This window comes from Oreochromis niloticus, linkage group LG15, assembly GCF_001858045.2.
Source record: "Oreochromis niloticus isolate F11D_XX linkage group LG15, O_niloticus_UMD_NMBU, whole genome shotgun sequence".
NCBI classification, from domain to species: domain Eukaryota; kingdom Metazoa; phylum Chordata; class Actinopteri; order Cichliformes; family Cichlidae; genus Oreochromis; species Oreochromis niloticus.
The window spans coordinates 35,453,630-35,597,808 of record NC_031980.2 but is presented as its reverse complement, the minus strand read 5'-3'; the positions used below and the strand labels follow the sequence as shown (position 1 = coordinate 35,597,808).

The window sequence follows — 144,179 nt, the reverse complement described above, 5'->3', positions numbered from 1 at the left end:
TAAGTGATATTCTGCTGATTTAAAGTGCATTAAAACAGATTTTGTCATGTGTGGAAATCAGGGCCACGGAGAGGAGCTGCCTCCACATCACTGGATGACTCAACACTCCTGCAGAATTCTTCTTCAACAGGTTATCAGTCTGTCCTTACTTACCTCAAGAAAAACATAGGTCCATATTAGTTAGTATTAGCAAATATTTACAGTTTAGAGTAAGAGCTTGTTTTCTAAAAGTGTTAAAATTGCAGCGAAATCTTTTGTCTTCTCTGAAATGTGTCCACAGTATTGCTGGCATCATTGCAGAGTCAATATGAAACCAATGTGACAGAGAATGAAGTCCACAGAGCAAGAAGAAGCTTTACACCTGCTGATGACTCAGTTTTGCCTCCACACATCCTGAACGGCTCTCATCTGTCTTCTCTCAAAGCTCTGGTGTCGGACAAGAAAATCACAGGTTCAAAACAGCACCACACCTCCTCCCAAAACTCATCACAGCATGATTTAATAAATATATAATATAACATCTCCCTCTTGCCCCCTGGGGTGCCGTGTGTGTTCCTCAAGCTTCAATTTCTTGATGTCAGCACCTTCCTCTATCTGTTGAGGGTATGTCCAAGCAGGGGCTTGGTCGTCCATGATAGTTCCTCTTCCTGTTCAGCTGCCTGAGGCTTTCTTGAGCAGCTCATCTTGGGCAGGCGTCTTGATGTATTCACAGATGCTTTTTGTTACATCCTGGATTGTGGCTCCGTCTTTCCACTGCTTATAGATCCTAGTACCTGGCTGTGACTCATTGTGCGTCTTTATCACAGTTCCCACTGGCTTGTGGGATACTCAGTTACTTGTAGTTGCCCTGTATATTCTGGCTCCTATCAACAGCTTCAGTCCGGATCATCTTCCCTCTCTTTGCAACCATTCAGCCACACCTAACTTATGTGGATGACATCACATTATCCTCACTTCAAATCTTTGTCAGGTGGATCAGTAAGTTCTCATTCGTGCCATACTTGCGAAACTGACAATCAATTTCTTCAGTTCAATGAATAGTTTAAAATCATTTTTAGCAAATTCACCTGTGACATTCCTCTCTGCTTACTTTGACATTGTTTTTTTAAGAAAATTTTTTAAAGGAAAATTATGCACTGATTATGTTTGTTCTCAAATTCCTGTTAGTGTTATTTTAAGATAAAATTCATACAGCCAAAAAAAAAAAAACCTCATGAGCACAAACTTTGCACCAAGTAAAACATTTATCCACAAGATGGCGGCAAAAGAAAGACGGTCTTGACTGACCGAAGTAGCATGTCCCCTTTACTGCAAGTCATCAGCCTGCTCACATTCAACTCATATCCTCTGTCTCTATTGAATAAATCCACTCCAACCCCCATAAAAAATTCAATTTTCATATTGTGTTTGGAAGAAGAGAAATAAGAAAAACTCCAAAGTTTCTAATTACATGATTAAAAAATAATAATAAAAAAAATCACAAGAAGAAATGTTGCAGGATAAGTGTGTTCTTTCAGAGGAAAAATGCTTTCAAAGAGCAGCTGTGGTCAGAGTGCAGAAAGAGTGAAGTCTTAGTCATTGTTTATCACTGGTTTATTATTACTAGAAAAAGCATCATGTTCTTGTGAAATGAGTGACCTGACTTGAGTCAGTAAGCTGGAATGAAAAGCTGTTGATTTTTTTCATTTTTAAGAAAATGTGTTGAAGAGTTACAGTGAGGCATGTAAAAAGAAGAGTAAATAAACAGGCTTATTTTTAATATCTAATAACCAGATGCACTCATTTGTCTATCCAGGTATGCTTTTACTGCATTTGCAGCGTGTTTGGCATCATTTTCCTGCTGAAACATGAAGTTGCTGCCAGTCAGATGTTTTCTAGATTGTATTGAATGGTGGATCAAAATCTGATGGTACTTTTCTTTATTCATAATTCCATCAATTTTGACAAGATCCCCATGACAGAGCCTCCACTGTGTTTTACTGGTGCCCTTGGTCCTCTGACCTCCTCCATGCATACTGATGATGATTTGACTCCATAAGGCATGTTGCCACTGATTTTCAGTTCAGTTCTTGTGTATTTTGGCATTTGTTTTTTTCTTATTTCTTAAGGGCATTTCAAATGCTTTAATCTGTTGTAGATATTTTTTTAGATGTTCAGCGTCTTCTTTGGTCCTTCGCCTTTCCAGTTTCCTCAGACTAATCAAACTGTGTTATCACTGCCATTTTAGAAATTTAGAAAGCCTGATGAGGGATGGCTCGAGACTTCTGCACAGAACTTATCTGGAAATGAGGCTTTTTTCAACAATATGTAAAAAGTGCAGAAAAATTGATGCAACTTTTCAAGGGTGATAACAGTGCAATTTCTTGTTTTGAACTTCGCTTTGGACTTCATGTTATTGCAGTTCACCTGGGTCTCCGTGTCTGTCTCTCTGGTCAAAGTGGGCTTCCTGACCCCGAGTCTCTCTTTTCATAGTTTGAAAAGGTCAGTAGACTGACTCCAGCATACACAACAAAAGTACTGTGGGAACTGTCCAAAGTGTTGAAATGTACGCAAGACGACGATGATCACAAATGTGACCTTGAATTTGCTGGGAGAGAAATGTTGGTGGTTGTGCTATAAGCATAAAAAGTAACAGTATCGTGTGTATTTTGTACATAACAGGTTTTAACTAAAAAACGCTTAAAGCTGTACTGTTCAGTTACACTGCAAAGACATGACGAAGCAAGTGCACCACTCACCTAATCAGTGTTCAGCCGGTCTAAAGGTCAAAGGCTGAAACCTCTGCATTGATTTTGGTCCAACTTTATAGTTTATTATCCATCAGTAAACAATCTCACACAAACTCAGCAGCTGAAGTTATTCCACTTGGATTTCAGTTAATGAACTCAATGGCATTTTAGGTTGACAGCACCTTTTAATTTGAGGAACAAGCGTGGGTGGATTAAAGGATTAGTCTGAAGTACTCATGAGCTTGTTGAAGTAGAGAGGAGTTTGAGTGTGAAAGTCATTTTTTGATCTCATAATGAAGTCAAATACTTCCAGACTTGCTATTTTAACAAAAGTGGGTCAGACAAATAAACTTTTGTGCTCTCTGTCATTTCTTTTTTTCCACTTAGATAAGAATCTATGACTCTGGAGAGAAGTCGGGACTGTTTTCCATGCGAATAGTGGGAATAAAGAAAGTGAAGTCTACACCCTGAGGTTTAAATATCCACCATTTACCCCACAACCTTTAAATACTTATAAGGAATTCTTAGGGGGAAAAAACTGAACTATTTTTCCCCTTTGAGCCCCTCTGACTGCTGTTAAATGATATTCTTGGATAATTGGTAGTAATGTATTTCCAATATGTATTTCTGTCTAGTTATCCATTAAAGATTAACTTCATTATCAAGCTACTGTTGTTTGGTTATTGACGTTTAGCCACGCCCACTAAAAGGATCAGCCAATACAAATGCGAATAGATCCCCCCCACCCTCCTCCTCTTCACACACACCCTTCCCGCTGATGACCGTGAGCAAGTTTCACCGGTTCACTCTCCGGCAATGGATTTACGATTCATGTAAATAAAACAGATCGGCGCAGCTTAAATTGCGCAAGGATGGCGGACGAGGAGTCACTGAAGGACACGCTACCGGACGAGGAGAGGGAGTTCCAGAACACTATAGCGAAAATTGGAGGTAGAGAGAGGATTTATTTGGTGAGTGATGTCTGCAGAAGTAAAGATTTGGACGGGGATGACGCCGAAATATTGCAGGAGTTCGTACGCGACATGTTTCACAACGGCAGCCTGGTGGCAAACGGCCATGGTGGCCCCCAGTCAAGTCCGGCAAGCGATCATGGCGGTAAAGCAAGTACAAACCACGTTTCCAGCGAGGCGGAGACTGGAAAGGGCAATGAAAATTCTCTAACAGCGAGGCCCAAGGACTTGGAATTGGGAGAGGACAGAGAGAAAAAGAGACGACCAGCGGGTAGTAGCAATGCTCAGAGGACAGCAACGAGGAGGGCGAACATCCACAGCCTGAAGCGAGCGATAGACTCCCCTGTCATCATATTCATCTTCAGACAGACTTTCATTGGCCGAGTTCCAAACGAGGTGTGCTTAAAAGAGATCCTCAAGGATGTAAAGGCACGCACGAAATGCGTTACAATCGCTCGGCCAGCTCTGATTGGATTAATCCGCACAACCGACGAGAACGCCGAGACGCGCCGGTGCGCCCAGCTTCTGGAGCGTCTGATCCGCTCGGTGTTCCACAAACATGCATCAGAGGCGATATGGGTCGGCTGCTTCATCCCGAAAACAGACACCCGAATGCTCAGCATCAAGAAAAACGTCTGCAGAGTTATACATTCATCTCAAGCAGCAGGTGTACACACATTCCACTTGTAGCAAAACCTCAGAAAAGCCTATTTATTTCATGCCGTGTTGGAAAAAAAAACAAACAAACATGATTTAGTGTGACCATCTGCCACAGCCGCACACACCCATGTCAGCAGGACACATGCTTGTAAACATGAAGTTTGAACCTTGGCACATTTAACCAGGCCAGTATAGGAAAATTGTACAATGTACAGCATATTAGATCACCAAGAGGCAAGCAGCATAATTTGTCCAAGATATAATATGTTAACTATTATACTGAAGCCTCCACTACTCATAATATGATTGTTGTATGCTCACCAAAGAGCACTACTTCAATTCAAGTCCATAAAGGACATACTTTAATGTACTTTAATGAGAGAGCTCACTCTGTTGTGTAGGCCACTTCATGACACTCACAAGACCACACTGCACACATTTTTCTTCCCAGGCATGGCTGCAAAGGCCAGGGAACAATGAGAGCATTCACAAAACGGTCACCCCCTTAGAAAAGCTGCCACATTGTTAAACGCTTATTATCGCCTTTCAGATAATACTAGGGGTGAAGGGAACCCAGTTTTCTGGCCATTGCAACGTTGGTTCAGCCACTGGAGAAGAGAAGACCGAGGTCCAAACAGCAAATCATCAAGCAGCGGGCAAAGAGGTAGCTGCAAAGTAACTTCAGCAGAGAAATGCCTGAACTGCACCACAGTCCTGCAGTCAGTTATTTTCACTGCAAGTTCACAAGTTGTCTTTTTTCAGGTGACGCTGAAAGTGCAGAAGAGGGCATCCCTCTGAAAACCCGTGCCTTGTCTACTGGACCAACTCTGAATGGAGAACCATCTGGAGGAGACGGCTAATGTAACCTGTGTGCTTTTTAGACTGTGAAAAGATAAGCCGGTCTCAGTGCTTTGCTAGTGTTACAATTTTTCTTTGTGATGCTCAGGGACCCATTTCTTATGAGCCAGCATGTTTCTTGTCATGTCAAAGCCACCCAAAGACTGTCAGGTTGGAAACATGCATTAGTTTGTTACGTGTTGAGAAAGCATTAGACGGCTTACAGCATAAGTACTCTTATAAAATGATACAGGACTTGATTACTGGCTCACTGTTTGTCAGGGGACTTCTGTATGTCAAATACAGGGAATTAAAGAACAAAATCAACTGACATGATAAAAGCCTTAAAATGTGAAATCTCACACAGTTTACCTGAATCCAGGTCACGTTCTCGCCAAGAAAAACTGCACTAATTTTCCGGAAAACTGTATTAATTGGATCACAGGGATCCTGGGTGTTTTACTTAAGAATTTATTTTTCATTTTCATTAGGATTTTGTGTCTTAGAGACAACTTTTAGGACCACCAATATTTGTAACAGGATTTATGTCACTTGTATTTATGTAGCCTACTGACTTATTCATCCCTTTAAATAAACGTCATTGGACTTGCCTGAGTGTTCAGCTTTGTTTTAAAACACATACTCCTTGACTATTCTTTCAATAAAGTAAAAACTGCTTGGGTGACAACTAGTGGTCATTGAAAGCTGTATTGTCATATCACTTTGCATGAAAAACACGCCGCCCTTGGCTTCCTCGACCTCAATTTAATTGCCAGATGTGCTTATTTGCTGTTTGTAAGCGACTTGCCTTGTCTTGACAGAAAGGTAGAAGAGCTGCTGGGCTGGCAGGTCGCTATTTGAGGTGCCAGTGTAAAAATCGGATACATTCAACTACAATTAGAAATTCCCCACATTTTTTCAAATATTATTTATGTTATATTTATGCTAATTAGTTATAAAACTGGTATATGTTGGTCCAACTGATGAGTCCAGCATGAATCTTATACATTTTTTTTACGTTTTTAATCAGGCATAGTAAAAGCCGGCCAACCCGAGGGTCCTTCAGACAGGGACTTGCGGTGTTGAACAAAAAGAAGTTAGCAGCGGCTGCGTTCAGTTCGGTGGTTAAACATATCCAAATATTGCAAATCTTTTCTTTAATTTCCCCCAAATCACACGAAATTTCGCCGTCAAACTAGGATAAGCGGGGCCGAGGAGGGACCGAAGAGCCAATCATGATAACATCTGCCGGTAAGTAGTTGAAGGTAGCTTTATTTTGTTAGCCGTTGCCATTGATTTAGCTGAGTCACACGGCTAATACTTGGCAGCCCACCATAGACCGTTGATCACATATAAAACCACTAAAGTAGTTATAGTAAGGAGAAACACATTTCATTGTGGATTTTCCCGTGCTTCCGAAACGGTTTTAATCACTGCAAGGCTGTTTAAATGGAGGAAGTGGAAATAAATTACAGTAATGGCAACGTTAGCAGTCAGCATGGATCGTTATAGATAAACATGTTCATTTTTGCTTTCATCTGAGACGTAATTTCCGAGGACGTTATGTGTTTGAATACATCCTAAATGCTGCTGTCATCGTGGTATTGCTAAAAACAATCTTCAAATTGCCGGATTTTGGGCTGACATTATATTTTATCCTCAATAGAAAACAATATTTTAGGCTTCTGTATCTCCCCAGGCTCCATTGTAATCTAATGTATTCTTAAAAGTTTTTGTCTTTGATTTGCAAATGTATTTAATATTTGAAATGACCGTTGGATGAACAGAAAAGTATTTGGATTTTATGAAGTAAACATCCATTTCATAATTTCTTTTGTTTTCTAGCTGGAATTATTTCTCTCCTTGATGAGGATGAGCCCCAGCTTAAGGTAAGAGTTGGCTGTAGGGTAGTCGATTGAATATACGGGTAACGAGAGATTTTAATGTCTTGTTATCTCACCACAAGAGATACAGTGACAGAGATAAAGTCTCTTGACTTTTGTAAATTGTCAGTGTGACCCATCAAGTTTTGCTTAGAGATCTCAGTGTTTTATTTCTCTACATGACATAAATGTAAACTCATTTGGGGTATGCAGTATTACATAAAAGTGAATAAAAAGATGAATGTTTAAACAACACGTCTGTTTTTCTTGCAGGAGTTTGCTCTGCACAAGCTAGATGCCATTGTGAATGACTTTTGGGCTGAGATTTCAGGATCCGTGGATAAGATGTAAGTAGCAAAGAGCTTATATTATAGTTATTACAGTACTGTAACATAAGTCAGCAGGAACTTAAGCTCATAGTTTATTTCTATGGGGTTAAAGATTTAACTGACTCTCCCTGTACACTGTTGTTGATACACTGACAACAGTATTTACTCTCCCTCAAAGCTCCCTCATAGTCCAGTAACAAATGCAAAACTGAATGATTTTGATCATCTCTGATCTGATCTACAATTTACACTCAATGGTGATTAGAAAAATGGCTCCTGCCAGTTTTGTTTTATGTAACTAGTTGTTGTCTCCTCACAGTGAAGTCCTATATGAGGATGAGTCTTTCCGGAGTAGAGAATTTGCAGCCTTGGTGGCCTCCAAGGTTTTCTACCATCTTGGAGCCTTTGAAGAGTCTCTAAATTATGCTCTTGGTGCGGGAGATCTTTTCAGTGTCACAGATGACTCAGAATATGTGGAGACCATCATTGGTGAGTGGGGGGGGGGGGAGAAACTTCTTCTTCTCTTCTTACCAGTGCAAAGTAAAGCAAAAATGTAATGTTAGACTTAAGGTTTATCCTCCATTGCTTTCTAATGAAAAGTATGTATGAAATAAATATATTAACCTACATAACTTGTTATCTTTGTTTGTTATTCGGATGCAGCCAAATGCATCGACCATTACACCAAGCTGCGGGTGGAGAATACTGAGCTCCCAGAGGGCGAAGAGAAGAAAACCATAGACCCCCGTCTCGAGGGCATTGTCAACAAAATGTTCCTGCGTTGCCTAGACGATCACAAGTATAAACAGGCCATTGGCATCGCCCTGGAAACAAGACGTCTGGACATGTTTGAGAAAACCATCTTAGAATCAGTCAGTGCAGTTCTCTGCTAACTTGAGATTATTTTGGATCTTTATAACAAGTTTTAATAAGATTTACACTTTGGTTACTGCTGTCGATTGTTCAAGGTTATTAACGTTTCATCTTAAGAATTTTTTTTTCTTTTCACTTCCCTTCCAGAATGATGTGAGTGGCCTCCTTGCCTACAGCTTGAAGGTGTGCATGTCCCTGATGCAGAACAAGAAGTTCCGTAACGACGTGCTGAGGGTGCTGGTCAAACTCTACATGAACCTGGAAAAACCCGATTTCATCAATGTCTGTCAGGTAACAAATGGATTGTTCTAACACCCTAGCCAAGGAAACTGGCGTGGGTGATCGTGATTTCACTTCTTTTTTTCCCCCCCTCCAATGTTTTATTCATTGATTTGTTGTTTGCGACAGCATACACAAACACAGAAAAGAAATAAAAGGCTTTCAGGCACGAAAACGTACAGAGGGAATTGAAGACAGTGCGACTCTCGAAGTTCTCAAACATGAAGAAAACCTGTCAAGAATATAACAAAAATATATAAAAAACATTTTTGCATCTAATGGGGCCGAGAAAAAAGTAAAGATCACAGCTTGTAAGAGATAATATGGTATTATTGAAGAAAAGGCCCTCATCTCCTATTAAATCTCCCCTGAATATCTGGTTTACACATGCATGATTCTTCCAGTTGTAGAGAAGATAACATCCTTAATCTAGTTTCGTAGAAGAGGTATTCCAATTTATACGTTTCTTGGCAAGCACAATTCCTTGATACAGATGAATCTGGATGCCAGGTGAAAACCCAAGGGTTTCTACGGAGCATCCAAAGATCGCCAAGTTATTGTTAGGTTTAATGTCTCTGGAGAAGGCTGCTGAAAGCCACTAAAATGATGTTATGAGAAATGAAAACTCCAAATGATAAGATCAAAATTTATATGTAATCACAATCCTCATGATTCAAAAGAGTTCACTTTAAGGCACGCATTATAGCAGGTATTTTTTGTTAGATAAGAATCTCTAACGATCAATCAACCAAACCAACATCTGCCCTGAGTCATGCTGAGAGTTATTTGTGTGATTTTTAAAATAGTTGACAGTACTGCTATATGTTGATCACATGTACAGCTTTAATTTCATAGATTTTCCAAAACAATTTCAAACTAACATCCCCCTCCACTTATCTCTCTCTCCCCATGCCAGTGCCTGATATTCCTGGATGACCCGCAGGCTGTGAGTGATATCCTGGAGAAGCTGGTGAAGGAGGACAACCTGCTAATGGCCTACCAAATCTGTTTTGACCTCTATGAGAGTGCCAGCCAGCAGTTTCTGTCCTCTGTCATTCAGAACCTGCGTACCGTTGGGACACCTATTCCTGCAGTCCCTGGTTCCACAAATACAGGCACTGTGCCCACGCCAGACAAAGAGAGGTAGGCAGGGACAAAGAGTGACTAATTCTGAAGCACTTTGTCTCGGTTCATGTTTACAGGGTCTTAGGCTTTTTCAGAGATAGTGGCTCTGATTTAAGGCATTCCTCTGCTGAAGAGTACTTGTAAAATGCTGTATGGTGAGAAAAGCTTTTCACCCTTTGTCAGTGAGAATAAAGCCTACTACGTTTCTGGTGGGCATCTTAAACCTTCTGAAATGAACCAAACTAAAGTAAAGGAATACAAAAGATTGAGTCTGAATTGAGTCTAATACACACACATCTTACAGACTGAAACTTGTTGTCTCTTGTATGTTTTATAGTGATGCAATGGAGACCGATGACAAAGCTGGCAGCTCCCCTGCTGGAAAGCCTGCAGAAACGGTTAGCAGTTTGGATTTTTGGGGGTTTTAACTGCAGTATATCTTTAATAACTGGAGCCTGCACTACAAAGCATGTTCACCATAACCAGTACAGTTTAGTCATCTGATCAAGGCTAACAATCACAGTCACGCTAAGCAGTTTGTATACATGCACATAAAACTGGTTGCGTTGGCATCAGCTGGAAAAGTCTAGGGCCACACAGTTCTCACAGGAATAACAAAAAGTAATCCTGAAACATGATGAGGAATTCTAAAATATACTGCAAGTTAAAAGGAGTTTATCAGAATCAGAGTCATGTTTGCCAAGTATATATATAGCAGTGTAGTCTAGTTAAGCATTCAAAGTCGAGAAGAAAAGTTCAAAGAAAAAAATGCAGATTGCGCATCATCAGTACTACCTTACTAAATATTAATACTAACTCAGTGTGGCCTTTAGCTGGAGTCTTGATAGCGTTATTGAATGCTGGGAGGGAAGAATGAATATAAAACTTTAACTTAAAGTTGAAAGTAGAAAGAAGAAAATTAATTGGACAGTAGTTTGGGGGGGGGAGGGGCGTTGTTTTTAAATAAATACACTCTGATTTGTTGCCTCTAATATATCCTAAGTGGATAACAGTGCTTTGTAGTGCAGTAACTAAAAAGAGCAGCTTGGTTGTATCCTCAGCAGCAGCAGTATCACATTGTCCTTCTGTCTTTTTACAGAAAGATGAGTCCAAAGACCAGAATGCAAAGATGATCAAGATCCTGAGTGGGGAGATGGCCATTGAGCTTCACCTACAATTCTTAATCCGAAATAACAATACAGATCTAATGATTCTGAAAAACACAAAGGTAACGTTCGCTACCAGTGTAATGTGTAGTTTTGAATAAGATTGTTTACAACCAAATGAACTGCATTTTGCTTGAGGTCACTTAATGTGCCGTAGCGACCACTTCCTGAAATTCCCCGATTTTTGTGCCTCCTTTTACTCCAGGACGCGGTTCGAAATTCAGTGTGCCACACAGCTACGGTTATAGCCAACTCCTTCATGCACACGGGGACCACAAGTGACCAGTTCCTCAGGTAACTGTGCTGGCAGGATGATAAAACACTGAAAAGATTACAGAGGGATATTGATAAATGTGTCGTCTTCAAGTGACTATAACCCAAGTGTTTTTTGTTCTTGTAGAGAAAACTTAGAATGGCTGGCAAGAGCAACAAACTGGGCAAAATTCACAGCGACAGCAAGTCTGGGTGTCATCCACAAGGTAGAGTTCTGGCACAATGATGGTAATACTAAGAAAACCAGAAATGTTATGCTTTTCTAGTCTTACTGCCTGCTCAGAATGTTTTAGACAAAGATTAAAGTGTTTCTAATGTTCAAAATGTTGAAAATGCTTTCTTTCAGGGTCATGAAAAAGAGGCGCTCCAGTTAATGGCCACCTACTTGCCCAAAGATACCTCCCCTGGCTCTGCCTACCAGGAAGGAGGCGGGCTGTATGCCCTGGGCCTCATTCATGCCAACCACGGCGGGGACATCATTGACTACCTGCTCAGTCAACTCAAGAACGCCAGCAATGATGTGAGTTTTTAGGTTTGGTTTCATGCTTGGTTGTCAAATGCCCTGTAAATGTTACAATTGTGCCCCAGCTAAAGCTTTTTAGAGAGCAGGAGCTAGTTTAAGTCTCTGTGTCAGTTTTATGCTCTCATTGATGGTGTGCTTTCTGTTCCATGGTCACAGATTGTCCGTCATGGTGGTGCTCTTGGTCTGGGCTTGGCTGCATTGGGCACGGCTAGGCAGGATGTTTACGATCTGCTCAAGTCGAACCTCTACCAGGATGATGCTGTCACTGGTATGTAGGCCCTGTCAGTAAAGGGGCTTTTAGAATTTTTAGAAGGTTGTTTGTTTGTTTGTTTGTTTTTAATCCTGTGTGATGTGTTATGGAAATTTAATTAACAAAGCCTACAAACACAGTGAGCAGTAGGCTAACAACTTTTAACAATAAACACAAGCATGCTTGGAGAGATCTGCCATCGCGTGGCACTGACAGCAGTCTCTCTACCGATGAACAGCACAGCCCTGGTTTACATACAGTCAGACAAAAGTACTTTCACAGCTGTTGTCCAGACTCTTAACCCTCTCCAGAAGGGGGGAGATTTTTTACAACCTTAACTCCTCTTACAGTGATTGCCCCTTGTTTCTTCCCCCATCCTAAAAAAAACAGAACAAAAGGCTTCACACCTGTGGAATTTCCCCCACTGGGTGTCACCCCCTTTCTCAGAGGCCTAGCTGTGTGTTAAAGTTAGAGCTGAATGCTCTTCCACATATGTACCATTGAAATGACCCAAAAGTGACATGACTAAAAAATTATGACCAATACATCAAATAAAAGAAATTCCATTATAGATGTCCAACTGTTTTGTTTTGTTTTTTTCTGCTCCTGTGACCTCCCAGGTGAAGCTGCAGGGTTGGCTCTTGGTCTCGTCATGCTGGGCTCCAAGTCGGCTCAGGCGATCGAGGACATGGTGGGCTACGCTCAGGAGACGCAGCACGAGAAGATCTTGCGTGGCCTGGCAGTAGGAATTGCCATGGTCATGTATGGACGTATGGAGGAGGCTGATGCCCTCATTGAAAGCCTCTGTAGAGACAAGGTATGACTGAAAAACACTCAAAAATCAAATTATGTACACCATCAGGTTGAAACTGTCAAAAAAAAGTGATGATAGTCTTTGACATAGGCTCAACTTACCAATATGTAGAAAATAATAGAAGTTTGATTCTTTCATGGAAAGAATCTCTGTCTGTTTCATAAAGGTCACTACTCTCTGTAAAGCTCACAATTCACTGTGCCGATATTTGATGTATCAAATCTCGTCTGCACTTACTGAACCTCAGGTTGTGTGTATTTCCCATCATATGTGAGACTCTTCCTCTGTACTTTGTGCCAAGATCTAGATGTGGGAAATTACTCAAATTATGTTGATCTTAGTTGTGTATCCAGACACGGTCTTAAAGCTCTGCTTTCTTTCACTGTCGGTAGGACCCCATCCTGCGGCGCTCTGGTATGTACACTGTGGCAATGGCATACTGTGGGTCTGGGAACAACAAGGCCATCCGACGCCTGCTACATGTCGCTGTGAGTGCTTCCTTTTTTCCTTCTTTACAACACTGTCACTGAAGGGAGTGCAGGTTTATAATGATGGCACTGAAGCGGATGGAAGATCCACTAATGGCCGGCCTCATAATAGCTGCTAGTCATAATATTGTCAAAAGTATGATTGTTTATTTTCTCCCTTAATCTGTCTTTTTGTTTTCAAAGCTTTAGTAGCTGATGTTATTAAACTAGTGCCAGTTATTTAAAGCACTGTATTATTTCAGGGATGATCTTGCAAAACTAACTTTGCTAACAGAAATCACTGCAGAGGTGTGAACTACTTTTGTCCTGTAGGTGGCACTTGGTGCTAACTAAATCTATTAGACAGCTTCATAGTAGAGCATATTTCTTTTACTCTGAGTTGTAAGGGATGTGCATTTTTAAGATTAAATCAAGTCCCGTTTAATTGACTGCCTTTCGTTTGTCTATTAAGGTGAGTGATGTGAATGATGATGTCAGACGGGCTGCTGTTGAGTCCATTGGCTTCATCTTGTTCAGGTAAGCCAGACCCCATTCCTTAAACTATGCACACTGTTTTGGTTTTTTCCACATGCACCAAAGGCCTTTCTCTTTAAAACCTCAATACTTGTTCCAAAATTCCAGTTTTATGCAAAACACAACTTTTGAACAAAGACATACTTATTTGAGCAGACCAAATCATGCATCTGGTAAAAGGAAGGTATTCTGAAGGGTTTTCTAAATATCATTGTTATTACAAATGCTGCTTCTTTATGTTAATCTTTTGAAGAGTTTAAAAAAGTTATAATGAAAACCAACCAGTGTTCAGTTTGCTGTCCGTCCGTTTATTTTAAACAGTTGCACAGTTATCTTTGTTTGCTGAGGGGAGGTAGAATTAAAGCTAGATGGTTTATGGTTGTTGATTTCAGTGTGTGTCATATCTGCCGCTAACTGGCTGTCTATCTTAAATGCAGCTGGCACACGAACAACAACCTCCACAAATGGCCTGGTAAATGGCCTGTATTTGTATAGCGCTTTACTAGTCCCTAAGGACCCCAAAGCGCTTTACACATCCAGTCATCCACCCATTCACGCACACATTCACACACTGGTGATGGCAAGCTACGTTGTAGCCACAGCCACCCTGGGGCGCACTGACAGAGGCGACAACCTCACAAAGAGGCACGTGCATTATAGTAGAAACTCAGTATGATTTTAGATTCTTGTTATATGTAAATTAATAAATAAACATTATTACCTTAAAAAAAAGACTTGCAGAATCCTTACAGCAGAAGAAAATGGCACAACCCCAGCCATCCGTATTAAAGTTAATAGCGTTAGCTGCCACAGTAACTTTATAAAGCCGATACCTGTGGCACCTGTGGATGCTCTGGTGGCCCCCACAAACTAGAAGGAGAACAGGGAGTTTACCAGTTTTTCATCATTACAAGCAGCTGATCTCTTGGTTACTTGTGGGAGTTTTATTTAGCTTTACTACAGTTAGCTTGCTTGGGATTTTAACTTGTGAAGTGTTGTTGGTTGATTGGCTAACACAAACGAGTTAATGTAGCACCTGGCAAATGAATGAAACCAGTGAATGTCATTTCCATGCAGATTTCCTGGAGCTTAGTTGGCTTTGACCAGTTTGGTTCTTGTTATTCACAACATCACTACCGACACAGAAACAGTTTGATTTTCTTTCTTTTTTGCTTTAGTTTTCCTGGCTGACCTTTATGTTTTTTATATTTTGTGGTAATAAGTTGTCAAAATTTAGTTTAGTAGTAGTTACTGGTCTTCATGAATAATCTTCCTCTGTCAGACAATGACACCACTGAGTTCCTTATCACTCTAACTGTCTTCTCCAGTTATTTACAGGCATTTATCCCACTAACATCAGTGTTTACCCACCATAGAGCAGGGCTCGTGCTAAACAGACCGCCTGGCCACTTCACAAACATCAGGGTGTGCATTTTTAAGCCCAAAAAGGCCATGTGATATCCTGTGATCAATCGGCCGCTACATAAACCTTGTGTAAATTTTCTCTGTGTTTAGAAAGACTTGTGAACCAGAGCTATTTAGTTTGCCTGCTCTTCTCTGATTTCCCACCCTAATGGCTTAAGAATAACTGCATGCACTCCGCCTCACAAGAAGAGCCAAGTTTGAATGCCTTACATTTCAGCTTTTTCATACTAAATCAGCAGAGTTCCAGTTTGTTTGTTTGTCTTTTGTTTAACAGTGACACAGTCTATACAGAAATATAACTAATTAGGATTTTAGTTTAGTTGAATTTTTGCTATTTTCTTGGATATTTTTAAACAGAGAAATCAGGAATTGCTCCTTAAATATGCTGTTGTTACAGTATTCGTATTTTTCTTTTTTAGTGTAAATAGCAGTGGGTTTATTGCCAAACTCTGTTGTTTTGTTTTGTTTGTCTTACTATGGCTGTTATGCTGTTTTGTTTTGCCCAGCCCTTATTTATGATAGAGGCCATTTTTTCTTACATTTCAGTAACATATAAATGTGGAGATCAACAGTATAACACACAGATGATTAGAATTTGGCCTTTTTATCAGGAACACAGGAAATATTTTATTAAACACATGTAGATTTCCATTTAAAGTGAACATTTTCTATGTACAGTCTTTTTAAGTGGAAATCTTTTTAACATGTCAAAACAGCAGGCTGCGATACACGTACAAGAGTGCTTTTCAAAGGTCCAGCAAATACATTAAGTATTGTTTAAAGAGTGCGAGGCGTTTATGTCTGTCTGTGTTGTCTTGACAAAATATAAGCATGTAGATGGTTTACAGCATATTTAGACAGCAAGAGTTAAAAAGCATCAGAATAGGAAATGTACTGTATACTGCATTCAGGGAGTTTCAAGGTCATCATAATGTCCTGAACTTTGTGGATGTAGTGTTCATAGTTGAAAATAGATCCTTGTGTAACTGATGTAAACAAACATTAGCGATCACTTACTAGTTTCTAAGTGAGGTCACCACCTTGAACCCTGGAGGGCAAAACAAGCCTTCCTTAGACTTCATGTGCTTTACTTTCACCAGGGTTATTAAGCCAAAATGCCAGCTAATGTTCACAAGCCGCTCAGTTGTTTACAGCTGCTGGGCAAGTAAAGATAATGGCACTAAATACTAACACACCTCTCCTGAGGCTGCCGTACAAATACAGCTGCCAAATCACACCAATGGCTACATTATATTACATTATTATAAGCTTAACAGATGAGTTTCACCTTCCAAAAGTGGCATTATTGACCCATCTCAATCAAAAATAGATAGACCTGCCCCTACTCTTGTTTTTGTTTTGTTTTTTTGTGTATGTGCTGGTGGCAGTGTAAGTGCACTGGGGGGATATTGTTACATATTGCAAATATTGCCAAATGGACTGCAGCTTGTGCAATGTATATTTTACTAGTATGGAAAAACATGCAGTATTTTAAATATCAGTGTTTTTGAACGTTGACCTGAACATTTGCAGCTTGTAACATATTAAAAATGAGTTCTCTAGTGCCCTGATCCTCTGAGTTAGCCAGCATTTTGGTGTTTTGCCCTCTAGGTGTGCGCTACAGAAAATTATGAACAGTTTGGGGTTTGTTGTTTTGCCATTAAATGTATCCAATTGACAGAAACATCTGTTTGTGACAAGCCTTTGTCTTGAAAGAACTAAAATTTGCAACATAAATTTTATCCACTTTAAGTAACCCCTCCCCCGATTTATATTCATTTGCTTTGCGTGTCCATAGTCTATACACAGCTAACATGTTCCTCCTGCTTATCATCTTCATTTTCAGTCAGAAGTATTGTGTCTAGCACAACACCACTAGATGACTGTACAGGTGGTTGCCGACACCTCAGCGGACTTTGGTAGGCCACAGCTCCAATGCCGTTCTTCATTCCCCGTTTCATGAATAGCTTAGAGTTCTCTGCCATGGAAGATTTGATTGAAATCCTTGTTAGAGTCCACTCTGCAGTTGATGGCCTCAGATGTCCTCCTGACAGGTTACTGGCACAGCTGCTGTAATTACAGGTGATGTAACGTGTGAACGCCTGCCTGAAAGTTTTGTTGAATAGGGTGTAGACCAGCGGGTTAATACCCGATGACACGTAACCCACCCAAACAAAGATCTCCATGAGCCGGGCAATGACGTTGGGATCACACCCTTCGCATAGCACTGAAGTGATATTTGTAATAAAGAAAGGGCACCACATGACTACAAACAGGAGGAAGACTATGCCCAGTACCTTGGAGGCACGCTGCTCATTGCTCAGAGTCTGCATGGACTTCTTGCCCATTGTTGACATCCTGCGAAAGGACTGTTCGTATGACGTGTGAGCGATCGTGGTGCCTGCATTTGGCTTTTCCTGCATCCGGGGAAGTCTGCTGTCCAGCACATTCATTTGCTCGGCTTCAGTTGAAGCCATAGACTGTTCCCTTTGAAAAACTGTGGACACCGCCGGAGAGCTAAAACGCTGAGTGACCTTTGACCTGAGCAAATAAACCTTTTTGCGCAACACATGGACAGTGAGTAGATAGATGACCATCATGATAGTCAAAGGGATGAAGAATGCTGACAAAGAGCCAAATATGATAAAATCCCAGAAGGTGGTTGGTTTCAGCAGGCACGTGTGGTTGCTGTTGAAGGTGATGTTGTTGGGAAGGTGGTAGTTCTTAAGGCCCCTAATAGGAATTGGAATTGCAATACCTAGAAAAACGACAACAACATTAAATACTGGAAAACACTGGTTGTTATTACCACACTCATTTGATGAACAGCTTACTGACTTGCATTTGTTTTGTTTTTTTCCTGCAAATGCAGTAATTTTTCATTTGAGAGAAAGAGCTGCTTTTACTGAAATGTGTCTCCAATAACAAGGCAAGACTGATTGCAGCATCTTTGTGTTTACAAAATCTAGTAAACTAATCATTCCTGGCTTGCCGTCACCCCCCTCAAAATAAGCCATGGTGTACAGTAAGCTTTAAAAGTTTAAATAAAGCCACACCTGACAGCCCAAGTGACTGTTCCCTTAGTGGTGTGAGTACTGAGCTGTAACGCCTCAGTGAATTTGGCCAAATATTTTACACTCTAGAGCTGAACATGGTGACCTGATGCTGTAAAGTTGTTTTCATGTATTTAAACCTAAGTTTTTCAGATGCAGCTGATTTTACCTTTTATTTTGAAACTTGGAATTTTGGCCCTTTTTAGTCTTCACATTTATGTATCCACCGTCACAGTGGGCTTTAAATCACATGAGTGCTGTTTATATATATGTTGCTGTTTTATGTCATCCAGCATGCATTTCTGAGTGTAAACCAGGTCTCGTTGAGGCTTTTATGTTTTGAGTTTTGACTTTAAAGACTGCTGTAGAGCTGTGTAAAATTTGCATAAAGAAACTTGCAGAAGGCTGAACTGACATACTTACAAATGGATATGAGCCACACCAGCGCGATCTTGACCAACGCTTTGGCTCTGGATTTGTACTGGCTGTGTTGAATCGGCTTCTTGATGGCAATGTAGCGATCCAGTGAAATGGCACAAAGGTGCATGATGGATGCAGTAGAAAAAAGCACATCAAGGAAGAGCCAGATGGGGCAGAGAAACTCAGGAAGAGGCCATCCAGAGTCTAAAGAGAAGATGAGATGGAAATTGGAGTTAGCAGATAGTTTAATATACATGTGGTGTAACTCGTTTTCTTGCCAAAAAGAATGCGGTCATACTCTCTGCCCGTTAGGGTAGATATCAGACAATGGCAACGGGTTTGAAGTAGCACTCATGCAAATGATTGCTGTTTGTTTATCTGTGAGGAATCACTTTACTGGAAAAAGGAGGGTTCGCCGAGTGTTTATGGAGCTCGAAGCTCTTTATGTAGATGTGGCAGAGACTGCGCTCAACAGTAGTGTTTATTTTGAGTTCTGGGTATAAAACTGGCAAGTAGTTGTTCTGGCTTTTGTCTCGTCATCCATTAACATAGTAAAAGACAGTAGTTGGAATTTTCCTGTGTTATGCCCGTCTCCTCCGCCTCCTTACTGCGCTGCTTTCTCGTACTCTGTTTTGATTAAGTTTGACGTGGAAGCTTCTCTCCCCCCCAAATGACAAATGATTCCCGCTTTTGGGAAGTGTTTATTTGTTGTATTAGTTTTACAATGTTACCAAAGCAATCCTGCCCTTGTAAGCTTATTTTTTTAATAGTTTTTTGTTTTATGGTTGCCTTTGAAAACATCCTAGTTCCACCACGTGGCAGCCCATAAAAACTTGGAGCATAAAGCAGACCTCTCCTGTAGTTCGTAGTTATACAAGGCTCGTGTCAGCACCTCAAAGTAATTTGCAGTGTTTTTTCTTTTGTTTTTGTTTATAAGGATTACAAAACTGCTATTTGAACAGATGTGGGTGTCTAAGAGTCTAGAGTGCGGGATTTTTATTAAAAAAAAATAGGGATGAAGTGTTATTACTTGTGTTTATAGCACATTGCACAGTACAAACAGCTACAATATCCACAGATCTTTAAATAAAAAAAAAAACATATAGAATAGAGGAATTCAGAAAATCCAATGTATTAAATTACCACATTATTGGTTAGTAGAGAGCTGGCTTCTCACTTAGGCTTTTCTTTTTTCTTTTTTGGCTACAAGTTGGTTTATTTTAAGTTTACAAGAGTTTCTGTTCACATAGCTCATATTTTAAACAAGAGGACCTCTTACATTTTCCAGGTGTCTGTATACTTCTGCTCAGCAGATGTGGAAGAGTGGCTGAATACTAGAAGCATTTTCTGGAAGGGTGTGTTGCATCATCTTGTCTTTAAAACCTATATATTTTAATTCAAAGTAAAGTAGGTTTCTCTGCCAGCTGCAGCCAGCTCTACCTGCCTGCCCTTCTGCTTTACTCCACAAGCAAGTCTCTGAACGGATGATCAAAGATAAAAGGAGGTTATAGCGATTTGACTGGAGACACTTTGGTTAATAGAGAAATCTAATTTTTTTATAGGTGATTGGATCGCTAAGGGTAAAGGCCTAATAATTATGGTGACATGATATAGAGCTGAAAAGAAAAAAGAAATGTAACTAACTAACAAACTTCAAAGGACTAGCTCTTAGCCTCTCTGCACCTTCCTCACCTGTTATTAGATTATAAGAAGGGGGATAAAGGTTAAAAAAGATACATTGGACTTCAACCACATTCATTATTTGCACAGGGCTACAAAGCAAACACCTCTGGACACCCGACCAGCACATCTCTAGCCTTAATTAACAATGATAGCAGTCTTAATTTACACAACACACGAACAGCTTTATTAGTCTGTCAGCTTACGTGTGTTTTTATTATTTCTTATTATTTCAAGCTGAGCAAAGCTCAAGTTCCCTCATCGGCTCCACCTTACAGTTGTATCACTGATTTCACTGAAATATTTAGTTTTGTTGGATTGAGCATCAGGTGACATTTGTGGTATTAGTGTACCAGTGTACTATAACCTTGTCGATGTGACTTTGTTTATCTCACTAAAGGTTGTTGGCACAGCATGACTGTCCGCACCGACGTTAGCTATCCTTCACACTAACACACTGTTTCTGTCTGTGTCCTCATGACCTCTTCCAGTTCACCTAAGTGCTTCATCTCTCTCTAAATAGGAGGGGATGACAGCTGCCTGGGTCTTAAAATGTATTTCACAAAAGGAGAGCATATTTTAGGAGTCTGTTTTTTGTTTTTGCAGTCCTTTGTAATATTTTAGCAGATAGAAATACTGCTGGAAAAATTAAAGAAATACATTTTAATCATGGTTGTGTTTTTCTCAGTTATGTGACTGGACTAGTTCTTAGGACTAAATATTTTTGGCCTAGATAAATTGCTTCAGAGGTTCCCGTATTTAAGTGATGGTTTGAACAAAGAAAAAAGAAATCAATACCCTTTCTGATTCTTTTATGTCTCAAAGCCAGCTGCTTTTAGCTCAATACCCAGGTTTTTCATGGATCAAAATGGGCCTTTCAGTGTCTACTGAAGCGCGCATACAAAAATGAATGATATGAAAGGACTAAATCTGCATAGGCTTATTGAACAGAAATCTGTGAGTTTTGTTGTTATATCTGGCTGTTTGATAAATTAAAATGTTTATTATGCTTGGGTAAATGAACCCAAAATAAATCTGGTTTAAAATACTAATTTTACTGATGATTTCCCCTTTGGCAGTGACTAAAACTTCTTTGGAGGGTTTACTGGATGACTTTTGGGCTCAGTGTGCTCAATTAAAGCAACGTGAAAGGGGATTAAGCTTCCTGGTAGACTGATGAACAGGCTTTATATGTTCCTAATGTGGAGAGTGATGTAAAACCCTTATAGCTGGTATCCTTTTCAATCCAGCGATCCATTCAGAATTTAAATAGCATGTTTCCAGACACAGATTTGTTACAGAAATAGATGCAATGGCAGATTAATTGTAAGACCCTTCTTTAATTAGCTTCTGCATTAAGGTAAGCGCTTAAGCAGCATCTCTGAGCAACCTTACTTGGGCAGCTTTCAGTGTGACACATCCACATCTGCGCTCTTGTGTGTTAGGCATAATTATAATCCAGCTAATTATCCTTCAATTGAACTAATGGAGAATAATGCGTAGCTTTGCCGTAGCTCTGTATTTTGTTGTGGTATGAAGAGAAAAAAAGATGATACAAGTCTAAATCAGTTCCTGTGCAGCTGTATTTGCACAACACTATTAATGGAATTAATGGAAACATGGCTTTCCATTGGTAATAGTCCCAGAGGCAAGTCGTTCAGTCCAAGCTCTGGACCTGGCGCCAAAGCTTTGCCAGAGAACGTAGACTGTTCACCGTCCACTATCTTTTGTTATATTTCATCTAGAATAATTTGTTTAGAGATTGTCTTGATTGGATCTAATACTGCCTCTCAAATTGTTTTTCTCCTCTTCTGTTATCCCCAAGTCTTCTGGTCGTTATGTAGATATTAACGCCTAATAAAGGTTTAATACAAGTTTGCTGTGAATTAGGGGGACATTCTTCATTAAATCACTTCGCTCACTCCTGAACTCACTTTAAAAGATTGTTTTGTATATTTGTTGGTGGTTTGGACATCAATTTCCAGTATTCTTCTGGATATTAAAGGAAGAAATATAATCATTCCGATGCTTTGTTCAGAGTCAGACCTTAAACATGGGTGAGGTAATGTTGGCAGTTGTTTGCTGGGGGAGCGTCTGGGGTTTAAACTGCATACTGTTTATTCTGTATGCATAATAAAATATATTGTGACTTTATTAAGATAAATGTAAAAAATAAGAAATGTTATGCTTGGGTTTCTAGGATTTTTACCTGTGCAGCTTTAATACTACCCATATAATGTAAAAAAGCATATGCAGTATATGTGCTATGAAGCTGTCAAAGCCAAAGCTCCATGCTAAACTTACTGTAGAGAACAGTGACCAATGCAATGGGCATCACTAGGAGTCCCACCAGCAGATCGGCTACAGCAAGTGACATTAGAAAGTAGTTGGTAGCATTCTGCAGCTTTTTCTCCAGCGACACAGCGAGAATGACCAGGATGTTTCCTCCGATGGTGGGGATGATGACCATGACAATGAGCAAGGCAGCCCATTTCAGCTGAATCTCAGACACTTTGCCTGCGTGTGAGCTGTTAGCCTCGAGCTGTGCCATGACTGGCTGAGACAGGGTGCTGCTGAGCATACAGCGGGCTTGAGTGTAGGTCGGGGCTCTGATCTTTCTGGTCTGGGAGACTCGGTCAGCATGGTCACTGGGTCCCACAGGCAAGGACAAAGGGTAGGCTGAGACAGTTCAGGGGCAGCACACAAGATCCTGCATCCCGTACAAGCCAAACGAAGATGATCTTTGTTCTTATAAAATCCAAACCTGGCAATAATCCCACCACGATTAGTAGCTCCACAGTGCGATGTTCCGCAAGTGAGCAGGGTCCTCACTTTCCCAGGCAGCTGACACTCTTGACATCCACTTCAAAGAAGAAATAGGTCTGTTAAAGGAATAGTGATTAGTCATTTTCTTCAATTTGCCCGAATAATGACAAAATACAGCAATGGTAAGTAATAAATAGAGTAAAGATAGATCATGAATTATGTGAATGCCAAGCTGGGAAAACAGAGTAATGGCTTAAAAGCTTTTAAAATTTATTCTGTTATACAGTTAAAGGTTAATAAAAGATGGAAGTTGTTTGTACATGGTGTTTCAGATTATATTTTTTGATTAAAATTAGTAGATGAATGTGTAGGGTTTTGAATTTATATACCTTGCAAAGCAATGGTTTAAATGATGTCGAAACCCATTTTCAAATAAAAAATAAACTAGTATTGTGATAGTTTTGCAAAAGTTTCTTACCTGTTTCCCAAGGTAATGTTAGCTGCATTTCTTTGTCCTTCTCCTTTTGTGTTTTCAGCTCTTTAAGTCTTTTCCCAAACCTTTATGTCTTAGCGCTCTTGAACACTAAAACAGTATTCTGAGCTGGGAAAAGAGAGCCGCTTGACACCCCGTGCATTACACTCTTTGCACACCTTGTAAGGTGGGACAGCAGTCTCTTTTAATGTCTCCTATCTCATCTTTAAATTTCTTCCCTTCCCATATAAGAATGTGACAGAGAACGCCCTCCCTCAGCAGCGAATCCTAAATCTGTCTTAGTCTGAAGCGGTCCGTGATGTGGAATTTATTTGCTTCCACATGTTGGAGGAACTTCCAGTCTTGCCGCGCGTCACCTACCGCGATCACAGGTTTAAAACTTTCAGATGTTGTTGCTCCTCTGCTGCTCTCTCGTTCTCACTCGTTGCCTCTCGTTCGCAGCCTGCGATCAGCTCACGCTCTCTCTCTCTCTCTCTCTCGTCCCCTCCCTCCCCCTTCTGCTTGCAAGTGACTCAGACTCTATACAAAACAGATGAATGTCTTCATGATGGCAACATGCCAGTTGTTCTGGGAGGTAATTTCCTTCAACACCGCCATCCCACTGTTTATATTTGTCACTTTCTGTTCACTCCTCTGCTCGAAGAAGAGGGGAGGTAGGAGCACTGTATGGGGGGAACCTTTTGTGTATAGGTACATGCTTAAAAATGTACTTATACTACATAGCTGTTAAAGCCTTTTGTCCTCAGTGAGCTCACATTGAGAAAATCTTAGGAAACCTGTTTTTTGGGGGGGGGTTTTATAGATTATATATATTTTAAGAAATTATCCCCCATTTTTGTATATTTTTGTTTTAGATTTTTTTGCTTTCTAGTCATGATGTTGCTTTGCTTTTTTGCTTTTAAAAGCAGATTTATTTATTGTGAGGTGTTCAGAGTGTACCCTTGGATATTTTAGATGATCCATGCTCCTTGTTTCTGTCAAGGTGGCAGTACATGCATAAGATAATCTGCTCTTTTACTTTGCTTATCCTTTAATGAAGTTTAATCTCTTCAGTCCCAGAAGTTTAAAATTTTTTAAATGCTTAAATCATCACATCAGGTGTAGCACTGTGATTAGAGGCAGCATCTATCTCTTCAAAAGCTGCTTTTGCCCGAACATGTTTTCAGTATGATAACTAATCTTATTTCTTGGGATCTGCATGTTTACCAACTTTAAACTGCTGCAACATAAAAGGGAAAAAAAAACGTTATGTACCATTAGACGTGACACATTTTTTTTCTCCCACTGTAAGCAGTTTAACAAGTTAACAGTCTACACTTGGCAGCTGCTTATCACTTATTATTATAGCAGTATACTCACACGTGTTTGTTTTGTTTACTCTTTGGATGAATTTTGATTACCTTTTAGCGTAAACTATAAAAGCCACATGACCTCATGTCTAAAATTAACATTGTCCAGGTGTTTTTCATCATGTATTTTACAACTGCTTCCTGTAACAGACAGGAAGCGAATGTGATCTGCAGTCATACAGCAAGACCACATCAATGACTACCAGTCACATTTCATGCGGAAAAATTACATGTTTTTTTTCTTTGCTCTACACCTGCAAGTTTAAAGACTTTGAGTGGAGTCATAAACTTGGTGCTCCGTTTTTTTTTTTTTTCTCATCTCTTTCCTTTGAGTTAATCCTGAGGTTTTTAAGTCCATCACGCATTACCAGGATATTGAACTTTAAGTCGAATTCCAGACGTCACAGCTTCACAGGCTTTTCATGTGAAACAAATGCTGAATATTGATTTCTTCTCTCCATCTCACTTCTTCTATTTTGATGGTGGCTGAAGGTAATCTTTTACTGAAAAAAGCTGAAAAGGCTTCAGATTGAGTTATTCTGATAACCAATCGCCAAAGTTTTCTCAAGGTGTGCCTCAAGCTATTGTGCAGTCAGTTTCAAAAAAGCATCATAAATATTTTTATTTAACCTAATGTTTAGTCTGTGTGAGCACTTTACAGTTTGGCTCTCACCCAAATGTAGATTGAAGGGCACCGTCCGTCAGTCTACCAGAATAGAAAAGAAAACCTCTGGAGGTGACACTGAAATCTGATCCAAATCTCGCAGTGATTGCCACTTGTGATCTCGCTAAATCCTAATATAATGGTCGAGCTGAGCTTTTAATTCCAGACAGACCAGTGCAGATTACTCACTGCGGACATGCCTCCATATTGATGGACAGTTTAAGAGTTTGTGGCTTTTTTTGTGTGTGTGTGTGTGTGTGTTAATCTTATTATGACATAGTTTTCTGAAGGGGCAACTTATTAATTCCAAGATGCAGTTTTTCCACTCTATAGTGTTTTTGTACTTCTGTTGTATAGGTTATATATTCTCTGCATTACCGCAACTGTTTTTAATGATGAGTAAAAAGACGGATTCAAACATTTCTTTCTATACTTTATAGTTGTAAGGCTCATAACTATGTGATTATAGCTTCAGTTATTGGACCCAGTGTAGTTCATCCAGTCAGTAGTAAAGTAAGTCATCTTTGTGAAGCTTTAAAGCTTCCAAGACTGTTTTTACTGAACTTATGCCATAATTTTCATATAATTTGTGAACACATTTGTAGAATAATTCAGCATATACACAAACACAGTTTAAAGCCTTTTTTTTTTTTTTTTTTAACCAACTAGAATCCAATAAGCACCGCTGTTTTATTCTTCTGCTCTTCTATTTCTTCTGTGGATCATTGAGCTTTTAGTTTTATGTGAGAAACAGGGACAGCCTCTTTATTTCCACTGTAGCGCTGCTGGGTCAGTTAGTTACACGCGGCCGTTTTCTGTGATCCTTGTGTCGCTGATTGGCATCTGTTTGCAGTTTAAAGCAGACCAACGCTTCATGCAAAATTCTGCATAATCTCACCAATCAGCCTACCAATTCAAGCCCGGGCAGAGCCGTTGTTATCACAAGTGAATTATCAGATAATGTTCAACGTCATGTTTTTGTTTTTTTTCCTCCTCTTTTGTGCGTGTGCGTGTGCCCATGCATATTTTGCTTCAAAGTGGTTTTTGTTTTTTTGTTTTTTTAACTAAGATCATTTTTACTCAGAAAACACTAACGACTGTCACCTACTGAGCTAAATTTTGATATGATCTTGCAGGTTGTGCCTGTATGACTAAAGCGGTGCTGGTAAAATGTGTTTATTTAGCACATTCCTTCACATTTGTCAGAATTTGTAATGTTTTTACCATGTGGTAATATTGTACAATTTACCCAAACCATTTTAAGCGGCTAGGGTTAGCATTATGTCAATTAAATGTCCTCACTAAGATATGAAAAGAGTGTGTGTCTTTGTGTGTGTGTGTGTGTGTGTGTGTGTGCGTGTGTGTGTGTACATCATTTTTTTTAATCCAAGTGAGAACCAAATGTAAAGATTTGGGGAAGTTTGTGAGAGTTTCTGAAATTTTTCTTTGATAAATCACAGCATCCAGAAAGCTGCGATTAGTCCAACAGCAATCTGAACTGATTAATGACATTTGTCATGCTTACTGTATGTGATTAACTTCAAGTGCCTCTTCTTTCTACCCCTTTGTCTCTCCAGGACCCCTGAGCAGTGTCCCAGTGTGGTTTCTCTCTTGTCAGAAAGTTACAACCCTCATGTACGCTGTGGGGCTGCCATGGCTCTGGGCATCTGCTGTGCAGGGACAGGCAACAAGGTCAGTGTCTTTTCCTTCTTCTGCTCCAAAAATCTTTTCTGTCTTGTTTCTGAGCAGCTGCTAACAACATGTACTGCAATACTTCAAAATAAAGAACTGACAGGAAACATTAGATTTTGCTAGCCGGACTTAGACTAGAATATAGATTAAAATGTTATCAACAGCATGTTTTTTTTTTTTTAAAAAGAGGAAAATATCTTACAAAGGTGTCGCTGGTTTTCTCTTTACTAGAGGTTAATAGAGGGCTTCAACCTTTTAAAAATTGTCCCATCTTCCAGCTGTGTCTTTGCAGTTATAAAAGTGGTGAACTATATTGATTTAAGCATAGAACTAGACCTGAACTTTTTTTCTCTTTTAAATATGTCTTTACATAGCAGTTACTCCTGCTGGAGTCAGTAATCATAGCTAAAATTAATATTTTTTTAAAACTATGTGTCAAAGAAAAGCTTACATAGCATTTCCTTTACCACAAACACAGCATTACACCTGCTGACTTCATTTATCCCACGCGGCTTCTTTCTCCTCTTGGCGTAATGTGCATCAGCGATGCAAAGATTATCTATGCTGAATGAACAGTTTCTCTTTAAATTGATAGCTTCCCTGTGAGGCTGGGAAGTACAGACTGACGTCTGTAACCTCTGCAGGAGCATCTACAAGAGGTTGTCTGCTTTCTTATGTCACACAGAATGATGGCATAAGAAGAAATGCTAAAATTTATGGCACTGTCAAAAAACGAATTACATTTGAACTTCATCTGTTTCAAGAGTGCAGTAATGTCCTGCCACAATTTCCTTGCATTGCTTTGTAGATACTCCTATTCAGCACAGAGGGGAAAGGGTTAATTGCAGATGAGTTAGCATGCATTTTGTTTGGCTTCTCCAAAAAGAGGGAGGGAAGAGGACAGAAGACAGGAGTGCTGCCGCTCCCTGAGATGTTGGCTGCTCAGTCTTGGGTGACGCAGCCACAGCAGAATCATAGCATCCTCTTTGCACCCTCTTCCTCACTGAGACTCGAGCGTTAAGGAGAATATTTTGGACCAAGTCAGCCCAGAGGGGTGCTGCAGACGTGATCGGCTCCGAAGCTCCACTGCTCGGTTTTTCCCTCGAATAAGAACTCGAGTACGTTAGAGGAGTGATGATGTGACCAAAGAACTGGGTCACCTATTTAGAGGAAGCACATTTCTTTGCTGTCATTTACAGCTTGGGGTTTGATCATATTTACTGGGCTGCTGCTCCTGATCTGTTTATATACTTGAAGGAGGAGATGTGAACTGGAAAGTTGAGGAATGTTTTAACCGAGGCTGTTTGTGATTTTCTTTAAAAAAAAAAAAAAAAAGTTCATTTTGTTTGGTGGACCTGTTGTAAACACCGTTCACCAAAAAAAAAAAAAAAATGTGTGGAAATGTAATCTTAACACCAAGCAGACTAACGAGACGTGTCATGTGATACTTTTTTATAAGTGTGTAATAAACTGGAAATTACGTGGTGTTAGACCGTGTTCTGCGCTGCTCTGTTTATTTGCACAAGCCTGCAGACAGTTATTAGCAGAGCTCAAATGAATCTAATTTAAAGACTGATCCACACTGAAGCTCAAACCTGAAGAAAACCCTGGATATGGATTAACGTGATCTTAAGTAACCAGTCCGCTGCACTTGATTGGATCTGACAGTAAATACTTTTAATTACCCCGCCTCCACCCCACCACTATGTCCTTCCAACAACATATCACGGGCAGGATGTGGTGGACTAGTGTTGGCTTTCCACTCTTAACATATCATCCTGGTGCACGAGTGTCTCACCCAGCTGAGCTGAAGACATTCACGAAACATGGTTTATTTTACCTCCACTGTCATCATCCTAGTTTGTTTCTCTTTCCTCGGTGGAGCTGAAGCCTCCTTCTGAGCCTGCTGGTGTAGGTTACAGTCATTTCTGTTCAGGAGAAATAAAAGTAACAATGATAGACTGTCTGAAAAACACAGGGGAGAGCAGAAAGAAGGAGGCAGCGAGGTGGTCCTGCCTCACTCATTCATTCACAGTAATCATGGGAGGAGACTGATTGTTGGACAGTTGTCAAGGACAACCAGATATGGATGACACTAATGTCATTAATTTGCAAGGTCTGGTTGCCTCTGTTGATAATTGCCTTTCCCGTATTTGACCAAACAGAAATATCCCTGTTGCACTGATCTTTCCTGTTAGGAATTTTTCCCTTTTTCATAATAAAATACATTTAAAGTTTTTTTTAAAAAAAGTTGCATGCTTTTTTTTTCTTTCTTTTTTTTTTGAAAGAAATCAGAGAGGTAATTTTATTGTTGTTGTTTTTTTTCTGGAAAAGAAAGAAATACTGCATAAATGATGTCACAGGAGTTCTCTAAATTGTTTTAGGAAACATCGCTCATTTTTTCCTTGTAAATATTTGATGTCATCTCCTAGCTTGTTAACAAAATCACTGTATTTACTCCTCTTTGTGTTTGTAAGAGTTGTGAAAAATGATATACTTAAAGTTTACGACATGAAAATATGCTGATTGTTTGGGCTTTAACAGATAAATGAGGCATTTTCAGCCTGATGACCAGTCCTAAAACTTACTGTAAGATTCTACAGATCATTCTGTGCAAGAGACTGAATTATAAAAGACCTTCAAGATTATGAAGGCTCGGTCCATTGATTTTTTTTTAAAAATTGCCTTATTATTTTATAGAAGCAAAACTGTCACATCTGTCTTAACAGTCTAATCTTCAGTACCAATCTTCGAGAAATGCTTAAAGCTCCTCTAAAATCATTTTATTATTTAAATCATGATTTTGAGTTAAATATGAAGGAATAATTCTCAGGCCTGCAGTTTGAAAAAAGTGAAAATGTTCTATATTTAAACCAATGTTTCCTACTCTTCTGTGTTTCTCGTCACAGGAGGCCATCAATCTCTTGGAGCCCATGACCAACGACCCTGTAAATTATGTGAGACAAGGCGCCCTCATCGCCTCAGCCCTCATCATGATCCAACAGACTGAAGTCACCTGTCCCAAGGTAAGTGAGCAGGTGTAATAGGCAGCACCAGCATTCAGTGAGACTGTCTGCACTCTTCAGTATACCTATAAAACAGAGGAACTTCCTTTTGGATGTAAAATGTGCACGAGTAGAAAAACAAAACTGCCCTGTTATTGCACGTCGGTCTTGGCTGATTCATAATACGATACCAATGAGACAGAGGTTTTGCTGAATAAACCGTGAGAAGGAAGAAAGGTGAGAAGATTTGACTGAAAGCAGAAAGTATTAGAGTTGTGAACGCAGAAGGAAAAAGGTCTGTGCCATGGAAGACTGAAGAGTGACTAGTCCCAGCATAACTGCACGCACTCACCCTTGAATCAGCGCATACTTTGTCATAGACGGTTAAGAAATACCAGATGCATTTTCAAAGAGTCTTCATCTGCACAGCAAAGGTCTATAAGCCTCGAGGCAGTATGCGGGATTTTGCAAGAGGTAGTTGTTTATTTTATTTTATTTTTTTTTTAGCAGCTGAATATCTCCCAACCTCCCACCATTGTAATTTCCAGCTCTGCTGTAGAGTTGTTCACAGGCCAATAGTTTGCGGGTGGTAAAATTAGGCCAAATATGTTGAAAACAACCCAGCAGAACATTTACTTAAAGTTTTGTTTTTGCTAATGAGCTATGTTGTTGATACTGGAACTCTGACAGGTACATCATCATCACCGCAGGTGTCACCAAGCTGATGTCCTGTAAATATTCTGCAGATACCGAGTGAATCTGATGAATGCGTTAAAGGCTGCGACGACTGCGTTTCAAATCTTTGCTTTTTCCTTTATATGTGGAGCACCTCCTGCTTTATTGCAGTGTATTTTTAAATTAATTTTCCTAATTTCATCTTAACTCTAGGTGAACCAGTTCAGGCAGCTTTACGCAAAGGTGATCAACGACAAGCACGATGACGTCATGGCCAAGTTCGGCGCCATCCTGGCCCAGGGAATCCTCGATGCAGGTCGGTCTCCAAACAGAGTTGCCGTGGGTTTATCCATGTCAGTCACTGAGCGAGAGAATGAATGGATATGCGGTCCTGCCTGCCTTACATGCCTTCACCACTTAGTGGAGTACAAAAAGATGTGTAATTCTTAATTACACGGTAAAACAAGTGAACGGCTCTAAATGTTAGGTGGGTTTGTGGTTTTGTGTGCGCCTTAATTTGAGTTCCTTTGCACTCGAGCAAACACAGTAACCCCCTCCTTTGGCTGACCACCCGTGCACTGCGTTTCTGGAACAGATCATGCTAAAGGTGCATTAGCGCCTGGCAGCCCGTACCTCAGCTCCGCTCTGCTCGCAGCCATATGGCCCGTCGGTCTCCCCATGGTAATTATTGTTTGTCTGATAGTCTCTGTGTTTGTGTGTCTGCGCGGCTGTTTGTGGACACGAGCAAGCAGCGTGTGTGTGTGTGTGTGTGTGTGTGTAGTCCTAGAGAGCTGCATATCATCACATGGAGAGCTATACATACACTCATATGTGTGCAAAAAGAAAACCCCAGTGTAGGGTTTGCATGTAAATACAAGCATGTGTGTTTTAATAGCAGGAAACACTGAATACACTCTCAGGTGTTGCATTCTTCACAAAGTGAACCCGAGCACCTTCACATGATACTTTTTTCTTTTCTTCATTAAGCACAGCATTGGCTCGCTGTTAACGCGGCCCCTCTTGCTCTCTGATTAACGGTCATTTTGTTCTGGGTAGATTATCCATGTTGATGACCAACAGGATTTCCATCATGCTTCAAATCAGGCGCAATAAATTCAGGCCAGGATGTCCCTGCGTGAGACCAAAATCCCTGATTCTTCCCACTCTCAGCTCTCTTTCCTGCACACTTGGTGCTTAGCCCTGTTTTCAGTGCAGTTCAAACACATTCAGGCAGAATATACACTACTCCCGTTTGAATGTCAGACATGCTCAGGCTCATGCGGTACAAATGTTTAAGTATTCTCGTCCTTCCAGGGCCAGGAGTGTTTGAGGTGCAGGGGTAATTGTATTTAATTTGACTGGCGGAAGCGATTAGAGCTCACTTTCATGATAACTTGTGCTCATTACCCTGAAAAACGTCAGTCTCCTGCTTCTCCTCTCTCACTTTGCGTCCACGTCTTTTCCTCACGCCTGCATTTTCAGGCTTTCTCCCAGTATTTGATGCAGTCTGTTAATCAAGTGTAATTAGCTTTTGCATTCTTGTAAAAGAAGAAAAATCAAATCATGCCACGTCTTGTTTTTATTCGATTGAGCTGTTTCTTCACACCCAAACACGCAGGCTAGCTGTTGATGTAGTCACGTTACACCTTTTTGAGGGATCGCAGTGGATCCACGCACCTCCCTCACCAATTCCTTGGAATGAAAATTGGCCCACCAAGCTGAGAGTTGGCAAAAACAGCGGGTGGGGGAGAACCTGTTACTGAAGTGCACTCAAGCTCTTCTAAGTATTTAAGAGACTCTCAAGCACACGCTCGTGTTGCGTTGAGCTAGCCTCGTTACTCATTCTGGCCAACGTTGAGCCCGTGGGACTGGAATGTCTCGTACACCGGCTCAGATTTGAAGATAAGGCCCCGTAATTAAATCATCCGAGTGACCTCAGGTTAGAGTCGCTGCAGGAGAAGAGGGCAGCAGATGATTTAAGTGCTATTGTTTAGGCTGATATCACTATTAGTTGGAAGGGCTACTCCCTAGTAACCTTGTCTTCAAAAAAAAAAAGAGGTGGTTTTCTTTTTATCTCTATAGAAATGATGAATTCATCCTGGTTGCTCTTCCTCTTCCTTCTCTTTCTGTCTTCTGCCATCCCTCCCTTCTGCTTATCCAAGAATTACGTGGGTGGGCTGTTATTCTGTTGCTCTTTCAAGTTACACCCTTGACCCCTGTTAATCACCCTTCTAGCCATCTTCATAGATAAAAATAAAATACGATATAAATAGATGTCTTTTTGTTGAAGTCAGCAGAACATCTTCTTGATATTTTTGAACCTTCAAGCTGAGATACATTGCCTAGACAAATACAAAATTAATATTTCCTTTCAGTGTTGCTTTATTTTTTGTTGCCAAGTTCTTGTATTATTGATACGAGGGTAGGACCTCTGAAATCTCCTCCAGAACAATGCAAAAGATTCTCAGTGGGGTTAAGGTGTGGGCTCTGTGGTGACCGGTCCATGTTTGGAAATTATTTCTCATGCTCTTTCGCATTTTGAGTGTGATGAAACCTGGCGTGAGGAAAAACCTGGTCATTCACCACATTCGGGCAGTCAGCTAACCTTGTTTTTCGGCACACAGTGATGCTGTTTAGTCTTTGCATTTTACGTGACCCTGCTAGAACAAATCACATCTTTTCCACCTCCTTGGGAGATGTCTTCCAACATGGCTGTTTAATAAATGAGAAGCTACTTGCTGCATGAGATAATAATCATTGTAGTAATTACTCAGGGGAAGGCTCTTAACTTTTTGCTTCTTTAAATTTTATCCTTTAAGATATTTGGTGAACATCAAACTGAAAAGGAGCTGTGTATAAACTGTAACTGCTCAGATGTAGATGGAAAAGGCATTCGGGATCTTTTCAGGATGGCAGACACACCTCTTTGGATGTAGATCACTTATTAATGCCCTGTCCAGTTCAAATCTGATGATAATGAATGAGGCCTGTCATGCAGGATGCTTTAGACAATGCATTCCTGGATGTAATTATCTTGCCATGCACATCCTCGTATTTTATATTCTGCCCTGAGATCAACAGATCACACAGAATGAAGCCAGAAGGACAAACCTCCTTTGGGTGGTGAACATCCTGGTCTGTACCCCTGTTAACCTCTTACTCCCTCATCATCTGATTACTCTGCCAAGTCTCAAATAATGTGTTTCACTATCAACTGTAACTGTGTCACATGAAAGAAAAAAGCTGTTTTAGCCATCAGCATTCTGGTTATTGTTCAGTTTCCTTTTCTTTTCCTTTTTCCCCTCAAGTTAGCCTGTGACCTGGGTTTCAGTCTGTTTATGTTAGGTGTTGATGGCCAGCGGAGCTCAGCATTTCATTTGTATCATTGCGGCTTGCTTGAGGTTTGCTGCTTTTCAGCGCTCTCCTTGTTTTCAGTTTTTCAGATATTATGCAAGAGCCTGTAATTTAGACAAGAGTTCCCTCTCATCAGTGGTTAGCACATAAAGCAGAAGTAGTTTCAATAATAAATGAGTGTGTCCTTTATGTTGTGGACACCGACAAACGGGGTCTTTTTGGAATTGTACAACCGATAATTTTGGAATTAGCACTAGGCTATGATGGTAGCAAATTATATCCAGTGCTGCATACCATGTTATCTTTGGCCCATAAGAAACATTAGAGATGATTGTAAACACGTGGGTCCGTCTGAAGATCAAAAAAGAACCAGCAGCTTAAAAACGTATTAACTCTAACATAGAGAAACATCGGAGTCCAAACCAGCTAAATCAGTGTTAACATAATCAGGGGTTCATCTTTAGGGGGTCAAAGGTGACAGAAAATTTGAGAACCTGCCATCATGGTCTGAAATGCTCTCTAACCTTTGTGCTTTCTGTCGTCCAGGTGGACGTAACGTGTCCATCTTCCTGCAGTCCAGGACGGGTCACACTCACATGCCGTCAGTGGTCGGCCTGCTGGTCTTCACTCAGTTCTGGTTCTGGTTCCCTCTTTCCCACTTCCTGTCCTTGGCCTTCACACCAACCGCTATAATCGGCCTCAACAAAGACCTCAAGGTACCGAAGCATTTCATTATTTACAAACATCAACCACAACATGTTTAGAGTGGGTTATTGTGTCTGGTAGATTAGTCCCACCTATGTGTTTATTACGTGTTTATAGGTGAGCTTTGTTTTGTATGTAGGAAACAGCAACATGAGGTCTAAAATATGGCTGCTGAGCTTGTATTTATTGCTGCATGTCGTGCAGGAAATATTTAGCCTCTCGTCTTGGGAACAACTGTAACCAGCAGCCGACTCTTAACAAGGCTCTCCTGACTTTTTGCCTGTTCTGGCCGCCTGCCACTCGCACTCTGGTGCCAAGGGATCAGCGTGAGATATTGTGGTGTTAAACTGGCATTAGATGAGCTTAAGCTCTTCTGTCCTACCCGAATCAGCAGCACCTGACACCTGGGACACTGACACCCTTTTGAGGTTTTGTGAATTCCCAACGTTACAAAGCACTAGAGAATATACTTGGTGTAAATCCCTGAATAACCAGGGCTGGGGACAGCGGGGTTTAACAGACTCGCCGCACCCCGGAGAGGTTTGTCAGGTCGAGTTCTACTGCACAGCACAAGCCTTCACAGACATTGAGCCTTACCATCGGTGAAAAGAACATCCTTGTCACTTGCCCTGTGTTTTTTAAAGGCTGCAGGGGTGCTCTGTTGGACCATCGAGACAGTTTAAATCATTTAGTTTCAGTGAGCTGTTATAATGTGAAGGCTTACACTGAACAGAAGGCACCTGGTGCTGCTGTGGCTGGAGATCTTCTTTAATGTTTGTCTAGGTAAATCTGACAGAGCAGTTCTTCATTTTTACTTAAGGTTCAGTCTGCAGCTATTAGGAGGAAAGCATTCTCACAAGCAACCCCCTCTTGTGTAACTGGTCAAGTATTCAAGTGGGTTCAGACGGAGCTAATGTAAGCCAGGCTTTCTCCAGCTTCAACCTTTCTGCAAGCATTTTTCTTCCGGTAACAGAGGATTCCCTTGCTTAAAGGTGTCTGTTTGGAAGTAACTGAAGGAATAGGAAGTGCCAAGTCAATGAACATCATTCAGGAAGGATTATAAAATACAGCCTGTAATAGATGACGCTAAGTGGCTGTCTCTTAGAGGGTGCTTCGAACAGGTGCTCTGTACTGTAGCGAGAACGTCAGTCAGCTGATTTTAAGTTACACTGTGAACATATGAAACATCTTTACAAAGTTTTTCTTTATTCTCCTCTCTCTTTTTCAGATGCCCAAGGTGCAGTACCGCTCCAACTGTAAGCCCTCCACCTTCGCCTACCCACCAGCTCTGGAGGTTCCCAAAGAGAAGGAGAAGGAGAAGGTGAGCATTGAGGCGCCGCAGCACATCAGCTTGTTTTGCTTTCCCTTTTTCTGAAATTATTAGTTCAGGAAAGCTGATCCCGCTCCATATTGATTTGCAAATAATTTCGAACCCTCCCTGTAAAGACTCATAATTTTCCTGCCCGTCGTGTTTATTATTGTAGAATCTCTGGCCTTTTTTTTTTTTTCTCAGTTGCTTATTTCACAATCCAGTCCAATCCATTACATTCTGCCCTTGGAGAATGTAATGAAAGACATTTATTTTGTGGTTCACTAGTTTTGTACATTTTAAGCCATGTTTGTAGATGGTCTTAATGTCTGTGGTAATGTCTGACGTTGTGAAAATGTCTGTGCTCTCTCCCTCTCTCGCTCTCTCTCTTTCTCTCTTTCTCTCTCTCTCTCTCTCTCTCATGCCAGGTATCCACCGCTGTTCTCTCCATCACAGCCAAAGCCAAGAAGAAGGAGAAGGAAAAGAAAGAGAAGGAGGAGGAGAAGATGGAAGTGGTGAGTGTGGAAAACAACCCAACTTTCCTGATTCATTGCTAATAATGATATTGTGTTTATTTTTCCTGTTCCATATTAATTTTTAAAGATATTATTATTTTTTGTAGTTGTTTTGTTTATTATTAGAGAAAGCAGCTTTACCTCCAGGAACAGAAAAATCCAAAGAAATTGAACCCTAACGACGCTGAGGTTGCTTTTCTTAAATGAAAACAGAAGGATGGTTGTTGGTACTCAGGTCCTTCATTCCTGCGTTTGAAGTTAAAGCATTTATTATATTTTATAACTGTGAAACTCTTCAGCTGTAGAGAGATGTGCTGTACCCGCTGTCCACCTTTTTAGGTATACCTGTTCAGCTGCTTGTAAAAAAGCTAACCAGCCAATCAGATGGCTTGTAGACATGGTTAAGATGAAATGCTGAAGTTCAAACCAACCATCAGAATGAGGAAGAAAATGATTTAAGTGACTTTGAACGTGGCGTGGTTGTTGTGCCAGGCAGGCTGGTCTGAAGCTTATTTACAGAATCTACTTGGATTTTTCTGCTCAACCATCTTTAGGTTTTATAGATGATTCTGGAAAAAGTGAAAATGGGTGAAAATGCCTTGTTTATGTCAGAGGAGAAAGGCCAGAGTGGAGCTGATAGGAAGGCAATAAACTCATTACACCTGAGGCATGCAGAAGAGCATCTCTGAACACACCACACGTTGACCCTTGAAGCAGATGGGCTGCAGCTGCAGAAGACCGCACCAGGTCCCACTCCTGTCAGTTGGGAGCAGCAAACTGAGGCTACTGAGGCTTGTCAAGTTTAAAAATATGGCCGGGACTGAATCTCAATTTCTGCTGCCACATTCAAATGGTAGGGTCAGAATTTGTTGTAAACAACATGAAAGCATAGCCAAGATACTGAACTCCAGGTTGCCCTCCGATATGTTAATCAGAGTGTGACTGTTAGAAAGCATGTAGGTGTAGGAAAAAGTGCTTGTAATTGACGGGGTGATTGAGGCATGGTGTATGAAGCACTGTTCTACTTGAGCACTCAGTTATGCCAACGGTTCAGGTTGGTGCTGGTGGTGTAAGGGTGTGGAGGATATTTTCTTGTCACACTTCAGGCCCCTGAGCATCATTTAAACAACATAGCTGAATGTTGTTGCTAACTGTGTCTATTGTTTTATGACCACAGTTCGTCCATCTCCTGATGGTTCCAGCAGGTAGATCCAGTCATCTCAAAGTGGTTTCTTAGTGAGTTCACTGTACGCAAATGGCCTGCAGCATCTGTGTGGTGCTATGATGTCAGCATGGACAAAAATCTATGAAAAACCAAGCTCTTTGTTGATTTAATCTTTGCCACCAAGAATTAGGCAGCTGTGAAGGAACAAGGGGTCCAGCCTGGTCCCAGCAAGGTGTACCTACTAAAGTGGCCAGTGAGCATATAATGGTAAATGGCCTGTATTTGTATAGCGCTTTACTAGTCCCTAAGGACCCCAAAGCGCTTTACACAACCAGTCATCCACCCATTCACACACTGGTGATGGCAAGCTACATTGTAGCCACAGCCACCCTGGGGCGCACTGACAGAGGCGAGGCTGCCGGACACTGGCGCCACCGGGCCCTCTGACCACCACCAGTAGGCAACGGGTGAAGTGTCTTGCCCAAGGACACAACGACCGAGACTGTCCGAGCCGGGGCTCGAACCGGCAACCTTCCGATTACAAGGCGAACTCCCAACTCTTGAGCCACGATCGCCCCGAAGTGTCTGTCTTTGCTTTTCGCCTTTGGCTTCAGTCGCCACGCAGCAGTCCATCTTTTCTACTAGTGTTTTTCCCACTTAAAGTATTTGTGCTTTTTTTTTTTCTCCTGTAGCTTTTGTTGCCATCAAACAAATGAACTTCCCTGTTAGTCAAATCAAATGACAGCTGTATGGAAAATGAATGGAGGACTGCAGCTTACACCCAGTTGTTTCTTTTCTTAAAGTCTCTTGAGCTTTTCACTCATCCACAGCGTTCAGACACCCCAGTCAGTAAAGAGCCAGTATAACTTTCATTGGGATTTTCTCTGAGTGTAAGCCGTGTGTTTGATCCTCTCTGCCACGCTACATCTCAGCTCTGGTGCTGAGAGATGAGCCTGGAAACGTCCTACACGCTCACATCTCAGGCTTTTGATTTTATTTGGCTTAACTCGAAGATGGCGGTTGAAGGAAAGGTACCCACTAAAACTGGGGTCAGACGGTTCATTTGCTTATTCATAATCCATCAGTACTCGTTGTGCCTCGTTCGTAGTTTTCCAGCATTTGCTGAGCAGCCCGACAATTCATTTGCCATCAGCGGTGCCAGAGCAGGAAGAGCAGGCTGATTCACAGAAATGGAAAGATGGAGGGGGGGAGGGTAGAATTTATTACCCATGACACCTCAATAATGTCCAATTCACAGTAGAAACAAATTATTCCAAGTCAGGGACTAGAGCTGTTCAGACAAAGCAGGAAATGAACATACAGGGAGTGCAGAATTATTAGGCAAATGAATATTTTGTCCACATCATCCTCTTCATGCATGTTGTCTTACTCCAAGCTGTATAGGTTCGAAAGCCTACTACCAATTAAGCATATTAGGTGATGTGCATCTCTGTAATGAGAAGGGGTGTGGTCTAATGACATCAACACCCTATATCAGGTGTGCATAATTATTAGGCAACTTCCTTTCCTTTGGCAAAATGGGTCAAAAGAAGGACGACAGGCTCAGAAAAGTCAAAAATAGTGAGATATCTTGCAGAGGGATGCAGCAGTCTTAAAATTGCAAAGCTTCTGAAGCGTGATCATCGAACAATCAAGCGTTTCATTCAAAATAGTCAACAGGGTCGCAAGAAGCGTGTGGAAAAACCAAGGCGCAAAATAACTGCCCATGAACTGAGAAAAGTCAAGCGTGCAGCTGCCAAGATGCCACTTGCCACCAGTTTGGCCATATTTCAGAGCTGCAACATCACTGGAGTGCCCAAAAGCACAAGGTGTGCAATACTCAGAGACATGGCCAAGGTAAGAAAGGCTGAAAGACGACCACCACTGAACAAGACACACAAGCTGAAACGTCAAGACTGGGCCAAGAAATATCTCAAGACTGATTTTTCTAAGGTTTTATGGACTGATGAAATGAGAGTGAGTCTTGATGGGCCAGATGGATGGGCCCGTGGCTGGATCGGTAAAGGGCAGAGAGCTCCAGCCCGACTCAGACGCCAGCAAGGTGGAGGTGGAGTACTGGTTTGGGCTGGTATCATCAAAGATGAGCTTGTGGGGCCTTTTCGGGTTGAGGATGGAGTCAAGCTCAACTCCCAGTCCTACTGCCAGTTTCTGGAAGACACCTTCTTCAAGCAGTGGTACAGGAAGAAGTCTGCATCCTTCAAGAAAAACATGATTTTCATGCAGGACAATGCTCCATCACACGCGTCCAAGTACTCCACAGCGTGGCTGGCAAGAAAGGGTATAAAAGAAGAAAAACTAATGACATGGCCTCCTTGTTCACCTGATCTGAACCCCATTGAGAACCTGTGGTCCATCATCAAATGTGAGATTTACAAGGAGGGAAAACAGTACACCTCTCTGAACAGTGTCTGGGAGGCTGTGGTTGCTGCTGCACGCAATGTTGATGGTGAACAGATCAAAACACTGACAGAATCCATGGATGGCAGGCTTTTGAGTGTCCTTGCAAAGAAAGGTGGCTATATTGGTCGCTGATTTGTTTTTGTTTTGTTTTTGAATGTCAGAAATGTATATTTGTGAATGTGGAGATGTTATATTGGTTTCACTGGTAAAAATAAATAATTGAAATGGGTATATATTTGTTTTTTGTTAAGTTGCCTAATAATTATGCACAGTAATAGTCACCTGCACACACAGATATCCCCCTAAAATAGCTAAAACTAAAAACAAACTAAAAACTACTTCCAAAAACATTCAGCTTTGATATTAATGAGTTTTTTGGGTTCATTGAGAACATGGTTGTTGTTCAATAATAAAATTATTCCTCAAAAATACAACTTGCCTAATAATTCTGCACTCCCTGTACTGTAAGTACTTCTAGTGGCCCTGATGCTCATTCTTCCTTCGCAGGAGGTCCAAGAAGGTGAGAAAGAGAAGAAGGATGAAGAGAAGAAAAAGGAGGTGGAGCCAAATTTCCAGCTCCTGGAGAACCCAGCCAGAGTGATGCCAGCTCAGCTCAAAGTCCTCACGATGCCAGAGACCTGCCGCTACCAGCCCTTCAAACCGGTAACAAACTCAAAATCAACCAGATGTGGACTGAGATCCACATTTTCTGTTTTTCATGAACTTGATTGTTCAGATTTTACATGACGTGCTTCAGAAAACAAACAAAACAAATCTAAGGTCAAAGCCTCTTTGGTCTATCACTCCTGTTAATATCTGAGTCATTTGGTTTTAGGCCCCTTTCAGAAAATATGAACATTTTTATATTTTCTCATAGTTTCTTTTACTGATAAAGTCAGCAAAGTCATTATTTTCACGTACAGATTACACCAAAATTTAATCCAGTATAATAATATGAGGTCTCCACCACAACACAGCACCCAAATAGATTGTTGAATGTACTTATTCTGCTTATTTTTCATTGTTTATAGCATCGGTGCTTCTGTGACGTCTCAGACGTCCCCTGAGTTACAGCATTTACCCGTGATATTTCTAAATGAGTGCTAAGCATCAGAGAGCAGAACTTAACAGTGTAACAGTATCTCTGATTATTTTCCTCTAATATAAATCATTCAAATTAAGATCCAGGCCACGGGTTGATTTTGGCCTCGTTCGATTAAAAAGTGCAGAATCTCCCTCGTCCAGGCCCATAAACCAGAGCTCTGCAGTTCTCCTGTAAACGCTGACAGTTTTCCACAGTAAATGGCAGGACAGCGTGCACTCACCCCAGTCCTGTAAAGAGGAAGTACTGTTTGATTTTTATGTCCAGCGAGCGAAGCTCCGTGTACTACACTGTACATGTGTCCCTGCTTGTCTAAAGTTTTGGTAATGCTGCTTTCCTTTTAAGGGTTTGTTTTAGGTTCCAAAAGCAGGTTTAGGAAGTGAAGGGAGGTTTACAGGACTTATCTTGAAATCTGCTCAGTGTTAAGAGGCCTATTATATGGAAATTAATCCAAGGCTTCCTGTCTTTGGGTCTCTGTTTGGCTTGTGTGTAATCTTTTACTTTTTTGGGCGCATATGTAAACCTTTAATTTGAATTATGCAAATCCTCAAAAGTACTGCTTATTTAGAAATACTTCTAATTTACCTACACTTCTGTTATAGATATACTGTTACACTCAATTTAAATATTTTATTAAATGTGTCTTCTCTCTTTTGGACAGTATCTTGAAGAGAATTTAAAATGCATTTCTGTGTCTGACCCTCTGTTTGAACTGGACGCACATCTTTAATTGTAATATGGACTTGCATACATAACTGTGGGACTCTGTCATGTACTGGGGTCCGAATTTAAAGACAAAAAATATTTAAAAGTGTATTAAGTACATATAATAAACCACATGCACAAAAGTACTGGGTCACATATATATAACCTTGATACAGGAACTGCTCGGTCATGGAAGCCAGTGCCATGAAGCTCCCAGCAGGTTTTGAGCAGCCGGGAATCAAACCACCAACCTTCCAATTAGTAGATGACCCGCTCTACCCCAAATGCTAGATGAGTTTTGGAGCTCTGCATTTATTCAGTGGCTATGCTCCTTGCAATGGTAGCATCCTATTTGAGTTTGAATTCACTGAGCTTGACCCATTCTTCAGTCTTTATTAAGAGCTGTGACCCAATATTTTTGTCCATAAAGTGTATACAAACCTTAAACCAGTTACTCCAGACTTGTGCTAATTTCCCTCCGTATGTCACCAGCTCCATACAGGCGGGATCATCATCATGAAGGACACCAGCGAGGAGGAGGAGGAGCTGGTGGAGCCCGTCTCAGCTCACGGCCCCAAAATTGAAGAGGAAGAGCAGGAGCCTGAGCCGCCCGAGCCTTTCGAGTACATTGACGAGTAGAAACGCTCCCAAACTGACGGTATGCTGATCATTTCTGAGCTTTGCCAGTCATTCTTTAACGCTCGAAAAGTTCCAAAGTTGGCTTTAAATGATTTTAATATACAATACGTGCAAAGTCAATGTCTACGTTAACTGGAAGTAGGGGTTGTGATGTTGGTGGTGCTGCACTGGGTCCCCCCCCCGCTGCCTGCAGTGAGTTTTGGTTCTCCCAGAAGTGTGTGATAGATGTTCCACTGGCTCACCAGTGTGGTCTGTCACTTCAAGTATGTGGAGATTGGTCTTGACCTAATCTGTGTAGCATTTCTTTCTTCCCAATGCGGATGACATATCCCACCTATCAAAGTTAAGGCAAAGTTGCCGGTTGACTCAGTGATGTGGTCCTGACATTGGAGTTCTGGTATGGAGCGATGGCCTGCATCCATGGACACAAGTGTGTGAGGGCGAGACAAACACAGGTGCCTGTTTGGTGACTTCCTTAAAGTCCAGTTTCCTCCTATTAAAAGGGAGTTTTTCCTTCCCTCGGTCACCAAGTGCTTGCTCATAGGGGGGCATCTGATTGTAGGGTTTTTATTTTGCAACATCTTGGGGCAGCTGTTGTTGTGATTTGGGGTTATATAAATAAATTGAAAGCCTACTAGGAGTAAGCCTTGAAGCTCTTTTCTAAACTGAGTGGTTTCTGTCATATTTCAGACCTGCTTAAAGAATAAAATGATTGTTTGCATCAAAGTTTTCAGGAAAACCCTGAAACTATTCTAATGGTGGTCAAACCACATCTTGAATAAAAACTGAGGTGTCGAAACTCGTCTTTAAGGGTACAGTGGAGGTCATTGAATGTCGTCTTTGTGGGCGAAAGAGTTAAAACTGCAAAAAGAGACTGAAATCGTCTCTCTTATTTCTAATTATGTTGAACGTTTGAACATGGACGTGTATGGAGATGCACTCTACACCTTTGGTTCCACCCTCATGTGGCCATTCACTGTGCTTTGTAAGCAGTCAGAGGTCTTAAAGGCCATCTCAAGTGTAGAATTCTCCCTCACGAACGTTTGGTTCCACGTGTTTGTCGTCATTCTGAAATTCGTCATTTGAATAGGCACGATCCGATTGGGTCCGGTCCTACACACATCTGTCTCGCAGATGTTTTATATCATATACTATTGTTGCTGACAGTGTGTTGAGCCCATCACATATTATTTATCATCAATCTCATCAACTCTCCACACTGGATACAGTTGTTCTGAACCCAAATGTAAAGGATACGCTGTTTATTGTGTATTTATCCCTCACGACAAGCACCGGAGCTGTTCAGTGATGTGAACATTCGCATGTTGTAAACACGGGAATCTTTTCAGTCTGCGTGTGATATGATTGCAGTATCAGCTCTCTGCAGCTCCACTGGGAGAGCGTGGGCCAGTGGTGTCATTCCTTACTGCTTTTATGGATTAAATGACTTCAGCTCAATTAATAAAGCCCTGAATTGTCTTTGATTGTCTAACGTTGTTTTATTAATCAGAGGACGGGGGGCGGGGCATTATTGTGACGTTATGGTAATGGCTTTTTTTTCCCTTCCTCCTCAGGCATCAGAAGAACTGAGATCCCAGCATGTTGGTCTAGCGTCTCCCCTCCACATCCACATATCCATCCACCTCTCCGCTCGACTGCTTCTTTGACATGTTCCTTTCCTGTTCTAGCTCCTCATTTGCCACCCGAGGAATGTTTTACATTCTTGTATTGTATAATTTTCAGTCCTTACAATAAAAATAACATATATATCGAATGCTGGAGAGCGTGTGTTTATTTGAGCCTGTATTTCACTCGGGGCTTGCGTCTAGGGACTAGGCTAATCCCATACATTAAAACTGGTTTACATTTTGTGCACTCAGCAGCTGCCACTACAGTCTGTCTGCTGTGCAAATGTTAAACTCGAGCTGAGAGTGAAGAAGTGTGCTTTCAGGCAAAAATTAGCTGCTGCCATATTTTGTATGATAGTGTTTAGCAGGGAAGGCAAAACAATAACGCCCTTAGTCATGCGCTGTATTATAGTGTTGCCCCACTGGTTTATGTCTCCTAATAACACTTTTTGGGGGGTTTATTTGTTTGTTTGTTTTAAATTAAATCAGTGTAACTGCTTGATTGGTTGACAAACCTGAAATTTTGTGTGTCCCTAAACATCCGTAACAATCACACTGATCCACGGATCAGCTGCTAACCTCAGGAATGCGTTCCTTTCCACAGCCCAGAGACTTGGAGACAGTCGGTGATGTTTTCAGGTTTATGAAAAGAGACAGACAAGATACACCATCAATCAATCAAGTACAGAGTCATTTAATTATATTCCTTCAGGAAATCTGATTCAGAAGGCTGAAATAGAATTGTAGAATAGACATCTGTTAGACATTTTCAGCCTCACGTGTTTATTCTTGGACTCTGCTAAAGTAGCTTTACACGATTCACAGTTCAGAATAATCATTATTTATACTAGGCCTCAGTGCAGCCCCTGAAACAAGCTGTGTTAGCTCCTCTCCCTTTAAGCAAACATTTTTCTAATTGGCTGCCCCTCGCAAACAGAAGGCTTAAGCAGCAGGTGGGTGGAGCTTTGTGTCTGAGGTGACCACATATTTTGTTTTGTTCTTTTTAAACTGTCAGGGTTTAGAGAACCCTTTTCTCTTAAGTCTGTGAAGGTTCTCAGTCATCCAGGTCATGGTAGTCTAAAGAGTTCGGAAAGAAAAGCGTCTGGACTTCTGTAAGTTGCTTGAAGACGTTTCACCTCACATCCAACTCCCTAAGATCCATAAAGAAGGGGTCCCACTCAGACCCATTGTTAGCAGCATAAACTCAGCCACTTAAAACATTTCTAAACAACTTGCTACCATCCTGGCATCTCTGGTAGGAAACGCCCCACATCACATCAAAAACTCCACCAAATACACCGACAAGGTCCAGAAACTTACCGTCGATCCAGATGAAACTATGGTGTCCTTTGACATAGTCTCTCTCTTCACTTGCATACCCACCACAGGGGCAGTGGAGACTGTCAGAAAATGACTACAAGAAGACAGCTCCTTGGAAAACAGAACCAACTTCACCCCTGATCAGATTTGCACACTGTTAGACCTCTGCCTTACCACCACATATTTTAAATACAATGAGGGATTTTACAGACAATAACATGGATGTGCCATGGGCTCCCATTGTCACCTATTGTAGCCAATCTTTAAATGGAGGAAGTGGAAAGAAAGGCTCTTGGCTCTTTTTAAGGGAAAGGACCTAGCCAGTGGTACAGATATGTGGACGACACCTGGGTCAAAATCAAAACCCAATCACAAGTTATTATTGTTTGTCGAGAACCCGGGAAACATCAGACAGCAGCTCTCACTCAGTGATATCATCACAAGTCATCGCATTTCGTTGCTTTTTCTTCTACACTTATTTTTCACCCGTGTTGTTCTTCATATTGTATACATCATTAAAAACCATCAAATAAAAACAAGTTCTGCAGCTGTCTTCCTAGGCAGACTCGAGACTGGAGAAAACACTATTAGGTACAAATGTGCAGCTGATTGTTGATCCAAATATCTAATCAGCCAATCACGTGGCAGTAATGCAGTTTAGGAATGTAGACTTGGTCAAGATGACCTGCTGAAGCTCAAACTGAGCATCACAGTGGGGAAGAAATGTGATTTAAATGATTGTAAACATGGCTGGTCTGAATCATTCAGAAACTGCGGATCTACTGGGATTTTCCCACGCAGCCATCTCTAGTGTTTACAAAGAACCATCTGAAAAAGAGAAAACGTCCAGTGAGCGGCAGTTCTCTGGATGAAAATACCTTGTTGATGCCAGAGGTCAGATGGGAAGGCAAGAGTAACTCAAATAACCACTCGTTTCAACCAAAATATGCAGAAGGACATCTCTGAGTCTACAGCAGCAGAAGACCATGTCACGTGTCACTGTCATGTCAGCTAAGAACAGGAAACTGAGGCTACAGTTCACACTTTCACCAAAATGAGACAACAGAAGATTGGGAACTGATCTGAGGAACTGATTTATACTGCAAAATTCAGGTGACACATTTTGGCCCAGTGGTAGCAACTAAATGCCACAACCCACATGAGAGCTGTGGCTGATAATGCCCATTCCTTTATTGGCACTAATGGCCTCCACAGTCACCAGATCTCAATGCAATCGAGCGCCTTTGGGATGTGCAGCCGACAAAGTTTCCAGCACTTTGTTGAATCTGTGAGGCAGTTCTGAAGATTGCTGACACTGTGTACTTAATAAAGAGGCCACTGAGTTTATATTTCATTTTATGGTGCCTTTTGTTCTCGAGATGTCCAGTTTCGCCAGTGTGATTGTGTTTGGTAAATGAAGCTTTGTGTGGAAAGTGGTTTGGGAATCCTCCGGGAAATGATAGCGCAGGCAGTTGTTTTCTGCATGAAGTCTGTTGGAATTCCACTCTTTTGACTCGGAGTGTGTAAGACTGGTGGATGGGGAAAAAATGTATCCATCAGATATGATTTGCTGCTTGTCCACTCCCATCAGAGCCTATGTACATTCTGGCGAGACATTTAGTCTAATCAGTTCCTCCTCTCACATTCCCAGATACTTTGTCACAGGGGGCTGTTTAACAAGTTTCCATGCGGTTTCCCAATCTTTCCTCGCGCTGAGGTCTAATTTTGACCTTAACCACCAAATCCATCATCGCGTCACTCGGCATGTGAGCTGGATGCAGAGCTCGACCTGCTCCATCACATCCACAGCTTTCTATTAGAGGATTGCGTTCCTGAAGACGCGGTACAAGGAGAGAACGATTAGTCACACTGCACGCCCTTCCCCCACTTTTCCACCCCAAACCTCTTCTCTTTTTTTTTTCCAGCAAAGACGAGATGAGGTCTGCTGCTGCGTTCACTTTCCGTATGTCCTGGTGAAGCACAGGTGGGATGAGATTTATGTCAGTTTGTGCGTGGAACATATGCCCCTCTTCAACGCCACACTTCATTCTTCTCATACCTTTTCTTCGATGCAGGCACTTCCTCCTCATTCCTCGGGTTCTTTTCCTTAAAATCTAACAGCCGATTCAAATCATTTTCTCACCTACACGGGAATACTCTGAAGCTTCCCGTCATCTTTAGCTGTTCCCGATGGAAATATTCTTAAGTTTTCAAAGTGCTGGAAGTCAGTAAAAAGCATGGAAACTGGCACACTGTGAGGGACACAAAGTCCGCGCTCTCATCAGGACATTAGCAGGTCTTCAAATCAGGTATACACAACCTCAGAAGAACTACAAAACATAACATATTACAGTTATCATCATTTATTTAATAAAAACTAAGGCAAAACACAGATATTTATATGACACTTCTTCAAGTGACACTTCACAATCATTCTGTAGTTTCCCAACATTTCCCACAAATTCAGTAATGTTCATAAAAATACTTAAGAGTGGGTGCAGAAGAATAAGGACGTAACAAATGGCCGTTTTAAGGAAAATTAAAAATATTATATCATGCCTTTAGTTTTAGTTAATGAAAGGCAAAAAAAAGGCAAATCATTTTCCACTTCCCACATTATGATTAGGAGGTGTGGGCTGTATTATAAAGTATTCAAACCTCCCGTCTTACATTGTATTCACATCAGATCAGAGAAACTTTATTAATCCCAGAGGGGAAATTGAGTTGTCATAGCAGCATGCATGCAACAGAAGAATAAAAACAAGTGTCGAAATAGAGATACAGAAAGATTCATTCAAAAAGAGATATAAATATATAAAAACACTAGTACTGGGATATTAGCAGGTATTAAAGGTGTACAGGTGAGCAACTTAATGATGGAAAAAAATATATACAAGATATTCAAAAACTGCAAGCTAAGAACGGGAGGTTCTTTTAATAATACAGCCTTCACCTCTAACACTGCTGTGTAATTACAACGTGAGAAGGGAGAACATTGTTTGTTCTCTCCACTTAAATAAATGGTAAATGGCCTGCATTTGTATAGCGCTTTACTCAGTCCCCCCAAAGCGCTTTACACTACATTCAGTCACACACACATTCACACACTGGCAATGGCAAGCTACATTGTAGCCACAGCTGCCCTGGGACACTGGCGCCACCGGGCCCTCTGACCACCACCTAAATAAATAAAAAACCTAAAGGTAGTCATTACATGTTGTTACATAAAAAATATTCAAAGCATCATTTATGTCGGATTTCAATTAAAATACTGGGTTTTTATTACTCAGCAATACAGTATGATTTATTTCTTGCTTCCTATAATCCTGCCAGTTTTTACTCGCTTGTTTAACTGTACGTGTAGTTTAGGTATTACTTAGAACTGGTAAATTAGACCTAAAGTTAGAAAAGTAACAGCATGAATTTTGGAAAATCTCACAAATGCAGGTAAAGTGCTTTAACAGAGTTCCAATCAAAAGTTTAAGACGACTTGAAAAATGGCAACAAAAAAAATCATATTTTGCATGTTTGGATCTTAACAAGGTTCCAAGTAGAGCTTCAACATGCAACAAGAAGAAATAGAAGTGAGACAAAAAAAAAAAAGATTATGCAATTTACTGAAAACAAGCTTAAACTGAAACAAGCTGTTTGACAGCTGATCAAAAGTTTAGGACCACACCTCCAAAAAAACCCCTGTAAAGCCCTCAAAACAGAAATCAAAGTTCCAAACATGAACTCAGTAATGAGCAATTTCACCGTTATTGTAGATCACTTCAAAAATTTGTTGGGGCAGTGGGAACATTTCTCCAAGTGGTGAATTGGATTTAGATCAGGGGAACATGCGGGATCAAAGTTACATTTTTTCTCATCAGAGAATAAAACTTTCTTCCACCTGTCAATGTCACATGTTTGGTGCTCTCTTGTCCAAACGGTCGGTTCTGTGGCGTTCAAGGAGACGAGGCCTTTGAAGACGTTTTTTGTTTTTGAAGCCCTTCAGTCTGTGATGCCGTCTGATGGTTACGGGGCTGCAGTCTGCACCAGTAACGGCCTTAATATGGGTTGAGGATCGTCCAGTGTCTTGAAGGCTCAGTGCTGGTGAAATTTTTGGGGGTCTTCCACTTGAATTTTGTTCCATAACCCTTTAAGATCATTTAAGAAATTCCAAGTGACTGTCTTACTGCGTCCTACCTCAGCAGCGATGGCGTGCTGTGAGAGACGCTGCTTATGCAGTCCAACAACCCGCCTACATTCAAAAAGGTAACGTTTTCCATAAATTGCATGCTCAAAAAATGTTGTGTTTCACTCCCATTTCTTGTTGAAGCTCGACTTGGAACCTTGTTAAGATTCAACCATGCAAAATATGATTTTTTGCCATTTTTCAAATGGTCTTAAACTTTTATCTGGGCTGTACTTATCATTATATATTTTTTTACTTGAATCTAAAACCGGTCATTGTGAGGCTCAAACCTTTGACTTTGTGCTTACACAACAACAAACAAACAAACAACAACAAAAATTTCCTCTGACCTCTGGGAAAGTGTGGAATAAAGTCTGGAGCTCTGAATTCCTCGATGAGCACAACTACAAAGAACCATACAAGGAAAAAGTGATCCCCATTCATGCTGTCCAAGTTAATGTCTGTCAGCGAACTGGTAAACCAGCTGCTGAGGAAGAGGAGAAGAGTGAGCAGACGGAGCATGAAGTCACCGTCTGTGGATGCAGTGATGGTGACTGCTGATGAAAGGATGCAGGGTTAGCAAGCTGTTAAAGCAAACAAGCAGACCCACCGGAGAGAGCTCGTCGGTCTGGTCTGTGAGCGGACGGGATCGAGGTACCACACAGTTCTTGGCTGGACTAAATGGCCAGCGAGTGATGTGCCGGTGGTCCATGATGGCGTTCCGGATGTTCACACTGGACAAACCTGGGATGTTGTGGATTTTGGCCTCAGAGGCCTGCAGCTCATAAATGTCCTTCTATCTGTGATGGTGCAAGCGAAAGACCTCCAACAATGATAATCCCAGCTGGCTTTCATAAACAGTGTAACTGTGTTGTGCCTGCTTATTTATTCCATTGCCTAATGTCGGTTTGAAGAGAAAAGGGAAAATCATAAATCAGTGCTTGGGTTTAAAAATTAAGCCAGAAGCAGCCAGTCATCGATTAATCAATGAGGAAATTAAATTCTGTCACCCAACTGATCATAAATATCTTTGATTTGAAGGTTTAATTCTTTTTTAAAACAAAAATCATGATAAAGTGGAAACTGAAAATAGCACATCAGTGAAGGGGATATTTTTGCAAAGGATTTAACTTTGGATATTAAATAATCGCGTCTCAAGTATGCGCTGATCTGCAAATTGTAAAATTGTAAACATAAACCGTATAAAGTAACGGTATGCGTTAAACTGACAGCACATGAATGCCAAAAACACAACTGCATTGCAGTGACATGAGCAGCGTTCTCCACCTCGGCTGGTTGTTGCTCAGTTCAGCGATGTTGTCCATGTTGATGTATTGTTTGTGTCTCTGTTAATGATTGTGGCGGGGGTTTTAAATATTGCAATATTTCTACTTTGTTCCCCTCCTTATTTCAACCAAAGACTTTGTTTATAATTATTTTCTCACGATGACTTCAGATTACTACTTTTGCCTGACTTTGATGATTACATTTAATTCATTAATTAAATGTTTTGGCTTTAAATTAAATACATTTTTGAACAGTAAAAAGCTACAATGCCATAATACAGTATTTGCCTTCTTCCTGATTTTTTTTTCCATATTTGTCATATTTGCTTATAAAACATTAAAAAAAATTAAATGATGATTTTATTTATTAAGGGGAAAAAACTACAACACCTCAAAAAGTAACACATCATGCCACAATCTAAAGAAACAAAGTCACAAAGCCATTTCTTAGGCTTTAGGACTCCAGCAAACCACAGTGAGAGATATTATCCACAAATGGAAAAAACTTGGAATAGCGGTGAACCTTCCCGGGAGTGTCAGCCAAAATTACTCCAAGAGTGCTTCAATGACACAATCAGGAAGTCACAAAAGAACCCAAAACAAATCCTAAAGAACTGCAGGTCTCAATCTCAAGCACAGACATTATGTGCTAAAGTAGAAGTACAGATGCTAGTGTTAAAAATACTCCAGTAACAGGTGAAGTACTGATTCAACTTCTTTACTCAAGTAAAAGTGAAAAAGGACAAGTTCTGAAATCTAAGTAATAACACAAAGTTAGCATACCTCAGTTTGTTTTGCAGCGCATGAATGCAAAAAATTACTTCACATCATATGCAGATAATATCTGACTTTAAAAAAGAGGACTTACATGTACACGAACAGGACTGCCTTTCATTTGTTACTGTTAGAGCTCAAATCGGTTTGACGTTTGTAAGGCCGGCAGTAACAACAAATAATGAGTGCCCTCAAATGTGTTAAAGCAAAAGTATCAAGTTTTGAAAATGTAACTAGTAGAAAGTTCAGATATTTGTTTAAAAATGTGGGGAGTCACAAAAATAAATACTCAAGTAAAATACAGGTACCTGAAAATTGTACCTAAGTACAGTAACAAAGTATTTGTACTTTGATTCATCCCTCCTCTGTTAAGGTCAGAGTTCATGATTCAACTACAAAAAAGAAAATGAGCAAAAATAGCGTCTGTGGGAGAGCTCCAAGGAGAAAACAACTGCTGACCAAAAAAAGACAAAGGTTCGTCTCATATTTGCCAAAAAATATCTCGATGATCCCTCAAGACTTTGGGGAAAATATTCTGTGGACTGATGAGACAAAAGTTGGTGTTTTTGGAAGGTCTGAGTCCCATCAGAGTCAGCATAAAACTAACACAGCATTTCAGAAAAGGCACATGGATGTGGTAGTGTGATGGTCTTGTGCTGCTTTGCTGCTTTAGGACGACGTGCCATAAGTGATGTAACCATGAATTCTGCTCTCTGCCAGAAAATCCTGAAGGACAATATCTGATAGTCTGTTTGAGCCCCGAAGCTCAAGCACAGTGCAGCAGGACTATGATCCAAAACACACCAGCAAGTCCACCTCCGAATGGCTCAAATGGGAACTGAAGGTTTTGGAGCAGCTTCCCACATAGCACGGAGGTCTGGCCCGGATCTGGTGTTAAGCCGGCACTGCTGGTTGACTTCTGGCATGGTAAGTGGTATGTCATTAAGATATGGGCCAGGCTTGGCGTAGATGGCACTGTTTATATGATGGCATGCCACATTTGGCCCGATTGTGGTTCGGTTTATGTGGCCAAGGCTCATAGAAAACACGTCTGGCCCGGATCCAGCATCAAGCTGGCACTTCTGACTGACTGGTGTCATGGCAGGGTGCATGTCAACCAGATCTGGGCCACCAAAGGGCCGTCATTCTTTGCGGTATGTGGGCCATGTGTAACCACATTGTGTGGGCCAGATCTGGGCCATACCAATTTTGCTATGTGGGTTAGTGAAACTGTGGGCTTCAATTCAACTGAGATGCCTTAAACACGGCGTTCATGTTGGAAAAGCCCCCAATGTGGGAGAATTCAAACTATCTCCAAAGAAAAGTGGACCAAAAGTTCTTCCACAGCGATGTGAACGAGTCATTGGCAATTACTGCCAGCAGTGACACAACCAGTTGTTAGGTTTAGGGGGGTAATTACTTTTACACATAGAGCCAGGTAAATTTGGATAGCTTTCATTCCTCTTTAATAAATGACATCATCATTTTTACTCAGTACATTTAAGTACATATGTATTTAATCAGGTTATCTTTGTAAAATATTAAACCATGTTTGATAATGTGAAGCATGGACGTGTGACAAATATGCAAAAAAACTAAGAAATTATGAAAGGCTTTCACAGCACCATATGTGGAGTTGAGCAATTTCACTGAATTGCATCATTTTTCAGTGTCAGCTACAGAAACAGGCCATGCTTGATAAGAGCTCACCTAAGTGCTAGAGTGCTGGAGTTTACAAGAAATCTTGTGTAAGAAGTGCAGTTGGCATGAACCGTCTTGACCACGTGTCAGTGCAGACAGACAAAATTAACAGGTTACTGCACAGGTTACCCGTGTGGGTACAGCAAGTTCTGGGTCTCGTTGTCACATGGCTGCCCGTTGACTCAAAGCGTACCATGCCCGATCCACTGAAGTTTACCGCGTTGATACTCGTCTGGCCCTGCTGGACCCCAATAGGTGACTCATGTCAAAACAGTTTCAAGAGTTATACAATCCTCTCCAACATCGCTGGCAACCGTCAGCAACAGCTGGGCAGGACAAGTAGCAAGTCTCGGCTCTGCATTTCATCCCTGAGCAACACTTCACTGATTAATCAACCTCTCCGAGCACACTTTCCACAGCTGATGAGAACTGCATGAAGCTCCGGATCCTGATCTGCTGAGGTGGGGTTCCCCCCACTCCCAACAAATACTCTGATATCAGGGAAGGAGATCCATCACAGTGTGATTTATATATTTACAGAATCAACAGGCCTCGACCCTTTTTCATGGATTGATCTTTAACCTGATTGATTAAACAATAAATGTGCTGTGATGTTGCTCTCCAGTGGCTCAGGATTTGCTGCAAAGACAATACAAGAAGCATGGATTCATTGAGGTCCTGATTTTGGATTTTTCTTGCAGTGAATCTTGTTTAAATATCCGCACCAGTACCTGTTTACTGGGAAGAGCTTGGGTACTTTGCTCCCAGCTGCTTTTGGGAATTCAATGAGTATCTGGCCTCGTTCCTCCCACTGCCTAAACACTCACAGGCTGAGCACCCTTGTTCTGAGTTCCCTGCAGCTGTCCTCTGGGTGTCAGAACAGCTGGATACCAGACCTGATGATGATGGTGATGGTGGTGGTGGTGGTGCTGCACTAGCAGCAGCAGGCGTTTTCCCCAGCTGCTGGAAAGCCCGACTGCTCACTGTGTTGTCTCTGGGGAAGCTTCACTCAGGATAAAAAACAAAACTGAACTGAACATAATGGGAGGGAAAAAAATCGAGCGGAGGCAGCCGGGTCTGCTCACTCTGGGAACGCAGGCTGTGGAGACATAACCTAAACAAGCACAAGCTCTGGAGAGTGGAGCGCAGACCTGCAGGCCGGTGAGGGTGGTGCATGGTACAACACATCACTGCACATTGTCTCACACCTCAGACACCACCTCCTCCTCCTCCTCACCCATCCACCCCCTGCCCCCCTTTGGTCATTCAGAGGCAGTGGAGGATTTCGCGGTATGAACATGTGCTTATAACACTGAGCCTATTCATGCCGTCTGCCCATTCATCATCAGCATTTAGGGAATACAGGCAGGACTGTTTGGATTCTCAGCACAAGGCCGCTCCAAAATATGAAACCTGAACCCCCCGTCTGTTCAGTGCGAGCACGGGTGGAGTAAACATTTAGTGCTCATGCCTGAGGATTTGGAGACCACAATTGTTCTGTGCAGCACTGAAGTATTTCTGGCGGAACGATGGCTTTCCTTCAGCCTACTTCAGTTTGAGAAGCGTTCTTTTCTCAGAGGCTGCCAAGACGCATCTCTCAAACATTTTATCCTCCCAGGCAGCTTCACTGTTCAGAAACACAAAAGAATAAATGCGATCTACGTGACTTTTTCAGCCTCATGTTTCTTATTTCTCTGGTCTGCTTCCCAGAGATTTTATAAACCAGAGGTGGAGCCGAAGTGTAGCAACAGTCACCGTAGCCTGAAATCAAGTCACTAGAAAAACTCAAGTAGAACAATTTCTTTGTGTGCATTGTTTCCACTGGGACATAATTTAAGAGCGCAACAAGACATTAAACATCTGAAGACTTGATCCCAGTGTCCACACTCACAGTCCTGCGCAGACTGCAGAGGCTTAGGGGTGTCCAATCATCCACTTCTGAACTTTTATACACATTTTCACTGGATGTAGTCTCAGTCTGTCTGTTGTACAGACACATCAGGTACACCTTGTTGCTGGTGAAATGTAGCATAGATTCAATAAGGTGCTGCAAACATTTCTCAGAGATTTTGCTCCATAGCATCACACAGTCGCTGCAGATTTCATGATCATGATCATTTCAGATCATGCACCAGAAGCCTTTGATGCAAGGCAAGATAGATCCATACTGTACTTTAATGTTGTTTACACCACCTTCTGAAACTACCCTCTAAATATCACAGCAGAAATCAAGACTAAATCTAACATTCTACTTTGGTGAGTCTGTGTAAATTTTAGCCACAGGTTCGTGTCCTTAGCTAACAGGAGTACCACCTGGTGTGGTCTTCTGCTGCTGCAGCCCATTTTTGTGCATTTGGAGATGCTCTTCTGCAGATCTCATCCACTCAGCTGTTTGGAGTGGATGGGTTACTATTGCCTTCCTGTCAGCTTGAAGCAATCTGATCATTCTCCTCAGACCTCTGGTATCAACAAGGCATTCTCACCCAGAGAACAGGATGTTTTCTCTTTTTCAGACTGTAAACCCTGGAGATGGTTGTGTGTGAAAATCCCATCAGACGAGCCAGCCTTTCCCATTCTGATGCTCAGTTTAAACTTCAGGAGCTCATCTTAACCATGCCTAAATGCACTGTGTTGCTGCCATGTGACTGAGCGATCAGATATTTGAGCACCCTAATGATGCAGATGCTTCTTCCTGTTCATCGTCCTCTTGTTCCACAGCAAAAACTCAAAAGTGATGCGATGTGGAAAGAAAAAACAGCTCAAAGAAGCAGCCTCAATAGTCAGTTGTTATTTTCATTAAAGTGTCAGACAGAAGAGAAGCAATCACAGCCTATTGCTTAATTCAACACTTTATTTTTTTTCATTGGAACTGAATGACTCACTCTACTGGCGTTTTCCATTTGTTTGAACAAAATAAGTCTTCAGTCACCACTGGACCTGGTGACTTGTTAACATGAATGTGTTCACAGGTTCGGTCCCTGGCAGTGTTGATGGCTCTTGGCCCTCTTAGCGTTTGTTCACATGGCGTTTTTATAGAGGGTAACGTCTCCAGCAGCGGCTCTTCATTTCCCCACAGGCGAGCAGACCGCAGACTTCCTGGAAAAGGCTCGGTGGCCCGTTTGCAGAGCAAGTGCCAGTGAGCCTGGCACAGAGGCAGGCATTAGGTGGCCTTTAAAATCAAGTCATATTTGTTAACTGCAACAAGTAGATGGATTAAGCATCTCTTGACGGCTTAATGGCAAAACACACAATGCTAAAATCTCCAACAACATAGCTATGAGCTAGTATATTAGAGGTAAGACCCTATGATCCCCTATGAGCACGCTCAGCTGGAAAGAAAAACTCCCTTTTAAGAGGGAAAAACCTCCAGCACAACCAGGCTCAGGGAGGAGCAGCCGCTGGGGGTTGAAGGGAAAGAGAAGAGGGTGAAAAACGATAAGACAGAGACAAAACCCACAGTATGAGAGAGAGGATAGAGTTTAATGACATGCAGCAGGGATTTATAAATATACAGGAAGCTATCAACTGGGATTTTCCCACACTACCATCTCTGTTGTTTATCGTCCAACCGAGCTGCAGTTCTCTGGGTGAAAATGCATCCCTGGTGCCAGAGGTCAAAGGAGAGCGGCCGGACTGCTTTGAGCTGACTCAAATAAGTCCTATTTTCCTTTAGTTTGCTGTGGTGGTGTGTTTATACCAGGATATCGTGGGTTTACAGACACAGAGAGTGGGTGTGAGTAGGTAAACCAATTCAGAGCCACCTAAAAGAATGTTATCTATACAGGAGATGAGTGGGAGGGGTGCTAATAAGAGGTAAGATGCAAAAGGGTCTGGTCAGTGATTATGGGATACAAGGCTACAAGCTGACCATCTCCATCCCTTTATGTCCTGACTTCCTGCCCTCATCCCAAACTGGCCCCGCCCCTCCCTGAGCCTGGTTCTTCCAGAGGTTTCTTCCTGTTCAAAGGGAGTTTTTCCTTCCCCCTGTCACCAAGAGCTTTCTCACAGGGGCTCGTCTGATTGTTGGGTTTCTCTGTATTATTGTAGGGTCTCTACCTTACAATATAAAGCACTTTGAGATGACTGTTGTTGTGATTTGGCTTTATATCAGTTGAATCAAATGTAATTGAATCAAATCTATTGATGGCTGCTTCCAGCAGGATAACGCAGCATGTCACAAATCTCATTAATCACAAACTGCTTTCTTGAACAACACAGTGAGTTCATCGTACTCAAATGGCCTCCACAGTCACCAGATGTCAGACCAGTAGAGCACCTTTAAAATGTGGCAGAACAGGAGATTCACATCATGGATGTGGAGCCAAGAAATCTGCAGCCACTGTGTGATGCTGTCACGTTAATGCATCTGCACCCTACTGAATCTTTACTGTAAATACTTGTCTTTACTGAGTGCACCTATGCTATAGCCGTGCAGTGGTAGATTTTAATCCTGAAGAAGCTGCATAAAATAAATAAATAAATAACAACTTAGAAACAACAGAAATGTTACCTGTAGCATAGAAACTGAGTTACAGCCACTATCCACATCCACCTAGTCTCCAGCATGACTTCCGGGTGGGAATGAGTGTTTTGTGAGGCTTCTACTCCTTTCTGAAAATTAATTGCAAGTTTCACTGCAGCTACAGCCGAACAGCATCATTCGCCGCCATTTCACCTTGTGTTATAAAAGGTGTAGGAGTTTCTCTGCACAGCAGGCTGATGCTTTAGAAGAGGCAGGACAGCTGAAGCGAGGTGATCCTGGGTCCGCGGCAATATTGAAAGGGACTCGTGCACTTTGTTCTTCAGAGATGTTTAACCGAAGAGTGTCTGGTACAATTGAGTTAAATGATGGTGGTGCAGACACTACTGAAGAAGCAGGAACATTAGTTTGCAGCAGACTAAACACATAGGTTGGCCTATCTCACACACACACACACACACACACACACACACACACGGGTACGCCTATAAATCATCTGAAGTGGTGGGCATGACTGGCCTGCACGCCTTTCATTTAAAACAGCTGCAGAAATAAACGTCCTGTAATTATTAAAGGTGGACTGAGACCGAGGCACACAGTAATGGACTTGTGTTGAGACTGGCACCCGGATGGATTTATGACTTTACTGAAGGGGCAACTGACAGCATGAACAGGCTTTATGCGCTCTGAATTTAGGTGATAAAGTAACCAAACACACAGACTCGTGTGAGGATTAAAGCCTTCAAATCTGGTGCAAATGAATAAAGTTAATAAACTATTGACCTGCACAAAGATCATCTGAGCTGCTTTTTCAGGTCAAGTTTTTAACCTCTGAGTAAATACCCAGAGCAGCCCTCCCTCTGCTGGACAGACAGATTAGACGCTTTATTTTGATTTTCCAGGGAAAACCGAATCAGCTCGGTTTTTCAATAAGAGACTCTGAAGAGAGAAGAGAAATCACGATAGCTGCGTCTCTTACAATCAAAGGAACATCTACAGATGTTTATTAACAAGCTGTGTCATAAACAGAGAAAAAAAATTGAGGATTTTTGCCGTTTTTAACATATTCATCTTCCTCTAATTAAATTCTTGTTTCTTTGACACTCGTTTTTTGTAGAAATTAACCGAAATCCAGCGTTTGAAAATCAGAAAATTACCATGTGTGATTATTTTTGTCATTGACTGGCACCCGCATTCAGTGTGAAGTACAAAAGCAGCTGTAAATTAGCTGAAATTATACATCAGAAGACAAACGAGTCAAAGCATCAGGGCCTCAGCTCTCCAAAATCAGTTTTAGACCCCCTTCATCATCTTGTAATCAAGCTGTCTCAAATCACAGATTATCCTCTTTACAGGAAGTATAATAGGCCAAAGCTGAGACAGTGTCACGATAACGAGTGTACAACAGCCGAGAGGAGCATCTGAGTCTTTAAGAGTCCCTGTGAAAGAAGAAAAGTCCTTTGGGCTTGAAGTATTGTTGTTATTTATTACATTTGTCTGTTTAAACCTTTTAAGGACATCTTCAGTCACTTTACAGGTCCCCTACTAGTACTGGTTTGGACCCGCTTCTGTTTCTGAGCTGCTTTAATTCGTCACAGCAGAGATTCGACAAGGTGCTGGAAACATCCCTCTCAGGTTTTGGTCGATGTTGACATGATAGCATCACACAGTTGCTGTAAATTGATAATGAGAATCTCCTGTTCATTTGAACTCACTGTCATGTTATGGAGTGGTGTGTTATCCTGCCAGAAGGAGCCATGGGACATGCGGGCTGAATGGTTGGACATGGTCAGCAACAACACTGAGGTAGGATGTAGGATTTAAACGATTCTCAGCTGGTACTCAGAAGCCCAGTGTGCTAAAAAAAAAAAAAATGCCCCACACTACTACACCACGAGCAGCAGCCTGAACTGACGACACAAGGTAGGATGGATTCACACCAAATTTTGACCCTAAGATCTGAATATTGTGTAAATGGTAGCCTCACTCTCCTCTTCTTAGCCGACAGCTTTACCCCATCTGGTTCACAGTTTAACCATATTGTATGTTCAGAGATGCTCTTCTGCATATCTTAACTGTAAGAAGTGGGTATTGAGATTGCTGTTGCCTTTCTACAGCCATCTACTATCACTGACTGGATACTTTCTCCTTTTCAGACTATCCCCTGTAAAACCTCAGAAATGGTTGTGCAGAAAAATCCCAGCAGATCAGCAGTTTCTGAAACACTTGGACCAGCCCGTCTGTCACCAGCAACCATGAGTGGAATTTAGGATTCTCTAGTTTGATTTTAAAAGGAAAGAAAACAGAAAAGTTTTTTCTTTCTTCATGAGCAGGCTGTGAGTTAAGAAAACCTCTCTGTCGTACAATAATGTAACCTGTTAACAGTGTCAAACGGCTTTTTGAGGATTTTAATGAAGTCAAATGAAGAACTCTGGTTAATCAAAAATAAAAGAACCAACACTGAGCTGAATCCTCAAGTCTGTATGTATTGAAATCCTTCCATATTACAGGTATAACATACAGTACATGTATATTGGTGTACAGACAGGCAATTTAAAAAAGGGGCTAAAATTATTGAACGATACAAAGAACAGCATATACAAAAGCTTATTTAATGATTCAAGTACCTTTAACTTTATACTTCAGTCCTCTGGAGAATTCAAAAGCATCTGTACAAAATGTACAAGAATTGTATCCCAAGTTTCATCAGCCCCAGGTTTCCTCTGCGATTAACATCTTACTGTATGACGTGTAACTTTCAAAGAGAAGACAAGTGCAGGAGAAGCGAGGAACACAGAAACTCACAGTACAAAACTTCCATCAGTGAATTTGCAGAAGTCGTATGTGAAGATTTCACTGAACTCACCCGGAGGCGTCTAAACTGGATCAATCAGGTTAATGTTTCAGCTCAACACACGAGAGGACGGAAACAACAAATGTCTCACAGCGTGTGCATTGTTTACTAACACATCCGGTTACTCTGCATCGCTCTGAGTTTATAGGTCTGTCATTTTCAAAATATATTCCCAAAAACCTGCTAACAAGTTTCATTGAAGGGTCGGTGTAGTTTGCTCCTAATTATAGTAATGAGAGACTGTGTGCAGCTGCTGAACCTCCGATTGATTTCATTTACATGTCTGAGTAAACCTTGGCCTCTGTGCTTCAGCGAAAACCATTCAGTGGATTTATATTTAATAATCATCTTCTGTATATTGTTAGAGGCAGGAAACAGCACTCCAGTGCTGAATTCAGCTGGTCTAAACACGCACACACAGCAGATTAATTGGAATGAAAAGCACTGATATTGCTTATAGATTCATCCATGAAATAAGAAGATGCTCATTTTCAGAATTTTTAGTAGTCTGCTGCTTTTTAGTAACACTGTCAGGGGGAAATGTGTACTTCCCAATGAGTTGGCGAGAGGTTTCTGGCAGTTGCGAGTCGAAATTGATCACAAATGCATATTATATAAAGTTGCTTTGGTTGCTAGCAGATTGCCACAGTTGTCGAAGTCTGCACAGAAGATGCTGAGTACTTTTTAAATGGTAGTAAATCTTGATAATGAAATGAGACAGTTCAAAGTATTATAATAAGTCAGTGGTAAGGCACAACTTCCATATCTAGTTTGTGTCGCACTTTTTCGAGCTTCACTAAAACTCAGCGCTGTTTGCAGATGACTATGCACCGCCCATGCAAAGTATAGGCGATAATTGCAATCTAATAGCAACCAAAGCAACTGCAAGGAGCTATCTGATGCACAGTCGAGACTGTCTTTGGGACCGCCAACAACAACTCGTCAGCCGGTCAGAGAATTCACATTTTTCACTAGCAACCAAACCGAACACCAACCTCGCAACGAGGAAAAAACAAAGCCAGCAGTTGCATGTTGATTGCACTGAATTTTTTGGTGTCAAAGACCAAGCATGCAGTACCCTCAACCTTTAGGGTGACCACTTTGGCGCAGGTTACCTCGAGGGAGGGAACGCGTCTCCAAAGAAAGTCGGGACACGGACTGACTGCAATCACTCTCAGACAGTTTGCTGAGGGTTTGCAAATAACTGCTTTTCTAGTTGATACAGTCAGTCTGCACCAATGAGGGCGACTTGTCTGTGATGCACATCTTTACAATAGGAAACTTGACTCACCTGGTCGTTAACCGGTTGTACCGTGGTTATATTCCTATATCAAAGCAAGGCTGCTGAGCACCTGTGTCATTTCGCAGTTAAATTGCCGTCCTGCAGCAACTACATCATTATTTATGAAAGAATTACTGCTCCAAATGTAAGCGATTTCATGCAACTGCCAACATGACCCCATTTAATCACAAACTGATATCAGACTGACTCCAGCATCTTAGTGCTTCCCGTCCTCAAAGCTACAACTATTTCAAAGACAAGTTTCACACAGTCGCAGCAACATTTTGGTACAGCCACTGTTTTTCGTGTGACTGCAGCATTAGATACGTTTCAGACAACTGCTAAGCTATAAAAGACATTTTACCGAGCGCTGCTGCCGTCTTATTAAAGGGCTTTTATAATGACTGACAGCCGACTGGTTTACAACAGCAGGAGGTTGTTTTGTTTTTCTGACGAGCTGCTGTGAATGTTGAACCACTCGACTGGTTTGACCAGCATTAACTTTTTTCTTTTTGTTTTCATGGATCTACTCTGAGAAAATGCCTTTACAATAAAAACAGCTTTACACTGTCACACCGACAAACACCTGGAAAATTATCGACCCATAAAATAAAGCGTTACCTGTATCTACACAGTTAAATCATCCCAATGACTGATGGTTTTTGAAACCACTGCAGGTACTTGTGAGAAATTACATTTCTAAAAAAGAAAAGCATTTAAAAATCAAGTCAAATCAACTATTTAACCTTACATGTGAATTCATTCTGGGTTTACTGCTGTCAGAGATCACTGTACACATCAAAGCCATAACATAAAATCATTCGGACACTTATGAACTTGCTGATGATTCTCTAAAGAAAAACTTACATTAAAAAAAATGCTGTGGCTCATTAAGAGAGTCCCAGTGAAAGGAGGAAGCACTTAACAAAAAGCATGAAACAGAGCCTTTAAAAGTCTGCCATGGGCTTACTTCTCTGTGCAGCTCTGATGCACCACACCTTTAACTTTATTAAAAAAACAATAACTGTCCTTCACCGTCACAAAGTGTGACAGCAAACATTTAACTCAGTCAAAGTAAGCGACAGCCTTGACGGCAGCTCTACATTCAGTCTGAGTGTAATTATCATTTGATTTAAGACTATGTGAATCCTTCCAAAGGCTTTAACACTGTACCATTTACTTACTGTTATACATCCTATTAACATGCACAGTTTGAAAAAAAATAATCCATTGTCGAAGCTCCCCTTCACTTGAACGAAGCACTCGCCTTGCTGAAAATGAACTGATGAAAGGGAGCTTTGGCTACATTAGATACGGTCGCTGGCTTTGATGTGGCCATTTCCGAATGAGTGTGAATGGGAAGTGGACATCATTCCAGCTTTTGTTTTTGTGAAAACAGCCCTTCTGACCACGGGTGGACGGCGCTCGTACTGCTAGTAGCGGTTCAGCTTTTCTGGGTCATTGGAGGCCATGTGGGTGAAATCCTGGAAAATGTCCTGGTACGTTTCATCTCCTGTAAAAACACGAAGGAGAAAAGAAATGAGTAACAAAACTTTTCTTTTTTTATTTTCTTAGGAAACAGTGACATACATAGACTGTATATAAAAGATGGACATTTTTGACCTTTTTTAAAAAAAAAAACTAGACAAACAAACAAACAAAAGGATTATAATTTACAAAAATACATCATGTTGTATTTAATAAGATTTAAAACTAGCGACTGAAACCATAAAGTCATTTATCAAGGTCACTTCTGTACGGTTGTCTTTTTTGCAACCAGAGGGGTCGCCCCCTGCTGGTCATTAGAAAGAATGTCGGTTTAAGGTACTTCCACAAAGCAGTGAATTTATGCTTCAGAGTTAAATCTGCACCGCCTTAAGATGTGATTATACTCCCCTGAAGTAATGAATCCTTCTTTGAAGACCACTTTAAGTCCACTCCCTGGGGGGGCGGATGTGCAGCTGGTGCACTGTAAAGTCCCCGTTCCTGAGTCTGTGTGGTCACAAAAAACAGACAGAAGCGTGGCATCCCCACAGACCCTTGCGGTCCAATCTATATCGCTCAACGTCTGTCTTAAATCTAGCCGTCAGTAACCTGATGTGCACCTCCAAGAAATGCATCTGTACATCGTGTTAAAGCAGCTGCAACGATATTTATTGGCCTGTTCAGCACCGTCAATTCATTCTGTGCATTTGCTGCCACTTTTTCCACCTGAGTTTTTTTTTTTTAATTCATCAGTGAGAGAAAAACAATTATTGCCTCAATATAACTCACAGATTTCAGTAAATTCCTGGAGAGAGAGACTAAGAAACTATTGCAACGTATGTGAGGTACAAAACGTAAGGAACAAATATGTTTGCCTCTGGAAAAAAGAATGGTGCCAGGATTTCATTTGTTTCTATTGTAGCTGGCACCGCATATAAAACACAGACCTACTGTAAAGTAATCACAACATAATCCCAGATTACAGGCCTGAATACTGGCAATCATGCCGGCCACTTGCCACTTGGGTAGGTTAGGTTGTAGGCTTTACAACGATTCACCGAATTCGTCTAAATCAGCCACGAAACCCTACGCCGTAACCTGAACCTACACCTCCCTAGAAATGAACTGTGATTGGCCCGTTTAGTACATCCAGCTACTTCTTCTGTCACCATATCGCAAATCAAATGAAAGAGAAACGATCAATTCAGCAATGCGTTATCTCCAACTAGTGACGTTGTGGCAACAGTGGCACCCCGAACACAGGTGCCACGTAAGTGGTTTTTGTAATTTCCACGTTTGCGGTTTCACTTTCAGCCTCATCATCGGACAGTTATCGCAAGGGTACGGCCAGACGTCTGCGTGCCTGCCTGTTTTTGTGACTCCAGCTGCACAGACTCTACATGGGACTCAGACGTAGACGTTTAAATTAAGCTCAAGCTTCACTTCCCAGACAGAATTATGGAAATTATGTACATCTTTTATATACAGTCTATGACAAAAACACTTCAATGTAGATACATTTAAGAAGGAAAAAAAACTGTTTACTGGACTGCTCATAACTTATGTTCACTATAAACTATAAAGTATTGATGGGGCTGCATGAAACAATAAATCCTACATCTCGTATCTTCCGCTGTAGCACAAATGTTTTGTTTCCTGCGTGGAGGCAGGTGTTTAAATAATGTTCACAAATAGCTGAACTTTTCCCCATATTCCCCTTCATATTCATATTCAGCCGAAGTCTTCAAGTTGTCAAGACTACAGTGATCATAAACCACAATGCAGTGGAATTTCACATACGCCCTCATCGTGCAGGTGTAAAGCAGGTAAAACATGCACAGAGTTTTATGCAAAGTGGGGAGGGGTCTCATGCAGCGACAGTGTCATCAGTGTCAACGAGTGAAAAAGAAAAAATAATTAGCCATACCTGTTAAGAGTGCTGGCGTGGTTGCGAAATATGAAACAGAACAATGTAGAGGGGAGAAAAGCGGCGAAGGACAGAAGATGCAAAGAGGCAAATGTTTGAGGAAACGGTCAGCGAGGCCCTCGTTAGCAACTGGACACAGACTCGGAGAGAAAAGACAGCCCACAGACAGCAAGTTTGTTTCATCAACAACTGTATTGTGTTTAAAGTGCAGGAGTTTATGTACAAAAATACAGTTGTGTTGGCCTCAGCACCCCAAAGAAAAGAGAGAAAAGAAGAAAGGCACAAACTCTGGGGAGGAGAGTGAGAAAAGCAAAATACAAAAAGTGACAGAACAGATTTACAGAAAAGAGAACGTGAGAGTGTGTTAGGAGGAAGAGAGGAAAAATTCCACCTTAATCAGATCAGTGGTTCTCAGTCACTTTTAAGGGTAAATTTCTCGTTTTGGGGTTTTTTAAGAACACGACATGATGTTGTAAAAGAATAGTATTTAAAAACATCTTAAAATTATTTTTAAAAATCATTTAAATGCCAAGAAATATTAAACCGAGAACCACGGCTCTGCACTTCAAACACTCGAGTCAAGAGAACTTTTTTAAAGAGAAAAAAAAAGAAACAGAGGACTGATGAGGTCACCTCTCCCTCACATTCATTAACCCTGAATATCCCTCATCACTCTCAGCACTCATCAACTGATTGGAGGGTGCTGATGAAGAGATGCTGGAGCACCAAACATGTTTTTAAATCTCCTTTTCTGCTCAACACAAACATCCTGTCATAATCACTGCTAACAAACCTGCTGCTGACCTGTTCGGCATCAGCAGCAGTTTCTAAATCAGTCTCAATATCAATAACCATCAATAACCATTAAATAAACAACAACAAGACAAAAGAACTTCTAGTTATTTGTTGTAAGGTCCAAACAGCTACTAACAGTGCATCTTCCTCCAGATGTGCACTTCGCCCTTAGTGTAAACGCTCCGTTCTTCGAGAAGAAATGAGCTCAGCCCTCCCCTTCCTGTGTGTCGGCACACATAAATGAACAAATCCTTTTGCTCCACAATCGCACACAAACATTTCATAGAGAACTACTAAACACCAGGAGAACTTCATCTGTAAAACATAATCACCGATCTCTAACATCCAGGCACATCCACACACAAATCAGCGATTAGAAACGTCGCATTGACGCTCTGCCCGCAGCAGGGGGCGCTGCTCTTTCAGTGACCGTTTCATCAAAGTGCTTTGGTGCCCTCCGAGCAGTCGGGGGCAGCATGAGAGAGAAGATGTGGGATGAAACTGGGGTACAGTTCAATCATTCATTGCCTGTCAGCAAACCTCACCCTCCTCTCCGTCTACATTCATTTTGAATACCCAGATTTTTTTCAATTTCTTTGTCGTTTTTTTTAAATAATAAAGCTCCCATAATGATTAACATGAATATAAGCAGGACAAGCAGGTGATCAAAAGCTATACATGGTTACATGTGGATACGTTTCTAGACTATTGCACTATTGCTGCTTGAAATGTACCATCTTCAAATCCACTAACATTCAGGACGATTAGTGCAAGGGCCCTAAAAGTCCTTTTGTCTTACAATTCTGGATTTCCCATGATTTCCAATGAGCAAGCACACTACAACCAAGACACTCAAAAGAAAAGTATGCGAACACAAGAGTCCTCATGGCACTTACTGCTGTGCAACCAGAGTCACTCTAAAAACATCATTTACAGCATGTACAGTAAGAATACCTAGACTTACTAGAGTCATCTCTATAAAAGAAAACTGCTCTAAAATAGACTATCTGTCATGTAACACCAGAAAGATGCGTCATTAAATAGTAAACAGGCCTTGACAAGTAGTTAAGACTTCAAATAAGAACCATACAGTCATGGGAAAAGGTACAGCAGTTGCATAACCATTAACAGGAAGGTGCATAAATTACTTCTGAAAGGTCAGTTGGAAAGGAAAAAGATTACAGACACGCGCCACGTCTCTCAAGACGATTTTAAAAAGTATCATTCAAAAAGTCTCGATTATTGCCGGATACTGTAGTAGAAACTGCCCTCCCTCTGAGGTCTGAGTGTCACTGGATACTGGTGGCAGTTACCGGGCAGAGTTATTTATTTATATTTATATACATATATATTTATACATATATATATATATATTTATTTTTTTGCAAAGATACTGTGACTGCTGGCAGAAACACAACAGGAATTTAAAAATAACAATTACTTTAATCAAAACACCAAAACAAAAACCTACTTTCTAATCACCTCTAAAACCGAGGAAAAATATTTTTGTGCTATCAGTAACTTGACATGAGTAACAGTCACTTAAATGGAAAAGGTGGATGTTCCAGTTTGGAACAAAAACTCTAATACTGCCCAGAGTCGATGGCTTTAACCCTGCCGCTGAGGGACACGGTGCAGAGCTGGTGGAGCACCTGGCAGGAAGTTAGGCGAGCACAGCTGGCAGAGTTAGGCTCAGTTCACTTAAATAAGCCAGTGGATTAAATTCCTCTCAATAAAGAAATCGCCCAAATTTTTAACAATACCCCTGAGAATGGATGATCGGGGGTGGTGCTCTTTTAAGTCAGCTGACCCCAACTCCGACACTTGAGCTTTACGTTTCCTAAGCGTCGTTGGCTCAACACGCTGACGGCAGCGGCTGGTTATTCAGATTCATCCAGCTGCAAGCTAATAAACTCCTGCATGCACTTCCTGTACTGCATCTCGGTGGGGCTGTTGGAGTTATATTGACCTGACTGGCTGTAGGGCCCCTCCGCCTCCCGCATCTCCTCGTTCATCTTGGCTAGTCGCAACCTGGGGAGCGAATAAAGAAACAGGAAATTAAAGGTAACAGCACATCTCAACCCACTCTATAATCTAAGATTAATACCACGACACTCACAGCGTGACAATGTCAGCGTTGGCCGCCTCCACCGCTATGGACAGGGGTGTTTTCTCCTCAATGTCTGTAGCATTTTGATTCGCTCCTCGTTTCAAGAATAAACACACTTGCCTGCAACAGAAATGCAAGTTGTTTTGGGGGGTAAAACATAATCCGTGTTGCATTTGTAGTAATAAAGGTGGGGAGAAGTGGAAACAAACCCCGTGTGTCCCAGCATGGTGGCATGATGGAGGGGTCCTCGGCCCTGAGCGTCCTGTTGGTTCACATTCGCTGCATTTTGGAGCAGAAACTCACAGGTGACCAGAGACCCCTGAAATTTACAGGTGTTTATAATGACACATGCCTTTCTTTCAAGCAGCACAACACAGAGTATGGATTAGATTTGTTTTTAATTCACACACTATGCTTTTAACAGGTAAATATGGAGGAGTATAGATATTAGTATCTGCAAATGTCTCAAACCCAAACTAAAGGAAAGCTGGATTAAATTAAACAGGTGTGATATTGTTTCCATTGAGTCAAGCGCTCGAGTAAATAAGAACGTCTATCTAATTTTTAGAGTATCTCTAAATAATACTGGCGTTCACCACTGCTACCCTGCAGGCTCCTAGTTGATGCACATATGGCATTAATATCCAATTTCTAGGTGACTTCTTTCTTGAGTTATTGCACAAGATATTCAGAAAGCTTGACCTTAAGATTGATGGTCACTGAGATTCTAACTCCTCACAGATTATTAAGTATATATTTAGCCGATCACAACCGCCCACCCATCTGCCTACCCGGCAGGGTGACGGAGTTGCCCCCATCAGCCTTTTACGACTGAGAGGAAAAAGCTACGAGTTAATTATTTGGCTGAAACTTGACGCATACATCGAAGACAGGTAACACTTTTTTCATCCACCTATGTGACATTAAACTGGTGAAAAGGTTTTAAATCTGCCCGACACTGAATTTAACGACACATGGTACCAAGCTGAATTTACTGTAGCCATACTGACCCCCTGCACTGCCATGATCAGCGGGGTCCTCTTTTCCTCCTCCGTATTGACCCAGTTGACCTCGGCTCCGTGGGCTAGCGCCTCTGCCATGTCCGGCAGGCTGCGGGCGCAGGACGCCCAGTAGAGCTGCAGACCCGGGCTGTACTCCTTGGGCTCATAGAAAACCATCTCCTTACAGGGTGACGGAGGAGGCAGTGTGGCGGGCATGGGCATGGGTGGAGTCTCAGCGGGTTCTAAAAATAAGAAGATGGATGTGAGCAAAGTAATTTTCCTTCTAACTGAAAAATACTATACCTCCTACAACACCTTACAACAAATAGCAGTGTATGTATGATTGCATAATGCCCTATTACTCTCTCAAAATCTCAGCACAGAAGAAAGCAGAGGTGAGTGTGTCTTACCTGCATCTGCCAGGCTGTTATTGGAGGGGGTGGTGGCCAGCATCTCCCTGCTCCCATCAGCACTGTTCTGGATGCCGCTGTCTGCACTTTTTACTGTAAAACATAGAGTCTAAGTCACTGCTTGTAGAACAACGTGAAGATATTTGCTGAGTGTATAAAATAAAAGGAGCACTCTGCTGCTGCTGCTGCTTGTTTCTGGCAGTGGAAAGCAACATTATTCATCAGAGCTTGTTTGTAGCCAATCAATGCGTTTGCTTTTCAGCCTCTCAAACTTATTTCAGCCTGATTAACAGAAACAGCAGGTGTTCCTAATATTTTTTACTCAAGGTGCCGACAGTGTGGGAACAGAAAGAGAACCGGATGACAGATCCCCGCCTTCACCTTAAATTCCAGGTCCCTAAAAACCAAAAATATGACACAGATATATGCGAAAATACCAACACACTAAACAAAACCAAGTGTGAGAAACACTCCCCAGCCCTCAGTCCAAAAGAAAAAAAAGCAATACGGAAAACGTGACTGGATGGCTCATTAGCACGGTCCGTATGAAGAAGGAAATGAGGAGGATGAAGAGTTGTTAGTCCTCAGCCCAACGCCGTGACTTCAAATGGACACAGGGGATGGAAAGCAAGCGAAACACTAAGCATTCAGTACTTACTGCTCCTGAGCTTGGAGGAGGTGTCAAAGTAGGAGAAGAGTGAGTCAAGCTCGTCAGGACAGAAGAGAGAGTCCCGGCGGGCCTCGGCACCACTGGCAGCAGCTACGCAAAGGATGATGGGAATTTGGAGAGCGAAGGGTGTAAATTGAGTGGCAGGGTGGGGTTATAGGGAGAGGCAGTCAGGGCAGGGGTTAGTTCGGAAGCACAGAACAGCCAGAGGGGGAGGAAAGGACAGAGAGATTTAGAGGAAGGGGGAAAGCAGGGTGGAAGCACAGACAGTTAGACTACTGGCTCGGCTGACGCTGGAAGAGACAGACTCTACGGAAAGCAATGGGAGGCAAAGAGAGCCGAGACATACGCTATTCACACAGAACATGCAGTATGCCAATGGGTGGGCACTTCTTCATGGTAGTAAGCGTCGCACGAGCAAATCCTTCTTCATGTGATGTATTTATTTAGTTTGTTTGTTTTTACTGGAGAAGTATCAAAGTTCTGCTTCTGAGGAAGAAACAACCAAACTCTGAAATCAGAGTTAATTTTGTTTGGGTGCTATAAAATTAATTAATTAAAAAATAAAGACACATTTAAATGAAAAAGAAAACAACAACATGTAAAAAAAGTATAAAAAAATATTACAAAATATGTTTTGGAGGCACTGACTAACAGTTCGGAACCCGAGGCTTGCAGCTAAGCTAACTGTTGGTCTAAAGCTGTGTTTCTTATTTACTCTGAACTGACCTGACTGCCCTGAAGCATTCGAACCAGGTCGAAGTTTTGGTGTGGGTGGAGGCGCTTTTGGTGGCATGTGCTCAGAGTTACCGCTCAGCCTCTTCTCCTGTTTGCTCAGAGAGACCACTTTGCTGCGAAGCTCCTCGTCTGATGGCCGGCGTACAAATCGACGATCCACATACTTGGCTTTGATGTAGGCCTCCACCTCGTGCCTGTGAGCGAACCAGAAAAACATTTCGTTTATGAAGTGAAAATGAAAGCCGACTGCTGGCCGTCAGTGAGTCATAAGTACAATTTAATGGAAACAAAATAAGTTACAAAAGCAATCTTTTGGTCTGAAATTACAAGCATGCTCTCTTGTAACCCGGTACCTCGGATCTCCCGGCTGTGGTTTTCTTGCTCCAAGCTCCTCTCGCCGAGCTTCATAGATCTGGTTGATTACTTTGTTGCCCAGTTCACACATTAACTGTAAAACATGTAAATAAACATTAGTGGACTAATATTACTCCTGACATATATTACTCTTCCTGATCCTTAATGGATCTTATAATAAGGAAGAGTGATAACAAAATAAAAACAGTGTGTGTAACCAAGGCAGACGATTCATGTGCACTTTATAAACCTTCTTCGCACTCACCTTTAGCAGTTCTGGTTCCCAAGTGTCCAAAGTCAAAGAACGAACCTTGGAGAAATGCACTCCCAGACTCCTGTCGGTGGCAGAAGCAGGAAAAAAGCAAAACAGTGTCAGCAAATTATGAAAGCGATAAAATGTTTTTGTTTTAGCTTCATGGTGAAAACTGTGGTCTGCAGATTCACATGTTTACTCACAAAAACCCATGTATAGTATGGAGAGAACAGATTTATGGACAACACAGTCCCACTGTGTGAAATATACAACTGCAAGTAGTGGGAAAGGAAAAAACTGTATTCGATGTATCCTCTAAAAATCTTACTAAATTCACACAAATCAGGAAAATCGCAAAGAGATCCAGTGTATTTTTGGGGTAGCATCATGATCAATGCTGTGCGTGGGAAGCAACCTGACACTTTATCTATATTAAACTTTAATTACATTTACCCAGGAAAATAATTAAAGGTTATCACAACATCCCAAGCAACTCAGTTCACACACCAGTGAGTTTACAGTTCAGAAACCCCTGAAAACATCTGCGCAAAGCATTTACACTGTGATCCCAACGGAAGATTTTATATACTGGAGCCAACATACTTTGCATAACTTCTAGTTTTCACAGACCTAATATGAACTCTTAATGAACTGCATTCCTGCAGTGTGGTAGACAAATAAATAAAATGTTCCAGCAATGTCCCCTAGTTTTCTTGTTTTTTTAACTTCTTTAAATTTTCTAAGCAATTAAAAGTTGGTTACTTAAGAATTTGATATTTTCCTTTAATCCTTTGTTATGTTTTGCTTCATCTTTATGTAAGAAGTTGCTCACAGCAATAACCAAAGACCTGTTATAAGGATTTGCTTATGAAAATATAGCATTGTACCTGTGGATGCCAGAGCACTGTATACACAGGGTGATGCCCAGGTTGATGCTGGCCCAGCGGGGCTCCGGCTGCCCACAGTCGCAGCAGCAAGCATTGCCTGGGATGGCCAGGACTTTCTGCAGGGCACTCTCTCCTTTCAGTGATCTCTCCTTTGGCTCCCCTCCAGAGTCCAGGCTCCCTGTTGATGTGGACGACTTCCTATCCAGCTTCTGACAGGAAAGAAACGGGGAAGATGCACAGACAAAAATAAAGGACAAAGCAGACGTATTAAAATGAGTAAATAAAAATTTATCTTCGAGGGAAAAAATGCAAGAAGCAAATAGTCAATGAAAAAACTTTGTTTGCATAAATCTACACAAATAAGTGTTGCAAAATCAATAGAAATCCTGCCACATTAGTTTTGTGGCTTCAAATTTCAGAGTCAAAAGACTTTGTATCTTGGCTTTCTCGTGTGTGTGTGTGTGTATGTGTGTGTGTGTGTGTGTGTGTGTGTGTGTGTGGGTTTTTACCTCACTGTCATCTCCCTTGTCGCGGAAGGCGGTGGCGATGCTGTTCTGGACAGCTTTGATCCAAGCCTGTCGCAGCTTCTCTGAGTCTGCCTGCATCATACAGCTCCTGTGGGGGCAGACAAGCGTCACACAGCTGCTGTCAGCTCAGAGCAGGAGTGTCGGCACCAGAAGGCAGTAGGCTGGTGCTCCACCTTGCCACCTCTTTAAAAATATTCATGTGCTTATTAAGCTGACAGAGGGCGTAACGTCATTGACTCAAACCTACTTGGTGGGTGACACGACTTCAAAGCAGAAGCGACGCTCTATGTCCTCGCAGTGTTTGACTGTGCATAGCCTCAGGTCTTCTACCACCACTGTAGGGTTGTCCTGCGGGCACAGCAGAGGGACTTACATCCAGCATGGTCACAGGCACTCACTTCTTTACCACAAAGGTTATTAATCACAGAACTAGACTCTCCAGAACCATAACATTTTTATTAGGTTGGTAGTGACAAGTTCTGTTGCACTAATAATAATTACAGCTGTGGTTATTTTGTTGTAGCATGATGAAAAGCCCAGAGTATCCAACAAAGCCACAACTGCTCTTGCTCTTTTGACTTTGGTAATATAATCTGGGACAAAATTAAATGTTAGGCCTCTGTGACACAAGCCTAGAGGCCGGTCGGCGAACACCTGGCAACCACAGGCTGCTAAGGACAAATGTCCTGATTGGAGAGTGGTTGCTGGCAGTCACCAGGTGAAAATAGCTGCATGGAGGTATATGGTGCTGCATTGAAACCTACCTTACAATTGCCTGGGTAGCCAGCACACTGACTTGTGCACTTCTGCACACATGCACCAACTCTTCACTGAGCAGCAGTGAAACTTTGAGACCGTTAGCCTTCAAAATAAAAGTTGTGCCTCACTGCTGCACCCAGCATGTTTACAGAAGCATGACTCTTTCTGTCTCGGTTCACTAAAGCTCGGGGACTAGTTTTTGGTGCAGCACCCTCTTTCTGATCAATTTCATTAGCAACATCCAGCAACCGCTCTCCAACTGGTCAGTGAAAAGATAGTTTTCCCTAGCAACCTGTGGTTGCAGACTTGTCTCTAACCCTGTGGTTGGAGAGTTTTTATATTCTGACAAGGATAAATGTACATAAAGTAGAGATTCATTAAAAAAAAGAAATACTAAACTTTTCCAGTATATAAGAGGACTTTATTGCGAGCTCTTTCTATCAAACACACAGAAACCAGGCGTACAGCTGTGCCGTCTAGTTAAAAATATACAGAGAGATGTTTGCGCTGTAAGTCAAATGCATGCATGATTGTCATGGTGGCCGTGCAGAAAGTCACTTGACATACCTTAAATTTCTTCTGGTAAACCAGCTGATTGTTTTGGATGGTGAACCAGCGCCTGAAAGGAGATCACAAGTTTATTAGAAGATAAAGTCACATGCAAGTGATCCTCCTAAAATAAGATGCTTTGATATCTTCTGATGTGGATGAGAGTGAGTAATCCTAAGGCATGTGAACACAACACACACAAAGACAATAAACTATGGTATTCTGCAAAAGTATGTTTGTTTGATTCATAACACGTTTATATCCACTTGGGGAAAAAATGGTCAAGAGGAAGCAAAAACCTGAGGCTCGTCTGTATGTTCTCTATTTTATTTGTGTCAATCTAACCTGAGTTACAGGAGTTAAAACATAAAGATGACAAGATGAATTGAAATTCTTCCGAATTACTGATGCTTCCTGTGAATCTTAACTAGCTTTACTCTGTGTCTACAATTAATAATCATTCTCAAAACACTCTTGAAGCTTTTTCTAGGATATCAAAGTGTATAAAACTCTGTAATCAGTTCAAAGGAATAACTTCAAAAAAAGCTCTATACATTATACCTATTCCATGTCTTGAAGGCATTGCTGGCCCTCTTAAACAGATAACCCTCCATGGCGATGCCGTTGTCTGTATCCACATTGTACTCCAGCTTTGTGTCGTCATTCGAGAAATCCTGGAAAATAATTAGGAAGGAAGAGAGGAAAGCAAACAACAACTGAATTAAAACAGGAAAAAACACATTAAATCTTCTGATGCTGGCGAGTTCCTCTTGTTTATCTATATCAGGGTTTATCTGTATAAGCTAAGTGAGTGTCACGGCCCCGCTGACCTGACCGACGACTTAAGAACCAGGAAAGACAAACATCAGCAGCCACAGCGTACGAGCACAGGCCAATAATCTATAGCTACCAATGCAATGTAATGTAACACTTGAGAAAGAAGCCTAAGTGAAAAAAAGTATTTGCTAACAATTTTCACAAATCCAGCAACAAGGCAAACCAACATTTGTTATCCGCGTGCAAAACTGCGATGCATATCAGTGGTCGAAGTTCATATTTAAAATACTGGAGACACGTAGAAGTATACAAAGCAATAAACTGTGGTGTTATGAAGCTTTTATTGCATAGCTTCTTACAGCAGTAGTGACGCACTGCTCTTCAATGTGTAACGCAGAAAAAACAAACAACCTGTGATGCATCCTCTCTGATTGACTCTCAGTCTTACGTGTTGTCATGTGACTGCCCTCTCAGTCTGGCTTTAACTACCAGAGCAGCTGCCACACTCCTAACACCCTCCCAGCTTTCTCAGCTTCAGGTGACACCGGACACCAGAAGCATGCGCGCTTTTGTGTGTGTGTGTGTGTGTGTGTGTGTGTGTGTGTGTGGACTCATTTTACATCAGGTGTCACCGTCTCCAAAGTCAATTACAGCTCGATACATCAAGATCTGTTACTGTGGCGAGCTGGGGACTCATCCTCTCTGTTGTCCTTCTAGAAAGATCCACAGCCTTTTTTGTAACTCAGACTTGACTCATTCAACCTGCATTAGAAAAGCAGTTACCAGCTCTTTGGGAAAAGGCAAGCTAGTTGAACCTGGTGGAAATAAAGTGCTTTGTTTTGGAGTGCTGGTCACAGTCTTTCTTAACTGCTCTGGAAGTATATATATGTATGATTATCTCCTTTTCCATTTCTGTAGAGTTTTTGAGCAACTTCAAAATGTGTTTTTTTTTTTCATTACATACCTAAATCTGGGTTTGGGGTTGTGACAAAACATTACATTACAAAAATACACCACAAAGCTACAGCACAATGATAATGCTGGAAAGTGTTGACACTGTGGGTCATTTCACCAGTCATCAAATGCCACCTGACCATCGCAGATGTGTCAGATGGCACGATGCACTTCTTCATAGGAATTATTTAACATTTCAGTTCCCTAATATCATTAGTTAATTAGTCTCATTAAAAAACAAACAAACAACAAAGGGATGAAGGTTGGGTTGCCAAACATACACAAGTAAATTTATACTGGAGAAAATGAAAGTAAAACTTGTGAGTGTAGTATTAACAATTATCTGTTTTTTTCTAAAAACCTGGTATCATACCTGTTTTTGCTTCCATATTCCAGCTTTAATAAAATAAAAATAATATAATATAACCCTTTAATTCACACAGGGTACAATCAGGTGTCTTCTGTTATTTTGTTTTGCTTTGTTTTATTATACTTCCTCATTTTTACTGTCTTAAGCCATTTTAAGCATACACAGGTTTTTATGTTTCCTCTGCGCTAAGCACATTTAGTTGTTATGTAATTAAATGTGCTAAATAAGTAAAATTGCTATTAATATCTGTGAAACCATTTACCTGATTTATAAGGCTTAAAGAATATTATGAATATTATAAAATTATGAGAAGCTATTAACAAAATATCTATGCCTGACCTGTAAAACTGTGGTTTCTACAGGGCTTCAAATCTGCTGTCTGATACTTCATTCTACATTAACTTTTGGTAAACTCCTGAGAGTCCATATTCATATATTCACAGTATCAGATATTACTCTAAAATATCTGAAGCACCTAGCTCAAGCAGTTTTCCAAATAATGGAATTTTGGCTCCTCAAAAAAATGATGCAGGAAAAACATTTAAAATCTGCCGTTATTCCTTCCTCTGAAACATTAATATGATGAAACTAATGACAGCAGGGACCAGAAATTAAAAAAAAAAAATCCTATTAAAACTGATTCATTTCCCTGGATTTTTTTTCAAGGAACATCTGGGATTTTCAGGTGCAAACACTGAATCATCCATGACTATCTCATGGTTACTTCCTGAATGTAAAACCCCTGTTACAGCCCAAAGATGTAGATGTAAACCCATGAAAAATGTGTCCTATTCCATGTTGTACTGAAAGGATATGCAGACATGCACACACACAAACACACTGGCAAGCACAATTTTCCAGCACGACATACACTGGAATGAGTCGAGTTATTTTGAGTGCACAAGGGGAACAAAACGTGTCTGCGTTTAGTTTCTGACTAGGGACACAATGGAAAGTCCAGGCATTAATAAATCCCCGTCTTCCTGGGGGTGGGACAAAATTTAAGTCACATAACTTTTAACGATTATTCTTTAAACTTCAACAACCAGAAATAGCAGCCCCTAATTTCAGCTTGATGTGTGGTGGCAGTCACCCACACGTCAAACAAATGCTACAAATGTTACTACTAAAGAGTGACAGAGTTTCAGCTGCTGCTGTCACGTGAAAACCTTTCCAGTTCTTTGTTTCAACTAATGGTTGAGAAAGCTGATGTGACCACTTCAGCTCGGGAAAGTATCGTCAACCCCATGACATAAACTTAAAAAACAGGTAGTGGCTGAAACAAAGCTCAAAGGCGCTTGTTCTTAGTTCCTGATTTTAACGAGAAATATATTATCTAAGAAGTAAAGAAAAAAAGTTATGAAAAAACCGCAAACCAAATATGTAGAAAAGAAAAACCCCGACATTAAACCAGAAGACTTCAGTGACGCAGACACTGACAATAACGATGACACATCAGAATGAAACAAGCTGCATTAACAACACTAATGCATGTGCTGCACTTCAGAGTAAGAACACAGACAGAGATGCAGATAACTGCACAAAAACTGTAATGAGGACCTGCAACGCATGCAGGGGAGGAGATGAAAGGCCGAGAATCGATGCATTGACTCTACGTACAGAGTTCGCCCTCCAAGCGCAAAAGTTGCTGTAGTCTGGTAAAAAGTCGAGCTCTGTCACCTCCTAAAACACCACACACAAACACACAGCGAGAGAACGACACACAGAGAGAAGAACATTGCTTTTGCTAATGCTAACACAGAAGAATCGGTCACGGATGTAAGTGCAAGAAGCCACAGACACAAACGCATGCTTTACAAGTTCTTATCGGATGCACTCACCAGATACCAAACGTAGTGAAAGCGACTGAAAATCCTCATTTTCCCCAGATTATTGCACGCGAACCAATTTGAATGTGTGTTTGCCTGCGTGTCTGTGTGCAGCATCCCAACAACAGAAGCTACCTGAAACAGTGTGGCCTGTCACTTCAACAAACCCTCGCCACCTCCTCTCCTGTGGCTCTGTGTCTATCAAAACCTCCGTCACAGCCTCTGCTGCTCCTCCTCCGGCTTTAAGTGAAGGTCACCAGTGTGTCTGGCTCTTGTGACTGCCGGGTTAGAATAATCAAGTGGACCACGCAGAGGAGTTCGAGCATCAAACATTTATAGTGACTACAGTTTAACGCTCAGTGCGTTCAGCTTTTTCCCTCGCTCTCTCATCTCCTTCGCGTGTGTGTAAATAAAGTAGCCAGTCTTTCAGGCAAACTGAATATCTGTAGCATTTGACCCTTTAACATGAACTGCAACCAATAAATAAATAAACATCTAGTGTAAATGCCTGCTGAGTGTAGGCGTGTTTTGCACAGCTGTTACAACTGCAGTCACTTCTTATTTGCTCACTCTATGAGATAAAACAGACATCTTCAGCCCATCTCAAGCTTTCATGTAGCTACTGAAACATGCACTGTGGTGTCAGTGCTTAGAGTTATGCACACATTAGCAGAGAGGAAGTATCCTAAACACAACCTCAGGACCCCCCTGAGGACTGAAGCCTCCTTCCACACATAATGATGGGAAAGGATTTCAATGGAGATAAAAGGCAGTTACCAGTAGCAACAACTCAGTTTCTTTGGCAGACATCAAACACATAATTCAATTCACCAAAAAAACTATTTTAACTCCCAAGTAAATGTCTGGTTTTAACAAAGTTTGGGAGCAAAGTGAAGCACGGGTGTGAAAGTCAGAACTACTACTCTGTTACAAGGAGGCAGTGTAGGTTAGTGTAGCGACAACCTCAGCTTCTTTTGCACTTAATCCCATAGATCTGACTCCTGCAACAGCAGATCAACAAGCGTGCATCTTCTTTAATACAAACCTTAAGTCAGGCCTATATTTGATTTAATTACAGGGGCCCTATCTTATCAGATTAATGTCATGTTAGGGATATTTAAAAAAGAAATACCAGCTCTAGAATTCCTCTAAAGGTATAGTGGCTTTTATCAGTGCGCTTTACTTCACATAAGTGTACTACACTCTGCAAATAACAGAACCTTATTCAGGATGACAAAATCATGTGCATGTTGTCAAAAAAGCTATTTTCACTAAAATGATGTGAGCTGAAGATTAGAAATACGCACAGTGAAGGAAAAATGAAGAGAAACACCGCTTACCTGCAGTGCAGCCTGGAGGGAGTAGAAGAAGAAAAGAGGAGAAAAAAAGAGCAGAAGCACAAGAAAAGAAGAGACAGTTGGTTAGGAGTGTCCGTGTACAAACAGCCAGACAAGAGAGCGGGGTGGGAGCCAGACCGCATAAAAATAGCATCTAGATAAATTGAGGGAGGTGAAGTGGGGGATAGGTGGTCAAGGACAGGCGGGAGCTGGCACACGTACCATCAGTGACTGGGTAAAACAGGAAACAAGGATAAAAAAAATGAGACGGAGGGGACAAAAGGAAAGAAGAATTTTCAAAAAAGGATGTCAAAGGAAAGACGGGGCAGAAGAAGCTTCGCACATGCAGAGACTGAAACGAACGTCACTGACAGGCAGACAAATGAACAGAAGCCCAGCAAACAACAGCTGGGTAAGGACACAGACATATGCTGTCTGGAGTTAATGATGCTGTGGGATGTACAATTAAAGTTAAGAGCAAATTTACCGCCACCACATAATGTAATATAACAACCCGCATCCTGTCGAGGTTTTTTTCTGCTGTGGGTTTGTACTCTGCTATCGGAAATGCTTTTAATTAACAAGAAAAATACTAGGATTAAAAGCTAAAGAGTTTAAAAAAAAAGATCTCATTTGAGAAGCTTATCTTTACTTTTGCCAAATTAACTAATTATAGCTGAAATATGAAAAGCATGACTCTGGACAGAGACGCCGAAACCAAATCTTGTTTGTTTGGAAATGGGTTTCCGTAAGCTATCAATATTGCACGGGTGTGTGGCTTAGATGCTCCACGGGGATCACCTTACACCTGAGGGTGGAGTCCCACCTCCATTCATTCAAATGATAAACATGTTTCTATAAATAAACCAGCATATTAATGTTCTTTTGGGAAGAATTCACTTTTTAATTGACTCCAACTCCAAGTATAAATCCAATCAAACCATTTTATTGACCATGATTCGCAGCAGGCCTATTAGAGCTGTAAAGGGCAAGAGGTAAATGTAACCACTCGATCACAGGGCTCTACCTCAAAGTGTTCTTATACTTTTCCCCCAAATGTTCATATTTGTACATTAAAGTTACCCTAAGAATAAGCCTGGACGCCTTCACTTGTCATTCATGCTTTTCATTCACATTAGTGCAGCTAATTATGGTGTTCTGTGGATTGAAGGTTATTTTCGTGAGCAAGTGCTGCGAACATTTTTGTACAAAATTAAGGGAACAAAATAAATAAATAACCAGATTTTGAGTGTGTTTGCACCTTTTGTTGGATGGTGGAGTGCTTCTGCTCCATGTCCCTCTTCTCTTTGGCAGCATCCACCACCAGCTGGTCCAACTGCAAGAGACAGAACAACCAGTTAGCCAAGCACACCGAGCCAACTGGTCAAAAGTGTTTCATTCAAAATGACAAAACTAAACACTAATTAAGAAAAATATCTATTTATTTCGAGTTAAAGAATGAATGATCCAGTGCCACCCCATCTTTAAACTGCACCTAAAAGATCGCATGAGCATGTGTGCGTTGATGATGCTTAATGCTGTTTTCCACAAGCCGGACTGAGAGAACGTGCTTTTTCTCCTCTAACCAAAATGGACTGCGCTGAGGAGAAATTAGACGGGAGATGATTAATTCTCCTTGGCCCTGTGAGTAACCGACACATGTAGAGAGGAAAACAAAAAATCTTTTGAGCTGTGAAGAAAGAAACAATTTTTTTCTTCTTTAAAGGCTTCAGTGAAGTTCTGGAGGTCACTGGGTGATGCCGAAAATATGCCAGTTTGCCTTGCAGCACTGAAATTCTGCTCTGTGCGTCTTTATAGTCTGTCGCCGCAACGTGACCTAAATTGGCATCACCAGCCTCAAAAACAAAAGATTCAGTATGTGATTGTAGGTCACATTTAAGGGCGAGCGGGGTTCAAAGTTTCATCAAGCAAATTTTGCAGCACTTTTCTGCTTTATATCAATAAACTAGATGGAAATTCATACATTTTGTTTCCTTTCTTAAAGCACAGAGTATGACAAAATGAACATGTGTGGTTTCTTTTACAAAATATACACAAACATGTTACTATCACTCAGTTTCAGAGACGCTTTGAGGGAGCTGGGTGTTTTGTTGTGCTCAGAGAGGAAATGGGTGGATGGGTGAGCAGCAGGCTGATAACACAGATGGGAAATGTTTTCCCTGTTGCCTCTGCGACAACTAGTCCGGTCCGGCTGGAGCTCATGCCATCTATCTCGGCCTGTCTTTATTTTCAAAGATGTTTCTGTGCGTAGCTCTCCTCACATTTTGTGACAGTGACTCATATTGCCTTTAACATCTTATCTTCTTAGGCCGAGACAATCGTTTGTCTCTGCTAACATCAGGTTGTCGTTTACAGACCACAGCCGTCCGATTAGATCACTCCTGACATGTAGCTGCAATGACAACGTCTGTGATTCATGGAAAAGATATGAAACATCTTTCTGAATGAGCATTAAGCTCACGTGTGCTTGATCCTGAGGCTCTGTGTCACGGAAACATGCAGTCAGCTGTACATTTATATCTAGAGGTAGCATTACTGATTCAACTAGCGGTGGAAAAGCAGCATGTTTGACATGAATCACTGCGAGCTGTCAACCGAAGCCAACAAAACGAGAACATCAGCAATATCAATTCAAACTCTAAGTCATGTGATCTTGATTTCACCTCCCTGTGAAGCTACTGCCTACACACCAGCTCACATTTTCAATAAGGAAAGTATTTTAAAAGTCTTTGGTTTTCATTTGGTTCATCATTTAAGTTTCTAAACGTTTCCAGGTATCAACGCCCCGCCCCCGCTGCTGCTTTTACTCCAGCTCAGGGTTTATTCATCTTTCTAATAATTTACTCGCACCCTTGATCACCTTCTCATAGTTTAGAAGCATCACGTCATATTATCAGACCTGTTGGCAGCTCCTCCACACCTCCCTGCACAGCCTCTCCACCTTCTTCAGCTTCATGATGGAGGTATAATACACCGTCCTCTTGCCGCTGCTTTCCTTAGCACGGCCTTTGATCTTCTTCTCCTTCTGGTTTGTGCTGCCCCAAATTCAGCACGACAGGCTTGTAATCCACAGCACAGTTAAGCTCTTACTTGTTCATCCACTTGAAAACAAACCCTCTGTCTCTTTTTTCCCCTCCCTCTTCAGGGTCTTTTTCAGTTCTGTCCTTTTTTCCCCTTTTCCTCACACAACACTCGCTTCTCTCTCCGTCGGTCTTTCGAGTCCATGCCTTTCTGTGCTTCTTCAGTCACATTTAGCTTCAAGAAGATTACACTCTGCCTCTTATCCTTTCCTAAAATCTGCTTTTCAAAGAGGTCCAGCCTTCCTCGCTCCTCTCTCTTCTTTTTTTCTGTCAATGAGAAGTTTCCGACTTCAGAACACAAGGGTAAGAAACCACACGCTTCTCTCCAACCCAATTAAGAGCTGCTGAATGGGCTCCTCAGATCTGGCTGTCAAAAAAGTCCCCAAAAAAACTCCACACTGCATTTCCTTCTTTCATAGTTTGGCTATATGTTTAACAAGCTCCTCTTTTCTCTACTTCTCTGCCTCTTGTGACGGCACTCCTTTCTCCTTGGTCTTGTACACACTTTTGTCCATTCAAATGTTATGCTGCTTCAGCCTCTGAGCAAACAGCCTATATATTCCAGAGCCTTGCTTCTTTCACTCAGCTGACTGTCAACCCTCCGAGTCCAACTGTGGGAAAACCCGTTCCAGCTCACAACCTTCTTCCTCATTCCCGCTAAATGTAAAAGCTTCACTGTGATTATAATCTTTAAGTAACATTCAGGCTCAGAGGAAGGGCTTTGTTTATGAGAGGATGCACACAGACACACACGAGGGTGGAAACTGAGTTGACGAAAGTACTGCAGTACACACAAACCCACACACACCGATAGAAACACAAACACAGAGGGAGAAGAGTGGCGAACTCAATTTGCAGCTGAACTTATGGTTGGGCAGATGTATTTTCACATTGTCATTACCAGAAATACTAGTTTAGAAATACACACAAGTTAAAATGAAAGGCGACAACAAAGCAGATGAGCAAGATGTGAAGAGATGAGTTTCAGAGTAAAGTGTTGCAACATCTCCAGAGGCCTGGTAATGAACTAATCATTCAGGTGTGTTGACCCAGGGTGAGATCTAAAACCTGGAAGACACCGGCCCTTGAGGCCTGGAGTTCCCCACCCCTGGTCTAATGGAAAAAGAAAGACAAGCGAACCAGTTTCTTTAAGCACTACTTTCACTTTAGCCAATTAACGCTAATCAGAAAAATGTCTGTAAATGCAGGACCGCATACAGAAAAAGTGAACAGAAAAAAATAATATAAATATTAGTCTTTCCTTCATAATATAAAGTGTTTACTCTTTACAGTGCACCGTTATGTAAACTGGGAAAGCAATTATTCTGCTGCTACTACTAAAAATAACATCGTGAGTTTATGATATCGTCCAACAAATCAATAATAAAACCAAAATAGCAGCGAGCTGTACGTACGCTACGCAAGCCGAGGGAACAAATAGGAACAACAGCAGATACTAGTTAGATATATTTATGTAAAAATATGAGCGCCTTTTTAACTGTGGCTGTGTGTTTGGATCCATCAGTGTCTGAAAGTCCTGGAAGATTTTTATATTTGGACACAGGTAACATAGGAACACACCAACCCTAATTATGGGTGTATGTGTGTGCAGAGTATAGCCTGTACCTGCCCTCCCAGCTGTTTCATAAGAGGCTGCAGTTCACTGAAGAGGTCATAACCTTGGTGGAAAAACGTCAGATGGGCGTACATGAAAGACAGCATCTATAAAAAAAACAACAACAATATATTTATTAAAACAGCTAAGAGGAAGAAGGGTCTTTCCATCTCCATTCATCAAATTTAAACAGAAAAAAACCCCCAAGTGACCATCATAGATTTGTCTTTCAACTGGAAAAAGCTCATTCTTAATAGGAAGCATGCAAAATTTCCCTACTGTAAAAGGTCCCTTAAAATCCTTTGTCTAAAAACACCCGTGTCACTTCCCACAGTTTTCAAGCATCATTTTTTAACCCTCCCTTGGATACCTAGAAGGAGTGATCATGGTTTCTGTTTCCTGAACTGAGCAGTTTCTGTTTCAGGCCTGCTTCAAAACACAATGACTGGCTGTGATTTCTCTCTACAGCTTACCGGGGCTACCCTTGGAAAAACCCGGACTCTATACTAATAGTCATCAAACACCAGCTTTACTGATATATCTCGAGGCATTAAATCTCATCGTTTAGAGTGCAGAGGGAGAATGGTTTTACAGATAATGAAGCTTACACATGAAAATACATTTTCATCTGTCTTGCTCCTTTCAGTCAGAGCAGGTTCATTTTAATATTACATGTAACATTTGGGATTTTGACTCTTTACCAACACAAATCTTTAAAACACTCCTATTTGAATTTTTCAGGCTAATCTGGTCACGTGGGAGGCAGTTGATGAACTGAGAGTGAACGACCCAGAACAGAAAGCTCATTTAATTTGAGAGAACGAGTAAACTTACTGATTTTAGGATCTCCGACCTTCTCTTGGACTGTAGCACGTTTATCTGAAAGTTCATAAAAACCAAAACAGGGAGAAGTAGGGATTATTATGAGAAAATATCTGGGACAATGCGGTATCTGACAGAAAAATGCAGAGAGAGTAAAAAGTGGAGTGGAGATGGGGGGAAAGGCTTAAAGAGCATGAGACAGAACAGAAAATGAGACGAGCTGGGGGGGTTGAAACAAAAAGAAGTGCCTGAGAAAAATCAAAGAAAGCTGACAGGCGTGAAATGACTACTACTGAGGCTGGATAAAATCACGCCATCTCCCTAAGCATTAATAGGCAGCGTTTCACTATACCAGCACCAGGGGGAGCCCTCTACCTCATGTTTAGGGATGTGGGTTGAAGCCTGTCTCACTTTTCATCTTTGCCTCATCGCCTCCTGTCTCTCCGTCTCCTTCTGTGTGTGAATGTTTGTGAAGAAGGCTCTGCCATTTGTCCAGACTAATTACTGCCGTCCTCATCTGGCCTTGGATTTTCTCATAGCTTAATGCTGCAGAGCAGGGATGTGTTGTGGTGGATTGTAAAAACAGATGCTGATACTTGGCTGTTTCATGTTACTGTCAGTGACTGTGCTGTGTGACAGCAGAGTCACTGACTGGGTGTGGTAACACATTTAGCTAGTGGGGAAGGAAGGGCAGCTTCAGAAGTAATCCCACACTTCGCTTCATACTTCTGAATTAACCTAAGTCCAGCGGTCCCTTTTTGTTTGTGTAGTGAAAGCAGGGTCACCATGCTTCAATACCCCGGAGAATAAAAGTAAAGGAAATGTCTTTTATGGTCAGCAGTAATTTCATGGCTGCAGGTTTTAAGGCAATTTTCTCAAGCAACTCTAACCACACTTGTGTTTATACACAGATGTTAACTCCCATCCTGGGGAGGAAGCTTATTTTTTTCCATCTCCAAACCACAACAGTTGATGCATCACGACTTTTACAAGCCCCCCTCCTTCTCGATTACAGTCAATTAGTAGCTTTGACCAGAGCAGCACCTCTAAACGATGGTTATTTAACTCTCAGTGTGTAATATAGTGTCAACACTACAGCCGCAAGCAAACTATCAGAGCAGTTATTTGGAAATTGGTTGGTGAAGCTGTGGCAATTGCAAACTTGTGAGAATGTAACATTTCAATTTGTCACGTTTGGTTTGTCAAGTTTTTACATACAAACAACTTTCACTTATCTCTAATAGTGGTGAAAACAATAGAAGTGGTAACATACGGGGCTGGGGGTGGGTTACTGAGCGAGATGCTTTTCCATTTTTCCAGACTAGCAGCACACTTCACCAACAGTGAGCCAGGAAATCCCTGAAGTTTAATATTTTATGCTCCAGCTCTACGTGGCACAACATAGTAAAAGAGACATGCTTCATTCTTAAAACATCGTGAATGCGAGTCTGGCTCACAACCTCACTCATATATTTTCTTCTCCCTCTACCATCTTGCATGTCACTATAAACTGCGTACTGTATAATCAAGCACAAATGCCACAAAGATGAAAAAAATGAACTAAGAAGCACAAAAAAAAAAAAATACAGTTAAAATCTGTCTCAAATGTTTCCTGCAAGCACCGCTGCAGAAGTTAGTTTTTAAAGTGCTGACAGCACTGCCCAAATGTGAAACTTTAATGGAGACCCATTTAAAAATCAGCTGAGCTAGCTGCTAGCTTATAGATTTCCTATAAGCACACTAAAAAGCGAGATAAAAACCAGACTCATTTCTCACAGCCAGGACTCTTTTTTATGAGAGGGTGATTATAGAGTGGGCCACTGGAGCACACTGCCAAACCTATATTAAAACCTCCAGTTTGGTTTCAATTCACCATCTCATTTGCTCAAGGAGTGAACGGTGCCCATACAGCATTGTCTGTTCTTTTGGGAGGGAGATTCAATAACAGGGCCGCCAGCTGCCTTATCAGAAACCACAAAGCATTCATCAGCACTGCCGTGGCTGAGAGCACAGCTGATGCATTCAACGGCACAAGAGCACTGAGTAAGGTCACAGCAGAAAATATCTAAGTGGCTTTGACAAAGAAAATGAGAAAGAAAACGAACAAAAGGAGACGAACAACATTAATTCAAAAACTGATTTTGGAACCTGAAGAAACTTTTCCGACTAACCAGGTTATTAAACCTCTTTCTGAGCATTCCTGTGCAAAAATAGCATTTTTAAATTAAATGCAGAGTAATAACATGACACATGTGAACCTCAGCTTTTTTGAGATCCATACTTAAAAGCTGAATGTCAGCAATCTGTTGCTATATATAAATATAGTCTGACTGAAAACTGCCTCAGTTTCAAGTCAAAATCTCTCTGAAATAGCACCGCATTTCTTTTTTTAGATCATCCTAAGTGTAAGCATAAAACCCCGTTACTGCTATTTAAAATGCGCAGTAGGCCACCTGACAAACTTGCATCCCTTGCTGTCATTTAACATCCATCCGTACCTGTAAGACGTAGTCGAGGACAATGTGCCGGAAGCACTTGCGCGTGGCAGTGAGGATGTTGGTGGCCTCCTCCACCTCGTGCTGCTTGTTACGGGGAGCTGCGGCATTCTTGCTCAGCGCCGTCTCCTTTTCCTCGCTCACTTTGTCAAATTGCTTCTTGGCTTCTTTGAACTTACGCAGGTCACTTCAAAGGAAGACAGGTTTATTAGTATAAACATGACAGCAGATCCTGGGTTTTTGTGCGTCTCTCGTGGTACTCCGGCTTCCTCCCACAGTCCAAAGTGATGCATGGCTTTGGGTAAACTGGTGAATCTAAACTGACCATAGAAGTGAATGTGAGGTTATAGCCTGCCCCTCGGCCTATCACAGCACAGACAAGAAGAGCAGAAGATAATAGATGGACAACAACTTATAGCTTTATGATAAAGCCACTTTCAATGGTGTCCAATTAATCTTATAAAAGGATGTGGGCTTTTCCAGCAGCAGTTTGAGTAATCGTATATAATCGTTTATACTAACCGTGACACACACACCACAAATCTCGGTGGCCGAGTAGGGCTGAGCTGTACGAGCATAAAGCCAAAAGAGCTCAACATTTAGTGTCAGAACTCAAGAGACACGACAGCTACTGTCACATTTTAGACTACAAACGTGTGAAAGACGAAAGCTCGCACTGAAAGACTGAATTCTTAGCCTAATTTAGGACAAACTTTAATGAGTTTCCACAAAGACTGGGACTTCAATCGTCTAAGACGTTAAAGTTTAAAGGGAAAGGGACATAGCTACAGGAAACTCCGAATATGAATGAGCACGAGAATGGTCAGGCAACAGGAACATGTCAATCTTGCTCGCATGGAAATCCAAGAAGGTTAAAAACAAAGGCAAACTCCTTGACCTGCTTCTTGTTAAAGCCCTCGAACCACATGCCCCACACTTATCATTTGCAGCCATTTTCCTGAGTGAGATTAAGTCACATTTGAGCACCACAAGATACTGAGTAAAGTATGAGTGTGGGTGTTTAGTCCTGGTGTGCCAGAGGCAAAAACTGCTAATCCTTATAATGAAATAAACCAGAGAAGCAACTCCTTCCTGTAATTATACAAGCTGCCTAATTTTCTGAGCTAAATTAGGAGAACTGAGGAGGAAGTTATGAAGCCTACATAGAAATAAAAATATTCTCTTATGCAATTTAATGACAATGCTGTTCGTATCACCCTGTAGTGTATTTGCTCCTGAATATTTTGTGTTTGAAGCTGTGAAAGGTAAGTTAACCAGTTTTACTCTGGTTAATAAATACTTACTCTTTGACAAAGGTTTGAAGCTGCATCTTGATTGATCTCTGGGCCTGATCGAATAATATCTGTGAAACAAAAACAGACAGAAAGACTAAGAAAGACTGAGTGACTGCTCCTTCCCATTTGAAGAAAATGTTTCTCTCTAAACATGTTGAGGAACTTAAGGAAGAAACAACAAGCTGACAACTTTATTCTCTTTTTAAGCCCCCGTGTGATTTCCAAGTTAGTTTTCAGCATCTGCTTAGGAGGACGTTTGTTAACATCACAGGGTGCAATTAAGCAGCTAAATTTACTCAAACGCGCCGACTTTGTAAACTCCCCTCATAAAGACATAAACACGAGAAATGACGTGATTCGTTTATTCTCGCTCATGAGTCATTCCCTCATTAACCTGCATCCTTCCTTAAAAATGAGCTGAAGCAAGCAAAAAAAAAAAAAAAAAGCCAGACGAACACTTTAAATAAGGCTTCGGTGCATTTTTGTAGTCAAAAAAAGACAATACGAGCAGTGTGGCGCAGAGAGGCCTCCACTGACAAACAGATTGAGCACTGTAAGGAGATCACGTGCTGAAAGATCGCTGAGCAGCAAAAACCTATCTGACAGTCAGCTGATGTGACCGCAGTCTCCACCAATGAGTAACAGTCTCAGGCTGTTAGGGAACAAGGCAGCTAAGTTAATGTCTCTACTAACTAGTACTAAACATCCTGGAATTGCAGTCTGACCTAAACATAGAACTAAAACTGTGCAGAAGCCAGTTTAATCAAATCTAAAAGGGAACAAACATCTATATGACTACATCTACATCATGTTGCCTCTCCAAAAACGTAAAGCCTTTAGAAACTATGTAACCATGTTACTTCTGTAAATTTTGCATTTCAACTAGCAGTAACAATCACAGTGCAACGCTAATGCCTGGAGGCTCAATTGGGACATGTTAGGCAGAGGTAGTGGAGATAATCCTTGACAAGGGGACTCTCTAAATTCACTGTAGAGAAAGAGGCTCTAGCTCAAGTCCTAATGAGAAGCCCAACAGAGGAAAGTTTCAAGCGTCACCTTAATGCTGACCAGAGACTGACAAGTAGGGAGTTTAAGAAGGAAAGGAATAATCGCATAATCAGATCTCTCCTACTGGGCTCCTTGAAGAGTGGGGAAAAGGCATCATGTTGGTTTATTATAAAAGATCTAGCATGCAATAAATCTTTTATGGTCAACATTATACTAAAGCTCTTCACCTGTCTGCGGGATGAACTAAACAAACACTTTACACCAGTTATGGATGCTTTATTCCAACAGATGGATTTCAACCACACACACAGCCAGACCTGCTTATGACATCATGGACAGTTTTACTCCAGGAATTATTTTTATTTTGTAACAAAAGGCAAGAAATCCCAAAGCTTTTATGACTAATGATGGCTGACAATGAATAAAAACGGAATTTATTGCAGCTGACCCAAGGAGCTTTTTTTAAAACCACTGTTTACAATAGGCATTGTTTCCTGTGTGTTTTTAGCAACACCCTGCTTCACATATTTTACAGCAATATGAAATCTTCCCCCTGGAAGATGCTTATTATAGCCACTTTCTTCACATTCAGCCACCATAGTTCAGTTCTGTGCTAAGCTTTTAAAACATGTTCACTGGACATTTTCTGCTTCTGTTTCTCAGCACAAGGATTTTTTTTTTTTTTTTTTTGTAAACGATCTGGATTTTATAGTCACTCGGGGGAAAAAGTCATGCATCCGGTTTTAGTCAGCGTACCGTGTGATAGTTGATCATCTCCTGCAGACTCTCGGCAAACTTGGTGAGACTGGACTGTGAAGAGAAGGAAGAGGACAGCCATGAAGGCAGGCAAAGAGACAAAGCAAGAATAAAACAATACAACAGAAAACAGCACAAGGTCAAATATAATTAAAACCAGTGGTTCAAAATGCCTGCTAAGCCACAGCTGCAGGGACAAAAGCTGCTCAGGTATGAGAGAAAGGAAACCCTGGTGTTTTTGAAGCAACAATAGCACTTTGGGAAAGAATTCTTTTGGCTAAGTTACACTTTTCAGATACACGCAGTGGCTCAGCTTCAAACCTAAAGGGAGAGGCGGTGAACAAAATACACAAAGGCAGACAGGAAGTGCTTGCCTCGGCATGCAAAATTTATAAGAGAGAACAAAACAAAACATCTGACCTCTGCGAGACCCAGCGGACAGTGCGAGGTTCTGCTAGCCCTCAGTTTTCAAACTTGAATAAATATCACCATGGATGAAGAGTGAAACCAATTTAGAGTGAACAAACAGAGAAGAGCTAAAGGCTTCTTCATATCTGGGGACTCTCATGAAGTCAGTAATGTTTTTATACCATCTGTGATGTTTATTTTACTGAGATGTAGAGTTTTCAAAGTTTTTCTGGATATTAAAGGAGGACTGTCACAACACAAGCTGGAGAAGAAACAAAAAAATACTTCAAAGCATTTTGTGCAGATAAGATCGAGCAAAATTATATTTCTGTTTACCTCAATGACCTCATCTTTGGCAGACTGCTGTGCAAGCTCCCGGATCCCACTAACAAACTGTTTGTTAGCTGCGTTGTAGGCTTTTCCAGCATCAATCATCCCGATGCACAATTTCACCAACTAGAAAGGAAAGCGGAGGACGTCAGTGTTCGAGGGGGTAACGGAGAAATGAAGAAATGCATTAACAATAGAAACACTTCAGTGAACACAAACTAGAAACAGTGCTAGAGATTTCTTCAGGGCATTGTCTCTTATTAATAACAGTGGAGCTCTGCTGCTGAAAATAGATTTGGGATTTTTTGTGGAAACTGGAAACGCAGAGAAAAGGACCAAAACTAAAATATAAGATACTCAGTGCTTACTCAGTTTATTGGTAATTAACAACAGCCACTTCTTTCCCTTCTGACTCATTGAGGGCAAAGATAATTCCAGGTTATGTAAACTCCCAACAAATTCTGGCCACTCTCCATCTACTCCCACACAGCTGATGACACAGAGCCTGAATGTGCATCTCCAGCCAAAGCAGCTAAATGACATGCTAAGAAAACGCCAATTTTAAGCAGCTTCCTTCAACAATTACTAAATGTTAATGAACACCTAAAAGCTGATCAAACACACGTTGACCCTGCTTCACGACTAATGAGTGAAATTTGAGTCGGAAAGAGAATAAGCAATCATATAACCATCTCAGCAGTGAGGATACAAAAGAAAAAGACTCAAAGTGAAAAAAGTGAAAGTACTACAAAACATTAGCAAAGGAGCACCTATCACAAGACAAATGGGTCAACACCTTACACTCACACACATTTCCAGCATGCACACGTGTCATTTCCTTTGCATTTGAAGAAAACACTTTATCTTTAAATACGATTACACTACAGCTGCCTGAGCCCCGCTGTATGTTCTGTTAGGGTGTTTTCACACTTGTGGTGTTTAGTCTGTTTAAATCGACTGTGCAGATGTTCATTTGTGCAAATGTAAACAAGGTAACCGCACACTGAGACCCTTTGGAGGAGGTGGTCTCACTCTGGTTTAAAACAAACTCCAAAGCAGTTCGGCAGGTCAAGGTTTGTATTTTGGGATGCTCCACATTCTCCAATAATCCAAGTTTTTAAAGGCACCAACTGATTGTTCTAGAGAAAACAAACTACATGTGTAAAAAACACCCTTAGATCTAGAGATGTATTAGGCTTTCTGTTGTTGTTTGTGCGACCTGTAAATAATTTCTTGTAGTACTTTAGGAATGCTTCAGGTAGACATGCTTTTTCATTGTTCTTTTGGTTCATTTCCAGAACATAAAAAGAGGCTGAACACTGAGGGAAGCAATAGTTTCAAAGAAACAGAACCACAGTGACACCATTCACAAGACACCAGTATGTGAAAGGTTTCTACTCCATTGTTTGGAAACAGGATGTATGACAGCAGATGTAATGTGGACACTGTCACTGTAGATTTACTTCTCATCCAACATGGCTGTGCACGGTATGGTCACACAGGTAAGCAAGCTTGAAGGAAAAGCTGAACTCTGGTATCTGAAGACAACTTCACTCCACCCAAGTCAACACACACACACTCAGACACACACACACACATATATACACACACACTATCACATCCATAGTCACGCAAACACACCCACTCTCTGGCAGATCCTTCCTCTCCACAGCAAGAGGGGAAGAGAGGCTGGGGCTGAGTCACGGAGGTGGAGTGAGGAGGAGGGTGTAAGAGTAACGCTGTAAGACTAAGTCGAGGAATAAGGAACTGGATTCTTCTAATCTCATGGTCTCACTCTCAGCAAGAGAACAATTCTGTGGGGCTCTGTGGCATCAAGACAGGGTACAACCGTTGATAAACATGACTCTGTTTGGTTGGTTTAATGTCAGTTACACAGGAAAAAACCCAAAAGAGACAAATTGATTGTTGGGAGGGAAAAAGAAAAATCTGCATGAAAGCTGGAAAAGTACCAAAGGCACTCTTCAGGACTCAGGACTATAAATAACACTCCCAAAATGTCTCTGCACACAGAAAGTTATTAAGCCAATCATTTTTTAATTTTAATAAGTAATCAAGTCTGGAACGATTCTGTAGCTTTAATATGGATTTCATCAAGTGCTTAATAGTCTGTACTAGGTTTGGGCGACATGTAAAAATTTTTCAGCCGACAATCGTCAGTCCAATAATCGACGATGGGCGATATATTCGCGCATGCACAGACTGTTTGATGGGCAATGTAATCATGCACGGACTGATTTGCGCGTTTACAATACAGAAGAAGTCCAAACATGGATGAACTAATTTCCAAAAAACCCATTAAGGCTGTCAGTGTTAACACGGTCATCATGATTAACGCGCTCAACCCATCTGGAGGGCAGAATGAACAAACTTTGGACAAACTGCCCGAAATGCGTTGACAGAGACATTTCAGGGATTTTGACTCAGTCTGCACTCCAGGTGGGTTGTTAGTCGCATTAGTCGTGATGACGGCGCATTAACGCTGATAGCACTAGAAAAAAAATATAAAGGTGCCAATTTGGGATGAAAGAGGTAAACTTAAGGATGTAACCAAAGTGGTGTGCCGCTTGTGCAGACCTATAGTGCGAGCAAAGTACTCAAATACGACTAACTTAAATGAGCATGTACGTGGCCACTATCCGGCTGAGTATGCTAGGCTATCACCAGCTTCTGCAGCTCCATCAACAAGCATTTGGGCGCTCTCTGAGAAGGGTGCATTTGCTCGCAGATGAAAGAAGGTGCTGTTAAAACAGCGCTATTATTATTTTTTCTTTCTGTTGACTGGTTCTATTAGCTCCATCTTTATTAGCAAATTTACTCATGGACAAATAATTAAATCGCCCGTGTAAAAATGATGGCCGATGGGCTCAGCCTATCGTTGATAGTCGATATATTCATCCAATCGTCCAACCCTAGTCTGTAAATACCATCCTACGCGTGAGTATTTTGTATTAAAAATAAGCACAACAATAAAAAGCTGAATGGTGAGTAAATGCTGAGCCAGGTGGTAGAGCGGGTAGTCTACCAATCAATAGGCTATCCTCGGGCAAGATACTAAACGGATGCATGCATCAGTGTGAGTGAGTGAATAACCCTGATTTTGTTTGTATACTACTTTGCATTACTTCATCTAGACCTATTACAAAAACTGGAAACTCTACTTAAAACATTAACCTCATCTTTCATCATGAATTCATTTGGCCCCTCCATGAAATCCATTTTTCAAATCACTAATAAAAGCCACACATCCTTTTTCATGATTTTAAAAATGTATGATTTTGATCAACAAAATTACAGTTACAATAAAAGACTTGGCATATAGATAGATTTTTAATCTGGTCCAAGTAAACCATCACCTTGCTGGAAGTGTAACGAGTGTGTTTGCTCGTCTGCTTTCATTCAGTCTTGCTCAAAATGCAACAAGTCCGAGGACAAACCTGACAGGATGGCTTATGTTGCTGCTGGCTTGCACGGTGGAGAAAACGAACAATTAAACAATGTTTTTCATGGGCGGTACTCACTTTGTCAAGCTTGGATTCCAACTCGCACACATCCCCCTCCACTTCCTCTATGGTGGCTCTGTGAGGACAGAAAATGCAAAGATTTGAAGTGAAGCACAACCATGACTCAATACTTCATTGACGTTCGGATGCATGAGCTGTGAAACAGAGAAAGAAGGTGTACTCAGAGGCATTCTGCTGGAAAGCATGTATACACTTCATCTTCATCCCATTATCACAGTTCTCTTTATAACCCTCCTGTGTCTACTATATACAGAGCAGTTAGGTTAATCTCTGTTCCGCATTATGGCACTTATGTTGATCATAAGTAAAAAGGAAGCAATATACTGCATGCCAATATAAGCAACACAATTAACAGCCACACAGCTACATCTTTGTCACGCATGCTACCGAAACTGGGTCAAATATTTGCCTGTTATTTCAACATCTTGATCATTTTCAGACACAGAAGAATTTAATATAATTATAGCAGTTTGGTTCCCCCAACATTCCCGTATTCCACAATTATAGTTTCTGAAAACTACAACTGTAGTAAATAACAACATCCTCCCGTTCGAGCACTGACAAGCACGTGCAGATGCACGCACACGCACAGACACACAGACACACAGACAGACGTCTAGAAGCAGACAAACTGAAGCTGCCATTTTGGGTCATGCCGCAGGCCTGAAATCAGGTCTGGCGTCCTGCCCTCTGAAATGTGACAGAGACACAGCTCGGCTCTCCACAAAATCGACAGCCTACGAGCTTCAGGATACCACAACAGAGGGAGAAAAATATCAAATACGTCATCCCAGCACAGGATCTGTGGATTAATCTCGCCTTGATGTTAACTAATGCATTACTAAGGCTTTTTTAATGCAGGATAGACAAAGCGGTTGAGTATTTTTTCTAAAACTCAATTTATTTATGCTTAATCAGGAGTAAAGAATTAATAAGCAGTACAAAGGCTAACACTTGATAATGATATATGGATTTATAGCTATATTAGACACGGATGTATTTGCAGAAAAGCAGCAAGGTGCATCTAAAAGATACAATCACCACAACAGCGCCTTTAGCGTTAAAACACCCTTTTAAGGAGTGGGCACAGGACACTGCAATGATATAAGCCCACATATCCTAGAAACACATTTAAAACAGGAGAAAAGCTATTAAATGATGATACTAGTGGTGGCACATTATGAAAACTTAATGAATGCCCTGCTGTTAAGTCATGTATCATTAGTTATGCAGTGCAGCTCAGATGTGGCCTTTAGATAATGCATGCTTCACATTTATAACCATTTAGCAGCAGTAATCAACACTGAGGTAAGTTTATTCTTAAGACAATAGCAACATTAAAACTGTTTACATCTACTAATAAAACCGTATCTGTTTCTTATCACGGCGATTCTCTCGATTTCAGGCCTATCAGCCAATCGCCCTTAGCATAAACTCACTGAAGATAAGAACAACAGTTTTACATTTCAAATATAATTTATTCTACTGAAGGAAAAAAATGTGTCCAACATCCTGCAGTGCAGTGTGTGAGTGCCATGTGTCAGTGTAAAGCAGAGGGATTAAGAATGTCACCCTGCAGTAGCAGCGGACGGCTTTCTCCAAACCCCCTGTAGCTGTTTGTTCTCCCATATGGCTTCAAACTAAGTCGTGGACATCTGGTCAGTGCCAGGGATCCTTCAACAAGAGAGGCTTGGATGTATGCGCATACTGAACTGCAGATACGGTAGGGTACACCTGTATGACTAAATTTTATTGTTATTTACATGTCCTCGTCTTTCTTTTGTATGTGAAAGGGATTTTGTTGTTGTTTTTTAATGCAGGGTGCATAGATGCAGCAGTCATAATCGTTAAAAATATAAACTAGAATTAGCTTGAGTTGCTGGCTATGCTACAAGGAGCATAGGAGAAACCTGGTGGTAAGGCTAATCTGAATATCATGCATGAACAGCAAATCCATCACTCAGTAAATTCAACTGTGGGATTGCCAAAATCAAATTGCTGAGCTTTCAGAAACTGACATATGCCTTATTCAGCTAAATGCTTGAAGAAGCTGCCACACAGAGAAGTCCTTTGCTTTGCAACATGTACTTTATTGCGCAAGTAATCTCATGTACTTTGATTAATACATGCTAACCTAAAATTACATTAACTGAATAGATCTTTTTTTTATCTTCTGTGCTTCATAATAAGTATAGGAGGAAGGCTTTTGACTTGAAGACAGCAAAGTGCTCCTTTTTATGAGTCTTAAATAGCAGTCCAAGTAAAGTCTGTGAACTGAGCTCTTTAGTAGTCCAACAGGGCAGAAACAGGGTCAAAGGGAATAGATGACTGTGCCTCTCTCACACAGATATTAACCCTGGTCAAAAGAACATGCTACAAGCCCTGTTTGCCTTTCTCCGCTGCCACGGGCAAAGAAAATTTCTCCAGTGATTCACACAGAATCACCACTGCCCTGCCGACCGTGTCGAGCGTCTGACTTCAGGAGGATTTGACTTTTGCTTGGTGATGTAGTTAGCACAAACCTAAGGAGTACAAACACTTGCCAACACTAAAAACAGAGGGAAGGAAGGGTTAGTTAAAACATGTTTAAGGAAAGCTTTAGTTGTACACTTTACAAAAAAGTGAATTGAATTATTACAATAAAATTACCCAATAACAGACTGTGTTTGTCAGTCAATCAAATTAGCGTTATCTGATTATGTGTTATCTAACATCTTGTCAGGCCAGTTCTTGCTTGATAAAAGTCACTTGATCTCTCTGCCCAGGGGCAAACAACAACATCTAGTATCCAGGTCACAAGTATGAACTATAATAAACATCACTGAAATGAAAGAAGACTGGAAAACCCAGATACATTCTCAGGAACAGACCTAGAAATCTAACAATTGTTTTAACTGTCAGTCAGTCAGTCACTGTCATGCTTTCCAAGTAACCGCAAGAAGAAGACCATTTCCTTCTAATCTGAAAAGCTGAGCCTGCAAGCTAAACTTGCAAAAGTGCTGACAGAGGATAAGAAAAGGAGGGGCTTTGGCAAAATGAAAATTTGGGCTATTGCCTCATAGCTCTGAACTTGGAGCATATCCAGGCTGAAACTGGATAATGAGCAAAAGAGGAGAAAGCAGAGGAAAGAAGAGCCACAAACCTTTGGAAACACCAAGATCTACACTGAAGAGTCATAAAATGTGGTCCCTACTAGACTAAAGTCACCAAAATAGACAAAGAAAACTGGATTAAACTACGTACCTCTCAAAAACATACCTGAATGCAGGTATTTAAATCAATGAGCAAACTGTAAGTGTGGGTTGTAGAAGTGCTCCTCTATATAAACAAAACGATACAAAATCCACTAAGTGACTAAGCCCTCTTTTCTGTACAAAGTCAGGACAGTGTGAACCACGGTTTTATCACAGCCTCATAAGACTCCTTTCAATAGAGCTGTCACCAGGTTAGTTTAATGAATTCTAATGAGTGGTATGACAGTCAAATTTCACTCTGGTTTACATCATAAATCAGCAGGAAACAGGAAAAACAATGTCAAAAAAGGCCATCTGGGAAAAAAAGGCCAACAACAAAAGCAAAACATCGTCCTAATTATGAAGCGCAGTGGTGGGATCATCATCACGGGGCTTCTTTGAAATCACTCAGAGAACTCAGAGAAGTATATCAAAAAAATGTTTACAGGTCAGAACAGAAGTTCATGACCCGAAGCTGAGGAGAGGTTAGATGGCTCAACAAGATTATGTGCTTATCAAACAAATCAACAATAGAAATATTGAAAAATCAAGTAAAATTCAGAACCAGCCTTTAAACCAAGAAATACTGCAGCATGACTTAAAAAGGGCAACACTAATGAACTAAAACAGCAGAAGTTGAAAAGCAGTAACATGAAAGGCAGCATTTTCAGCTGGTTTGGATATACTGACTGCTGACAACTCTCTTTCCACTCCCGGAGTGAGCCAAGCTGAACAGCTGGTTCTAGCAAATGAGACTGAAAGTATACGGGTTGCAGGGGAGTATGAACACATTTTCAGGAGAAAGAAAGCCATTTGAAATGTGCTTTGTATATAGTTGTTTTCTTCTTTTTCTTAAAAACAATATACATGTATACACATGGTATAACACCTGGAATCTGATAAACTAAAGGTGGCAGTGTATGCCCTTCACTCTGGATTAAAGTACAAAGAGCAAGTAGATATGACAGTCATGAGAAATGCCACATGCATTGCACAATACACAAAGTGAACTACACTGGATTCTATTATTCTGTTTAATCTGATCTATTTGATCAGACAAAGTTAGGATATCTATATACCTTATTTTTATCTGTCATTCTTCTTACATCCTGTTTATTATAGATCTTTAGATATTGACTTGTTTCTCTCTTATGTATTTTGGTAAAATGCTTTGTTGCTTGAGACCATGTCTACGCAGTTTGGTTTCATGCATTTAATGTTTTATCCTTATTGTTGATTTAAAACTGTTAAATTAGCATCTGAGCAGGTTACACACTGACATTCTTCTTCAGCACTTGCATGATAAGAAGATACAAAAAAACAAAAGCAAACAAAAAACAAAAATCTCACACTGTCTTTCACAAGTATGAAAACATGGCAAGTAAGAAGTATACACAAGTTGTTTAAATGTTTGTATTTAATTTTTCCTGGTATTCTGATACAGAAGATACTGCACAAATATAATGACCTGGGTTTTAAGCAGCTGACTTTTGGGTGTGAAAAGACTATCCGAGAAAGAGATTTAAATCATCGTACATTAAAACAACTACAAGGATAATTACATAACAACAATAATAATAATAATAATAATAATAATAATAATAATAATAATAATAATAATAATAACATATATTTATTCACAGTTTACATGTTTAATGTGCTTGCTGTTAGTATTACCGCAACACTTTATTATGTAATAAATAAGCAAACATGGTGCATCACACAGACTTTGTGACCATGAGATAACTGAGATAATACATGTGGCTTTTAATTAATCTCAAAACATACACACATATTAAACAGGCCAACAGCTGTGACATGTGTGCACAGGGCAAAGCTGGAAACAGAAATCACGTCCAGTAGCCTGGTTTATGTGTGTAGTTTTGAATGTAAAGACCACAGATGTACTGTAGATACTACATTCTTATTTAAAAGATTTTATTGACGTTTCCAGCATTTTAAACATGCACCCTGAGTGAGCAAACACATTAAGATGAAACAGACAATTAAAACACACATATTGAATCTCAGGTAATCACTGATTCAGTTTAATTTTCAAGGTCTAATGCAAGTTCTCATTAACCAGTTCTATTCTAATAGTCTCAGTCTTGTGTTAATCTTTTGTTTCTGAGCTCTTAAGCATGTCATTTCCCACTTATCCTGTTGTACATCTCCTTGTATATCAGTTTTCCATGACTCTAATCCATTACTATTAAACTCTTTGTCACAGGTAGCAAACGCATTATAAAGAACAGAAATTTGTTCACCACTAGGTCTTCAATGTGTGCGAGTTGCAGTTCATATGCAAAGGATCAATGTGTTTGAATAAAGTGTCTCAACTGCATTTCTTCTTAGAAATATCTCATTGTAGACACAGTTCCTTAAATGTCATACGGATGATATTTGAATAATTTGCCCTATTTTCTGATGCATTACCATGAACTGGTGAGAAAAAAAGGGGTTGGTGTTTATGAGCTTTATACTAATTCTTTGCTGATGTTTTTTCCATATCTACTCAGGAAGGTGGAACACCTGTTGAAAAGTAAAATGTACAGTTCGTAATTGGGCAGACCAATAGCACAATTTCAAATTTGGGAACTGCAGCCCTCCTCTGTCATAGGGTAGATATACCTATCTCAGTCTTTTTCTGGGCTTTTGTTCCAAATACATCTACTAAAGATTGAATGAATCATGTTAAAAAATGATTTCAATAATGGCAAGGGGATCAACTGAAATAAGTAAAGAAATTTTGCCAATAGAATTAAATAGTCATTTTTATCATATTGACACATCCATTAAAGAGATGGGCATCGTCATCCACCTATCCAAAGTTTCTCTCACTTCTTATATACAAGTTAACATTTACAATTACTTTTATATCTGTAGTAATTTTGACTCCTAAATACATGAATCCTTCTTTTGCGTTTATAAACAGTGATTTGATTATTGGAGATTCTCTTTCTCTTGATTTAAATAAAGCACTGATGGTATCGTATAACTTATTTCATAACCTGAAAACTGCCTAAATTTATCAATTTGTTTAATGAGATTTAGAATACTACCTGCCAAATTTGACAAAAAGAGGAGAATATCATCAGTAAAGAGATATAAAATGTTCTTGCCCACCAATTTGGATCACTAAGCTACTACATTCTTAGTCCAAAAGGATTCTGGACAATCATCAGTCTCCAAAAACAGAACAAGAGAGGTAGTTTGTGCAAAAACAGGATTCACAGAGTGTAACCAAAAGACAAAACAAAATGCAAACTCTCTGAACTATGGTATCATTCAAAAACAGAAAACTGTGCAAACTATTTGGAAGGGTTACGATGCATAGAGATACCAGATCCTTGTTGTTCCATAGCTGGGGCTGCTCATTCAAGATCAAAAGAAAACATATCCATATTTCCAAACCATTAAAGCTTTAAAAAAAAAAAAACCCCACTCTTGTCCTCCCTCTGTGACAAGGCATCCAAGAATAAATTCCAGGAAATATCCATATGATTACTAGCTTTTTTTATTACATGAAACAATAAAAATTAGGGAACTAAGCCTGGTTTAAGTGCTGAGTGGGTGTGAGGATCAAGCCAGAGCTAAATAGGGAGAGACGTGTGGTATAAGACAGACTACAGGCCATGAAGAAGTAAAAGGGGGAGAAAAAAAAAGTCTGCTTCGTAAACCACATCAGAGGCAATTTCAGCATCAGTGAGGCCATGTTTATGTCCTGCTTCCCTTTATGTTGACCCAAAAAGGCACTGATCCAAAAGCTTATGTCAGATAGGACTCCACACCACTGTACATCAAAACAGAAGCCTCCTGCTTGGAATATAAATCCCAATATTACAATATTCTTATATTACTCTACATATCTTATAACATGATCCATCTTCCATTTTGTAAGCAGCAACCTAACAACAGATGCAGGACAGTAAACAATAGCTTGCTTCCATACTTTAGGAAATTAATTCAAGTCATTTGAATCAGTTCTAGTTAGTCACCTGACATTCTGCCTCTTAAAGCTGGAGTACTTCGTTTGAGTAAACATCCACATAAAAAGGTTATTTTTGCAGGGGGTGACTAAGATTGTAACACTGCCAACAACGCTAACAACAGCTCTGGACTTTCACTGTGCTAGTCTACAAGCACTAGAGTCAATGATTTGTCTGGATAGTAAAATACTGTATAAAAAGAAAAGGAGACACCTAATTCTTTAGCAGTGAATCAGTGACCACACTCCAAAAAGCAAATAATTCTACCTCTGGAGCTCTGTGAGGCGGCCGGCATCTGCCCAGCTGCTTGTGTCTACTCTACATAAAGAAGTCAGGCAGCCGAACAGGTTTGTCATTCATGTTGCTACCGAGTCTTCTTCAGGCCTGCGGTACGAACCTCAACACTTCAAAGACAAAAGGAGACATCAAAGAATATACTTTACACGAATTTTTGTCTCACTGGAGAATATTGTGTAATGCAGAAGCACCGGTTTGGCTGGAAATCTGTTCCCCCGTTGCACAATATCAGAACAACCATTTATCATGTAATGGTCATACAGAAGTAAAATGACTTCTCGGTTGACCAATTATGGGATTTCAGGAAGTTAATATGCACTGTTCACACAAAAATACCGAGCTCGTCTACCTCCAGTGACAATAAGCCATTTCAAGCCATATTCAAGAGAATACAGGAAGGTTTCCTTGGTTGATAACAATATTATTTTCCAAATGAAATAGCTCAAAGGTTACAGTTAGCCCCAAGCAGGCTTACTTCTAAATTACTATTACTAATCCAATTTAGATGTGCCAGCCCGTCATTACATCTTTACTTTGATGTCTTCCAAATATATCTTGCGTACTGTCCTGCAGCTTCCCTCGTCTTGTCTTACTTCTGCCAAGAACCTCTTAAAATACAGGAGGAAGATTATTTTACACAGTTTGCTTTTTTTGTTTTTTTGAACTTCATTACTTCTCCCAGAAAAGCTGACCACTTTGCATGAAAAGGGTTTATTCCACTGGACTGAAATAACAGTGGTGGTAGAGGCAAACAGTTGGAATCATGAAGAATGGGGTGAGATTCAGTCCCGTGACGTAGATCCTGTAATTGTTAGAGAGTGGAGCAGTGCTGTCACAGAAGGGGGTCCTCCAGTGGTAAAAACCCACCATTAGAGACACACACACACAAACACACACACACATCGTCAGTGTCGGCATCGTCAACAAGATGAAGTCATTATTTAAAGATAAATGCTTACTAGCTTTTGGAAATTCTGATGTGGTATTGACTAAACATCAAGGTCAGCTTCACATTTGGTCTTCCTATGTCACAAGGAAGTAGCAGGAAGGAAACGCACTGATGAGAAAGAGTGGAAACTCCAGCATTTTCACTAGACGGTGGCGTTAATGTGATCCACAGATTAATGTGCTCACATATAGTTAGGTCAGTAGGTTTTTTGGATAATGACACATGTTTAGGAATTAAAGTCAGTCCCTCATTTACATTTTCAGTAACTAACATAATTGTTGATTATTTTTTAATACTTAGAAAAACAAAACACTTTGCAGTCAGTAACTGCCTGAGGTGTAGAAACCATGGACATCACCTTTACAGCAGCCACCTTCAGTTGCTGTTTGTTTGTGGGTCTCTCTGCTGCCTTCAGCTTTGTCTTCAGTAACTGAAAAGCGTACTCCGTTGCGACTGACTTTGCCATTGAAGAATATCTCTGGGTTGCCTTTGCAGCGTGCTTTGTGTCATTATCCCTTTGCACTGTGAATCAGCTTTTACAGCATTTGGCTGAATCTGAGTAGAGAGTATAAACCTGTACACTTCAAAGTTAATCCTGCTAATTCTATCAGCAGTCACATCTCCAATAAACACTAGTGACCTGGTTCCACTAGCAGTCGCACATGCCCATGCCATAGCATTACTCTCATGATGTTTGACAGACCACTACTTTGGCTCCTTCTCCATACCTTTTTCTTTCCATCGCTCTGGTGCAAGTTAACCTTCATTTTTTCAGGCTCTTTTAGATGTTTTCTGCCAAATTCTAAACTGGTCTTGTTGATCTGGAGTGTACCCAGAGGTTTGCATCTTAATGTAAACTCTGGAATTCAAAGATCACCCACAATATCTGTCTTACAGCTGGCCATTGCATTCTTTCTTTTAAAGAATGAAATAGATTGTTCATGTGGCCACACCTTAATTATTTAATTTATTTTTAGTTTGGATTTCAGCCTAAAGAATACTAAAAGCCTCCTGTGAAGATCCCTTTTACTTGCATTAACAGCTCACTGAGCCGTGAAACTGCTTATCACTCAATTATCCAATCAATTTTGAGCCACTGAAAACGGGGGACTGTGTACAAAACTAGCTGTGAACCCCTAAACAATTATTACAATATGAACTCCCTAATATTAAATGACTAGTCTGCATTATAATCATATGTTGATTGTTTCAATTAAAATCTACTTTAATGATGTAAAGATGGCAACACTACAAAAATTGTGCTTATGGCCGCAAAGTTACAGGCTTAACTGTATTTGCTGTAGATGAGGGGAAAACAATATCATCAATGTTGAACAATATTATGTATTTGGAGAGCTATAAATAAGGATTACAACAAAAGTATTTTGTTAATGACTTAAACAATATTCTGTGTATAGCCTCATTAAAAAATGCAGAGTTAATAATTATATACCTAAGGCAATGTGTTAAATCCACAAAATCTGAGGTTTTGAAAAAGTGTTTTTAGAGAGATTAATTTTCTTAATTAGAAAAAATTAACAACAGTTTCTCTGTGCTTCATCCTCTCTGATAACATAATTGTATACTTGAAAGTTAAAGTATTTACACGGGTATTTATGATGATATACTGCTCTGCACTTACTGATTTAAATAGTGCTGCAGTGGCACTACATAAAGAGCAGCCTCAGTCCTCACATTTCATTCATTTTAATTGGCTTGATTAATAACCATTAAAAGGAAATGGACCAGAGCTTAATTAAATCAAACTGCAAATAGCCCAGCATGATAACAAGCCCACAGGTGGACTCCCATGGGAAGCTAATCAGGATGTATCACACTGCATGGTCATCAACCAGTGACTTCATGAGATGCCACTCGGCCAAACTGGGAATCCACACACCCAATCAGGAACACGTACTCGTGTAATAATGATTAAAAGGAAAGTGAAAACAAGGAGAACTTTTCTGCCAATTACAGAAATTACCTCACCTCGACAACTAGTCTGAAAACATTTCCGTCATACTATAATCTCTTGATGGGATAATTTCTTGTGTGTCCTATTTAAAAAACTGGAAACATTTCGGTTTTTCAGATGTTATGATCAGTTTAATAAATAGAGCCTAAAGTATCCATAACTTTTGAGGTCCTTAAGCTACCCCCACATTGCTTATTTCATATAAACAGACACTACAGATAATTGTTTTTGTTGGGGACATTGCAGGGTAGAACAGCATATAAAATATGTAAAACATCTGTTCCTATACTCTTGGAGAGAAAAGCTGCTGCACTCTGGAGGGAATTTTTAACTATCATACTTGAAGAGGAGCCAGGAAAGCTCTCGAGTCCAACATCTATTCTCAAGTGGAAAACTAGGCTAGTAGGGTTTACTGCCAAAAATACATAACTTTTTTGCACTGGTGAATCTCTCATGCAGCCCAAACACATGGTTTACAACCAAAGACAGTTTCTCCAACAAAAATGAGGATGAAAAAAAACCCCCCCAAAAAGTAAGTGGGGTGTGCCAAAATACCACTTAAAAACAACCCTCTCTACATTTGGGGGCTCCATATTCTCCAGCACCAAGTTAAAAGCAAACACCAAAATGGAAACAGATGTTAAGCAAGTGAGAGCTAATTCACGCTGGTGTGTATTACATGTTTTTATCCATACTCTGTGTCTCCTGCGTCGTCGTCGTCGTCGTCTTCGCTGGCCAAACACAACGAGAGGGGGGTTGGATAAACGGTAGCAGAGCTGCGGTGGTCGAAGTGGAAAACTATGGTGCAGTAATCTCTAATAACTACGGAGCAATGATGAACCTACAGCAGTGTTTAAGTCAGGAAATGCTAACTGCTGACTCTCCAAAAAGGGGGCAAAGGTCACAAAAAAGCCCAAACAGAGACAGGGCTATATTGTTACCTTGCTCAGACAATCATGGGAAGTGGATGTGAATTAGATTAACAGAATAAAACACAAACTGGAGTTTTTTGACAAAAAGTAACGAGAACCTTTGTTGGGTTCTATGCGTTGTATCACATCTGCCCATACAGTGGTGTTTCCTACTCATAGACTTTACCTCACCATATACATTTGGTGACACATTTAAAAAAAATCCTCTTGCTCTTATTCTGAAGGTTCAGTTGCTGCTAGCCAACTGGCACCAAGCATTCCTGTCTCATGTTACCAGCTGACTCATGGGCCAGGTTGCTGTGGCGACCCTCAATATGATTTTGCTTTTTCTACTGCAAGTCTCTCATCCCACAGCCTCCAGCTCCGCCATTCTGAGTTGCAGCTCAGCTTTGGGGATCCGCTGTCAGCTGGATGCATGGGCGTTTCCATACGTTTTTAAACCAGGGTGGGACAGAGCGGAATTGTCCAATTGAAAGTAGTGCTGCACGAAAGTTTGAACACCATTTTATATTTGATAATTGTTTGTTTGTTTGTTTGTTTTGCAAAGTGGAAAAAAGTATGTCAACTTTTTACTTAAGTAAAAGTTAGAATCCTGCTTAAGCAGCTTAACAGTGCACAGGCTGTAATATCAAAACACACTGCCCTGACAAAAAAAACCCCCACAATCTCTAATATTTCAATATACTTCAATCTTTCATTCATAATATTTCAATGTACCTCTTCCACCAGGGAAGAAAAAACGTTGTCACTCAATATATTCAGCTGACCTCAATTTTTTGGGTGGTACATAACGATGCTGATCCCACACCTAGACCAAAAGTAACCAAAAAGTATCCTAGACCAATGTAAGGCTCTTACACATTGCTAAGTAAAATCCAGGTGTTGACCCAAACTAAATGTGTTTACCATTTAGAATGGCACCTGTCCAATTCATTATGACTTTAATGATGCAGCTGTTGACTTATTATATTTCATAGTTTGATCCATAGTAATGCAATGCTTTAGTTTTAGTGTGGATTATAAAGCTGGCATCCAAAATGTAGAAGAGTAGAAGCACCAAGCAGCATAACATAGAAATAATTGGAGAAAAAAAACTGCTAGAAAACTACTAGTAGAAAAAAGTACTACAGTGAAATCATTGAGTTAAGCACTAAGTTAAGTTCCTACAGGTTCTATGCATGCTGTCATTCAGCAGTGCAAGATTAAATGTACTCTGGTCAAATGGCACCGACATCAGTGAGGTGGCACCGGTAAGTTCAGTAGTCCTGGAGGAGAAACTCACTGCTTGTTGTTCATTTGTCACAAACTAGCCCTAGTACTTTGCCTGCTACATCCAAACCCCTCCAAGAATTCCCTCAATAAAAGTGATAAGATTGGGACAGGCAGAGAAGCAGTTATTTACATTTGAACAGACAGAACGATAACTACTGCAAAGTCTAATGATTAATGTGATTATTTTGACTTTAGGTTAATGTTTTATAGGATTAATCAACAGATTCGTTTGTCTACAGAAGTCAGAAAAAGAGCACCTCTGATAATCTCCTAAAGCCCAAGGTAACCCTAAATCCTGATAATATTCTGTGTACGAGTATATATTCAGCAAACATCATCCAACTGATCAACAGATTAACACTTTTCACATCTTTTGTGCATTTGTTTTTGGAATATAGCAAGGACAAGGTAATGGTGTCATTTAGCTGCTGTAACAGGTGCAGCAGCAAAGCTACAGGTCAGAGAAAGGTCAATCACACACCACCTGCCCGCCGCCACAGTGCCGGGAAAAGAAAAGCTCTAATTAAGAAAAATAAGTGTCGAGCCTTTTTATACTGCTGCAGCCTCGCAATGAATTACCTTAAAAGATGCTCGGACCTGGCGCATGAGGATTGTTTTTATTTACTAACATAAATAAGAACAGTCAGGCAAGCCTTGTACACAAATGAGTGACTTTCAGTAGGGAAAGACGGCAGTATTTCAGATTCTGCTGGATATACATCACATACAAAGCCTCAATCTGCACTCCCACTGAAGCAGTTTCCTTTCTTTGTTTGAAAAACTGCCTCGCTGACATAGAAAACTTCAAACTGCATGCAGTGACTCAGCGCTCTGTTATCCACAATCAATGTAAAGTAAAAGTAAGTGTGATGACGCAAAGAGGTGAGGGCTTCAAAGCCTGTGGCAGCATGCAGCACCTCGAACAGCTCAAATACCAATCAGCTGACACACTAAGCAGCACACCAGTTAGACAGCTTTAATAGTAATAATGTCTCCAGTTTAAAACAGTGAGTAAAAGGGGAGCAATCATGGTCACACAGCCTTAAACCAGGCAACAACGACCGACTGGGACGTTTCCCCTTTGTTCAGCCCTATGAATACGATCCTAAAGGAAATGCTCAGTCTCAGAAAAACAACAACTGCAACAACAACTTTCGAACATCTGTTCCTCGTTTTTGTGAGAGAGGATGTTGCAGCAGCAGCAAGGGAGCATGAGGGGCTGTGCAGGGAGGAAGAGGGGAAGATGCTTTCTCAAAACACTGGACAGTGCAAGGACACTGTTAGAGGAGGGAGGTGAGAACCATTTTTACACAAACTTTAGAAGAACTGTGTGTGTGTGTGTGTGTGTGTGTGTGTGTGTGTGTGTGTGTGTGTGTGTGTGGAGGAGGGGGAGGGGGGGAGGGGGGTAATGATGTCAGAAATAACCACACAAAGAACACGTCACACCTTTAAAACAGACTGAGCCATAAAGGATGGTAACACTATTTGTAAAGTTACCAGTGATTTTTTCTTTTTTTCACTGATCAGCTCATATTTGAAGGAGGAAAGAAGCTTACTGACGCTACTAATGTCTTTATATGGAAACGATCAAACTGAATGTGTCAGATTACTTTAAAAGCAAGATAATGAGCGGACAGTGAAAATAGACATTGGGTCCAGTTAGAAATATAAGTGCGATCAAACAGAAAAGTGAATTACAGCCTCAGGTGCAGTGCTGTGCACAGTAAACACAAAGCTGGCTGTCATGAAAAGATACACTATCACGCAGGGTCATGCCAGTCAAGGATCCTGGGACAGACTCTATTCTCTGCGTTCATATTTAATGTATTTTACTATGTTTACATAATTTATATTGAAAAAAAGGCACTGGAGCAGCTTTCCACTGCACCACGACGCTCAGCGAGTCTCTTGTTTGGTTTCCTGGTCCCAGCAGCAGCCTCCCAGGCTGGCCCCAGCTCTCTTAGGGACAAAAATAGAAAAGTAGCAGGCGACGAACAGCTAGCTACTTACTGCTGATTGGCGTGAGGGTTTAGCAGGCAGATAGCTGTATACTTTTACCCCTGAGATAAATAAATAAAAAAAGCAGTGGACGGGACAATAAAAAAAAGCCTGGCTGTCATCACTCACCTGAACCTTGGGGAGTCCTTCAAACACTCCTCGAAATCCACAGTTATCTTCATTTTTGCCGCAGTGGGTGAAGCCGCAGACCTGTGCTCTCTTTTGATTAAAGGCAATAATCCAGGCTGAGTCTTTCTCGCTAATTAGCTTGTTTGCTAACGCTGCCGTTTCTCTGTCCGACCAGCTGGCTCCACTCCGTCACCCCCTCTCTGCTAGCCAGCTAGCCCCGGAGGCCAGCAGCTACGATGAAAAAGTGGCGGTAATGAGACCATAAACAACTGTAACGTTGAGTGTGGGGACTGCAGTTTGAGGCGGAAGGGTCAGCGCGGAAAAACTGAAAGTGTCGTCCGGTAGCTAGGTCATAGCAGCCAGCGGGAGTGGAGCGCACACACTACACACAAGCACACAACTCCGAAGATCGTCTGTGGTGGTCAGAGAGGGATCCACCGGCCAGTGCGCATGTGCCCCACTGCTGAGGACGTATTGAAATGTAATTCACAAAATAACGCGCAAGGCAGGAATATGACAACTATATAATAACTAATAACTACTCATGAAAGTTCATTACTGACTTGTTGTAATAAAGTTTAACCCAACAATCCTCGCTATTTCTACATATGCGGTAAACGAATAAATGAATTCATAAATAAATCCAGTAATAACTAAGAATATAGGATACTGCATCCTTCAAAGTATCTATAATATACACTGCTGTGGAAAAAATATTTATCTCCTTTCTACTTTCTTGTGTTAATTTATTTTATTTATTTATTATTATTTATTTTGCATATTTGTCAGACTTTCGTGTTTCAGATCGTCAAACACGTTTTAATATTAGACAAAGATAACCCAGGAAAACAAAAAATGCAGTTTTCAAATGATTATGTCATTTGTTAACGGGTAAAAAAAAAAAAAAGCTACCTGGCCTTGTCTGACAAAGTGAAGAAAATATAAAAGATCTCAAAAAGCAGCACATTTTGCCAAAATCTAAAGAAACTCCAGAACAAATGAGAAACTGGCATTTATCAGTCTGGAAATGGTTATAAAGTCGTTTCTAAGGCTTTGGGGCTCTAGCAAACCATGGTGAGAGTCATTATCCACAAATTAAGAAAACTCTGTCAGGCCAGATTTTTACTCCAAGAGGACATCAATGACTCATTCACAAGGTCAGAAAAGGGCCGAGAACAACATCCAAAGAACTGTGGGCCTCATTTGTCTCTGTTAAGGTAAAAACAGCATCCATGGAAGAGTTCCAGGGTGAAAACCACCGCTGACCAAAAAGAACACAAAGGCTCTTCTCTCATTTGCCAAAAAACATCCTGGTGATCCCTCAAGAACTTTGGGAAAATATTCTGTGGACTGATGAGAAAAAACTTGAACTTTTCTGGAATGTTAGAGTCCTGTGACATCTGGCATAAAACGAACACAACATTTCACGAAAAGAACAATGTACCAATAGTCAAACATGGTGGTGGTATAGTGTGATGGTCTCATGCTGCTTTGCTGCTTCAGGACCTGGACGACTTACCATATTTGATGGAACTATGAATTCTGCTCTCTACCAGAACATCCTGAAGGTGAATGTCCAACCATCAGTTCATGCCCTGAAGCTCAAGAGCACTTGGGTTATGCTTGGTTGCAGTTCTTGTTGCACAGGGTGGCACAGCCAGTTATTAGGTAACAGGGAGAGGTAGATTTGGATAACTTTTTTCCTCTTGATAAATAAAATGATTATTTAAAGACAATTATTCAGGTTTGTTTAATATTTAAAAAATCAGATTATCTAAAACAAATGAGAAAAGGTGTGATAAATATGCAAAATAATAAGAAGAGGGAAAATACTTTTCAGTTCATCATATATACATTATTCTATAAAACATATATAAAATACATATTATTAGTTTCAAATTACTTTTTTAAATGCATAAAGTAACCGCGAGGCAAAAACAGCGTTTGAGAGGAACAATGTGGGACACATTAGTGATGCTGGGAGGTAGTCTGACATTTTCATATCAACAGTAATGTATAAATAAAAAAACAATAAACTGTGCAGATGGCAGGCTTGGTATTTAGGATGTGAAGAACAAATATATTTTATTTAAATGCAACATTTCCAAGGACAGAAGCTTAAATTTATTCAGAAAGTCTTATGAGATAATCTTTTTATTACATATTTTATTTAGTGTTATTCTTTTTAACACATACATGTGCTTTATATTTCCCCCTGTGTGAAACAGAAAATAACTCTTTCTCACTTTATACTGTTGCCTTCAGTTTCCTTGTACTTTGCACTCAAAAAATCCTTCTGTGTTCAGAACATGTATGAATTCAGAAAAGAACGTGTCCTGCAGAGCAAATCAAAAAGTTAAGGTTATGGTTAGGGTTGAAAATGCTGTGCAGGACATTTGGAAATGAAGAGATATTTTCCCCTGATTATTACCAAGGTCCTTCTCATTTAAAGTCTCTGATATTGCCCTGCCTCATACTGTCATGTACAATGGTCCTAAAGAGCTTTCCCTTTTGATTTTTTTTTAGGAAACCACCACAAGACGTTGCCATCAGCCCACAAATGATAAGCTGACTTTAGTCATTTTAGTAACTTTCAATTTAGCTGCTTTTATGTCAGCAAAATTAAACATAATTGAAGGTTTCTTCAATATGTTTAGACCCATTTATCAGTGCACACCTAATGAAGAGGTAATATAATGACACAAATCAGTGATGTGGATTTAAAACACACTTTAACTGGAATATAGCAGAAGTACAAACTGTTCTGATAACGTGTAGAAATCGCGGTGGCTTATAAAGCATCTGCTTGTTTTTATTTGACGAAATAACATCAAAAAATGTTGGCTAATGTAGCCTAAATCATTATGATTATTAGCTCATTTTAACCTTCTGATTCTCTAGTCTGCTCACATATACTTTATTTTTTTAGTTTGTAAAAAAAAAGGGGCAAACTGGGCTGCAGTGTTTGTTTACAGTACAGCTCCAGATCAATGTCCAGCAGTAGGCTGTACTCAGTTTGAATTATGCTATGAACTGATATGGATCCGTTTATGTCTTTTATTCACTGTAACATTTAACTTTGGGGTGACAGCCCAAAGACTGAGAGAAAGAGCAAAATGAAACCAGTAAGTGTGGACATGTAGTCAAATTCACCAAAAATTATAAAGCTGTAGCTTTTGTTTTACCCATATTCATGGATGATGATTTCACATCACTAAGCACTGTGCTCTACTGTAATCAGTTTTGGCTCTGCAACCTGCAACCTTACTCTCTGGTTTGATATCTAAAGGCTCGAACCTAAAATAGGTTAAACCGGGGGGATTAGGTCTGATTATTCACTCTGAATTATTCCGAGACATTATAATAGGTCATCCAACTGCTTAGGTTGCTTTTGAAGGTGACACTGTAATGTGTATCCAACTGAACTTAGTTGTGCAAATGCAAAAAGGCCTGATTATATTTGCAAACAGCTACCGTAAACAGCATATTCCATTAATTTTATTTACAAGGCACTGCTGGCATCATGAATGAGAGCTGAGCCCCCCCAAAAGTTTAAACTTAGAATCGCCCCTGGTTCACACTTCCTGCAGCTGTAATGTGCACAGGTGTTGCATTAACTGTATCCACGATTTCCCTACAGTAAAGATGGGTGTGACTGATAAAGCTGACTAACTCCTGCATGTAGTGTTGTTTATGTTGGAAACTATGCGTGAGTGATAAAGTTATATTAAAATTGAAGTTGAAGCTTTCACACTGTTTTAATAGAAGATATATTTATATGAATAAATTTATATTTAAAGAAAATGTGCTCTGGTCAAAAACAGACTCCCTGTTTTTTCTAGTTTGATATAAAATATGAATCTTTATTGTTATAATTATAAAGGAAGTATAATCTTGCTGCTCCATAACATCGAAAACAGGCAGGAGTGGTGGCTCTTCCATCGCCGACACGATCTCTGAGGTGGACGGGATCTTCCCCACTGTGCTTTACACTTCAAGTACACGAGCACTCCTCCACGAGAAACACTTCAGAAACCGTGAGTGGAATAATGAGCACTTTTCCCCGGGAATGAAAACAAATTCGCCTGCCTCCATTACAGTACAGCGATACTTTGAGGCTGAATAGGACCTCAGATGAGGCATTTCTTTTCTTTTTTTTCCCTTGCCGGAAACACACACACCAGACGAAACATGCAGAATAATCCTTTGCACCGAGAATCTCAAGCTTTATCCTCTTAGAATTACTAGAAATCCTCCGGGAAGATGAGATGTTTTGTGTGACAGCGCCATCTGGTGGCAGCCTACTGTTAAGAGTTTTTTTTTTCGACTTATTTAAAAAAAAATCTGTATGGCACTAACTTTGAATATGCTTGAAATAATTTCATTGTTGATATATTTTATGTACTTTTTTACTTTTAATTTGTTTACTCACCATTAGCACAGTCATGTATGTAGTGAAAGTCAACTGTGATGGGACTGTAACATCATAAAGTAGATCACCTGGAATCAGGCAGAATATCTGCTTTAGCTCAATGGAAAAATTGATTTTTATCTGTGCTATAATGCAGTCCAGACTTCTGAAATAAATCTGGGGTTATCTAATGTCTAATGAGCAGATCACTTGGTAGCAGCTTAGTCTGTTTATCCATGGACTTCTGAGCATCAACAATTTTGAGTGCAACTTCGTTGTTGGTAGTCCAGAAGCTGGTCTGAGTACTTAAGAAACTGGGATTTTCCCCACACAACCATCTCTAGCATTTACAGAGACCGGTCTAAAACAGAAAACATCCAGTGATATTTTCTGGATTGTTTCATTCCTGATATGAAGGCAAAACTAACACGATAAAGGTATTCAGAAGAGCGTCTCTGAACAAGCAGACACAACAGCAGAAGACCACACTAAGTGCTGCTCCTCTCAGCTAAAAACAGGAAACTGGACCAGAATTGCTCAATAAAAGACTGGAAAAACTTTGCCTGGTCTGATGAGTCTGGGTCATTGCTGACACATTCAAATGGTGGTGCCAGAATTTCATGAGAGCATGGATTCATTCTGCCGTGTATCACTGCAGGTAGTAGTGGCATCATAAATGGCTTATTCCAGCAGGATAATGCAGCAGGTCAAAATAGCTCAAATTATCCCAAACAGGTGCAACAATAAGTTCACTCCACTCAAACGGTTTCTACAGTCACCAGATTTCAATCCAATCTAGCATCTTTGTCATGTGGTGAAAAGAGGGATTCACACCATGGATGTGCAGCCAACAGATCTTCAGTATCTGTGTGACGTGGTCATGCCAATGTGCACACAAATCTCAAAGTAATATTTCCAGCACCTGATTGAACGTACAAGGTGGGGAAAAAAACTGTAACTAATAAAATGTCCAGTTAGTTTAGAAGCTTCAAATACCTGCAATGTCATTGTTAAGTGTTATAACTGAGTTCAAGGGAGATTAAACTACTTTTTAAAGGGTACTTTTATTTCTGCCAACTTATATGAGGACTAGTTGGGGGGAAAAGTATGTCAATGGAACGGACACATTTATAGATTCTAAATATGGATTTTTCTAGTTTTCTTTTTAAATAAATAAATTGAATGATAACCTAAAATGGCTTCTCTCTCTTCACACTCATTTCAAAAGAAAAAGTTTAAACGCCCAAAAACTAGAGGAGGGCAAATAGTTGGGTGAGCTGCAGTTAAGAAAAGCTGTGAAATTTGTAGCTTTAATCAGACAGACACACGTTTAGTTCAGGTTTTCTTGCTCCAAAACAAACCACACGACAGGAATTCCTAACAACATGTGTTTAATGATCAGAGACAAAAAAAAAAAAAAAATTATAGACAATCTGATGATGCAAAGAACATGCAGTCTGGTAGTTTAAAAAACAAAACAAAAAAGTACACACACGGATTTAACATCCATGTCAATCTGAGACAGACAGTGCAAAGTCGTGGGGCTGCTTAACAGTCTATCATCCTTAGAAAGCAAACCGGGGGGGGGACGAGTTGTGCGAGACAAGGGAAACAAACAACGGGGCATATCCTGTTCATTTTACACACATACAAAGATACATGAGAGGCACGTTTTCTTTTGATCAGTAATAACCACCTACGGGGTGATCGTGTCAGATTTTAATCTTTTTTATCCAACTGAGAAGATAAAGTCCTCTGAAGTCTTCTATCAGTCTATGGATTCAGTGATCGAAGAAGAAGAGCTTCTAGAGAACATCGAGTTCCTGTTTCCTGATGAGAAGCCTTTGATAATTAGCTGCTTGAATGGTTTTCCCCACTCACTTTACAGAGTTTCTCTTAGGTGTTTTTATATAAGACTTTAAAATAAATCCAGAAGTCCAAATGTTTCAAAGATTTTCCGTATTCCCACAATATAAAGCTCAATACTTTCAATCACAGTGAGGAATTAACGGGTCAGAGGGAAATGAAAGCTCAAAACACGAGACAGTCAAGGCTCCTGCACGCTTTTCATTTCAAACACCACCTCTTTGTTTACTAGACTCAAGTCGTACAGTGTGTAGTCGGGATCGGGACCTTTGCTTTCTTTCCTCTGTTACTCGAGTCAGACTACATTGCAACTTCCTCGACGCTTGCAGGAACTCCAAACATTACAAAAAACCATTGAAAGCCACTTCCAACGTCTCCATTAAGGTCAGTAGCATCAGCATCTCTTTCTACAGAGATCCCAAACTGCATCACACCAAGATACTCGACAAGTCCGACAACTGGTGTGTGATGAAGCTTAAAACACAAACTAAATAACATAATCACAGATCCTGTCAAAGCTCTAACGCAGTAGGCAAATTATGCAAGCAAGAGCAGAGCAAGCGCTCCAGTGGATGTTTTACCTCAGCAGCAAGACTTCAATACAGACCCCCCAAAACACCGTTTAAATTACTGTTACTGCTCTGGCGAGGAAAATAAGAGAACACTCATACCGTTGATCTTCCTTCATAACCTCACATGCACGAGCAAAAAAAACCGATTTTAGTTTAGTCTGATTAAAAAAGAAAAAAAAAAAAGAAAGTGCCTCTGTAGACGTCATACAGGCCGAATTTCTTACTGGATTCGATCTGGTGCTAATGAGGTATGCATGTTTGTAAAACCGAAATGATGAAACTGAGAAATACCAGGGGGAAAAAAAACAAATCAATGTGCCGATGTAAATACAGTTAATGTGTAGCGATATGGGAGAGTATCATGGTGAGGCACTGCAAGTAGTGGCTCGCAAACCAAAAAGCCCAACACCCCCACGGTCAAGACGCCGTCTCAGTACAGCCCTCAATCTGAGATGCACTGCTCTACATATTACAAATGTCAGGACTTTAATCAATGTAAGGCATCAAATTTTGATTATTATTATTTTTTTGGTGGCAAAATTTAAACATTGTGGGCTACATACAGAATCCCCAACTTATTTTAACACCATTGCGCTAATGACAAGTCTTCAGCATTACCAGGTAACTGTTAAAAAACGTGAGTGGGGATGAAAACAAACAAACTGGTCACCATTTTGACCAACTTTTATCACCGACAGTACTGAAGGGGGGAGGACAACAGAGCAGCAGGTCATAAAGCAAAACAAAAACATACCCAAAAAAATAATAAATTCACAGCCATCGGTGAAAGAGCCGTCGTCATGTCTCGGATACGCCTTTGAAGAGGTCGTGGGGTTTCCCCTGGCTTCCTCCAGGGCTGATGTGCTGGCTCTGTGGCCGACAGAGGAACCGTGTGGAGCGGCCAGATGGGAGTCCTGGTACTTTTTTTTTTTTAATTTTTCTTTTTTTAAAGGCCTTGATCCTCCATTCAGGGTCAGAATCACACCCTTCAGTGCGACGCCAGTTCAGAAGAGGCGGGAGGAAGAAATTCTTGGCAACAGGAGAGGGAAGAGGAGGGAGCAACAGTCTTCTTTTGTGTGTTGTGCAGATTGCGGGGGTTGAAAAAACCAGTGCGTCATATTGCACAGTTGGAAGGAAAAGTAGAGCCAGACGTGTGACCGGGAGTTTAATGGCTGCTGAGAGTTGTTATACCGGTGTTGAAGCGATGTTGCTGTGTTGCTCAGTGTTAAAAACATCAGCAGCATTGTCTTTCTGATTCTTGAGTCGACAAATACACGCACACACACACACACACACACGCAGGGCTGAAGGTAGGAGACGGCATCATCTATGAGTCCAGAGAATCAGCTGGAGAAAGAAAGAAACAAAGACATGAGAAAAGACAGGAGTGGATATATTTTTCTTTTATTCAGCTTTTTCATCCTGGAAAAAGTGGACGTGAGTAAGCCATTTCCCATTTCAGTAAACAGACCAAACTCATGACTCTAAAAGTTTGGTCAAAGTGAGTACATGTTGAGTAAAATTAGGCTTCTGTTTCATGTGGCTTGTTGTTTTGGTTTTTTTAACCGGAAGTGGCACAAATACACTTTAAAGACATGCAAACTAATGAGCAAAACAATTAGTTCTACATGTAACAGTAAAAAGCACAGCCATTCCTAAAGTCAAGAGTTCTACGACCCACTTAAAAACCAGAACATCCATGAGGCCCACCCCATCTTAAATCTTCACTCCAATCAAGTATTTCCTTGAAAACTTTATTCAAAAAACATAAACACAGGCTGTTGGCTATAAATTGCTACCTGGGCATATGCAAAGAGTTGAGGCCCACATGTGACCCCCCTGCCACTGGGACACAAACAACAATACAAGAGCAATAAATAATAAGAATAATGAGTAATATCACAAACTAACCACTTTTTATATAAATAAAAAGTGAATTCAAATTGCCCACCAGGGGGCCCCAGCTCACACTTTGGGAATCACTGCTTTAACAAATACCCAACAGGGCGCCGTCTCCCTCCCCTCACCTTCCTGTGGCGGGTCAACACTGATCTCCTCCGTCTCCTCCGTGTCATCCCTCATCTCCTCGTCTTCGTCATCTTCTAGCTCGCTGGCGATGAGCTGGCGGGCTAGCTTGATGTTCAGGCCCTCATTGTAGTGCATCTTCCTCATCATCTGAAACTGTTTCTTTTTGGCTACAGGGGACAGAGACATTTGAAATCACTTTAATTTGCCAAAAGCAGCAAGTTCAATGCTGGCACGTTGTAACTGTAATGATACAACAGAGCTTTACTCGTGACTCATGGAAAGGTTGATGCACTGTAAAAGCATGCAACAACACTGTCCCGCATCTGGCATCAGTAAACAAAAATCTACAATAGACAATATAGTAACTATAGACAACAATTTTCAAGTGTCTACTGTTTCTTATTTGGTCAAAAATAATGAATAAGAGGGGAAAACGCGCCCGTTTAAAATAAATAAATAAATAAATAAATAAATCTCAAGCATGGCATGACCTGCAGTCTGGGCATTGCAGCGAGGGTCGCTATAGCAACTAAAAGAAGAAAGCCAACATGTTCACACAAAAACCTCAGCAATCATATGGATCAGTTTCACTGACATCCAAGAGAAATGTTCCAGTTACACTGTTAGACTCAAACACTATCCTTCCTCCATCAACAACTAAACACATCCTTCCCTATGCCATGTACTCCTGTGGTCATGGAAACGCTCCGATTGACTTTGATTAGCCCACACCGCATCCTTGAGGACACGGATAACCTTCACCTGTGAGTCAGAGTGGATGTTGTGAATATTTACGCGACTCCTGCATTTCTGCTGTTTGATCCAGCTGGCCTTTGTGTAATGTAAGCAGTTTTGTGCGGAGCCTGTTTGAGACCTAACAGAGGCGCTGCTGGCCTGTGTTTACGCCTCACAGTGTCAGTGATGCGGCACTGGCCAACTCAGCATTTAATGCACACATTTGAGACAGTAAAGGTTACAACGAGGTTCAGCCAAGCAGAAGCAGAGTTTCTAATGTGTGAAACGACAACAGTGGGCTAATTAAACCATTTCAGACACTGCATGTATGCAGAAATACACAGAGCAAATAAAAACATTTAGTGTCAGTACTTGTTGATGTAAGACTATTTAATAATTAAAAACAAATATATAACTTTGTGGCTGCATAATAAAACCGTATGAATGTTGTTCATGATGAACTCTGTTACTTTCGCACGCTGGCATGTCCCACTGAGATGAAACCCTGGGGTAGTTTACTTCTAATTTAATTAGATTTTCAGATTATTATACTGCAAAAAAAACATCCAATCTCATCTTTGGGCTTGCCCATTACATAAATAAATTAACTTAATTAACAACAGATAATCTGTGGTAGAAAAGTCAGTGTTAGAGTACGTTTATGACAATCCTATTAACATGCACTAACACACATCTGTTGTTATTGCTTTTAACAAATCTTATCATCCTGTTGTGTCACATGACTTAAACTGCATGTCAAAAAACTGCTGATGATGCTCTTGCAGTTGGGAGGATATTGACCGGATTTGTGACTTTCCAGACTGTTCTCTAGCTGTTACCTGCACAGGCCAGATATAAATATAAAAGCCAGCAACAGTAATACATTCTGTGTGTGTGTGTGTGTGTGTGTGTGTGTGTGTGTGTGTGTGTGTCTCCACTTACAGCTCTGCATCTGAGAGCAGTGTGTGCCGAGAGTGTGCACAGAAGGGCAAAGTGGGAGAACAGTCAAAAGCATGCTGACAGAGAGAGAGAGAGAGAGTGAGTGTGTGTGTGTGTGTGTGTGTGTGTGTGTGTGTGTGTGTGTGTGTGTGTGTGTGTGTGTGTGTGTGTGTGTGTGTGTCTCTAGAGGAAGTCAGCAGAAGGTGAAGAGCACACCGAACACTTGAGCTCTTTCTCAGTCTGTCCCCTCTCTGCCAGCACTTGGTTGTGGAGTGTCACTCTGCATTTAGTCACCCTCACAGCTGTGTAGGACACTTTGTGTTGAGGTGGAAGGAATACATAAACAGGTGAACTGCAGGACACACACGCTAAAATAACCTGAAAGCCCATGACCGCTTCAGAGAAGAAATTGCAATATTCCACTGAAATCTGAGTGGATGTCTACCTTGTTCTTCGGGAGTGAGCTCCTCTTCCTCCTCCTCACTGCTCTCCTCCTCTTCTTTCATGAAGCGAGGCTCTGAGCCCTCTGCTGCCACCAGCCTAAGAAAGAAACAGAAAGGGCATACATTAGGAGATTCCCAATCCAATTTTACTTGTCTTAATTGTGGTTTCACTCCATTACACAAGTGTGAAACCAAACACAAACAGGCAATGACTGATAGAGCCTCAAAGTCACAGTGAGTGGTTGAAACAAACAAATAAACTGGAGAGAAACAAAGGACGGGAGGCATTAGGGGAGGTGGAAAAATGAGTAGGCAGAGTGAAAAGTTTAGGGATGCGAGTGTGTCAGTACTGAAGCATGAGATAAAAATAACAAAGAGCTTTAACAGAGGTGGACAAAATGAATAACGAGTCATGGCTGAGTGGATGGTAGTGAAAACGTGAAAGTGCCTACGGGGAAGCTCCCATTTACTGTGCTACTGCTCTCCAACCAACCAGCTCGAGAGAAACACGTCAATTTCTCCACTGTTTCTATGTGCTGAAACAACGCTGGCGAAGCAATGTGAAGACAAGAGGAAGAGAGATGGCACGTGAGATTAGTTAAGACAGTTAAGAAGCAAAGGTAGCACAGTTAGGAAAAGCACAGTTAGATAATTGATGGATGACGGGAGCAAGAGAGAGTGGATGCTGGGGATCTAAACGAGGAAGAGAGCAGCTGCTGCACTATCTGGAGGGTTTAGTGTAAAACAATGGCTGGCACTCAATGCACAATAGGGGTGGGGGAAAAAATCGATACTGTGTAGTATCGTGATATTTTGTTTGCTAACAATGTATCGATACAGGGACAGCAGAAATCGATATTTTGTTACAAAAGAAGTTTTTGTGGACTGGAACATGCTCTTACTTCAGAGCATGTTGATCAGCTCCTTTTTCTGAGCAAGAATCCTGACATTCCTTCACTGTCCAAATGTGTTTAACTTTTTTTATGGCAGCAATAAACATGAGTTTGCTTATTTTAATTTAAGACATGTTTTATTTTAATTAAGTTTAAAACTTTTTTATTTAATGTAAAATAATATTTTATTTTAATTTACTTTCAAATTCTTCAGTTGCTGAAGGGGCTGCATAGTTTTCACAAATTGCATAGTTCAGAATAGCCATAATTGTACCAGATGGTTGCATTCAGTTAAGTTGGACTAGACTGTAATACAAACCGTTCAGTTTGTCAACAATAAAACTGACTGAAATGAGAGAAAGACTGAGTGTGAGACTTTGTTATTAGATAAAATGAATATTGATAAAGTTTACCTTTATGTACAGAATCTGAATATCGCAAAATATTTTTAAAAATTGCAATAATATCGTATCGTGCGTTAAGTATTGTGATAGTATCGTATCGTGGGATGTATGGTGATTCCCACCTCTAATGCACAAGCAAACAAAGGCGGCTAATTGACTTCCAAGCCTGAAGCTAATCGCTACACTCTGTGGAGCACACACACTCGAACGAGCTCATCCCAACCCTGCGCCGATGCGCTTATGTAAACACAGTAACTCACAGCGGACACGCTTCTCGAGCTTCCCGTTAGCGCCCGCATCACAGCTCGGAGTGGCTTTCTGAACACAGACCTTTTGGATCGCAACAGCAGGAGACAATAAGATGTTATCCGCCCTCCTGCTTTCCATTTGTGTCCATGAATTATGACACAAATCACTTGTTTTGTAAAAGCACCGTTCTTCAGTGTGCTCTCAAGCTTCACCTCCTAATTCAGTATTTTCACTCCAAGAGATTACATGCGGACTGCATTCAAATTGGATTCGATAATACACATACTGTAAAATTCTCAGATTTCAAATACAGACAGTGCCATAGTGACTTCTTTGTTTTACAGCATAGAGGAAATTTGTTGGCAGACCACAAAAAGGCTTTACCCCCAGCCTGAGGACAGCAGAAGAACCTGATTGTTAGCTGGGGGTTTGTTAGCATAAGCAAGAATAAGACATAATCAAAGAAAGCACCTCAGACTCATCTTTTTCCCCACATGTGGATCAATCATGTTTACATCTGTTGTCATCCCCTAAATACTTATGAGCCCAGTACAACACTAAAAAAGCAGCTTATTCCTCTTCCTACTGTTATTTGAATTCATCATCCAAGTCTACCACTGAAAAAACATGGAGTTGCTATAAACAGCGAAAAGTCAGAGTCAGTCTGCTAAAGGTTTGCAACTGAATGGAGCCAAATTGATGATTGCATGTCATCCGTTTGTGATAAATGGGTGAAAAACACAAATCTGTTTCCGCCTACATACACAGAAATTCACATTAACTACTGACATTCAGAGTCCAGTGATGACCTCCCAAATAGTGACATTGTTGCTGCAGCATGGCAGATAACTGCAAAATGACACAGGCACTCAACAGCCTTGCTTTTATATATGAATAGAGACAGGTGACAACAAGTTGAGTCAACTCTCATTGCAAAGCGATGCATCGCAGACAAGTTGACCTTGTTGGCTCTGATTGACTAGATGATTAGACGGCAATTATTTGCCAACGTTGGTTGGAGACAGGTTGCTTCCCACCTGATGTGCAATTCCCTTGCAATCCAAAGTGGTCACTGAAACTACTTGCAATAGGCCACATATTTAAAAACGAATCAGCAGGATGTGACCATATGCTGGCATTATATTCCTTCTTCCAGCTTCCAGCATACATTTAAGTAAAAACATTTACTTCATTGGAGTATATTTGAAGTCATACATTAACTGAATGGAACAGCTGTTAAGAAAAACACAAAGACTGCTTCATATGTTTTTGGATCAGAAAATTACTACAAGTTCTGTCACTGGGACTTATGGATAATTGTGCAGTAACATGGCGCTCAGTGTCTGAAAGTCATCACAGTCATTTTTATGCACATTCCTGTTGAAGGACAACAATGATAGCATCTCTAATCGGCTGCACCCTCGCTTTTCATTTGCATTTGTCTCCCAGCGCTCAAGTTCAATTCTTACTTTGATGCCAGGTCATCGACTGCAAGTCCACTTTGGCCGTCTGAGTCACTTAGTGCTCCTTCATCTTCGTCATCCCCAATCATCCTGAAAGAGAAGTTTATAAAGAGAATAATGAAAGCAGGGCAAGAAAAAGTCCTGAACAGTCAGGCACCTATATAGATGATATACTGCCATGTAGAGCGCTACTGTTTTAGCAATATTTAAAATGATATTTTATCTGTAACTTTGAACCTGTTGTAAGGTGTGCTGGGTTCATCGATCTTCATCAGGCCGTAATCTTTGTCAGGTGGATGGTATGTGGCCAGGATGTTCATCTCATCCCATTTCTGGGATTTCTTCCTGTAAAATGGAAGGAAGAAGAAGGGTTAAACAGACAGTCACTCAATGTGGACCACTGCGCACCCAGCTACCATCCCATCCCACAGTTTCCTCCAGGGAGACGAGTGAATAGATTTAATCTAGGACTGAACGTGCCCCAGTTTTCACTCAGACCGCATTATTTTGGGAACACACACACACGGACAAGGCCCAGAAATGTCCTCCGCACCAGTTTGTCCCAGCGACTACCAGGAAGTGTCACGGTCTTTGCTTTTGTGTCAAGGTAACACATTGTGGATGCGGGTGTGGGTTTGAGTGGGTGGTGAGGCTTATCAGCTGTGAGTGAATGAGGCCAAAAGTCCAACAACCGACTCATTTGAAACAATCACTTCTAGAGTTGATTCTGGTTCCATCTCTCTTTAACACATCTGCTTCTAATCCCTCAAATGGTTTTATTCTCATCTGGGGAATAAGGTTTTCACCACGGCATGCTCAGTCGGGGATTTTTTTTTGTTTTGTTCAAAAATTACACTAATCCATGCTAACCTTTCAAATCCTTAGAGGAAATGAACTGAGACAAAGACAGCAAATCAGTGCTGAATTTGAATTTTTGCTCAAGAGGATAAAGAGAACACCTGCCACCTGCCAAGAGGAGTGATGCTGGAACCGTTTCTTTTAAACTCACAGAAGAAGATGTTATTGCACTGCCAAGAGTTTGGCAGGTTTCTGTAGACTTACTTGTAATAATTTCCATTTTATATTCACATTTCTTTCTCCTTTCAGTTTATTCCAAGCCAAGGAAGCTTTCTACTTTTCACACATTTAACACTTCTACTTCCAGACAGGTTCAGCCAAACTTAGAGCCTTAATTCAAGGTTATCAGGGTCTGGTTAACCCACCTCTGCTAAGGTACCACATCTTGACTTTGTTCATGGAACAAAAGGTCAAGTACCATGGGAGACAGGAAGGAGTGGGAGGCAGGAGATGCTTAATCCACTGCCTGCTGTGACAAGCCAAAAAAGCTCCACAGACTTGAGCACTACAACTGCTTCATGTGAATGAACTGGTTCATTAAACTGTTTACATGAAAGCTTCAAACAGAAGTGCTCTGTTTATGTCAATTTCTAAACAGATATACTTACACTGAACTCAGACTACACAAGATTTTTGCCTGTTATGATGGAAACTGCCTCAGATTAAGTGATTATAGGATGACAAACTCTCACCTTTTCATGTGAAAGGCATGACAGACAGCACGTATCTCCCCGGTCAATCAGGCGCGCTGTCTTTCCTGACGTCATTAGGAAAGAGGGCATAGTCTATGTTTTTTTGTTTTTTTTAATGTAAACAGATCAGATACATGGGCAACACTGTCCCTATTATGTCATCATGCTGACAGTGGTACACAGCTGGGCAGTGGAGAAAAAATTCTCATCAGCTGGCAGAATGCTTGGTACTCACCAACCTCACAGAAGTGCCACCGCCCAACCCTCCAACATAACAGCTTATTTTTACTGTCAGGATGTGATGCGTTCTAAAGTCAACTTTAATTTTGGTGCATTATGACGAAAGAATCAGCTGTTGGGGGACTTCTCCCACTGCTGATCCCAAGCCAAAGCGAACGCCCTGCGATGTCCGGGCTGGGCTATAACCAGGCTGATGTAGGTTTCGCATACATAGATTAAGGCTAATCTCAGACTTACAAGAAAGGAACAAAGGAACTCCACTGGAAGAACAGGTAGATCTCCTGGCTTGTCACAATGACACATCAAAAATGAGAACAGAGGATGAGTAAATCTCAATACTGAAATAAACCTTCCAACCGCCAAGTTTGGCTAAAACTTGGGCACCAAATGGGGCAATGCTGCTGGCCTGAACTGTGGCTCACAAAGTGGTCTAGCAGTGGAAGAAAATACTCTAAATAGGCTGCTTTTGGAATGAATGCACAATGTGTCCTTTTTACAAATAATAAATATATCAACCACAAAGCTTTCATGTGCATCAAAGTATTCCTGACCTGAGATTGCTGTGACTCCTTTCTTCCTACTTGACAAGTTGGAGAAAATTTTCAGCTGCAAGAGTCAAATCAGACAACACTAAAGACAAGCAGAGCTTCATCAACACAACAGCAGACTCAGGTCTTGGAAATAAACAGGATTTTGCACATTACAGTGTTTTGTTTACTTCACTCTAGTGTTTCATTTATATTTATAAAAAAACAACAAAAGAAAACAGAAGCAGATCATTCTGTTTCATTACCACCAAACATCTTCACTAAGTCATTAAGAGCATCGTGAAAACTGTAGCGCAAAGATGAAGCACCTGCCTCTGCACGCGAAGAAAAAACAGGACACAACCAACTACTAGTACACACTAAATATAGAGCTCCATCTCTTATGTGATGATGACTTCCTCTCGAAGGTGGTCAACAGCTGGCGACATAACGCTTCAGGAAAACTCATTAAATAGAGTGAGTCATCACTGCGAGCTGAGCCGTGCTATCAGGTGGCATAGGCAGAGGGCGGTGAGGAAAGGTCCAGCCCCTGTGCCCTCTACCGCAGCATCAGCCCGCCAACAGTAACAGCAGCGGGCACAGTTTTTAACAGAGGTCAGCATAAATCTACAAAATATACTGCTTCCTGAGTACTCTAAGCGAGTGCCATGACCTGGCTCACGGGGAAACAACATAAAAAGGAAGCGTGCCAAGGGGAACAGTTAATTAAACCAAATGAAAGTGCCAAATTAAATATTTACAACAGGGAGCATGGAAAATTAGCATTAAAGCAGTAGCAGCCAGGGAAGGAAATGAATACCAGCCACAGGGAAGAGCTAATCAGTTTTTACAGGTGTCCCTACCAGTTTAACTTTGAATTTCAGCAATCCAAATATCAACTCTGGTCGAGACCACACAACAGAGCTGAGACGGCCTGAAAAGAAGGCCACGAGCCACCAACTCAGTTACTACTGTGCAGACTGTGGTGGTGTGAGAGGAGACAAAACAAAAACACAAGCCAATACCAGGTTTGTGTGAGCAAATAAGGATAACTCATTGCTAACATAACCTCCTATTAAATTCATTTACTGACTGCAAACTGTTGAGCAAGCATTATAAAAGATAACGTAGACAACCATTTGAACTTTTATGTAGTTGTTATCATTTTCTCTTTGTCCTCTCCAACTGATTTACTGTAAACCACACTGGTAAAAGTGGCCTATATCTGCTTGTATTTACAGACGGCCACAGCTCAATAGTTTCACAATTATTAGACAACACAGCAACTTTTTGATTATCCATTTGGCAGGTCAGTGATAATACAGTGAGAATTATTAAGAATTATACACTATAAGATATACACTTAACAAGTGTGCGCACCCTTGGGTACAGCACAGAAAAAGATTACACAAAGTTTGAGAGACGGCCAGCTAGAATTAGGACGAAAACTATTCCTTAAGCTCTTCTGATCTGCTCAGACTGTAGAGAAAAATGTTCAGGGGAGAAGCGGAGCAGGGTGGAACACAAATTAAATGCACTAGCAATCATGACAACGTCACAAATCCTAAACTTCAAAGGTCAAATGTTTCATTTCATCTGAACAAAACTACACCCACAGGTGGTATAACACTAAATTACGGCCCACTCCTGGGCCATGTGCCACTAAGGAGTAAGATATCTGCACATTTTACTGCTTCTTAATAAAGCTGTGGTCACACTTTAACCCAGTAGACAAGAGGCTGTTAGATACCTGTTGATCTTTTCTCGATAAAAAAGCTGCCTGGTCAACTGTGTTTCCAATTTCAACTGGAAACACAGTTGACCCCATCTGACCTGTACAGACAAATGACAGCCAGATGTTAACTAAGTTTTGTCTACTATCCATGTTATGGAAAATCAGAGATTCACTGCCTACCAGTCTGACGCTACATCATACAGTCATGATGAGGCCTGCAAGACAGTTAAAGAGGGGTCGGATTTCATGGAGGCATCAATGAATTATATATGACTGGGTGTGAGACTCAGACACTGTTAACTGTTAACTAAATAGCAGTGGGTGATTAAAGGGACAAGAAACAGTGCTTGTTTTTAGCAGCAAAAAAAAAAAAAAAAAATAGTGGTTGAAGCCTTGAATGCAGAAGGAATCTAATCCCCACTTCAAATGAACCCTTTTACTTTATTTTCTTCTAAGATTTATCTTTGCTTTTTCAAATCCAAAGCAATCTCATGGCGGTTTATAAAGCTGCCACAACTGCTGATCTGCAGACTCATGTTTGTGGACATGTGTGTTGTTGTTTTCTTGAATTGAATCTGCTGTCGTGTTTGTAATGATCTTTGTCCACGTACAACACAAGATCAACATTTTCTGCTTTAAAAAAAAAGCAAAACAAAAAAGACAACTTCATCCACAGTCTAGGAGTGGCCTGGGGTTGTTGACGGAGCGACTCCTTTTGCCGCTCACATCAGAGCCATATAGGAGTCACATACCATTCACATTTTTGCATTATTTATTAACACATAATATGTGATTAATTCAAAATACACAACTTGGTTAGGTTTGGGGAAAAAAAAGAAAAAAAGAAAATCACAGCCTGGGCTAAAAATGCAATGGCTGCTAGTTATTTTAGAACTATGTTTTCATGGTCACCGTGGTAACGTATCCAAGAATCTTGTGAACATCTCATTCAGACATGCCAGTCTTTCTACTGAAACACAAAACTTTGTATTTGTGCCAACAGTCATGAAAAAAAGACCACAATTCATGTCCATGAACACAAATTGCTGGGATAGCGGATCCTGTTTGTTTCATCTAAGAGGTGATAAAGAAAAAAAAAATTCTAAAAGGTGCATCGTACTGACTGTAAACCACAGAGTCAGACTGAGAGTGCATGAAGTGCTTAAACACAGACAGGTGGTCACATAAATGAATGGTGGGTTTTTGTAAAGCTAGTTCAGGATATCCTGCTAGCAGAGCGAGCTGGTGGAGGGAATGTGATGTTTTACACAATTGAAGATGATAAGAAGGAGAGCATGTTTGTGCTGTTGCTCTTTGTTAGTCCTGCCAACTTAAAATCATAGTAGAAATGAGCCTTACCAACTCGTTTGTGATTGACATTCAACAGGGCAAATTACTCGGTATATAAACTGCCTGCACTCTACAATAAAACCTTTAGATAATAAGCCTTTAAATACATTTATGCACACACTGACGCTGTGCTGGTACCTATAAAGGAGATTTTGACCCCCAAATACAGGACAGTTATTAGGACAGCGATAAAAATACAAGCATTTAAAAAAAAACACTGTTATTTAACAAATGGCCAAAAATAACAAGACCATCTCTGTTGAGTAAGGTAACACATAGTTATTGCTTTAACTATACGCACACCAGTGATGTACATGTGTAACCCCCCCCCCCCCAAAAAGTCCCATTTAGAGATAGAAACCCTGGACTGATAAGGCTTTAAAACTCTAGATGATTCTGAAATCAGCTTTATTGTGCATTACATCTTCCTGTATTGCTTAACCATTTGATTCTCAACAATATCCATCGGACTAAATAAACAACTTGATTATTATATGTCGTGGTTGTTTTTGTTTTGTTGTTTGTTTTGGGGTTTTTTGGGTGTGTGTGGTGCCGGGTGGGAGGGGGGGGGGGTGACAGGCATTTACCCAAGGTTATGAAAATTATGAAAAATATTTGAAGACAAAACATTGACATCTATATTGGTACAATATGAGAGCATGGATGCTCTGCATGCAGACAGTGTTGACACGGTCCAGCTCGAGTTCTCCATGGATTTGGTGCTTGGCTGCACACGGGATCTGTCCACAAAACTCTTTTTCCTCCACTTCCTCGTCAGTCAAAGAGAGGCTATTTTTAGAGCAGTACAGAAAAAGCTTGATTCACTGTTGAGTTAGGAATTCACTATTAACTGCCATCCTGGTATGGCCTAATTTCTCATGCTGCAGCTCAGAAAGAGCTCCTCGTGTCTAGACCTGCTGGCACGGGATAAACAGCAGGCACAATGGATGGTAAACCACAGTTAGCCTCTGCCAAGTAAAAAGAAATGGATGGTTACCATGGAAAGTAACCAGTAAGACATGTGGAGGATTTATTCATGAACATGATAAATGCTGTTACTGATAGAGTCCAGTGAGCTCCCAAAAATGCAGCAGCATTTGGCAGGTGGGTGGTGTTAATAAATGTCCATGACTAGCACATAGAGCTCATTTCATGTAGCGCCTTAAAAGCCCTCATATGTTGACTTCATCACATCAACATATTTAAAGCTGTATCCTGTAAGGTTCTTTTTTTTTTTTAAGTTTAGCCCATACTGCAAATGTGGTTCAAATCCTAATAAGATACTAATGAGGGGTCTGAACCTCTGCATTAACCTTGATAACTTCCTGTGCAAAAGTTATTCTTTTTTGCTTCAGGTACTCCTCCTGTCAAAAAACCCAACTAAGTCACCATTTTTGATCTTATTAGGATTTGTGTCCACTCCTCGATCACACTATGCCATGTCTCCTAATGTCACACATTACCAGTAGGGCTGGGCCATATCATACCATTCATGGTAATACCGGTGTAATTTTGGGCAACGATAGGAAAATGAAATATCGCGATAGAATGTGGGTAAAACGCGCATGCGCAGTGCCTATGTTTACATACGCACATGGCGGCAACGCAGAATGAGAAGAGCGAAAGTGGATCGTTAAATGAAACAGATGAACCAGAATTGGTTTGTAAAAATGCTGCAACTTCAGTGGTGTGTAACTGGTTTAGCTTTCGTCCGTCAGATACACAACAAAGCACTATTTTTGGTAGCGCATGCTAGCGGGCTGTCGTTATTACCGTGTTGTTTGGAAAATACGGCACACTTAAAATCAATCCTTTGATTTTCTGAAAATCGACAGTGTCCCTTATAATCCCGTGTGCCTTATGTATGAATTCTGGTTGTGTTTACTGACCTCGAAACGATTTTATGTGGTACACGGCGCTCGAAAATCTGTCAAATGTTTTAGTACGACTTTGCTAAGCTACGAACCCGCACCGCTTGATGGATTGTCGGAGCATTACGGCTATCGTAGGCAGGCGCCTCGCGGAGTGATACATACTGTGCTTCAACATAATATCACCGTATTGTGTGTGTATAACCTCTTTTTAAGTTTTGTGGATATTATACATGGTTATGCTGAGGATATGTCGGCCAGGTTTTTTGCACTCATAAAGTTGTGGAGTTGTAAAGTATTTTGTCTAGTGTCAATTATATCGTCAGTTATATCGTTATCGCAAATTTTCAAATGTATATCGTGATAAATATTTTTGGTCATATCACCCTGCTCTAATTACCAGGATAATCAAAAAACAGCAGAGCCAAATTGAACCACCTTGCTTACTTATATATTGTCCCTTTGTTAAAATGTGACCTTGTTAGCACTATTACAACCTAATTCAACAGCTTCAAAAGTTTGCTTACACACAGTTGCTGAGGCCAGAGAGAAAACAGAAAGTTGGCTGTGGAAATGACCCAACTGGATTCGGTCATTTGGTTCATGTTCCCTGCCACAGTCAAAAGCATATGAGAAGGTGAGGCTCCAGACAGAGAGAAGCTAACCTGCAGCTCTTGTCAACTCAACCCTCAGCACAAGTACCTAACAGGCAACAGGATGGCTGATTAAGCAGTTCTCTGCACCGGTTTCTGCATATCAGCATTTCATTAGGGACCCCAGTCACGTCCCTGTGAGCCTATTGGCCCACTCTGATTTATTTGCCCTGCAATGGTCCCAAATCTGAAGCAACCCAACCCCCATCCTTGATATCTTTCCTTGGTGTCCTTTACTACTAGTGGTTATGTGAGCAGTCGCGCTGGCCAACATGAAGTTGGATGTTAAGCCAAATAACGTGAGGTGTCCATAAAATCTAATAGGCAGCTGGAAATAAAGGTCACATTAGAGGTGTTCAAAAAGCAGAGGTTATACCGAGCCTCATGAACACTCAACAGCAGTGTTATGAGATGTGAGTGTATCCCCCCTCATATCTGATAAGAATCCCACATTACTGCTGTTCACATCAATCTGAGTTCAGTGAGGCAGGAGTCCATCTACACCCTTTTTATCCACCAATGGGGTTTGACTAGGTGGGATACTTTCATCTGTTCTCTCAACTTATATAAGGATAGTCTTTCTAAAACACTAAACGGGGGAGAGCCTTATTAGCCATTTGATGTATGCTCATGATTAGGATGTTCTTGTCTCCTTATGGTGCTGGCTTCAAGTAGCTGTTTCAGGTCTGTTGAAGGTATGGTTTACAGTACGGTACTGAATTCAACCCTTAAAAGAGCGGAATAATAATCACCTCAACTAAAGTGAATCAGAATCAAAATTTTCCCTCATTTTGTTTGGGAGATAAAGTCTTAAATGTGTCCACTAAAGTTAGATACCTGGGTCACATCATCTGGAATGAGCTTCGTGATGATGACAATGATATGAACAAGGAAATAATGCCACATGTGTACAGATGATGTTGAAATACCTCTTTTTTAGAGCCTGTTGTACTCGATTTCACACAGCAGATTTGTGGTGCTCTGGCAGTATATCAAAAATGCAAAAGCTTCAGGTACTATAAAATGATGCATTCAGGATCTTACTCAAAGTACCATGTTTGTGACTACTACTGTCCTGTCCTTTCATGCTTTGCTGAGCAATTCTATATGCCGATGAGCTGATTCAGAAAATCTGATCGTGTTTCTTGTTTGTTTTTTTTAAGGTTTGTTTTACTTAAGTGATACAACATATTTCTTTTGCTTTTTGAAACACACATGAGGACAGCCATGTTTATCACAGACAGTTGCTTCAGTGATAATGTCAGTGTCAGACATAAATATCAGAGGTGAATGAAAGAGGACACAAATCTGAAGTCTGGCAGACTAATCAAATCTTTGGCAACACGTAGTATTTAGTATAAAGTTTAAGCCATAGGGACAGTGTGGTCTAGTAACAGGGTGTTGATTGTAGCTGTGCTGTAAATGTCGTAGATATCCATCACTCTAATAGATCCTTTAACAGGCAAAGTGTTACACAGTGCTTGCATTAGACATACATCGCATGCAGTGTATTTCTTTAATATGCAGAGGTTTATTCTTAATCCAAAGCTTGATCCATGACCATAAAACAAACTACTTGCTGCTTAAAATCACTAGCAGAGAAGGTTGATGAAATTAATGGGCTTAGATTAGGTCATGAAAATCCTCAATACTCTCGCAATAGTCTACACATCCACGCGTAAACGCGCCACATTTTGCCCAACTTCACGTTATTATGCCTATTATGGTAATGGTCATCTGGAAGCTGTCACTATCGCGGTAACAGCTCCACACCTTCTTTTACTAGTGCTGATTCATGCTACTACACAGTGATGGGCACTGAAACCTCTAACTAACAGAATAACCGTTTTTTAGCAGGCGTTACAGTCACACTGCATGTGGTGACTGTTTATTACAGGCTAACAGGCTAACCTGCTTCCAAGGGGGTGTAAACGTTAGCGCTCGGTCATAACTCCCATCAAGGTTTAAATCAGAGACGAAGCATCACACTGTCTAATAGTTACAGAAACACCCAGAAAGTTCTCAATCCGGCACCACACATTGCCGGCAAACATCAACAGCCAATGAGCTGACGGCGGGGTAACGTTAGAAAGGCTAACAAGTGTTTAGCCATCGTTAGCTAACGTTACTCGGCTACCAGCCTCAGCACAGCTCAAGAAAAACTTACTGGTGGTCATCCTCCGAGAGCCCCGGGACTTGTTCTGTAATCTCTTTTGGCTCGTCGTCGGGCAGCGACTTGTTTGCAGCGCTGTTCTTGTTTTTCAGGATGCCTTTTATCGGCCGGGGAGCTGCCATTCCCACACGCTGACTGTCAGACCGGGGCTGGCTTTCAACTATTTCTCCTGCGCTGATTTTCCTTATTCTGTGATTTATACGATTCAGTTACAAAACACAGACTCTGGTTTAATGATGCACTCCGTCATAACTCAATGCTCGTCCTCAAACTCCGGACAAATCTAGTCAGGATCCTGCATGTCTACTCTCTCCCCGGTTGTTCACTGACTGGTTGGGCGGCGGGGTAACAGCGCTACTAGCGGGTCTGCTCGACGCGACATATCGCGGGATTTCTAAACGAGATTTCATTTTTTTTCATCTGGTGCTGCGTTTTTGCGCTCGGAAAGGACAGATTTTACAAAGACAAGCAATTTAGAAAAACTTACAAAAAACAAAACCCCATAACAATAACAAGATAATTATCTAAATTAATTGATAGGGTCAATTCTACATAAACGTGCTAAAATGTATTTATTTTTCTAATTTTTAAACACTATAACAATACTACAATATAACTTTTTGACTTCACGTATTCACAAAAATACGTTACCTTACTCCTTCGGCAACTCTGATCAATTGCTTGCTTTATTAAAAAAAAAAAGAGGAAGAAAGAAAGAAAGAAAGAGGCAACAAAAGTGTCTTGAAAACAGTTCAATAAGAAAAAATGACACTTCATTTTCACCAACAGCACTTTACTACTTAATTTACATGCTTCAACAGGAGTACGATGAAAGGCATTTAAAAGCTTAGGAAATATTATTTCTTCAGTCTCTCAGCACATTTAGTCACAGAAGAAGAGGAATGCAACAAATCTCCTTTTGATCTTAACCCTAACAAAATTTGATGTAAAATTATCAACATATTTTATTTAATGTGCCAGGAGAGAAAAAACACACAGTAACACTAGTGACACACATCTGGGGACAGTTGAGATATACAGGGTGGGCTATTTATATGGATACACCGTAATAAAATGGGAATGGTTGGTGATATTAAAGTCCTGTTTGTGGCACATTAGTATATGTGAGGAGGCAAACTCCTCAAGATGGGTGGTGACCATGGTGGCCATTTAGAAGTCGGCCATCTTGGATACAACTTGTTTTTTCAATAGGAAGAGGGCCATGTGACACATCAAACTTATTGGTAATGTCACAAGAAAAACAATGGTGTGCTTGGTTTCAACGTAACTTTATTCTTTCATGAGTTATTTACAAGTTTCTCTTTGTTCACAGCTATTGACATGTCAAAGAGGTTAACACATGAGGAGCGGATTGAAATTGTGTTGATATCTGGTGAATGCAGTAACCGGGTCATCGCAGCAGATTTCAATGCAAGACACCCTACGAGACCACCCATCTCCCATGCTACAGTTAGCAAACTGCTTGCTAAGTTTCGTGAAACTGGTTCAGTGTTGGATTTGCCAAAATGTGGATGCAAGAAAACTGTCACTAATGAAGAAACATCAGTGGCTGTCCTAGCTTCATTCAGCAAGAGCCCACAGCGTAGCACTCGCCGCATGTCACTGGAGAGTGGCATTAGTCGAACATCCCTTCGGCGGATATTAGCTACTCACAAATGGCACCCTTACAAACTCCAGCTACTGCAGCAGCTCAACAAGGATGACCCAGATCAGCACACAGAATTTGCAGAATGGGCAAAACAAAAATTGGAACAGGACCCTCAGTTCACGCAGAAGATTTTGTTCAGTGATGAGGCAAACTTTTATGTGAATGGTGAAGTTAACAAACAAAACCACCGCTATTGGTCTGACACTAACCCACATTGGATGGATCCCTCCAAGACTGTTGGCACAACAAAAGTGATGGTTTGGTGTGGTATATGGGGTACAACGATAGTGGGTCCATTCTTCATCAATGGAAACCTCAAGGCCACTGGATATTTGAAATTGCTACATGATGATGTGTTTCCCTCTTTATGCACTGAAGCTGGCACGTTCCCTGAGTTTTTCCAGCAAGATGGTGCACCACCACATTATGGGTGCCGGGTCCGAGCATTCCTAGATGAACAGTTTCCTGGAAAGCGGATTGGTCGTCATGGGCCAGTTGAATGGCCCCCAAGGTCTCCCGATCTGACCCCCTTAGACTTTTATCTTTGGGGTCATCTGAAGGCAATTGTCTATGGTGTGAAGATACGAGATGTGCAGCACCTGAAACTACGGATACTGGATGCCTGTGCTGGCATTTCTCCTGCAGTGTTGCTATCAGTGTGTGGGAGAAGAGGGTTGCATTGACAATCCAACACAATGGGCAGCACATTGAATACATTTTATAAGTGGTCAGAAACTTCTAAATAACTCATGAAAGAATAAAGTTACGTTGAAACCAAGCACACCATTGTTTTTCTTGTGACATTACCAATAAGTTTGATGTGTCACATGGCCCTCTTCCTATTGGAAAAACAAAAGTTGTATCCAAGATGGCCGACTTCTAAATGGCCACCATGGTCACCACCCATCTTGAGGAGTTTGCCCCCTCACATATACTAATGTGCCACAAACAGGACTTTAATATCACCAACCATTCCCATTTTATTACGGTGTATCCATATAAATAGCCCACTCTGTACTTTGAGAAACATTGATACTTGAAAGAACTGCATTAACAGCTTTTGATGAAGTTTTTTTGCAGTCAAAAAAAGTCACTGGTGTTACCAAGATCCAGTCAGTTAGTAAGGGCTCTAGTGTTATGTAAGGGAAAATACCAGTGACAATTTTCATGAAAAATGCCTTTTACAAAATGGCTGCTACTGGTGTCAGTCATATTTATTTTAAAAAATTGCATTTTAAATGGTAAAAAACATATTTTTGACATAAAAGCAAAGCTGTGGCCACAAGCACTCATGTGGTGCTTGAATTGATGTATAACTGATTTAAAAACCAATATTGTCAAAGTGATGGAAGGTGTACTTGTTCAAATAACATTGTTTCATTTTAGGAAATAAATAATGTGTAACTCTAAAGCATTTTTAAAGTGTAATAGTTGTTTAAAGGCCAGGGACAGAAAAACAGACATTTCCATTGAATGACCTCATAGCAGATACCTTTTAATTCTAACAGTGCGTGTTTCACAAGAGACATGCAGCCAGATGTATAAATGTCACACCCACTTTAGCAGAATGATCTAGGTATTTGCACTCTACGTGTGTGCCCCTCTTTTGTGGGTAAGTGTATCAACTGGTACTCAGCTCATCAATGACAACACGGAGCTCCTGCAGCTCAACCTGTAGTGGTTTGTGAAGCACCCATTTTCAGCTGCTCAGTTTTACAAAACATTTACTTTTTTTTCCCAAAATCAAGGTGTTTTTATATTCCCATTTAAAATCCCTCCTTTTAAATGACCAGAACTACACTTTAGCTATAACCTTTGAAAATATGATTTCAATTCTGTACCCTTGATCAAAAAGTGTGTTTTTTTTGTCTTTGAGTGTGTTTCACTTTCATTAAAAGAAATGAACTCAAACAGACTACGTTCTTAAATTTCATTGTGACTCAGAAGACACCCAGTAGTTGTTTTTATTTAGTTGATTTATGTGAACAGTGATATGCTAAATTTGCTCTTAATATAAACCCTGTAATATAAACCCCTCTGCAGTCTCCAGCCTTAAAGTACTGATGGGTTGTCCAACTGCAGTTATATACAGCACCTTTAGTTACATAGGCTTGTTGCCTAATACTATTTTACAGCTGCTTCCTTTTAAAACAAATGCCAACTACTGTCTTTAACCGTTACTGGAAGTGTGTTACAAAACTGTGCAATGGTGATATGTTGAGTTGTGTCATCCCTGATTCAAGGCCAGTCCTGACTTGGACTTTTGTCTCATAAAATGTTGCGTTCACAAACACATTTTCAGCTCTACAGGATAACTATATATCCGTGACTTCTATCTTTCTGTCCTTCTTTTTAATAAAAGGCAGAGACACAGAGTGGCAACCTCACTAAGCCTGGGGGTAAAGCCTTCAAAGCTTTGCCCTCCGTTTAAGTTCTTAGTTTGGTTTCAGGCTTCCAGGGTGGTTGAAGCCATCTACCAATAATTTACTCCCCAGTGTGGCTCTGCAGGCAGCAGCAGCGTGCTGGCATCAATTGTAGGCTGCTTTCTTTTGCCCCAACTGCAGCAAGTGTTTGGATGCGATGGGAAGGCACATATTTCTAAGAAATACAAGTGAGCCCAGCTTGTCAGCTACGAAGAGCGCACAGTCCTTGTGACCATGTTGAACTGCAATTTTCAAAGGTTCACAGCCTCCAGGGTCCCGACAAGCCAAGCTCAAAAGGTTTTTGGTGAGAAAGAGTTCAAGGCTGAGGCTTTGGCTGCTCTCTGCAGCTGCTTGAATGAGACACTTTCCGGTGTCTCGGTGTGCTGTTGATTGGCACCACAGTCAGTAGGGACGAACTCCCACTGGTTTCCCAAGATGCGTCCCCTTGTCAAGCAACCAAGCCAGCAGATTCAGGTGGCTGGAACTGGTGGCAACATACAGCGCCACCCACAGCTAAAACTAAAAATAATTACATCTACAGCACTCACAATAAAACCACACACTTTACAGAGAAGCACAGAAGAAAAGCCTGACATACCTGTTTCAGGTATGACAATGCAACTGGCTGGCTAGTCGTCCAGCCAGTTGCATTGGTACAGTTGGACACCAGCAGGTGTGCAGAGCCAAAACTTGCTCACTGGAATTCCTGTCTGCCCAGATACCATTGTTTGCAGTTTGGTCACAGATGTACGAAGGAGAGACCTTAAGTCCTGTGACTGGTAACCTTTCTCCTGTCACAGTATTGAACAGGCACATCATAGGCCTTTGTTCACTCGGAAACAATGACACAAAGACGTGGAAGTTGAGGCAAAAGCACAACAGCAGTCATAATCCTCGTCTTTCTATTAGTGGAAACTTTGAAATCTGTAATAGAAATGTTGACTAAACTAGCACATATTGTAGTCAACGCCTTAAAGAAGCATTTTTTTTTTTTTTTAAAAAGGTTATGGAAAAACTGTACACAGGGAGGACATAAAGTATCATCATAAAATGATTCAAGAGTTTGGTGCCACACAGTGGTTGTAATTATACAGTAACATGGAGAAAAGCGCTACCTTTTTTTACTAAATGGACTGGATTATAGTGAAAGTACCTGAAAGGGTAAAGAACTGCTTTACATAAAATGAATGCTTTTTATTTACTTAAAATATAAACAGAGCTCTAATGTGGATTTTTTTTTTACATATACTAAATGAGTTGCTAGATGTAAAACATCACGACAAAGTGAGCCGACACTATAAGATGCACACAGGTGTGTGTGTCCATTACTAAAAATAATGAGGACAAACTAGAGATTTTACACAGCTGTAACTGATGTTTCACTCACATTGAAACATCTTGATTGTTCTGTATTAGCGTATCAGTCGGACATAAGATCTACTAATTTCAGCACCTGCATTTAAGTAAGATGATTAGTGATAGTGTGCAGTGCAGGTCCCTTCAATAAAGCTTCTGTGGTAGCAAGCATAGCCCTATTAGACCATTAAAATTACAAGTTTTAAACCCTTTCCGTCTTCTCTACACCAGCATACGTCATACCTTATCACCTGCAATCGGTTGGAAACACCCAGCAGTCTATGAAGCACCACCCTACCTTTTAATTAACCAATTACCACACAGTGTAAAGGGATAGTTCATCACTTGAATGTCTATTTTGTGTTACACTAAATCCTTGAATTGTTACCTATAAAGAATATGGAAATACTAAGAATATATAACATTCTAGATTGGTTACATTGAGATTACAATGTTAAGATTACATTGTGTACATTATAAAGTCTGGTGCAGTATTTGTAGATAGAAATCTGGGCTGCACATGACACTCCAAACTGGAATTTGATTGATGTCACCTACACAGCTGACCTGCTTCTGTTTTCACAGTGACATCACCACATGTGACTCCTGGTCACAAAGTTCAGATGGAGTTAAATATTTGTTGTCTGACACTGTGTGGTCTGCATCAGCATGTTGCTGTTCTAATTCTTGATTTCCTTTAACTTTAGGTCAGCAGTAAGGCTGACTTCATCACTCGTCCATTCTCTTGTTTTCAGCTAAAGTGCACAAGCAAACCAAGAAGGAGACAACCACGAGACAAAAGGTTGTGTGAACACGTCCCCGACCCCCAGCACTCTGACGTCAGCTCTTTGCTCTGCTATTTATTGGGAAACTAAAGAACAGCCCCAGTGTGTTCAAGGTTGGAGTAATGTGAAATGTTTTCTGGGTTTTATAGTTCTGTGAGGTTTAACAAGAGGCCGCTCATTTACATTTGACCTTTCATAGTCTAAAGGAGATCCTGGTTTTCCTTTTGTTCACTGTTGACCCAAATGAAACAGTTTAGCGAGATTCTCGACCTACATTTTATAAATATTCCTGTTTATACACACAAATCAGGACACGCACATACTGCCTGAATGTGGAGACATACATATATCAAACAAAGAAAGCCACAGGATTGTAAATGATGCTTTTATGGACCACAAATGCACCTCTAAAAAAAAATGTTAAAAGTACGTTTGTATTTTTTTTTTTTAAATTAAACCATGAAAACTTCAACTATTGCAGGTTTCAGTTTTTTTTCTTGTGGGTTTTTTAAAATTACTTATTTAATAAATACTCTTATATTTATAAGATACCCCCCCAAATACTTTTATTATATATTAATCCTTCCGTGCTGGTTGATAAAATGAGATGAGAGTACTGTAATTCCCCTATTTTACTGAGGAATAAGTTAGATCTTAAAAAATATGTAAAAGCTGTTTTAACTGTTTTGTAATAAATACTTTTTACTTGCGGATTAAGTTGTGATGTTAAGTAGGTGAAAAAAAAGAAATGAAAAGTGGTCAATAGGAAAAGTATACCCTTTCACGGTGTGATACTTTAGGTCTGGGTAGTAGTTTTGGAGGTGGTATTTGAGATTACAGGCTGAAGTTTCAGTTTGTTCATGGCTCTGGGGGAAATTTTTCTACATGCTGGTTTTTGTGTGGATGGTTTTGGGCCTGCGTAAGCAGTTCTTGTAAGCAGTTCTTGTATGCACCTCAAATGGAATTCATTTCCTAGTGTTTATGATGCATGATGGAAAAATTGTAGGTTAAGCGTCATTCCCTAATTTCAGATGTATACTGACACATACAAGCTATTACTAAATGATGCACACACTTTGCCTGTCCTATTGTTGCTTTAGACAAAGGCACGTAATTGGCACACAGAAGAGGGCATCATTTTCATTATCCTGGTTTTAAAACAAAATTAAAACGCACAACACAAACTTGAAACAGGCTTTGTTATTTAGTCATTAACATCTGTGTGAACCACTACATTATGGAGCCATTTACTAATATACTGACTATGTGATTCTATTCCTGGCAATAAACAGATTAACCTCTATTTAACAATTAATTGCAAAATGGATTTTATGGGAGAATATGCCACCTGTAAAGATGCTGGTAGCAGTACTTCTTTGAGTAATTTTCCCCATTACTTACCCTGACGATTCACTAAGATGAAACATTGAAACAGGCATGACTCCTTCAGTGTATCTATCAACACCTGACTCGAACCTGTCCTTTATGGTTGGGTGTAGCTTGAGGCAGAAAGGAAACAATAACATAACTGTAGGGTTGGAAAGGAAAATAGGTGTAGAAAATGAAAGAGCAGTTTAAGATCTAGGTAATTACAATTTGGAGTCATGGTGCCCTCCTCCCTCTAGGTGCAGAACCACTATCTTCCTTTTTTATAACTCTTTATATTCTACCCGTCTCTCTCTCTCTCTCGCTCTCTCTCTCTCTCTCTCTCTCTCTGTGTGTGTGTGTGTGTGTTGTGACTTTTCCAGAACTAGGGTGTGGTCCCATCTCCACTTACTGTCCTCTCCACTCATTGGCAGACTGTTGTTCTGCTCCATGTGGCAGTATACCTCAGGGCCATGTTCTACTTAGAAACACTTACCTGTCAGCTTGCTGACCTTGATCTTGGGACTTACTTGCTTGTCTTCGTCCTCCTTCCTGCCTGTTTAGAAACTTTCTTGAATATCTGCGTGACCCACTCTCTCTCAGTCTCAGTTGGAGACTCATCTGTTCACTCTGGAACCACAACGCTGCAGAAAAGATGCAGAATACTTACCTGAGTTACCTGGTCTTTGGAAAACCACCTTTGATTATTCTCCTGAAACTGATCATTTAAACCTGTTGAATCATTCAGCTGTGTCCTGTCATTGAGTCACCAGCAATCTTCCATCATGGTATGAAGAGTGACGAAGTTTGGTGACATAAAACAAAGTTGTGAACATTTAGTAAACACTTTTCCCCCCATATCAGGTTAAGGTAAAAGCATATTTCTGTGCCTCTGTTTTGACATCTGTGTCTAATATTTTTTTTGATCTCTGTAACCATCCTAAAGCCCAATTACCCCAATTAATGAGCTTCACAGTAAAATATAAAAATCCAAACAGAAACATTTGTCCATGCTGACAACGAAAGTCATCAATCTGCTGTCTGATTTAGGTGAGGGGTTTCGGGTGTTTGCTAAATGCAAGAGAATTGGACACTGCGTGTTTGAATGAAAAACAAAGACAAAAACAAACACACAAAAAACCCAAAGCATTCATAGAAATCTACTAACCACTGCTAAAATCAGCCAAAACAAAGCTGTGTACCATCTTCCTTGGTATTTAAGAAGACTAAATCTGCTTTTTTTTGCTCTTTTTGAGAGCACTGAACCATATGTGTGGGTTCTGAGCTGAAAATACTGAGCTGATATCTAGAGTGTGGATGATAATATACGCAATGATGTTTCAAGGTCTTAAAAACTGCATTGTATCATCGTGCTTGACAGTTGGTATGGGGTGTTTGTGCTGATATGCTGCATTTTGTTTTTGCTGTGCATCATTTCAACTTTGAAAACCTAAGTTGAGCTACCATGTTCTTTTTAGAGAGAAGAGGCATTCTCCTGGCAACTTTTACAAACAATCCATACATGTTCATTTTTTTTCTTCAAATGTACTGCCATAATCTTTAACATTTACTCTACATTTATTTATGCTACCCGAAACCTGTATAGTCCCCTGTACAGTTTTTTTGTTTGGTTTTTTTGTGTGTGTTTTTTGCAGTTTCTCTGAGCACTGCATGATCTGACCTGATATTGGAGTGAATTTGCTGGGACATTCACTTCTGGAAAGATTTGCAGCTGTATTAAATGCTTTCTATTCATTAGTAAGCTTTCTCAGTCAGGAATGATTGCCTTCAAATTGTTTGGAAATACCTTTATTTCCTTCTTTCAGATCACTGTTCTTCTTTGGCATTGTGTTACCTGGATGAGAAAACAGCCAAAACATCTGCTTTTCTAGAGGTGCTTGCCCTCGTTGATGATCAGTGTAATGAGATGGTGTAATTAATATGTCATGTGTTGTAGCTGTGGTTCATCAGAAGCGAGATAAGGTAATTAGAAAATATTACTTAAAGTGCCATTTCTCATTATAAATGGTTTATTGTTTTAGTCAGTGGTGTATACAGTACTTTACTTTTAGTGATTTTCCACAACTATTTTCTGGCATGTGTATAAAAACATACAAATAGATAAAAACCGCAACCACTGATCCTTTGAAAAAAGAAAAGATGCACCCCTTTTTCTTTAGAGGGTGCTAGAGTTTTATAAGTGAATCCATTGTATTCTGAGGGGGCGGATGCTAACTTCTGAAGGACCGTTT

At 40.7% G+C, this 144,179-nt stretch overlaps 5 protein-coding genes and 1 long non-coding RNA gene across 16 annotated transcripts; 3 read left to right on the top strand and 3 right to left on the bottom strand.

Moving 5' to 3' along the window:
• The first annotated feature begins 3,482 nt into the window (after nucleotides 1–3,482).
• Nucleotides 3,483–5,808, top strand: LOC100712045 (uncharacterized protein C2orf72). The gene is made up of 3 exons (XM_003455363.5): nucleotides 3,483–4,367; nucleotides 4,911–5,024; nucleotides 5,123–5,808. Exons 1-3 carry the CDS (start codon nucleotides 3,602–3,604, stop codon nucleotides 5,218–5,220), a joined length of 978 nt encoding a protein of 325 aa, XP_003455411.1. The 5' UTR covers nucleotides 3,483–3,601; the 3' UTR covers nucleotides 5,221–5,808.
• A 444-nt stretch (nucleotides 5,809–6,252) lies between these two features.
• On the top strand, nucleotides 6,253–44,624 carry psmd1 (proteasome 26S subunit, non-ATPase 1). Its single transcript, XM_005459888.3, has 25 exons — nucleotides 6,253–6,448; nucleotides 7,043–7,086; nucleotides 7,354–7,427; nucleotides 7,729–7,898; nucleotides 8,073–8,281; nucleotides 8,430–8,573; nucleotides 9,478–9,704; nucleotides 10,024–10,084; nucleotides 10,786–10,914; nucleotides 11,058–11,146; nucleotides 11,253–11,331; nucleotides 11,472–11,645; nucleotides 11,805–11,916; nucleotides 12,519–12,715; nucleotides 13,105–13,200; nucleotides 13,652–13,716; nucleotides 27,141–27,255; nucleotides 30,165–30,281; nucleotides 31,149–31,251; nucleotides 34,836–35,005; nucleotides 36,223–36,315; nucleotides 36,732–36,818; nucleotides 40,912–41,067; nucleotides 42,704–42,869; nucleotides 44,425–44,624. Exons 1-24 carry the CDS (start codon nucleotides 6,433–6,435, stop codon nucleotides 42,848–42,850), a joined length of 2,874 nt encoding a protein of 957 aa, XP_005459945.1. The 5' UTR covers nucleotides 6,253–6,432; the 3' UTR covers nucleotides 42,851–42,869; nucleotides 44,425–44,624.
• Nucleotides 16,391–24,217, bottom strand: htr2b (5-hydroxytryptamine (serotonin) receptor 2B, G protein-coupled). 3 transcript variants are annotated; one of them, XM_025899138.1, is made up of 5 exons: nucleotides 23,536–24,217; nucleotides 22,596–23,173; nucleotides 18,615–18,815; nucleotides 17,436–17,896; nucleotides 17,056–17,208 (listed from the first exon to the last, which is right to left on the bottom strand). In XM_025899138.1, the coding sequence occupies exons 2-5, from the start codon at nucleotides 22,870–22,872 to the stop codon at nucleotides 17,194–17,196; spliced, it is 954 nt and encodes a 317-aa protein (XP_025754923.1). In that variant the 5' UTR covers nucleotides 22,873–23,173; nucleotides 23,536–24,217; the 3' UTR covers nucleotides 17,056–17,193. The 3 variants fall into 3 exon arrangements, with proteins under 3 accessions (XP_005459943.1, XP_019201231.1, XP_025754923.1); XM_005459886.4 differs by having other exon boundaries at nucleotides 16,391–17,896; XM_019345686.2 differs by having other exon boundaries at nucleotides 16,391–17,896; nucleotides 22,596–23,154.
• Nucleotides 44,625–56,589: 11,965 nt separating the features above from the next.
• Nucleotides 56,590–61,339, top strand: LOC102082802 (uncharacterized). Its single transcript, XR_002056566.2, has 2 exons — nucleotides 56,590–60,022; nucleotides 60,373–61,339. It is a non-coding gene; the product is annotated as an uncharacterized LOC102082802 (long non-coding RNA).
• LOC100711780 (arf-GAP with coiled-coil, ANK repeat and PH domain-containing protein 2) lies at nucleotides 60,683–110,683 on the bottom strand. Of its 9 annotated transcripts, none has more exons than XR_003214255.1 (26): nucleotides 110,228–110,682; nucleotides 95,451–95,508; nucleotides 91,918–92,037; nucleotides 91,174–91,227; nucleotides 89,419–89,477; nucleotides 88,118–88,301; nucleotides 85,632–85,676; nucleotides 84,809–84,904; nucleotides 81,343–81,417; nucleotides 80,085–80,096; nucleotides 78,536–78,598; nucleotides 75,376–75,488; nucleotides 74,833–74,884; nucleotides 73,754–73,854; nucleotides 73,489–73,594; nucleotides 72,980–73,188; nucleotides 72,105–72,174; nucleotides 71,839–71,933; nucleotides 71,558–71,679; nucleotides 70,739–70,840; nucleotides 70,081–70,173; nucleotides 69,680–69,912; nucleotides 68,879–68,988; nucleotides 68,679–68,789; nucleotides 65,765–68,590; nucleotides 60,683–63,865 (listed from the first exon to the last, which is right to left on the bottom strand). XR_003214255.1 is itself a non-coding variant. In XM_013264160.3 (26 exons), exons 1-26 carry the CDS (start codon nucleotides 110,278–110,280, stop codon nucleotides 63,786–63,788), a joined length of 2,559 nt encoding a protein of 852 aa, XP_013119614.1. In that variant the 5' UTR covers nucleotides 110,281–110,682; the 3' UTR covers nucleotides 60,960–63,785. The 9 variants fall into 9 exon arrangements, 2 of the variants coding, with proteins under 2 accessions (XP_013119614.1, XP_013119619.1); XR_003214250.1 differs by having other exon boundaries at nucleotides 60,960–63,865; nucleotides 71,477–71,679; XM_013264160.3 differs by having other exon boundaries at nucleotides 60,960–63,865; nucleotides 68,529–68,590; nucleotides 71,477–71,679.
• A 5,329-nt stretch (nucleotides 110,684–116,012) lies between these two features.
• On the bottom strand, nucleotides 116,013–134,693 carry ppp1r2 (protein phosphatase 1, regulatory (inhibitor) subunit 2). Its single transcript, XM_003455351.5, has 6 exons — nucleotides 134,324–134,693; nucleotides 124,468–124,575; nucleotides 124,237–124,320; nucleotides 121,224–121,318; nucleotides 119,104–119,271; nucleotides 116,013–118,423 (listed from the first exon to the last, which is right to left on the bottom strand). The coding sequence occupies exons 1-6, from the start codon at nucleotides 134,449–134,451 to the stop codon at nucleotides 118,404–118,406; spliced, it is 603 nt and encodes a 200-aa protein (XP_003455399.1). The 5' UTR covers nucleotides 134,452–134,693; the 3' UTR covers nucleotides 116,013–118,403.
• Between the last annotated feature and the right edge of the window lie 9,486 nt (nucleotides 134,694–144,179).

Coding starts and splice junctions, on each gene's coding strand:
- LOC100712045 (XM_003455363.5), top strand. CDS start 3,602: ATGGCGGACGAGGAGTCACTGAAGGACACGCTACCGGACGAGGAGAGG. Junction 4,368..4,910: donor ACATTCATCTCAAGCAGCAG/GTGTACACACAT, acceptor ATCGCCTTTCAG/ATAATACTAGGGGTGAAGGG. Junction 5,025..5,122: donor ATCAAGCAGCGGGCAAAGAG/GTAGCTGCAAAG, acceptor GTCTTTTTTCAG/GTGACGCTGAAAGTGCAGAA.
- psmd1 (XM_005459888.3), top strand. Junction 10,085..10,785: donor CTGGAAAGCCTGCAGAAACG/GTTAGCAGTTTG, acceptor GTCTTTTTACAG/AAAGATGAGTCCAAAGACCA. Junction 36,316..36,731: donor AAGAGAAGGAGAAGGAGAAG/GTGAGCATTGAG, acceptor CTCTCATGCCAG/GTATCCACCGCTGTTCTCTC.
- htr2b (XM_005459886.4), bottom strand. CDS start 22,872: ATGCTCAGCAGCACCCTGTCTCAGCCAGTCATGGCACAGCTCGAGGCT. Junction 18,816..22,595: donor ATTGGTCACTGTTCTCTACA/GTAAGTTTAGCA, acceptor TCTTCTCTTTAG/ACTCTGGATGGCCTCTTCCT. Junction 17,897..18,614: donor GGTGTGGCTCATATCCATTT/GTAAGTATGTCA, acceptor TCGTTTTTCTAG/GTATTGCAATTCCAATTCCT.
- LOC100711780 (XM_013264160.3), bottom strand. CDS start 110,280: ATGAAGATAACTGTGGATTTCGAGGAGTGTTTGAAGGACTCCCCAAGG. Junction 85,677..88,117: donor TCCTCGACTACGTCTTACAG/GTACGGATGGAT, acceptor ATGAACTTTCAG/ATAAACGTGCTACAGTCCAA. Junction 81,418..84,808: donor TGAAACAGCTGGGAGGGCAG/GTACAGGCTATA, acceptor TGTCTCTTGCAG/TTGGACCAGCTGGTGGTGGA.
- ppp1r2 (XM_003455351.5), bottom strand. CDS start 134,451: ATGGCAGCTCCCCGGCCGATAAAAGGCATCCTGAAAAACAAGAACAGC. Junction 124,321..124,467: donor CCCAGCACACCTTACAACAG/GTTCAAAGTTAC, acceptor CTTCTCTTTCAG/GATGATTGGGGATGACGAAG. Junction 119,272..121,223: donor GCTCACTCCCGAAGAACAAG/GTAGACATCCAC, acceptor TGTCCCCTGTAG/CCAAAAAGAAACAGTTTCAG.